At 42.8% G+C, this 144,179-nt stretch overlaps 1 protein-coding gene across 1 annotated transcript; it reads left to right on the plus strand.

The window, feature by feature from the left end:
- The first annotated feature begins 36,665 nt into the window (after positions 1-36,665).
- Positions 36,666-97,142, plus strand: CYYR1 (cysteine and tyrosine rich 1). Its single transcript, XM_086462743.1, has 4 exons — positions 36,666-36,756; positions 39,030-39,135; positions 93,768-93,925; positions 97,009-97,142. The coding sequence occupies exons 1-4, from the start codon at positions 36,666-36,668 to the stop codon at positions 97,140-97,142; spliced, it is 489 nt and encodes a 162-aa protein (XP_086318869.1).
- The last annotated feature ends 47,037 nt before the right edge of the window (positions 97,143-144,179 follow it).

Below are 144,179 nucleotides of genomic sequence, written 5' to 3' on the forward strand. Positions count from 1 at the left end.
TCCTGCTGCTTGCCCAGTTATGACAGCCACTCAGTAGGTGCTGTGTGGGGTGTGTACAGTGAAGCGATTTTTTAGAAAAGATAGATTATGATGGTTTTTAGGTTCATTAGGTGGCATGTGCCTTTGAGTTTTAGGAAAAAGTCAATCTGAAGAAGTGTCTGCAATGGAAGCAGTAGAACAATTCCCACAGGGTGCATTGCAATAGAGAAATGTCAGAATACTTTATTCCTGTACTTATTTGGCTAAGGTAGTTGATTTAACAGTTTATAGGTAAAGCTTGTAGGCTTGGTACAGCTTTATGCTCTCATAATGTAGAAACAAGCATGAAGGGCACTCTTTCTGCCATGGCTTTACAAAGCCTTCCCAGTCTCAGCCACAACCAAAGATCACAATAATTTCAGCTGAACTGATGCCTGCAAGTGATGCCTGTTCAAAGTGTGGGCAACTGTCCTCAGAGACGGGGCCCAGACCAAGATGACTGCTGTCCCACTTGGAGCACGCTTAGCGCAAGGGCCTCCTTCTGTATCAGCCTGAGATCTGCAGCCTCTGCCCGCAGGCCCAGGGAGAAGGTGGTGGGTGTAGGAGGAGCAGGTGGCCCCTCTTGGGCAAGCAGCACCACTCTCTGACTAGAGCAGAGCAGCATTTCCTTGTCTTTTTAATGCTACCTACTTCCTTTCAGCTCCTAAAGGAGAGTTAATAGGCCATGACCATACTGGAAAAAAGTCGTTCTCAAAAGTTATGCCGACAGGGTTGTTAAAAAAATAATGCAAATGGGCTGAACACGGAGAAGCAAAATGAATGAGGTGGACAGCTTCGTATTTTCATTCAAAAGCCAAAGTTTGATCCTACAATGGGCAGACCCGTGAGCTCTTCTCCCAAGGCATCAGTTGCAGATCACTTCCGTCTGAACACACCCAGAGGCATGTTTTATAGGGACAAACCAACAGGGCTCTGGCACTCTTCTTCTTTGACGGCTGGGTTCTACACTCTTTACTTATCCCGGTAGTCTCAGTGATAGATCAGGGCTTTAAACATTTTGCTTCAGCTGAAGGTTCATTGGGCACCTAAAAGACACATTAAATGACTAATGCATGCCCTTCTCTTCATGTCTTAAGGGTAGCAGTGCATAATGTTATCAAGGGCCTCTTTGAGTGTATCTTATTAGCATGGGTTTGTAATACTAAGTATAGTCTTAACTTTGACGGACTTGCACCATTAACATTTAGTGGAATTTTATAAGCACTTCATCTGCTCATATACAGGAGGGTGACATGGCCTTTTTACACTCAGGCCAACATTTTTAACTCACTATTTCCCATGTTTTTGTGTCACTCACTGACCTTGTAAGCACAAGTAATGTACAAAGTCCTCAACTGTGAACAACAAACTATGTGTCAACAGTTTCAGCAGGAGAGTGGCATTTTTGTTGGACAATTTGTTTCTTTCACTCCATAAAGTATAAGCTGTTCAGCTTGGCAGATTTGGATTTGCAGTCGCAAACAAAAGAGAAGGGAGAAAAAAAGCTCAGGCATGGTAGTAGGCAATGTGTTTGGGTTAAGGAGCAGGTGGGGGTGGCGTGAAGCCTTAGATTTCTTTCATTTTATGGCTTTTTTATTCTTTACTGCAGGGTTCAAGGTAAGCACAGGATATCAAAAGCTGTATTTTGTTTTCTTACAGTAAATTGTAACAATAAGAATCTCAAAAGTGTCACAGAGCAACATGTTGCTTCAGAAAATCCTCTGTTGGAAGTAACAGCTGAAAAGAAGACTCACCTGGCAGCTGGAGTTATGAGAAGGGGGCTGGGAAGATCAGTTCATTTCTAAGATGCACAAAGCAATTTCACCTTTTAACCTTCTTTTCCCTTCCTCTTCTTTCAGTGAAGAATAAGGAAAAAGATAGGAGGAGGCAGAGAAAGGAGATTAATAACGTATTTTTTTTATTGCTCTTGGAACCAGACAGAAGAGAGTAAGCTTTGCTATATTTGCTTCCTGGTTTTCAAGCAGAGTGTTCTGCACACAATTTCTACCATAATTCATGTGTCAGGAATAAACGCACCTGTTACAAGCAATACTGTGCTGTACTGCCATTCCTTCTGTGGTGGGTTGTCCCTGGGTGGACCCCAGTTGCCCACCAAAGCCATTCTATTGCTCCCCTCCTCAGCTGGACAGGAGAGACAAAATACGATGAAAGGCTCATGGGTCGATATACAGACAGGGAGGGAGAGATTACTCAGCAATTCACGGTCAAAACAGACTCAACTTGGGGAAATCAGCTGAACTTATTACGAATCAAATCAGAGTAGGATAATGAGAAACAAAAACTAAATCTTAAAACACCTTCCCCTCAGTTGTCCCTTCTTTCTGGGCTCAACTTCACTCCCAATTTTATCTACCTCCTCCCCACCAGCAGTGCAGAGGGATGGGGAATGGGGGTTACGGTCAGTTCATCACATGTTGTCTCTGCCACTCCTTCCTCCTCAGGGGGAGGGATCCTCACACTCTTCCCCTGCTTCAACGTGGGGTCCTTCCCACAGGCTCCAGTTCTTCATGAACTGCTCCAGTGTGGGTCCCTTCCATGGGCTGCAGTCCTTCAGGAACAGGCTGCTCCAGCGTGGGTCCCCCATGGGGCCACAAGTCCTGCCAGCAAATCTGCTTCAGCGTGGGCTCCTCTCTCCATGGGTCCGCAGGTTCTGCCAGGAGCCTGCTCCAGTGCGAGCTTCCCATGGGGTCAGTCACAGCCTCCTTTGGGCATCCACTTTCTCCAGCTTGGGGTCCTCCATGGACTGCAGGTGAATATCTAACGCCAGCGTTAACCTCTATGGGCTGCAGGGGCACAGCCTGCCTCACCATGGTCTTCACCATGGATTGCAAGGGAATTTCTGCTCCTGTGCCTAGAGCACCTCCTCCCCACCTTCTTCACTGACCTTGGTGTCTGCAGAGTTTTTTGTCTCACATGCTCACACTTCTCTCTCCAGCTGCAGTTGCTCTTGTGCAGTAACTTTCCCCCTTCTTAAATATCTTATCACAGAAGCGCTACCATCGTCGCTGATGGGCTCAGCCTTGGCCAATGGCAGGTCCATATTGCAGCCAGCTGCTGTTGGCTCTATTGGACATAGGGGAAACTTCTGGCAGCTTCTCACAGAAGTCACCCCTTTAACCCCCCCCACTACCAAAACCTTGCCATGCAAACCCAATACACCTTCCCAGGTCCATGCTCACTATTAGCTAGTCCTCTCTTTTCACCAAGGCCTTTTTGTTCTTTAATTCACTTGACTACGTGAAAAGTATGGCACTTTCCCCCCACCCCCCCCCCCCAATTTTATAAACAGGAGCTTTTTTCAGAGAGATTTTTGATGTCTGGATAGTGGAGACAGAAAACCAGAAGGCGAATAAAAATAATGCGATATTTATTTTAATTTTAAACTTTTGAATTCTTGTGGAGGTATGTTTATGGTGCCTGAATAATTGCGTTGGCAAAAGCAAGAAAACTCCAATGATTTTTAATTCCAGTCTATCGCCTCTAGCCTGAATTTCCAAGAACTCTCTACTTTCCAGATACAATCTATATGACAAAAGACTGCAAGACTGAATCATGACATGATATGTGGGGTACAACTCGTTATTTCAAATAGAAATGTATGCAGGAGAATGTGGAGGGAGCAGGATTCTTTGGGGGTGCTTTTTCTCTGTCAGTCCTATATATAGGGTAGTAATTAAAAGCCAGGTTGAAGCACCTGAACTCCCCAGGCGTGAGCCATCCCCTCCACTCCCATGGCTGACACTAAGGGAGGTGCTAGCCTTCATTTCCTGGTTATTGACCTTCTGAGAAGCGTCTAACAGTGGCCCATATGAATCTAGTGCCCCATCCAAACAGCGAGTCTGCTCTAGTGAATATTGCACCCTTCACTTCTGGCCTCATCAACAAGTTCTTCCTTTCTCCTTTCGTCCCCAGCCCTTCCTCAGTTTTAGTCCCAGGCTCCTTCTGTGCCAGTCTTTCCCCTCACTCAATTCTAACCTATCTTTTTGTGGGTCATTAGGCAGGTGAGTGTGGCTGGGACCAGGGTGCAGATTGTTGAGAGCACAGGGCAAACACTTGTACAGCCTCCAAGTTGCAGTGGGGAGTTTTGCGCGGCCCTTGAGGGAACTACACTAGGGCATAATCCACAGCAGATGGAATGAACAGAGGTTAACAGCTGCCAGATGCTCTGATGAGCAATATGAACTGACGTTTCCAAATGCACATAATTTGGCCAAATTTGGGTAAGACTTTGCAGGGGACAACTCACAGCGTATGAGTCCTTCTCACCACATTTGAACTTGTTGCTCCAAAAATACTAGAACTGTCACACACACTATTCTATACCAAATTTTTAGTATAAATGAGGCAACATCTTTGTTCTTAGTCTTCTTAGAAATAACTGACCCATTCTAAATGATCAGGTGTTGGCGACAGGTAGACAGCACAGCATGTTTCAGCCCAGGAAGCTTAAATACGGTGATACTGTGATGCAATATTACCTTATAGTTAAAAATCTACCTACCTCCAACACCTGGACTACTGAATTCAAGTCCTTTACTTAATTACAATCTTTATCTATAGAGGTTTTCTGCAGACAAAAAGTATTAATGTTTAGGAAGCTGACCCAATCCCTTGGTGTTCCCTGGGGTGGGATCCATCTGTTAGGCTGTCTAGGAGTTAGGCAGTGAATCTCACTTAGTCAAGGGAGAAACAGGGAGACAGGCATCCTCTAGCAGTATGTTATGTCTCCACAGCCAGCATCTTAGTCACATGGAGTAAATCATCTTTGAGTGCTGCCTGTCTCTACCAACTGACCACAGTAGGAATTTAGGCAGTGGGTATGGTTAGACATCTAATATGTAAGTATCCAAAGTGAGGTAAGATAAATCCTGGCAGAGGAAGCTTTCTATTAACAAATCAGATCTGGAACCGGCACTGTAATACATTCTGGCTTTTCATCTAAGCTTATAACACTTTGAATCTCAGTCTCATAACTAACCACAGTAAAACCCAAAGCAGATTTTAAGAGAGTGGGGAGGGAGGCAGGATTTCTCTAGCAGAAGAAGCCTGATACCATCTTGTGTGATGATAAACCCATGCCAAGATCTGTATCAGTCTTGACGGTTTGGCAGGGGAAAGTGTGGAGGGGATGTATGTAAAGGCCTGTTTTTCACTCTTCCATTAAAGAAGCTAGTGTGGCTGAACCAACGGGAGATGGTTACAGCTTTCTCCTGGTATAGGGCCAAAGCAAATTACCTTTCCTCAAGCAAGTGAGAAACAAGAAAAGAAGTTTAGGATTACCTCCAAGAAGATAGTCACCACCCTTCCCTTGTGGAAAAACTACTGGTCTGTAGGTCTCCAGGGTTCAGGCTCAATCAGGATGCTAAGATGAAAAAAGACCCAGTAGGCTGGCACATATTCTGGGTGAATAATAATATCCTCTTTCTCAAAAGAGTAATTTTTGTAATTTGGGGTTTGATCTGTTTTTGAAGTTCAAGAACATTAATTGAGTCCGGAATACTCAGCCTCTGCAGGAGGGTATATGAGTCATGCTTCTTTCCAGCTGAGAGAAGCTCAGTCTCACTATGACCAAAGATCAAGTGATCTCAAATATAGTGCAGGTAATATCATCTTATTTCAAGCTTTTTGGACAGGTTAGGCTAAATTTGGTTTAATATGTAATATTTTTTGCGTATTTGAACACTCCCAAAGACTATGAGGGGTATTCTTGCCTTCTAGTTTTCTATATTCAGGTTTCAAAATAGATTGAACTGTCAACATAACGGCTATATCAAGGTTTGTGTTTGACCCTTCAAAAAATTCAGCCCTACATATACACCTTGTATTGTAATAAGCAATGACTCAGCTAACATTAGCAGAACAATTCTTGCCTTTAGATTTATTATAAGTTGAGAATTATGGCCCATCAGCCATTGACTGCTCATGTGCAACATGCTGAATATCTTGATGATGTTTAGTGGCAAACAGTGTCTTCAAATAGTAAAACATGATGACATCAACATTACTGTGATACAGTTGATTGAGCTAAGCACTTGAGCATTGCAAGCTAGAATCAAGGGCACACAGTTTTCACTAGAGCAAGCTCAATTATCACTAATAATCTGTCCTAGAGGTTTAAGTGTTATAAACTGTTTCCTAGGGTTTGGATCAGAGGGATCCATATTACCATCCTGAGATTTTTTTTTTTTTTTACTGTGAGAAGCTAAGATCAGCACTTTGGGTGTATTCCCTGCTATGCCTCATGTATATGTGGCTATAAAGCCCGTATAGCTCATGCCCTTGCTGCAGCAGTGATATTAAGTAAGGTGGAGGGACTGGCTGGAGTAAGGGAGCTGTACCCTACCCTCCACTGCCTCTGGGGTATGATCTCTAAAGGAGTATAATACTGGCTCTGGAAGTACAACAGAGAGGAAGTTCCTCACAGCTCTAATGATTTTTCTCCTGTTCTTTTGAGGAGCTCTGAGGAGTATGTTGAAAAGGAGTGGGCTGTTGTCCTTCTCAAGAATCTCCCACACATTCAAGCAGATTGTTTGAATTCTTGCCTGAAAAGGAAAGAATTAATAGTTAGGGGTAGTTAGTTCTTTTCCTGTGTGCGTGCATCACTGACTGGGTATAGGTAGGTTATGTTTTATTTGTTGTTTTTTCTTTTAATATACATATTAAGTTCTTATAAATTCCCAAATTCTGCTTTACTTTATTTTGTAGGGCAGACTGATTAATCTTTTCCCTGCTGTTATTGCAGACCGTGTCTGAATGGATTCTTTCAAATTTTGAACATCATTACATTTAAAGTGTACGAACTTAACATTATATTTTACCATTTATTTTACCATTTTGCAAGGAAATGCACAATTTTGAAGCCTGCAGTTTTCAATGGTAGAGAAGATTCAGAAAATCCTACATTCACAGCATTAATACAGTAATATCACAGATAGTTTTCAGTCAGGATCTGGAATCAGGCAACAATGATAGCATAGAGGTCCATGTGTTTTAGTTTGGTTGTTTCTTTTTAAAAAATAAATAGTATGTCTCAACATTGTGCTGCAACATGTACAGACACTTCCTTTGACATCTGAACTCCTTGTTAGACTTCTGTACCTTAAAATCAGATACAGTAAGCCTATGTTTCCTTAGAGCTTTTGAAATTTAGTTCTAATCTATAAAATCAAGAAAAGATTGCCATCTTAATGCAGCATATAGGATATGTTAATAAAGCAGTTAACAAGCTGAAATAGAGTTCTGGTTGTTTGGTGGGTCTTTCGCTTCTCAGTTGCATTTTGGAAGCTGTGGGGTAAGAAACTGTATTTTTTTATAGGCTGGTTTTAAAAGAAGAATTACAGGGAAAGAGAGTTAAAAATAATTAATCTAGAGCTATATATCTCACATGAAATTCCTGGAGTTTCAGAACTGAAACCAAGTGGAGCAAGTCCAGACAAGATGATTCAATATAATGAATTCAAAATATCATTATTTTCTCTCCGGATTACAGCTCTATACTTCAGAAGATTAATAGGAAATATATAACTGAAATTAATCTCAAACTATTAAAAATGGATTATGAACCTTTATATCCAATAAACTGTAAGGTTTCACATTTTAATCTGACTTGCATTTTGGTGAAAGCCTGGAATCTTTCACAACTTGCTAGATGTCAAGGGATTTGGGACAATAAGTATGCAAGTAATCTTTCGGACTCTCCATCTCTCTTCTTACGGCAATTAATAAATTTATTATGTTTTGATTTATAATCCATGGTGGAATTTGATCATCTAAATGTATAGTAATTCTTTTCTTGTTTTCCACCAGTCAAGGAGCATTAATCAAAACTGTTCAGAATCTCTTAACCTGCAGCAGTGACAAGCACTATATTCATAATGAGTCAGTGGTCATCCGCAGATTTCCCCACGACAGCATATGTATGGGTGTTTTGGCAAGACTGAGGTTTGCATGGTTCTAATTCTGTGAAATATGCCATTCTAGGTATGGAAAAAATTTAAAACAGATTCTGAACTTTCAACCCAACACATGCAAAAATAATAGGGCAGGAAAGAACATAAGCTTCCCTTCTTTCCTATTGAAATTTCTTTAGCTGCAGTGTTGTAGAGGATGTTTTTCAGACACTGATTACTCTTCCTACCTCATTTGGCAGGCTGCCAGTGCAGACTTACATTACTCTAGTTATGGACAGAAAGCCAGAACAGGTGATTTTTTACAAAACACCTACCAGGACCTAATGCGGAGTGATGTTCACTTAGATTGCTTTTTGCTCCAAATTTTGAAAGAGTGCTGAGCAAACAATTCTATTTTAGAGAGTGTGTTGAAAAAACAAGGTTGGAAGTTACAAACCCTGGATTCTGTTTCTAGATCTGTTATTGATTTTGCTTATTATCTCAGTCATGTAACAGTTGGTTACTTCCATTTTTCTGCATACTTACTTGAGATATTAAAGCATAACTCAGAAAGGCAGTGTAAGGTTAAAGTGCTTTTGAGATCCCTGCCTAGAAGGTGCTAAAAAACTTGTAGCCATTGTTAAGGCCCATTGGCCTATTCCTGCTTCATTACTAAGAAGCTACAAAATTCCACCTGTTCTTTGGCGGTCTAACAATCTGTTGTTACGGTGAAGGTACATAACAATTCTTTTGAATCTGTAGGGAAGTATTTATCATTGTGTAGTTGTCATTTCAGTCTCTGAGTAATTAACGAGAAAAAGGAGGAAACGTATTTATACTATTTTCTAGCTGTGCTCCATACACTACTGTCCATGTGCTCAGATTCAAAGGCAAACAAGCCTCTCTAGCCTCCTAGGGAGGAGTTACTTGGATCCAAAATACTAGACTAGTGTTTGGTTTAGACCAGCGCAGCCCATCAGGCAGCTTCTCTCATGTGCATTTCAATATTTTCTCCTTGTCTACATGTTTCCTGTGAAAAACTCTTTCATAATTACTGTGTGCCTACTACCTCACCACCTGTGATGTCTACACAAAGCCTCCCAGTGACAAGAGCTATATAAAAGACAAGCTAACACAGTGACTTCTAATGCTCGCTTGCAACACCCACAATAAAAGCTAGTTAACATAATTTAAGGCTGAAAAAAATTAAAATATCTTAAAAGGGTTTAAATAATCACAATTCAATACTGCAATTCAATATTATGGTGGTGCTTAGGATAAAACATTGTCAAGGGTTGAGGCTGTGCTGTCCACTAACAAATGACAGATGCTCTCTATTAACCCCTCTCCCCTCCCAGAATGGGGAGAGGGAATAAGGGAGAGAGACGTGTGGTTGGAAAAGAAAACTAAAACAGCTTTAATGAAGCAATAACAATGAAAAGAGAAGATAATAATACAAATAAGAAAATAATGAAATATATGCAAAACCAATACCAAGCCCAATGCCCCTGATGATGATATGTCACCACTGACACTGCAGGGCTGGCACTGGGGAAGTCCCAGGCTGGACTTGGAAGCAGACAAGAATCAGATACAGGAGATGGATTTAGGAGCTGGATTCAGGAACACACGGACCGGGATTGAAGGCAGAAGAATGGAGGGAGTCCTTGGATGTTGGCTGTCGAAGAAGAGGGCTTAACCCTTGTGATTCCTCAGCTTTATACTGCAGATGATGTGTATGGGATGGAATACTGAGTTGGTCAGGTTTGGGTCACCTGTCTGGTTTGCTCCTCCCTGCAGGTGTGACCCTTTACTTCATTACAACCCCTTTCACTTATGGCACCTCAACATGGGGTGCAAGATTCAGCAGTGACCTTGGCTGCTATAGGAGCAAGTACAAGCAAGAGCCTTTCTGCAATCCATTCCTTGGTACTAACTACTCAAGCACTATCACTGCTAGAAGCAGTCACTGTCTGGAAAAACATACCATTAACATCAGAAAGTGCAGTCACTTAAAAGAGACTTAGCTGAAAAGGAAAATCACTGATCAGAATTAATTCTGGTTTAGCTCAAACCAGGACAAACATGTTCTACATGTTGGTTGTTGGCAACACATCAGTGGCTCCTGGTGCCATGCACTAGCTTGGTAGTTGAAAATTCTGTCTGAATAAAGACCATAATTATATACACAATAAATAAACAAATGGGTTTACACATTTGTCCACAGTTTCTGATGAGATTGCTGTGAGGTTTCTTTTTTTTTCTTTCACTCATGAGGTGGACTCTCTGTCTTTATCCCAGCTGCCTCAAAGTCAGCTTGTGCCTCCACCTCCCTGTTCAAACGTAACAACTTCTTTCCATTCACAGTTTAACAACAGCTTCCCTTGCATACCTGAATAGCTCTGCATGCTTGTGTTTTTTCTCTCTTTTCCTACAGATCTTCTTCCATCCTTGGCCATCATTGTTGATGTTCTTCATAACAGCTTTTTGTAGATGTAATAGAGTCTGATTCCTTATTGTAACTATGGGAATTTAGTTAATGGCTTCAGAATTTTGTCTTCAATCACTGAGGAATTGATTCCTTGTTTCCTGAAATGCAGTATGTTAGGAAAAGAATAAGAACTGGAGTGGAAAAGTTGCTATTTCCTCCCTGGAACCACCCCAGGTTCAAGGGGTGATGAAGACTGGCAATATGTGGGTGTTTCCTGTCTAACAGAAGGAATTCTACCATGGGGAAAAGGGCCCACTCAAAATAATAGGGCAGCATATGTGTTTGTAATGTGGAAACTCTGTTAGGCATTTCCCTCTATCGAAGTAGCATGTTCCATGCCAAGCACACAATGAGTAAACAAACAAAGCATGAGTGTGACTCTGCACTAAAATCATGCAATTTCCTACAAGTGAATTTCCCAATGTTATAGGGCCAACCTGTATGGAGAAATGTAGTGCCATGTAGCAAATAGAATCACAGAATCATAGAACAGTTTCAGTTGGAAAAGACCTTCAAGATCATCGAGTTCAACCTCTGTCCTAGCTCTACCAGCACCACTAAACCATGTCCCTAAGTACAACATCTACCCGCCTCTTAAACACCTCCAGGGATGGTGACTCCACCACCTCCCTGGGCAGGCTGTTCCAATGCCTGACAACCCTTTCAGTATAGAAATTCTTCCCAATATCCAGCCTGAACCTCCCCTGGTGCAGCTTAAGGCCACTTCCCCTTGTTCTATCACTTGTTACTATTCTCTTTCTGTTTAGACTTTGCTTAATGATATTCTTCATTGTAACATTTGTGGTTGCTTTTCTTCCTCAGACATCTATGCTGCACTATGTTTTTCATCCAGATGAAGTTACACGTCATTGACTGCAAGTTTGCTATTAGGTTTTTTACTACATGGATTCTTGTCACTCCATTAACAAACCCATTGCAGTATCAGCTTCCAGACACTCTGCCCGCACAGTCTTCCCTTTAAACCTATCCACTTATTTGATTCATGGAAAGATTAATACATAAAGTAAGAAAATGCTGAGCTAGTGCCCTATGAAAACCTTTTCGTTCTCTCAAAGGAACTATAAATCTGTGGGGAAGGGAGAAGTTATTCCAAAAAGGGCTTAACCCTCATGAAGATTAATATTCTAATAAGAGGCCTCTGTCTATATAATCACAACTGTTCTTTATACATCTCCACCTTGTTGTCAAAGAATTTTATCGAGGAATACTTTTTATTGTTGGTTTTGGTGGGGGGAAATGGGACCCCTCTCGCGTTGCTCTGCAGCAGCAATTCCAGGCTCTACTCTGATGCAGTATCACTGGGACAGGGGCTCATGGTCTTGAGGGCTGAAATGGGGTCCTGGGCCATACGCCATGAAGCCTCAGAGGGGCCAGCCAGGGACAGTGAGTCCTGTTAGTGCCCTCAGGGTCCAGACATAAACTTGGTGACCACCAACATGGCTTATCCAGTACCTCTTCTGGATTTGAGTTGGAGTGGATTTAAGTGGCAGGATTGTGAGTAGGATGTCTAATGGCTTCTACCTGCAGCAGGCAAGATTTTGAATCATTAGGTAAACGAGTCCAAAAGACTGCTGTGAGCAACCTATAGTAAATGAACAGACATGGTCACAGCAATCCCAGTTGCTTCTAAACTTTCATCAGAAGGAGCAATCCCTTTCCAATCATTGCAGTATGACTCAGTTTTCTGCATTTCATGTCCTTTGGAACCATTTCAAAGAGATTTTAATCCCACTAAAAACAGAATTATAGGGCTTTTTCAGTGTTGTTATTCACACGATTTTCCTTTGACACGTACTGATACCGTATTTCATATGACAACAGCTTTGTGATAAAAGAACTTAATATTGGCCCTAAAACTGCATTTCTTAGCAGCGTGTCACATGGCTCAGGGACAATACTAAAGCCACAGTGGGCAGACCTCTCAGCTGGAGGAAATTGTCATAGCTCCCCTGACTGGAAACGGAAAACTCGATTCTCAGGTTTTAGAAAAAATGGGGGGAAAAAATCCATCAGCTCTCTTCCTCTGTAGAAAAACACTAATGTCCTGTTCATATCTGCTGGTACTGACTTACAGTCTTTTATGAATTTGCTGCCTGTCCATCTTATTACTAAAGAAAGGTGCCTAAAGGCTTTCAGACCTATTTGTTACAAATAAGATATCTTTGACGGGTTTTCTTAATTTGGTTGTTGGTACTACAGCTGGAGTTCTCTCTGCTTAGCACTTTGCCAACAAGAGAGGCAATATTTGTATCTTACTTGCACAGCTGGAAAACCAAGGCATAGGAAGATTCAGTGAGGTCCCCAAAGGCTCCAGAGCTGGAGAAAACCAGATAGGAAATCCAAATCTTCATCCAAGACTAGTGTTTCAAGTACCCAGAGGGAAGAGAACCGCACGTTGTTACAGTAAGAACTGCGGTTTCTTCTTCCCAACACCCCTTTTTGCAATTATGGTAGAATCAAGTGAAGAAAATAATTGGGATGGCTTCTGAATTATGCCAGGGTGCTGAGCAGATGTAATAAAACAAAGCAGAAACTTTGTGGTCTGATAGCCTAATTTAGATACATACAGGGATTTGTGTCTGGCTGTCCTGTGCTGTCAGCATGAGGGAAAGTTTTCATATATCCTAGTCTGTGACCCATAAAATACAAAAAGATAATGCATTAGAAAAGGATAGCAGCATGCTGTCAGAACTGAACTGGCTGTTAAAAGAAATTTTGAAATAAGCATTGTACAATCTTTGTGATTAATAGAAATAAGGGGACAAGAGGCCTTTAAAAAGAGTTCTCTGTGAACATTAGAAATTCAGCTCTAATCCTTCTGGGCTCTGTGGATGACTTGGAATAGCCAAAAGTGTATTTAGCAGTGTGTGTTTTCACTGCTTTTAAGCCAATCAATAAAATATACTGAAACTCAATCAGCAACATTATTCTGTTATTGTTTTGTCATTGTCAGTGTTTTGCACTACTCAGTGGTTGCTCAAAAAAAAATTCTTCCTTGAATTTTGGAATAAGACTTCCCGTGCCACAAGGACTTCACTCTGCTCTTTGTCGGATCCAGCACTCTCCTTCATCCTCAGCACTAGAGACTGCACAACTGGATCCAAAAAATGGGATCAATTACACATATTTCTGAAAACAATCCTGTTTATTTCAGTGAGAGCATTTACCAGAGCAGGGAGCTGAAGAACAGGACCTTGTTGGGGCAGACACCTTTCTCAACATACTTCTAAGTCGTTTACTCCATGAAGAGTCCATTTTGTTCTACTAAAATGACAAATTACTTCCTAGAAAATAAAAAAGATCTGATTGCCAAAGAAAGCAGCAGTTAATGGGGAAATTCATGGTGAGAAGAGCAAACATCAGGAGGAAGCTCATCTCATTTATCATTGTGGAAATTCCTCATTTTAAAACCATAAAATGCGGTGCATAGCTTTGGGAAAACATAAGATCCATATTGCATTTGTGTCTGCCTGTCAGCATTGTTAGCTATTAGAAACTGATTTTATCACTATATTTTTTATCCCAAGTTGTTTCTGCCATGACGAGTGCTTTACTCCTGTCTTTTGAAGATATTTTGGTGATGTAAAAGAAATCAAGCAGCATTAGGAAATTCACACTCTTATTGATTTTAAAACACATGGTGTATAAGCTTCAGCAGATCATTTCAGAAGTGTTCCTCAATTATCTAAATTCGGGTGTGGGGGCATGGACAGAAAAATGCAGAGGGAAGCTTGATGGTTTCTTGAGAATTGACCCATTGAGAAGGAAAAAATGTTATACCTGTGATAATACTGGTCACTTCTACTTGTCGTTGGGCAGGTAATGGGTCATTGCTGTCTTTCAAGACAATAGTTCAAATACCATATGCATTCACTTGTTTCTACTATTTAGAACAGGATCGTGATACTTTTTCTTGCACTGAGTGTGCTCTTGATCTGTGTATTTCCCATGAATTCAAGTAAATGCTTGAGGAATAACATCTGAGTGTGACTGAAGGTAGCAGAATTGGGATTATACTTTTTGAAAAGCAAACCCGAAATATCCCAGATCTTTCAGATAACTACCCCATGCCTGGGAGCTTAAAATAGGTATATACCACAAAGTGATACTGGACAAAATACAAATACAAATTACTCAGTAGGAACATTTTCTTTATCCCATATCAGAAAAATGTGGTACATCTGTTATGTCTCTTTGAAGTTGTGACATAACACATCAGCCTACACACCCCCATTTCTTTAAAAAAACTTTTTAGGCTGTTATAAATATTGTTAATAAACAGAACATATGCAGGCAATCTATTCAGCTTTGTGCAGTTTGCCTGAGTGGACACTATTCTGTATTTCAGTCAAGAAATTAGAATGATTCAAAATCAACTTAGTATTCACTAAAGGGATCTAAGCTGACTTAAGTGACGTTATCTCAAAATATAATTGTAAAAAAGGCCAAGCTGTGGGGTTGCTGGCTCTCTCTGAAGACCTCTCTATTGCTGGCCTTGGTTTTGTGCTATTTAAAATTTGAAGTGTGACCTGTAAGGTTTTATAAAATCATTTCTAACAAAGTTTGCAGTGAAAATGAGTGCTAGGACAGCAGCCAACAGCGGAAGAGATGAAGTCACTGGTTCAATTACTCCCGGGTATGCAGGAGTCAAGCTAGCAAGCCACCTTCCTCTCAATACCGGGGAGTGGGGACTGGACGTCACACTCCAGTAGGAGGTCATGGTAGCGGATGACGAGCTGAGCGTGCAATCACACGACTGATGTAGCCAATGTCATCTTTGACTGTATCATTGGGGGTAGAGAGGAGTAGGAGGTACACCTGATTTTTGGGGTTTGCTTTAATGCCCAGTTTTGGTATCAATGATGTCTGCAAATCTGAGGTGCTTCTTTCTGATTAGAAAAAAAAAAAAAGCCAGGCTTTACAGTCAGAAAGCTAAATAGCTTGGGGTTTTTTAGATTTAAAAAAGAAATAGCATTGAGTAACTTAAATACCCTCAGTCAATTCCTGCACGGAGAAGTGGGGATGCAGGGCCACGAGGGCAGTGCAGTGCCCTCCTTCTCCAGCCAGGTCCCATTCCACAGGTCACACCAGAGCAAGCCCAGCCTGGCTGGGACACCAGTGTCCCCAATGGCAGAACTGAGAAATACTGACAGCCCATGAAGGCAGGTATTTTCCACTGCAGGGCATTTGCAACATTCCCGACTTTTTTTTCTAAAACCTATGGTGTGCCAACATAGCGAATTGTGCAGGAGAACCCCACAGAGGTTCAGACCAATAGCAGAGTGAAGGAACGAAACTGTGCTTCAGGCAGGCCACAGTCTTTCTGCAGTCCCACCTGATACTGATTTCTCACAGCAGCCTGTACGGCAGTTCTGGTTTCTGCCTCACTGCTCACTAAATAAAATTTGGCTGCTGACATGGGCTTCCTTTTAAAGTGCAGTAGTGTTACCTTGTGGTGTAATTGCCAACAGGTTACTTAGGCACTGGCACAGTAATATGCCTTCCACACAGCAATGGTAGGCAGAAACCCTTGCTTCTCCTTTCTGTTCAAATTCTGTGAGCCAGAAATAACACAGAATGAACTATACTACTTAATAATCCCTGTGCCCCAAATTGATCTCACTGTCTGCAACATTTGGACAAAAAATGCTGTTAATAACCTTTCTGTCTATATGTATGACAGGATGATCTGTTTCTATTGACAACATTTTTCTGTAAGTGAAAATGAAATCTTAAAACTCTTGTCAGTAAAATATCCTCAGATAGGAAAGTCTGTCCTATCTCTTATTCCATATGGGTCATTGTAACTCGTCTCACTAGAGATGCCAGGTACTCTATGGCTGGCTGTTGTTGTTTACCTGATCATTTTGTAATCGCTTTCAAGAAAATTCTGAAAATTAAGACAGAAGGACCCTTGGAAATTAACGCAAAGGTGAAATGAAAATACAGGGTATGTACATTTTCTGTGAGAGCTGGTTTACAACAAGCTGTGGACAGGTTTTAGAAATTTGAATCTGATATTTTAAGTTTCTTAATGGCTACACCAGAAGAGCATAAAAAGCAGACACAAACTGTATATCTGGTGTCAAATTATGGTTACCTCAGCAACACTCCAGTCACAGGGACACAGTCATGGATGCAGAAACACTACTCTTCTTCCTCTGTTTTTCTCTTGCTTACCACCAAATGTTTCCACGGAGAATGTAGCTATAATATTAGGGTCCAACACACCTAGTGCAGCCCTGTGTGGAGACATCTGACAGCTCCCATCTCCTAGAAAAGTTTGTTTCCAGCCTTTCTGCAATCTTCCCTTTCCATTGATGCAGCCAATATAGTGTCCCACCCAGATGACATGAAGCACCCCTCTGGGGCCATCTGGCTCACAAGAACAGCTATGAAAACAAGGAGCAGTGTGCCAACCACATCATCTGTTGGCACATCTAATGTACTAATTTACTCACAATATGAGAGCAGGTTCTCAGGTAAATAGTGGTGCTCTACAAGGGACAGAATAAAGGATTACTCTTTTAGTCTTAACAGACAGGATGAACAAGAGGTTGAAAGGAGGAGGATGAGAAAAGACTTACTGATGGACAGGGAACTCCAGCCCACCATCCTCAAGGTCTTTGGGCACTTCTATTCACTGGGTGTCAGGTCCTTGAAAACCCTTTGAGTACATGGGCCTCAAGAAGCTTGTGAGGGAGCCAGAAATTGAGATCATATTCTCTATTTTCCAGTCCAAGCTCTGCTCAACAGGATTCTGGTTAAGGGTCAACTGTTGCGGGGAGCAGAAGTGGTATGTCCCCTGAAAGTGTGTTTTTACCAATAGCCTGTTGGTTGTGCTCTGCCCATTGCAGTGCTGTGGCTTGGTCTGGCCTCTCTTACCTGTATGCTACAAGTCATTGCTGCTCCTGAAGTCTGCTTCCTTTTAAGTCTACTTGACAGCTTCGTTGTAGATGTAAAACTGGACTATGGGTGGAAGGGAAACCTGAGGTTTGCTTACCTCAATTAGTCTCACAAAAATAAAGTTACAAGGACCGAGCTGCATGGCTTTTATCAGTAGCTATTTCTCCTGTATTTCCACTTCAAAAATAGCAGAGAGGATGGAAGTATACAGGTGAAAAAAGAAATCTTGTGACTGCTGGAAGCTCTGCTGAATATAAGATGGAATATCAAAGAGTTTGAAAGGTGATGTTTTCTATGGTTTTTACAGTGGTCCTTAAACTCTGCCTGATTTGTACCTTAGTTTATGGCTCCATGAGGAAAAAAAGACCATTAAGTAAGTTCAGCATGAGAAGTTATCTTTCAGAATTTGAACTGAGTTAATTAAGATGGATTGAGAACATATATTACTTTCTACTGACAGCATACCCCGGAATATATAAAACCAGAAATAACATGGGGTTTTTGTTGGGAGACAGTCTAATGGTTGTTTACTTCAAATTCTTAAGTGAAACGCTAAAAGTGTAGAAATTTTAACAGAACCTTGCTGATTTGCACAGAACATGAGGTGCTGAATTTAAATAGGTGTTAACAAAAGCAAAACAAAGAATGCTTTTAAACAATTGTGTTGAAACCCTATTTCATTGTAATAGCTCATTTTCTTGTCTCTCGTGCAGTCATGGTTTCATTAGTTCTGCAGTGAAAAGAATCATCCAGTCCAGGCAGGATCTGAATCCCTAATGATAGACAGGATGGAAGGAAAAAACTAAGTGGCCTTAATATATAAGGCAGCCTAACTTCGGTCTAGCCTTGGAGAGCATCCCAAATGTAAATAAAGAATTACATAGAACTGCAAGAGAATCTTTCCTCTGACTTAAAGCCAACATCCCTTTCTTCATCCAACAGCTCTTAAATATGCAGCTTTATTTTTTTTCAAAGCATTACATTGTCAATGCAACATGTTGCTTTTGGTGATAATCATCAAAGAACAACACATTTCCTTCTGCGGTGTCAGGTAACGGAAATTTTCCAGGTCAAATTTTTGTATGTTGGGTGACTACTAAGCTATAAATGAATTAATTAAAGAGACATTTTCATATCATACGTGACAAATTATTATTGATGCTACAAGGAAGAGAAGTGTTGGATAGGAGTCGCCATTTTGTGATTCATTTTGTTTCTGCTTTCTTCCTGCTTTGTGTGTATTCTACTGCAAGTAGCTACTATCGTGCTGTTACTGATGCTTTTTTCACACAGGCTGTAATCTCAGTCCTTGCTTGCAGCAGCAAACATTGTATTTCTATATTTTCTGCACTGTTTCAGAGGTCAGGAGACTTGCAGATTTACATGCCTTGCTCTGTTACACAAAGCATGCATATTGAGTAGAAAAAAAAAGTTGACAAAAAAGAAGAGACTGTCTTGTAACTCTCATGCAGATAGAAGGATCTGAATTCTTCTACATTAATTACACCGGTATTCAAGGATGAGAAGTCTCCATGGCAACCTTATTGTCATATGGCATGCATAAAGCTCCAAGCATCCTATGAAACTACTGTTTACCTTTTTAAACTACTGAAGGACAGGGGAAAAGACATATTAACATGTGCTTCAGTAAACATCAATACATAGCTATATGTCCATAAATAACCAGAACAAATCTGAGGTCTTTACTGGTGGGATTTTTTAATCAGTCTTTGCACGTGCAAAACTTGACATTCATGACAGTGCTGTTTCGGATCTGCATGAGGACTCTAAGGTCAGCCATGTCCTTGCATGAGGAGCTTCCTCTTTCTTCTCATTAAGTGCATCTCAGATTATCATTGTAAGGGGAGAATAGCTGTTGTAGGACTCTATCATACACTACAGCAGGCAGTATATCTGCTGGGACAGATATCTTACCAGAGGTGAGTCAGAGCAGAAAACAAAACGTGGCCACTTCCTCTCCCCAACAGCTTTTATCAGCATCATTTTTGTTGTTTCTTCTTTTTATACTGGCAAATGAAGACCTGTAGGCCTGATTATCAGTGTAGGGCAAATTGACAGAAGCCACACTAAAGACACAAATTCATAAATGCACAGGCAAAGATGACATTGGAGAAGTTCACATTATTTTTTTGGTAGAGATTAGTCATGCCTCACAAATCCTTACAAGTCCTCTGAAGTGGATTGAGTGGACTGAGCACACAGACAAGCATCACAGGCTCATGGTCTATTTCATCTCCAGAAGGTTTTCAACAAGATTTCCTCCTCCTCCCCAAGTATCATAGAATAGAATCACAGAATCATTAAGGTTGGAAAAGACTCCCAAGACCATCAGGTCCAACCATCAGCCCAACACCACCATGCCCACTGAACTATGTCCCAAAGTGCCACATCTACATGTTTTTTGAACACCCCCAGGGATGGTGACTCCATCACTTCCCTGGGCAGCCTGTGCCAATGTTTGACCACTCTTTCAGTACAGAAATTTTTCCTGATGTCCAACCTAAACCTCCCCTGGTGCAACTTGAGGCCATTTCCTCTCAACCTAAAAGTAGAAAGGTCTTTGAGAGACAGTTGCTGCACACCAAAAGGAGAAAGTCCTCTCATGAATTAATACTTTACTAAAAGGCAGGAAACAAAAGGTGGGAACAAATTACATTTTTGCAAAAGGGGAGAGGTTGCAGAAATTGGTGCTAGGACATATGCTCTCTAACATATCCCTAAGTGATCTAAAAATGAGTAGAGTGCAGTGTTAATTTGCAGATGATACTAAATTTTTCAGGGCAATGGTCAAAAGAAAATAAAAAAGTCAAATGTGACAGGCTGCAGAAGTTTCTTAGAAGAATGATGGGTGAATAAAACGGCATATGAATTTCACGGTTTGTGAGGTGATCCACAAGAGGAAAAACAACCCTCACTTTGCATATAGAATGATGGGCTCTGAACTAGCAATTACCATTCAGAAAAGAGATCTTTGAATTATAATAAATAATTCTGTGAAAATGTCAGCTCAAAGCTTGGCAGCGGTCAGGAAAGCAAATGGGACAGAGAACAAAAGAACAAACATCACTAGGCTGCTGTATAGATCTAGATGGTAGCTGCATCCTCAGTAGGATGCATAACCTTCATCCCCACATCTCAAGACAATACAGTACTATTAGAAAACATGCAGCAAAAGGTAACAGAAGGTGTGGGGCTTCCATACAAGAAGAGATTAAGCAGACTAGAACCCTTCAGCCTAGAAGACAGATGACCTTTATGATATCTATAGTCATGATAATGCAGAGGTAAATACAGGATGATTATTCACTGCTTCCCAGTATAAAGACAAAGGGGCATCATGCGAATTATAAAAGCAACAGGCTCAAAGCAAACAAAAGGAGTCACCTTCTTATACAATCCATAGCTCAGGTGTGGAATCTCTTACTTCTGGAGGCTGTGAGAGTCATAAGCTTTCTCAGGGGTTCAAAAAGAAATCCAAACACAAAAAAAAGTCCTTCAAGGATTACCAAACAAAAGAAGTCTGAGCCTCACACTGAAGAAGCATTGCAGTGTGCTTTTGTCTCTTCCTTATGCTCCATCCTATCCATCCCTTCCTAGTCACCATCATAGTACTGAATAAAGTACACATCCACCCTGGTCTGGACCAGGCATTCTTACGTTAAACCATTATTCCACCACATTAGAAGTGGGATAATACACACATTCAGCACATTTTCCTCTGTAGCATGGATCTGTGCTTCCTATCCAGACAGTTAGGCCATTTCTATCTCAGTTTTGTATATGCTTGCTCTTAAAAGATATCAGTCTTCCCTAAAGATTCTTGATCCTTGAGCTACAAATCTAGCCTATTCCCCTTCTGACCATTGAAGAATATTCCTGAGCTCCAGGTGCAATTCTTGAGCAAAACAACAGAAGAACTCCCTTCAACTTCAAATTCTCAACATGTCAGTTGTGAGTGGAGAAGCCAATCCTCCATCCATCGCCTCTAACCAGCTACTGTCAGTGTTGTGCATGCCATTCCATAGCAGACTCTTGGGAAGAAATATTCAAAAGCCACCTGCATATATACTCCTTGTATTATCTAAATGTATCTTAGACTTGGTATGATCTAGATTTGGACCAGAAGAGGGACTAAAAAATGTTAATGTATGCCTTCCTGATGATGATGGACAGCCATTTTTGTCATTACAAACTTCCGTGCAGAAACTCACACTCTTGGCCATGCAGTACTGTAGCTTTTAATCAGAAAATTTACGTATGTCCAAGAGTGTGCACTTAAATAGAGAAGTGTACTGAATGCGTAGGGAGGATGGCAAGCTGCATTCTGCAATTATGGATTGCCACAAGGATCATTTCTTTCTCTCTCTTTCCATTCACCATCTGTATGAACTCACAGTATGGACTCAGAATGACAAAGTGCAAAAAACATTTATTATTTCTCATCCTTATAGCCTATTCAGAGTATGGACTGGGTGGGTGGACTGTAAAATGGGTGAAAAGCTGACAAGAGCATTGGGCTCAAATAATAGTACTCAGTGGTTCAAAATCTAGCTAGTAGCTGGTTATTGCCAGTGTTCTTCAGGTTTAAGTACTGAGCCCAACTGTTTGACATCTCCACCTGTGACCTGGGTGATGTGACAGAATTCAGCTTTGTGAATAATACCAGACCAAGGGTGAGCAGTTGACAAGGCAGAGGGGAGAACTTCATGCAGAGAGACCTCAATAGCTGAAGAAACAAGCTGAAAAAATCCTCCTGACGTTCAGCAAAGACAAATGCAATCTTTCACCTCGGATTGACCAATCCTGTGAGGCAGCACAGGCTGAGAACTGACCGGTCAGGAGGCAGATTTGCAGAGAAGGACTTGGGGGTGCTGGTGGCTGACAGGTCAAACATGAGCAGCAGTGCACTTTTGCAGCAATGCAGTCCCACCACGTACTGAGCCAAGTTAGAAAGAGTCCTTCCCAGCAGGTAGGGGGAAGCAATGCTTCTCCTGTGTGCAGCTCTTTTAAGATTCCAGCTGGAGGACTGGCAAGAGAAACACCAACACACTGGAGCAAGTCTGAGGACAGATTGCTAGGACACTAAAGGGCTGGCGCACATGATGTGCAAGGAAAGACTGAGGGAACTTGCTTTGTTCTGACTGGAGAAGAGATGGTTTCAGAGTGGCCAGGGGACTAATTGCCTTCTTCAGCTATCTTCTGGGGTTTATAGAAGAGAGAGACTCAGAAGAGGTGCAGAGTAAAAGGACAGGAGTCAATGTTCACAACTCACAACAAGGGAACTTCCAACTGTAAGTTAAAAAAATTACAATCATGTGTTTGCACACTGGCTTAGGTTGGCCAGTGAATTTCCAGAACCTTCATCCTTGGAAATGTTTGAAACATGACCATATGAAGACTGATCAACCTAATCTGACTTTGAAGTTAGCAATGCTTGTAGCAGGGTGTTGAATTAGACTCACAGTGCCTCACTGTTCTGGGATGCAAAGGGATGTTGGGCATTTCTCTAGCATATTCAAAAAGAATTGGGTGCACATGTTCGTGTGTGCTGAACAGGTTGGTGTGGAGCTGCTTATGCAGCTGCCCAGAGCATCTGGAAGGACTGTCTCCTCAAGGTCTCTCTTGATGTCTACCAAACCCCACAGATGGTAAATACCTCCCAGCTGGCAGGCCCATGTATTCTCTGTAGCACAATTTGTCCTGCAAGGAGGGAAATTACTATATGGCTGTTGGCATTTTAAAGGTGTAAGGGGAGTTTCCTTCTCACCTGTGGATATTTATACCTGGAACGCTATCTGGGGAGAGACTGGAAATGTGTTACTTAATTCTTTACTGTCTGTGAAATCTTTTTCATGTAGTTATTTTTATGTAGTTATTCTGTAGGTAAAAATACCTTATTTTGCCCTTTTTCTTGGTTTGGGGTTCTTTTAATTATTATTCTTTCATGTTCAAGTAGAAACCAACAATACTTACCTTTCATTCAGGAGACTAGGAAGGCTCCATCTTGGGTAAATACATATTTATTCATACTTAATACAGCAAAATTACTCCCACCAGAGCTATTAGTCTATCAGCTAAGTATGTAATTAAGCCTTTTGAAAGCATATTATGTACTCAGCAGACCAGAATGACAATACAGAAGTTACTCTAGTCTATCTGGTAAATAGGCAATTATACCTTTTATTCAAATTTTTATTTACCATTTAAGAGAGTCATTCAGGTCCATTAAATTTTCTATAGACAGTACTCTTGTTCATCTCTTATATGCAAGAGCGTTCCATTTATTCAGACGAATTGAACATATATTTTGAGTTGCTAGCGGGGTGTGCATGAAGAAATATATGTTATCCAACATGTCATGAAAGTCTTAGTCATATAAAAAACTTGCATCTAGGGTGCACCACCTACCTTCTGTCTGTTGCTGCCTCTCTTGGGGCTTATCCAAGCTTCTAAAATCCCTACCATGAAGCATATATCAGCATTTTGAGAGTCATACAAATCCAACACAAAAATAATTTCCCTTAACATGAGAATGATATATAATAAATGGTATTCCTGTCCTGATTAATGACAGGATATACATGCAAACATACAGCTAATAGTAGCTGGATGTGAAAGCCTTACACTACAGGAAAAGGAACATCCCAGTTTTTTCACTGAGCTTTTCCATTTGTTTTCAGGACCATTTCATGAAAGATTTATGAATTAAGATCATCCTTATTTAGCAAATACTTACACATATTTTCTTCCTTTGAAGTGAACCAACATTAAGGATGGGTTTGAGCACCCTGCTTAAGCAGGTTCTCTGTTTACATCAATTTTGAAAACATCAACACTGAAGAGTGATCTCTCTTAAATAATTTCTAGAGACTTATAAAATGTTTTTATTATACTTTTAAGTGTTATGTATGCAATTGGAAATGCCTTAACATGCCCCTTAATTAATGTAATTTCCTATAAAATATAGAGGGCTACCACTGTAAATGGATTGGTCCATCAGCAGTGATCTGCAAGTGTAAGTGATCAGGTAAAAATTGCAACTTTTAGGTGTTGATCCAGCACTGTTTTTAAGTGCAAGCTTAACTTTATGGGTAGTCCCATACTAGTGGAAGTAATGAGACCATTCCTAGAAATATAAAAAATGAGGCTTTTTCATCTTTTTAGTTTTGTACAGAAGAAGAGTATGCCCAAATTGATGAATGGCCAGATTCATTATATCCTAGATACCTGTAAATGGCTTACAGCAATTAGACAAGAAGGAAGAAAAGTAGTTATTTTTGACAAACAAGTAAAGTACCATTGCAGATTTTTAAAATTTCCCTCTCTCAGCATAACCAACTGCATTTTTGAAGGGATTTTTTTTAAGGGTTTTGTGGAACATAGAATTGAGGCAAGAAGCATTTTTGAAACTAGGAGGCTGGTGGTGGTGGTCTTTGTTGTAGAACTTGTAGAAGAGACTGAGCAGGAACCCCTGGGCTCAAAGTAGTGCTGTTTTTTTGTCTATTCAACTGAGAGAATGGCAATAAAAAGCATCTCTTGTAAGAAACAGACCTTTAAATTCCAGACCTATTAAAATCTGTAAAATTACCTCTGTTCTGGAAAACGTGGATGATGCTGATTCTCTTTCATCCTCCAAATGACAAACGACCTTGGATATATTCAGCTACATTCTAGCCTTCAGATGTGGATGCTACCATGAACTGTGTATTCACATGCACTGTGTATTAGTAAAGACTTCTTTTATCCTGGCATAATAATGGAATAAAAAATAAGAAAATTTTTAAAAGCCTCGTTTTTACATTTCCTGTTGGTAAGTGACCAAGATTTTTCTTCTCTCATGAGAGGTTATGATGGTTATAATGTTTCTTACTATAGCACAAGTTCATCAGCAATCTTTGTGTTACCAAAAAAACCCTTCCTTTTTTTACTGTCATGCTGACAATGCAAAGTGTTATAAATTTAAATTTATTACTTTTTGATTTATTATACCTGTAGAATTCGAACCATAAGATATAACAGCTTCTATTGCAGATTCTGTTGATGTTTTCAATGTATCTCACAAAACAATAGTGAACTAAGCACTCTATGGGTAGCTGTTATTGTCCAATTTAATTTATGGTTTGATAAACAAGGAATACAAAGGTTAGGGAGCTCACAAAGGAAATCCTTGCTGCTTCTGAAAATAACTCTCATTTTTTCCTTTCAGCCCTCTGTTCCTGTTATTCTTTCTCTTTCTCATTGTGGCTTCCAAAAAATAATTGGGATTTGATCCTGTGGTTCAATACCTTCCCAGTTTATGAGCTTGCATTTATGTTATCCTGCAGTTTGCACCTTCTACAAGCTTTGTGCATAAATATCATGAGCCAGATCCTTATCTGCTGTAGATTGGTGTAACTGCTCATGTTTCAGCATCTCTACGGCAGTTTACAACAGCAGAGGCTCTAGTCGTGAATTTCAAACATTAATGGCATGTTTCAAATACCTTTCATTAATTTAGCGGGGTTTTTTAATCTGAATGCTAAGGCAGGATTTACCTAATCCTCAAGAACACTGCTTTTTTATGGGTATTTCCTTTTTTATTTTATTATCCCAGGTGCCATCATGCCCTGTATGGACATCTCTGTTAAACAGAAGTTAGAATATCACTGTTTCCTGAAGAGGTCACTCCTTGACTGCTTGTCATATGGACACAGATATTATTGACCAATAGTATTGCCTTTAGGAAGCCAAAGCAGTATTTCTTTTGATGATTACGGTTATGAACACATATGTATTATATGTGCCAACTTATTTTTTAATGTTTTAGTAAAGCTGCATGTGGCCAGCTGATGTAATAAAGTGGTTATAATTAAGACATCAACTTTTTTATAGGTAGAAATATTTGCTGTTCTGAATAGAGAAAATATCAATCATTGTGTGATGACTGTCTGCAAATCCTAATTTTCCTTGACAATCACTTTATTGTAACTAATGATATGTAAACTTATGCATAGGCTGTGAAACATCTTTGAGATTACTTGTATCCATTGCTACTTTTTTTTTTAATCAGTGTTGCATTACTAGCTGACCATACAACCAAAAGTAAGAGACCTTTGGAAAAGATTTTCAGGAGAGGAACTGATTAAAAATGACCTTTCATAGCTTCAGTCTTCCAGCTGATTTCTCTGAAGTGACCCTCACTGGTCATCAAGCAGTTACAAAAATTACCTCTGATCACTGTAAACAGGTGAATGGAATTTTAAACTCGTGCTTTATCACAGGAATGTCTGACAGGAAGAAAAATAATGAATACAATGTAGAAGGCTGGTATCTTAGACAGACAGGGACTCGAGATAGAACAAAGGAAATGGAAAGAATATGCTCATTATATATGTTGTGCCTTGCATAGACATCTGGCCCAATTTTGCTCTCAGAAAATCACCCAACCAGAAAATTTTTTTTAAAAAAAGGAAGCAAAGGTTAACCCAGAGCAGTTTCCCAGTCCTCCCCACCAGGCTATCCCACTGACTCCCAAGCCAGAACAAGGGAAGGAGATACCAGGAGCAGAATGGAAGCATGGGTGCATAATGAGGTGGCTTCTTTTGGAGAAAGTTGTGGAAGGTGTTTGCAGGACTGAGCTCAGTTACAGCTGTCTATACTGACATAATGTCATTGCTTTTCATGGGAACTGCCCTGATCCGGTAAGAGCATCTAGGCAGCTCTCCTGTAAATGAATTACATGATTGCATTGGTGTGTTCTTGGTAAAATTCCATACCTATCAAATTTGGCATATGGACAAGTCAGCTCCTGTAGAGCCGTAGAGACAGAATTTTCCACCAGAACAGATTTTTAGCCACTCAGCATCAATACATGGATCTAGAGTTACCTTATGTGCCTTCCTCCTCCATCGCCCACCTTCCTGGGATGCTGAATAAGTCTGCACAGAGTGTTGCTTTCACAACATGGTGAGGACAAAGTCCTGTGCTGCAACAGTTTTCACAAGCTGACCCATTCTGGTGTCTAAATAGAGCTTCAGAAAGAATGTCCATATGGGTGAGGGCTGAAGTACTTGATAAAATGTTGCCCCTACTGCATCCAGTGAATGTGGATTAATACAGGAGGGAAGAGCTCGGTTTTTCCCTTCCCTTTATAAAAAATAGTTACTAATTGTATATTGGGTAATCCATTGTGTGATCCATTATAACAGGATAATTCTGGATAGCTGCAATTAAATCTAAAAGTACACAGAGATGCCTTCTCTTCTGATTAAGTTAGTAATCTCTTGGCTTAATTCCTACAATCCATTTTACCCAGCCTTTCATCACTTTGAGCATATAATTTTTTCAGTTGCAAAACAGAATGTATATGGCTTGATTATAACGGCCCCCCCTTATGATTATACGCCTGTGCTGTTCCAGCCCTTTGCTTTTCAGTTCCACATCTTGTGTCACCACATGACGAACTCTGCAGAATACAATTAACAGCTGTTGTGCTGCTGGCAAGGGTGACATTGCATGCAAGCTGCCTCCCAATGCAAAACAAAAACCTTAAAAAAATGTTAAGAGATTGAAAACCTTCCACCCTCGAAGTTAAGGCATACCATGAAAAGTGGGCCATTGCTTGAAAATGGATCACCTGAACTGTTATGGTATCTGGCCATGAAATCTCTAGCAAACGTTTTCCTTTTCAAAAATTATTCCTTAAACAAAAGCCTCTGAGCCTTGATCTCTGTAGGAGAGAGCAGGACCTCCAAAGACCCAAGTGTCTTGGAAGAACAAGGAAGGTGCATTTGTCACTTGATAGACATGTTGTTATTAATGGTTTTTGGTTTTTTGTGTGTTAACTGCTCCTTGATTCCAGTAAGTCCTTCTTACAGCAAGAAGTCATTGTGAGATGTCTGTGGGGCATTTCTCAGAAGGGTGAGCTTTAATCTTCCATTTATTAGTCCTTGGCACTTACTTCTGAATCCCTGTGCTTTTTCCCTGCCTCTAGCCCCGGGACTTGAAGACTGTCAGATCTCAGGGTTTGAGGAGTAAGCCTGTGGCTGCCTCGCATAAGGGCCAGAACATAGTGCCACCACGGAAGAGCACGGGGAGAGTCTTTGACAACTGCAGTTCCTCCTCTGAATCCAGCGCCTCCTATGGACATTGCCTCCTAGCCTTGGCACTGATTCTCCACAATGAGCATCTTGTGCTGCTCTTGTACACAAAGGCCCAACAGCCAAGAACCAGAACAAGCAGCTAGGGTATTTCCTGCTGACAGCTACAGAGGAGACTTACCATTAACTCGCTCTTCTGAAATCCTGCTGTAATGTCTTGTGAGGCTTGGAAGTGAGGGGTAAGGCTTGGGGTTACCCACCACCTAGCTAACAGAACAACAATAACGTTAAGAGGACACCATTATATTGCGTCCCTCGTCCTCTTTCTGCAACATTCAACCACTCTTCAGTTATAACATGGGTGATATGTATGACTTCTGCACTGCACTGCAGTTTCCTTCCTCCAGCTTCATTAAACTTCCAAATGGCTGGATATTTTTGAATGCTTGTTTATCAGAACTCAGGCCCATTGCCTGTTTAAATATATACATATATACATGTGTGTGTATGCATGCATACATGTAAAAATATTCATATAGACACAATATATATAATAGATATATGCACGTAAGTGCACATTTAACATATGACTAGGAAGAAGAACAACATGTTTATAGCTTTTATCTGGGGTTACACAATCTCTGCATCTTGAACCAGAGCAGAGCTGTAGTTCTTGAAGCAGCTTTTTTCATTTATGTGTGTGGCCAGAGTGTGATGGCAAGGTATGGCCAGTTTTGTCTTAACTTTCTCACCACAACCTGTTGATGAAACCGGTCTACCTAACATTTCTAGTGCTGTATTGGGGATATCAGTCATGACTGCACTTGGAGGAGCAGCTCAGGATCATTTAGAATCAAATCTCGATTCTGTCACTGATTTCTCATAGCAGATTAGAAAAGTCATGTAGTCTCTCTACCTTATTTCCTTACAGATCTGGGAGCAGAACACCACTGTAAGAATACTGACAATATTGTTATTCTCACATCTTCTACTTCACAGGGATTGATACAAAGACACTTGCATAAGGCATTGAAAATAGGAGACACAAGTTGTTCAGCTGAGCTTTTTTGGGAAGCCGAAAAACATCTAGCAATTGTGAGGATGTGTTTTTTTCCCTGCAGTTTATTAATACAAATCACTTGTTTCTATTGCCAGTTCTAGTGAACTAGCAAGCTGCCAAGGTGCTAATGAGCATACATTCTGAATAGTAATTCCAGTGCCACTGGCCATGATGATTAGGAACATTGCTGAATATAGATGGTGCTGTCTTGACCCTTCTCTCTGTCTTCAATTTGAATGAGTTCTACTCTGCTACACAATGTTTGTCATCTTCTTTAACTGAAAAGTTCAGAACATTTTGTTTTTTCAATGAAAGCATGCTGCCACTTCTGAAAGCACCCTTATGTAAGACAGAGAAGTAGCCAAAGATTTGCTCTCACATCCTGAACCTGCTCAAGGAAGAGCAATTGCATTCTGACTAGAGCAATTCTAACACTGAAGCTAATAAAAGTGGCCACCTTCAGACATGTGGCTTTGAGCCCTTTCATAGTTGTACAGTTGTGGTTATGGTAGCTGGGTTTCTTTCTCTTCCCCATCTCACCAACTCCTCATTTATAGACCACTGCTGTCCCTCATACCAATTTATATAAGAATTTGAGGTGTAGACACACAGGCCAAAAGAGTTTTGAAAGGCAAGGCACTGAATCCAGCTAACAGGGACTGGGTTCTTTCTTGTGTGACAGTGTCAGGGTCCACTCAGTTATCAAATGTCACCAAATACCACTCACCTGTTTCAATCCATGGAAACAAGATGCTGAAGGGGATGACCAGGGCCCATTAGCATAGAGTATCTGCTGGGCTGGCAACATTCCACCGCCATTTCTATGAGCAGCATGTCAGACTGCCATCCTTTCAGATCGCCTATGTCTATACTCCCTTAGGCTTCCAGAGGCAAAGTTAAGCTTTCTCCAATCCAATGGGTCCTGTCAAGTCACGCAATGTTGACAAGCATTAGGAGCCACATATATTTTGTGGCAGCCAGGAGGATTAAAAGGATGTTATACAAAAGATGGCCTTTTAAAAATAGCAAATAGCTATCTTTGCCCAAGCAAATATGTAAGAACACAGCACTACAGAAGGCTGTTTCAACCCTTATAACTGTAGGCCAGGGACTAAAGATCAGCAGAATAACTATTTCCTCCCTCCGAAATGTAAAATAACTATTTCCTCTCTCCTAAACACAAGCTGCAATTCCCACCCAGTGTGCTCCTCTTCATTTGCCACCAGCCTTAGCTGGTTTCTACTACTTGCTATTTCAACTTTATTCAAGTAAATAAGTTTATTAATTTGTAATCCAGTTTATCAACAGACTGAAATGAATAATCCATAGTCTGGTGTTTGTTTCCATAAAACATCTTCCTATATAGAACTGTTCAGCGAAGAAGAAGAGTAAATTTAGCAATATTTTTCACAAAGTTCTCTGAAGGTCACAAATACCAGCCAAGCATCAGTAATTACAACGGACACTAATATGGGAACTTGAGGCTACTCACTCTATGTGCTGGATGCTGCAGGAAAAGGTGACATTTGGCTGTTTCCACTGTACATTTCTTCGGAAAAATAATTTCAGTAGGCTCATTATATGAGGGGGAGGGGGAAACCCTAACCAAGACCTTCCTACCACCTCCTTCATTCTGTTCTTATCATAGGTGCTAGATAACAAAGAGAAACTGAGATAATACATGATGTGCTGGGAAAGCACAAGATAGAGCAGACTTTGTAGGAGAAAATGTACCATACCAGACAGAGCTGTTCTTTGGACTCTAACGCATCCTTCACCAGCAACTGCTGATCCAATGAAACCTTCATCTACCTATCCTCAACATAAGCTCTCAAAATCAGACTCAGCATTGAGTGATGGAGGCATCATGACTGCTCTGAATGATTCTGTTTAAAACTAAAAAAAACATTCTATTTGGAGCAGAAACTTGAAGTTCACCAAGTTAATTGTTTCTTAAGTGCGGGTATATTCATCTGCTTCTCATAAACAGTTCTTTAATGTTAGCCAGCCTCTGCCATGTCCTCAGAGGTCTTGCTTCGTTTACATTAAATGTGACAGAGGCCAACAATTCCTATGAAGTTTACGGCACGGTAATATATACTTGTAAACAATCAACTTAATTAAAGAGAAGACAATAGTTAGTATTTTCTAAATATTTTCTACAAGTATTTTATATAATTTTAAAATTCCAGGCCAAATTCTTAGGTCTGGCATCCCTGAAGCAACATGAGAGAGAGCTTTAAGTCATATTCATGGTTCCCTGAATCCTGGGGTGCTGTTTTTTTCCTAAGGCACAGAACTAAGTATTAGAATGCTAAATCTTTGCTGCTGGTAATAGCACCTGACAAACTATGGGGATTTATTACTTTCTGGGGTACATCACTTTTCCTGGCACTGAGATAATTTGGTACAGAGCTCTCCATACTATTTCAACGCTTTCCAACATAATTCAAGGTTTGGCTGATCATTTCAAATGCACAGTAGAAGGAATGTGGAAACCAACAGTGACCAGGACATTGATACTACATTTTATCTTGGTAATCTTCAGCTTGTTGCTCATTGCCTTTCATACTTCCCTCACTGACTGTCATTCTAAAAAAGGATGCTGTTCAAAAAAACTTACCATTGTCCCCTAAACCTGTGTGCAGGATAAAATTCTCAAAATAAACCCCTGAAATTTAGAAGGGAAAAAAAAGATGATTATTAGTCAGATGATAAGCTAACTCTCCTAGTACCTTTTACCTTGATAGTTACCTCACTTCAACCTCAGATTTCATGTCATGAGTGTTTAATGGCTAATATTTAGTTTCAAAAGGAAATAAAAGTCTAGTTTTGATTAAGTTCTTATATTCCTGGTTTTGATCCTGTCAAATCACACATCGTCAAAAGCAGTTTAAAAGTTTTAGAAAGACTTTTTTTAGTTTTATTTCTTTACTCAGAATTTACTCAGATTGCTTTCTTATTTCATTACCCAGATTCTGAATTCTCACGCTGAATTATGAAAAAAACTGATTGTTTGGGAGGGAGAGGGTTTGGAAGAGAAAATACATCAATGCTAATGCCTAAACCCAAGACTTCTGTGGTTAGCAAATTTTCTCCAGATGTTGTTACTGTTTGCTAAGCTTCACCAAGCACTGCTGATTAGTTTATTAAATAAATGTTTCATTAAGGAAACCAATAAAGCACACAAATGCCTGTATTTTTAAATAGTGTTTATCAAGTCTGAATGAAATGCAGCCTTTCAGCAGATGCCTACTGTCAGCACAGGTTTATAAATCACTGTCTGGTGCTCCATCACAAAGGATACAGCATTTTTGAGACATTCCTTGCTCTTAACAGAAGTAATGACAATCCCTTCCTGTAGGTAAATGCATGAACGGGGAAATGTCTGCCTTGCAAATAATTAAAAAACCATCCACCTATCTTCTTCTCTGCTGCCTCAATCTTTTCTGGAGGCAAAAAGTAGGTAAAGATTTCACTAGCTTTTATGCAATTTTACAAAACCAATGTATTTCTACCTGTAGAATTTGAATAATTCTGTAGAATGTAACTGCTATACTGCAGAGATTACATCTGCCTTAACACGGGAGAGGTAACTAAAGGGGCCATGAGAGATGTTGTTTGCTGCCTAGGAATAATGGCATTCCTGCACTATGCTTTTTGTGAGCTTTACACAGCAACAGGCAGGAGTGTTGAGTACATTCCTCATGTGACAGAGACCAGCAGACTGTGCAAAGAACAAGACTGTCTTGCAGCTTTCTAGGAGCTCTGTGATAAATTCTCCAGTGTCAAAGATACTGGCAGAAATCAGAAACGCCAAAGGAGATAATAAAGTGGCTTGTGTGGAGCTAAGTGGCAATGTAATCATAGACAACATTTTTGAAAAAGCAAGCATGTATTATTTGTGTTATAGTCATTAATAGTGTACGTGTAACTATATGCCAATACAAGAATAGACCTAATGTGTGCTAATGGAGAGGTCAGGAAAAGACATGGCACTCTGTCAAAGGACAGAGTTTGTGATTGAAAATCCACTTCAAATATTGCATTTAGTATTCAGGCCATCCTCAGAAAAAAAGATTTAGCAGAAAGAGCATCCCAAAGTGGCAATGAAACTGATTAGAAGTGTGAAAAGACTTCCATTTGAAGGAGGAGAAAAGATTAAGTCTTTTTGACTAGTGGCGAGATAAGTAAAGGGAGACAGAAGGGAATCAGAAATTAAAATCCCGGTCCAGCTAAGAGTGGAGTCAGTGGGAAGCCTTTCATTAACTTCATCAGAGACTGGAGTATGCCCTCTGCTAGTTAATCCTGGTTGTTCCTTCATGGTGTAGGAAAAGAGAAGATACTGCATGAAATGTACAATGAAATTATATCTGCCATCTGAAGTACAGTGTATCTTTTGTACTCCCTGCTGCTGGACATTGACACAAGGGACCCACAGGAAAACAAAGTGGTATTTAGACTTCTCCCAGGCACCAGAGCAGATGCAGCCACCGCTCCTGACTGAGAACTGCGCACCAGAATCTTGCAGAGCCAGGAGGTGAAGGTGGTGCTCAGAGGTTGCTAACGCTCAGAAGATGAGGCTGCCCCACCCTGCCATTACAGAATAACATGGGGCAGAGCTGAACAGACATCTTCCCGGCTGCCCCTCTGTCCAGAACCAGGGGTTTGCCCGACTCAACAGCTCCCCTGCTGCTGCTCTTTTGGGGATGCTCAGAAGTTGGTCGGGTTGTTAAGTGCTGGGAAACAAGTAGAAGACTTATTATTCCGCATGTTGAGCCAGTTAGCATCCTGAGTTCAAGAAGAGACATCTTTAGTATGTATGTAAGCTATCCTGCTAATTGTTTTGAAGTGATTTCTCTAGAGGTAGTCTAGAGGTAAAGAAGTTTAAATGCTTGTCCTAAGCATGTGCTTTTTCCTCTATTAAGTTTCCTCTAGTGCTCTACACGTGATAATTACTGTTTCTAAACTGCTAATTAAGCTTCTGGAGGCAGAGATGCCTGATTATAGTGAGTTTCAAAACACTAGTGCACTGGGAGCGGGATTTTCTCCTTGAAATGTGCCTGAAGATTAGCACTTCAGGGCTTGTACACTTAACATAAAGCTATCAATCCTGCATGCTTTTCAAAACCATCTTTCAAAAAACATTTCTGATGAGAGATGATTTTTCCATCATGTGGTGCTGATACGGAGTTTTATAAAGAGCACTGTGGTGTCTAGGACCTTAGTTGTAATCTTCTCCCGTTCTTTGCTATGAAGTTGTCCTCCTTTAAAATCTCTCAGAACAAGAAATAGCTTTTGGTCTCAGAAGGCCCTCACGTCACCCCAGCACAACCAGACGATACGGCCCTCACACCATTCTCCCTCTTCTCAGCCTTCTACAAACGCCCTCCATGATGTGGGGAGCAGTGGAAAGAGGACAAGAGATATTTCTCTGTCAGATGGATTTTTCAATCATTTGTCCAAAGGACAATACTTGGGAAGTAATAATTAGGGCTGGGGAGTGTCAGAGAGGTTCAAAGGACCTGTCCTCTGCTGGGGGCGGGGAAGTAGCAGCTACAGAAGGTCCATAAGCTTGTTATGCGCAAACCAGTACTGAAGCCAAATGTGCTATGCTGGCTTACAGCCACTGGAAAATTTTACCCGACATTTTTGGGAAATACTGAAATCTGGCTTGTCGAGAGAGCTACGAAGGGGAGGGGACTGCAAGGGAAGGAATCAACAACAAAAATGGAACAACAGAAAATAAATACCAGCAAAAAGGCTTTTTGTTGGAGATGTCAGAGTTTCTGGGAGTTACCTAGCAGATCTGAGTCTCCTTCATCTGATAAATTCTTTTCATTTACTACCAATGCTATCTATTGACAAAACTGTATTATTTTTTCAAGATTTTCTTCAGAGACAAAATGTGGCCTGTGACCAGACCAAGACATAGGGAGCAGATGCAACTCCTTCGAAATTCAGTTATGCACCTGGCGTGAGTTTTACTCTCAGGAGCTAAGATAAAACTGAAATTTCCTTTTATACATTTAATTCAGGCTGTTGCCTAAACTAAGGGATACATACTGCAAGGTAGTTAAAAACATGAAGAGTTGTTTTTCTTTGTTGACAGTCAGGTTCTGGCATACATTTAAAAAAACCACTCAGACGTATGTGCTGCTGAACAAAACAAGTGGCTTTCAAGTGATTTGGCTTGGTGGTTTGGGGGTTTGTTGTCGTTAGTGTAGAATAGCTAAATCCTTCAAAAAAATTTCATTATATGTTTCTGTGTCAGCCTTCCCTTCTAAGCTGCCAGCAGCAGGAAGCCTTTTATGAGCAGAAACACCTGTGGATGTTTCTCATTTTTTGTGTGCATACTTCAGCCTTTCAAAGGGCATTCCTCGACTTGCAGCTCCTCACGTGAAGTCAGAGCTAACCCTTTTGTTTTGTGAGACCACAGGGTGAGTATTTTGGCCTCTGAACCCTGCCTGTAGGAATTCTCTGTGCAGAGTTAATTACAGCAGCATTTCAACAGTTACCAACAATGACTCTGGAAAAACACTTTGGAGCATGGTTCTGGCCTGGTCATGGAAAATCTTTAATACTGAAGAGCGTGGACAGGCATCTTTGGGGTTTGTACGCCACGGCAGGGTCCCAGCCAGCTCTGGCAGAGCGCGACGGGAGCAGGCGGCCACGCTGGAAGAGTCCGGTTTAGCCACCGGTACAGCTGCCAGCGTGGCTGGCATCCCACCTTCACCAGAGCGCACCCCGTCCCACGCACCCGTCCTGCTCTGGCGTTTACAAACAAATCACGATTTTAATCCCAGTTTAGAAACAATCACTGTTTTAATCCCAGCAGAAAACCCCTCGAATGCAGCGCTTGACCGAGGCAACGGGAGGAAGGCGGGCGCAGCCTTTCACACCCCTCCGGGGCTCCCCCGCTGCGGGCCCGGGCCCGGCCGAGGCGGACAAAGACGGCGGGAGGCGGGGAGGAGTGAGGGGCCGCGACGGGACGGGGCGGCCCCGCCACCACCGGACCAGCCCGGGGGCGGCCCCGGCGCGGCGGGGGGCAGCGGGCCCGGCCTGGCCCCGACGGCGCCGCCCGCCACCGCCACCCTCCCCAACCCGGCCCGCCTCCGCGCCGCGACGGGGCCGTCGGCGCCTCCGCGGCCGCCGCCGGCATGGAGGCAGCGGGGCGGCGCGGCCGGGCCGAGGGTCGCCCCGCCTGGGGGGTGCTGCTGCCCCCTTTCCTCCTCCTCCTCCTCCTGGCAGGTCAGCGGGGCCGGGCGGGTGCGTGGGGCCGGGGGGAGGCGCGAAGCCGAAGGCAGCGGGTGCGAGCGGGGCTGGGAGGGCGGCGAGGGCCGGGGCCCCGCCGTGGCCCCCGCGCTGCTCCCCGCCGGCAGCCGCCGCGGGTGGCGGGGCCCGGCGGTTCGAAGCGGACGCAGGGGCTTCTCCTTGTTGTCGGTGGTTGAAGTGGCAGCCGGAGCGGGTCGGGGCTCTGCGGGGTGCCTGAGCAGACCTCTCTGGGGCGGGGCGTGCTGCCTGCGCGTCCCTCCCGGGCTACGGCGGGGTGAAATCCGCGCCCTTCGGGAGAGGCGCCCTTCGGGAGAGGCGCCCTGAGGTGTCCTGGTCCTGCGCCCTCGGGCGGGGCGAGGGCACCCCTCGGTGCCGCCGGGGTGGGAGGGCAGGCGGGAGCGGGAGCCAGGGCCGGCTGCTGGCTTCGCTTCGTGTCGAGTAGCTGTGGTTGCCGGGGGCGTTGGGGGCACGGCCGGTCGTGCCAAAATGGATAAAATGGTTAAGGGTGCAAAAGCCCGAAGGTGCTGGCGTGGGGAGTCCCGCACGGGGAACAGCGCAAAAGCCTTGGCATGGGGAGTCCCGCACGCTGGCATGGCGGTCGCCCCCCCCCCCCCCCCATTGCTGCTCCTTCACAGCAGGGCCCATGCCAGTCCCTGGCCTCCCTTCTCCTTCTGGAGATTGCCATCCCTCCGGCTGGCCCGATTCACTTGTTGGGAGGGATGGTCATCAGACCGATGGGTCAGTTGTTCTGCTTTTTTGTGCATGTGCGGTTTTTTACTACAGGGTTAATGGCACAGGCTTAGGGCTCAGCTGCATGAGCTGACCCTGTGCTGCGTTACATAGCCCCCTCTGGCCCTCACCCTCTCTTGGTGCTTGTTTCCAAGGAGAGGTCAAGCATGAGCAGGTTCAGAGAGCTGACCTGCTGAAGTCTAATGACCAAGGTTAAAGTTTTGGGATGGATCAGTAGCATGAGCCATTTGCTACGCAGTCAGTGTGCAAAGGAGCCTCGGTGCGAGGTGGGAGCTTGCAGCCAGAGATGGGATGAGAATGGAAATGGGAGCGTGGCAGGAGCTGAGATGAGGTAGGGTTGCCCAGATCCCGGCATGCCAAAAGTTGGACCAGCACAGATGAAAGGCAGTAATGGGAATGGGAGAGTGGGAACCCCTTAGTGTGATCTGCAGCCTGGGGAATGGAAGCCACAGCATATCGGGAATGCAGAAGCATTGTTTGTCATCTTTGTTTTCAGATCTCTGCCGTGGTAGTGAGTGTGTGAGACCAAAGAGGTCACCAGGAGTGACAGTGTGCAGGGCAGGGAGTCCCTTTGGGTTCATCCAGGCAGCAGCTGAGGTCCTGGCAGTGGGGAAGGAGAGCCCAGGATGAGATTTGGGAAGTATGCAATCTCCAAGGATGTTTTTACAGTGCAGTGGCAGTACCCAGAGACTGTACGGTGTTATTTACTTGGGAGGACCTCACTTAGGGCTTTGAAAACACTGAGTTGTGGCAGCACAAGAGATCGATAGCTTTAAAATAGCTTCTCATGGCAGTAAAAGGATACATGTTCTTCCATGCTTCTTAGTTATGAAGAGCTCTCTTACTGTTATTTCACAGTTGGTGTTGTTCCTCAGTCCAGCAGAGCATCACTGCTGGAAATGCTTGTGTCCCTGTCTGGGCAGGACAGTCTTTGGCAGTGGGGCAGAGAGGGCACCACTGGCCCTCACCGCGCTGGCCATGTCCCTGGAGCTGGAGTGGAGTGAGAGGAATCATTGCCAGCTGGCAGGAGATGAGGGAGCCCCAGGCAGCTCTACTTTACACCTGGGGCTGGGACTGGGCAGGGACTGGGGGAGATAGCCCGTTTCCAGGCAGCTTTCTTCTCCTCTCCTGCAGCTCAGCGAGACAGGCAGCCCAGCCTCAGGTTTCCCTCTGGACTCCTTGCTGGAATGGAGAAAGGTGATCCTTGGTGTCTTGATGTTTCAAAATACTTTTTTTTATTATTTTAAATTATTAAATATGAGAAGGAACTGACACAGCCAGCTACAAAGTGCCTGTACACAAAGCACCTAACTGTGACCTTAGTGCTGAAATGGAGAATGAGTAGGAACGGGCTGCCGTTAGGGTTACAGGGTCAGGTTGTGCCTCAAGTGAAGTCCTGTGACTGTATAAAACTGTTAGATTGCATTTTCTTTAAAGCTGTGCTGTACAGCATTTTGTTGTTGCTGACGTTTGACCTCATGGATGTTATTTTTATTCAGCAGAAGATTGTCTGGCTCAGTGTGATAATGACTGCAAAGCTTACTGCTGTGATGGGACTACTCCCTACTGCTGTTCATATTATGCCTACATTGGGAATGTCCTTTCGTAAGTATATTTGCGCTTTAGAAAAAACCTGATGTGCTGTGTTCATGGACTTCGTGTAAACTCGGGTTGTGGGAAACTGTGTTATGGCAATAAACAGTGGCAGGGTTTGGGGTTTTTTGGGTTTGTTTTGTTTTGATTTTTTTCCTTGCTGGTAACAGACATAGATATTCCTCTAAAGTCTCATGTTGCATATGTTTTTGAAGCATACCAGAAAGCTTGCTAAAATTGAGGGTTATGTCCTTAGCTTGTGTACAATAATGTAGTTTGTGGAAGTAAGCTTTAGAGGTGGTGAGAACTTTGTTTCAAGCTCTGCAGATGAAAAGGACTGCGAACAGAAATCTTGTGGGTTTTGTTGAAAGACTTTGTTACAATACCTGAGTCAAATAACTATTCAAACAGCTTGGATTTGAGATTGGTTTTGAGTACTTTTTTTTTTTTTTTCCTTTTTATTGGCTTGTTTGGTTTTGTTAAATGGTGTTTTGGCTTTTGATGGAATTTATTGATTAGATTCTAGGTGAGGGTGATCTGAGCCTTTAATGCTGCGATACGAATAGCATGTTTCACAGTGCTTAAAAAAAACACAGCAGGTGAAATTGGGTGGTTATGAATATTTCCTAACTAGAGAATAATATAGGACTGAACTGTTGGTTAAAAACATGGGCTCCAGTGCAGCTGTTTAGCTCTGCATCAGTGAGGAAGAAGAGAAGCTTCCATGCTAGTGGACCTGGCTCTAGGCTCTGGGTTTAATTTAAGTGACAGGTCCTCTTAACTATTACATTTATGTGCAAGGACAAACCTGGACAAAACATAAAAAAGTTGTTTTTCAAGATAGAGCATCTTACCTTCTGTTTTGTCAACTCCCAGTGATTTCCTTAACCTTTAGCATGCAGTTTGTGACGTATTTTTGGTTGAGTCTTGACTAAAACCAGAAAAGGAAAAGAGGTACGTCATACAGACTGCTCAGTGCTTGGGGAGGAGTGAGTGGGAAGGTGGTAGCTGCTTTTTCTAGAAAGATTCCTCTGTTGCAGGTTTTGTTTGAGCCATGGTACCTGGGGAACATGTCAGTGTTCCCTTCAGCATATTTTATAGCACTTTGAAGGAGTAGGCAGAGTGATGGTATTTAATGCAGAATTGATCCACAGTTTTTAAAGCAGATCAGACACTTCCTGGGCTAAAGTAAATAAAATGATGATAGAGCACCAGAATCCTTCATTCCTCTGGAAATAAAAAAGCACATACTTAAGATTGATTACTGTTGAAGAATGATAAATGTTTGGGTTTTTTTCCCCACTCACCTGGGGAATGTCTGCTTTGATATTTTTTTTCGTTTCTTGTTCCAAAATTGCTTTCCTATTTACATGTGCGGAAGGAGGAGTCGGTTTTGAATACCTTATTCCAGCTCACATGCGGTTAGGAATGATGGACACAATAGCATAGGATATCACGTTGTAAGAAGGAGGCTTCCCATTGAGCAAGTGGACTTCATCTCCCACTGCCACGTGAACGTCACTGGCATTTGTCTAGCCTAGTGTCAGAGCTGTGCTTTGGGAGGGATCAACCAGGGGATTCTTTAGAGTGACTGCTGAAATGTTCAAACCATGCCTTCAGTACCAGGTTGACACCTAGTCTTTTGTACGTTTTATTTAACAAATGTAAACAGCAATTGAAGTAGAGCTGAGTGCCAGTGGCTTTGACACGCTGGAAGGGTTTGTGTGTATCTGGATGGTTTTGAATACCGGAGGGGCTTTTAGCAGTGCTGTTTGCCACAGCATGTCTTGAAGGAGATGTTTGATTCTTCTAATTTTTTATGGTTAAGTACTCCAATTCATAGACTCGAAGACGACCAGTCAGGAGTCATTATACTCCTCCAACCTGACATTTTGTATGATTAAGCCATAGATACTGTTTTTTTTCCCCTAAAAGCTGTTTTGGGCGTGTCTTCTTTGTGATGTGTCATCTCATTTTGAAAACTTCAGGCATAAAGGAGTTGACCATCTGTCCTGGTATTCTACAGTTCATTTGCTAGCATTACTTGGAAATTTTGCTGGGAAACGAAGGTTGAAATTCCTACTGTCAGCTCTTAACTTATCTGTGAGTTTGAAATGTGGCCCTAAATAGTCATCATGACAGCTCTCAACCTTATCGCTGAGCTCGGTGAACTCTGTCAGCCTCACGTGTAAGATTTGCTTTGTTTTGCTTTGCCCTGCTCAGGGGTCAATTCTTTGGCCTTCCTTTGAGCTCCCTCTAGTATTTTTACTTCCTTCTTGAAGTGTGGCTAGCAGGGCTGAGCGCAGAGTTTTGACAGAAGCCTTGCTAGGGTTATTTTTTCGTGTATTTTATTTTGAGTACCTATTTTGAAGCAGCTATCTGTGGTGATCACAGAAGGCATAAATGAATTTAACAATTTGTTCAGTCTCTAAGTCCTTAAGTCACGGTCGTCAAAGCATGTCTGGCTGCTTTAAGCCTGCAAACTGTTCTTAGCTGGGGTAACTACCTTGCATTTAGTTGCATTGTGAAAGATTTTATTGTGACTTTAACTATGCTCCGTAAAAATAACCTTCCCTTTTCATTATTTGGCACTATATTGGTCTTTTTTTTTATGTACAAGCTTTGCTGCAGAAGTTTCATGTTGCCTCACCCTCAAGTGACAAAACAATGAACTTGCATTAGAAGAAGGTACCATCCCTGGAATTTGGGAATGGCTACTAGCGACCTATCTGCTTATGTGTTCCTGTGTATTGAAATATTTTGATACACAATATTTCAATATACAACTGTATATTGAAATATTTTTGAAGAACCATTTTTAATCCAACAAACTACGTGTCTTGATAATTCCACGTAATGCTGTTCTTTAAATATCCTTCTTTTCCTGTGTCATCATTTCTATCCTACTGTCTGCACCAAACAATGGACTTGATCTGCATGGGTGCTTTCAGAAGGGCCTTTTTGCTGTCTTAAACACCATTAGTAGTCCTCAGTGTTGTATTGTCTCCTCTGCTTCTTTACAGGTTGCCTGTGCTTCTTCATTTGTTTACCACTAATTTCTCTGCTCTCTCCATTCTTTATAAATCTGCATGAATTTCTGAAATTCCTGCTCTTTATCTTCTCTGGGATAGATTTTTTTTTTTTTTTCCACAAGCTTAGCGCTCTCTTGCAGTTTTGGAAAAGCCTTTTGGCGTTCAGTGGGTTCTTTTAAACATTTCTCTGTGTTGGTTCACACCTCTCACTCTTCTTTTTCTGGACCCACATGCCAGCAATTGTGCAAACAGACTACAAACACCAGGCAATAATATATATACTGATCCTAAATGTCAGTGTGGCTAGATCATGATCGTTGATGCTTAAGTTGCTTGTAGCTTTTACGTGATTAATTAACTCTCCTCACTCATTAAAATCACAGAACGGTGGGGGTTGGAAGGGACCTCTGGAGATCATGTAGTCCAGCCCCCTGCTAAAGCAGGGTCACCTACAGCAGGTCGCACAGGACTGCATCCAAGTGGGTTTTGAATATCTCCAGGGAAAGAGACTCCACAGCCTCTTTGGGCATTCTGTTCCAGTGCTCTGTCACCCTCAGAGTGGGTAAGTTTTTCCTCATGTTCAGGTGGAACTTCCTGTGCTCCAGTTTGTGCCCGTTGCCCCTTGTTCTGTTGCTGGGCACCACTGAAAAGAGCCTGGCCCCATCCTCCTGACACCTGCCCTTTAGATATTTGTAAGTGTTGATAAGGTCCCCTCTCAGCCTTCTCTTCTCCAGGCTCAAGAGCCCCAGGTCTCTCAGCCTTTCCTCATAAGAGAGATGCTCCAGTCCCCTCATCATCTTCACAGCCCTCTGCTGGACTCTCTCCGGTAGTTCCTTGTCTCTCTTGAACTGGGGGGGTCCAGAACTGGACACAGAACTCCAGATGTGGCCTCACCAGGGCAGAGTAGAGGGGGAGGAGAACCTGCCTTGACCTCCTGGCCACACTCTTCTTCATGCACCCCAGGACACCATTAGTCTTCTTGGCCACAAGGGCACATTGCTGGCTCATGGCCAACTTGTTGTCTATCACAACTCCCAGGTCCTTCTCCACAGAGCTGCTCTCCAACGGGTCAGCCCCCCACCCTATACTGGTGCATGGGGTTATTCCTCCCCAAGTGCGGGACCCTACACTTACCCTTGTTGAACCTCATTAGGTTCCTCTCTGCCCCAGCTCTCCAGCCTGTCCAGGTCTCACTGAATGGCAGCTCAGCCCTCTGGTGTGTCAGCCACTCCTCCCAGTTTTGTGTCACCAGGAAACGTGCTGAGGGCGCACTCTATCCCTTCATCCAGGTCGTTGATGAATATGTTGAACAAGACCGGACTCAGCACTGACCTCTGGGGAACACCATTAGCCACAGGCCTCCAGCTGGACTCTGTGCTGCTGATCACAACCCTCTGAGCTCTGTCCTTCAGCCAGTTCTCAATCCACCTCACTGTCCATTCATCTATCCCACACTTCCTAAGCTTACCTATGAGGATGTGGTGGGAGACAGTGTCAAAAGCCTTGCTAAAGTCAAGGTAGGCAACATCCACTGCTCTCCTCTCATCTGTCCAACCAGTCATGCCATCATAGAAGGCTGTCAGATTGGTCATTTCCCCTTGGTGAGTCCATGCTGACTACTACTGATAACCTTCTTTTCCTCCACATACTTAGAGGTGACATCCAGAATGAGCTGTTCCATCACCTTTCCAGGGATGGCGGTGAGGCTGACTGGCCTGTAGTTTCCTGGGTCCTTCTTGCCATTTTTGAAGGTTGAAGTGACACTGGCTTTCCTCCAGTCCGCAGGCACCTCTCCTGTTCACCATGAGCTTTCAGAAATGATGGATGTCATGGGTTGACCCTGACCAAAATGCCAGGTGCCCACCAAAGCCACTCTATCACTCCCCTCCTTAACTGGACAGGGGAGAGAAAAAAAAATAACAAGAGGCTTGCGGAGTTGAGATAAGGACAGGGAGATCACTCAGCATTTACCGTCACAGGCAAAACAGACTCGACTGAAGGGAAATGTAATTTATTACCAATTAACTCAGAGAGGAGTAATGAGAAATAAAACCAAATCTTAAAACACCTTCCCCCCACCCCTCCCTCCTTTCCCGGGCTTAACTTTGATCTCGATTTTCCTCCCTCCTCTTCCCCAGCGGCACAGGGGGGAAAACAGGGAATGGGGGTTGGGGTCAGTTCATCACACTGTTGTTTTCTGCCGCTTCTTCCTCCTCAGGGGGAGGACTCCTCACAGGTTTCCCCTGCTCCAATGTGGGCTCCCCCTTAAGGGAGAAAGTCCTCCATGACTTCTCCAGTGTGAGCCTTCCCACAGGTTCAGTTCTTCATGAACTGCTCCAGAGTGGGTCTCCTCCATGCTGTGCAGTCCTTCAGGAACCGACTGCTCCAGCGTGAGCCCCGCTCACGGGGTCTCTGGCAGCAAACCTGCTCCAGCGTGGGCTTCTCTCTCTCCACGGGCCAGGAGCCTGCTCCGGTGCAGGCTTCCCATGGAGTCGCAGCTTCCTTCAGGTATCCATCTACTCCAGCGTGGGGGCCCTCCACGGGGTGCAGGCAGTCATCTGCTCCACCGCGCATGGGCTGCAGGGGCACAGCCTGCCTCACCATGGTCTTCACCACAGGCCGCAGGGGAATCTCTGCTCCGGCGCCTGGAGCATCTCCTCCCCCTCCTTCTTCACTGACCTTGGTGTCTGCAGGATGTTTCTCTCACATATTCTCACTTCTCTCACTCGCTGCAATTACTGCTGCGCAACAACTTTTTCCCTCTCTTATATACGTTATCGCAGAGGCGAAAAACGCTGTCGCTGATTGGCTCGACCTTGGCCAGCGGCAGGTCCGTCTTAAAGCCGGCTGGCATTGGCTGTATCTGACATAGGGGAAACTTCTAGCAGCTGCGTACAGAAGCCACCCCTGTAACCCCCCCGCTACCAAAACCTTGCCACGCAGACCTGTTACAATGGAGAGCAGCTTAGCAATAACATCTGCCAGCTCCCTCAACACTTGCGGGTGAATCCCATTGGGGCCATGGATTTGTGGATGTCTAGTTTGCCTGAAGGACCTCTAACCTGATCATCCTCGACCAAGGGTAAGTCTTCCTCTCCGGACTTCCTCTCTTACCTCCAGGGTCTGGGATTCCTGAGGACCAGCCTCAGCAGTAAAGACTGAGGCAAAGGAGGCATTCAGTAACTCTGCCTTCTCTGTATCCTCCGTCACCAGGGCACCCAAATCATTCAGCAGCAGGCCCACATTTTCCCTAGCCTTCCTTTTGCTGCTGATGTGCTTGAAGAAACCCTTCTTGTTGTCCTAGACATCCCTTTCCAGCTGAAATTCTAAATGTTCCTTAGCCTTCCTTGTTACATCCCTGCATACTCTGAGAACATTCCTGTATTCCTCCCGAGTAGCCAGTCCCTTTTTCCACACTTGGTAAACTTCCTTTTTGCCTTTGAGTTTTTCCAGAAGCTCCTTGCTCATCCAAGCAGGCCTCTTGCCTCCTTTGCTCGATTTCTTCCTCATAGGGATGCACCAATCTTGAGCTTGGAGGAAGTGGTGCTTGAATAGCAACCATCTGTCTTGGTCCCACCTTCCTTCTAGAGCGCTAGCCCACGGGATTTCTCCAAGTAGGTCTTTGAAGAGGCCCAATTTAGCTCTCCTGAAGTCCAGAGTTCCAGTTCTACTTATTGCCCTTCTTCTTCCACACAGGATCCTTAACTCCACCATCTCATGGTCAGTACAGCCAAGGCTGCCCCCAGCCTTCACAGGTTGAAATGAGATTCAACACTGAGATATTCCATGTAGGGTTTTAGAATTTTCTATTTTAAGAAATCGCCATCTTTTTAGGACACCGGGGAATTTTTTTTCTTTAGTCAGATGAGGTTTTCAGCAAACATCCTCCAGGCTGTGTGCATCTGTGATTAGCTTGTTTTTCTTTCCACACAGGAAGAACAGATGTAGAGTTATCAGCTGACTCTAGTATTAGGATTTCAGGGCCTGTAAGAGATGTTCCAGTAATTCCATCTTTAGTTGGACTACAGGTATAATCTGTAAGCGTTCAAGGTCTGTGATTAAGTCATCTGTAATCCCAAGAGCATCTCTAATGTAAATTAACACATCTTCCCCTCCCCCCACCACCACTTCATGATACTCTTTCAGAGCAAGTTGTTACAGCATTAGTGTTTGTTATATTTCCCTTCCTACTAGTTTTCAATAGCTACAGCCTGTCGTTATTTCCTGTGATGCGTATGCATTTCCTTCTGTTTATTTGCTTGGCGTCTAGCATTTAAGTTAGCCCTTCTAAAAAATTTTTTTTTTCTTGGACAAATTATAGGTTTATGTTTGGACTTGTGTAACATAATGGAGCCGTGTTTGTGGGATGAAGGAAAAGATGCAGGGATGCTTGAGTACTGAGACTGTTCCTCCTGCCCACCTTTTCACTCCCCACCAGAAGAAAGCCTGGAGGCACCCTTCCCAGCCTTCAGCATCGTCCCATCTCTTTAAGTCAAGAAACTCAAACTGCCTTCCTCTTCAGAAGCTAGTTTCTAAGCTATTAAATCGTTTGTGACTGATTTTTTTATCAGTTTCCCTGTGCTGCGTCTGCTTCTACGGCTTACTACTAGGCTAGGGACTGTGAGGACTGCAGCGTGTTTTCTCTGTGACAGATGCTCCCGGTTTTGCCCACAACAACAGTATCTCCCTAACTACCAACCAGCAGCATTTTGCCTTCTGTCACTCAGAGGAGTTGGAGACATCTGGTTATTGCCTTCAGCTCCAGCCTCAAACCCCAGAACTCCACAGATGTGGGAGTCAGTATGAAAGGGGTTATTTCTGCAGAACCCAAATTTTTATGTGTGAGTGTTTCTAACAGGACTTTTTGTATTTGCCCCTGAGAGGCCCCAAATTGTCTGGCCCTCATGCTTATTCTGGTAGCTGTTGGATTTTCTGTGGGCTAATTTCCATTTCACTCTTTTCCACCATGTTGTGCCTTGTCTTTATCATCACCCACAGGTGACTTCGGAGCTGTGGGGGGCTCTCTGGGCAGAGATGTCAGTAGTTGCATGCTGTCAGGGATGGTTCTGAATGCTGCCTTTGCTCTTTTACAGCACTTCACAGCTGACAGCGGTGAGCTAATGTGAAAGAATCCCAAATTCCAGATAAATAATGGAGCAAAGAGGACAAATAGTCCAGCTGTTCTTTCAAACGAACACTGCTGGACCAGTTGAATATTCAGTGGAAAGGAAGGGACTTACACCCGGATTTGGCCCACAGTATTTAAGAAAACTCACTGATAAAATATTCAGCCCTGGTTGTTGGTCTGTATTTTCCTGTGTAAGTCTTTAAGGGTAGTAAACTGCAGTATTGGCTTAAGTGGAGGAAGAAGGTTAAGATGTGATGGTGCTACATTACATTGCAAATTATATGAAGTTTCTTGGTAAATGTCTTCAGAATGGTGTGCTCTAGGGCGACTTTTATTTAGAAAAACAAAACAAAACATGATTCCAAGGACTTCAAAAATACTGGAGGAAAAAGTAAATAAAAGCTTTAGAGAACTGTGCTCTCATTACAGGTGGTGGAGGGTGATTTGCCAGAGAGTAGGTGGAAAACTCTTACTAGAGATAATGAGGATGCAACAGCCTGATCAGTGACCACTGAAATATCAGGTGTTATTTACATGAACTTAATGTATGCTGGAGTGGGGTAGTTTTCTGGGTGGGCTTTTCGTTTTGTTTTAAGTCTAGAGGTTGCACAATGTGGCCAGGAAGGAAGGAAGGCAGACAGAGAGAATGGGAGGAAAAGAGGCAGAGAATGTTTTTAGCATAAAAATCGTGTGCATGCCTCAGCCTGCAAAAGTGAAGAAAAAGCCGTGTGTAGCGTATCTTAAGTGTGGCATTTGACATGAAATACTTTATATCCAGTAGTACTTTTGAGAAAAGGAGATGACCTTGGAGAATGCCATTTTTGTTCATGAAAGGGTGAATGTCCCTTAAGCTGATTTACTTGGTATGAGAATATGGGATGGAGGGTGGGTGTGGAGGAGGAGTGCACCAAAGGACAGAATTAACATTTTAAGAGTTAGGAATATAGATATGTAGCCACTGGAGTTCACAGTGAATTAAAAAAAAAAAAAAAAAATCAGGAAGCTTGGCATTCGCTGTAGATTCCAAATAATTAAAATTAGACACTTTCAGGCATCCCACAGTAAATATGTGAAGCAGCATATGGGTTGGGGATGGTTCTATGTCTGGACTACAGTTGTATGGTGCTCTTCTTAAAATAAAATTATGTTCCTCTTCATCAACGTAATGCTCAAAATTTCCCATGATTGAAGCACTTCGGAACAATATGTAAAACTGCAGTTTACCTGGCAGTTGCCATGTTGTGCCTCTGGCTCTGTGACTTCTGATACAACGCCAGAGGTGTGCCAAAGGCCTGGTTCAATAATGATTTTTTCCATTTGGCTTGAGTTGTAGCTTCTGATGAGGAGACTCTTCCTGAATGAGCACACGGAGCAGAGCCTGAGAGTGCCTGTGCTGTGTGCTTGAGGCTGGCTATAAACATGTCATCGGTAAGGGCAAGACTCTGATGATTAGACTAAAACCTTTCCCTTTCCTTTTGTCTAAAAGGTGAATAACAGTTCAGCTTTTTAATCCTTGGTCTCCAACATCTGGAGTACCTGTGGAAGCACACGGTCTGTGCTTCAGCCTGGGAAGACCTCTGCGCGAGAGGCATCCAGCTCTCTGTGCAGGGGGTTGATTAACCACAGCTTAGAGAAAGATCTAGGACCACGTTTTCATTCTAAGATCTGCTGGAGAGAGAACTAGTATTCAAAATGTGACCTTTGCGAAGCGTTTGAACTTCCAGTTGTTTTTTGTTCCATGCCTATTGTCCCAGTTCATATCCTTTAGTGGAGAATGTGCGATCAGATTTATGACCAGAGCAGTATCTGCTCTTGAAGACAGCTGCAGAGGAAACCCTTGTCAGCATCAGAATTAAAACACAGGGTGCCCCTTCTTTAGCCATTTGTGTTTTCATTTCTGACCCTGTGTTGTGACAGGCAGCTCAAAATGGGAAAAAACTGTTGCTTGCCAAACAGCGCTCTCAAAAGATAGCTCCCGCTTCAAGTCTCCCACCTCTGTTGTTTTGGGTGTCTAACTGTTTTGAAATGTTCGGGACTAATGGGATCAGGTTCTTTTGTTTCTTTGATAGTTTCTGGAAGTTTAGGGGGTTTTATTTCAGTAGGTAGCCATAAGAACTAAGATACTTTTTCCAGTGAAAACTGGAAGTCTTTGTAAACATGCAGGTTCAATTGTTCATAAGAAAAAAGGCTAGCATGGTTTTTGCTAAAACTTGGGTAGTTGACATCCCTGTGGATCATCTGTTTTTCATCATTTGGAAGATTGTTAGAATTTGGCCTGAAAATGGAAGTATTAAGGTATAAATCAGTGAAATGCTCTTTGTGGCTTACAGAAAACTCTGTGGGGGGAAAAATAAACATTCATAAGAATTCAGTGAAATTAGCTTGCTTATACTGCGCTGTTTATTTTGAAAAAAAAATGTTCAGTGAAAAGGAGAGGTAATTTCGTGTTTATCACTTGCAGTGGTCTGTTTTGGAAGCCTGTAGGATTTTCCCATAAGGTTCGGTCATGTAAAAGATAAATGTTTTCTTAACACTTAGTAAGACTGACGTAAGGACTGAGCTGGGGGATTATGTTGATTACCAGAGGACTGTCCTTCCTTCATAAGAATTTTACCTTCTGTCTGTTATTTTATACCCCCTTACACACCTTTTCCTTTTTCAAGTGGGGAAAGGTCCATCTCTGAATTTGATAAGACTCTAGAACTTTGCTCAGTCATCTGTACATCCAAAGCTTTTGGGAGAATTCAGATAGTCTGCTAGGCACCCATTCAGCAAAGTAGTTAAATGCATTTTTAACTTCAAGGTGAGTAGGTGCCATGGATAGAGTCCTCATCCTGTTGAAATCAATAAGCTAATTACTTCAGTGGGGATTTCGTGCACTTAGCTCTAATGGGACAAGTTGTAAGCTGAAGTACCTTGTTGAACCCAAGTGTTAGAAAAAACCATTTTTTTTCTTTCTTTTTTTTTTTTTTTAATTGCCATGGTACCTTCCACGTTCACTCCCACTTCATGCTCCCTTGCTCCCAGTTCAAGCGCTGCTTAATAAGCCATGTCAGCCCTGGACAGTCAGGAGATCCACAGCATAAATCCCACCTCATCTGACTAAGCCTGTCCCAGCACATCCAATGCGTACATGCCTTCCCTACCTCCACGTGGAGAATTTCTGTTTTATTGGCTAATTCTGAGATTTCACTGAGCTCGCGGGATTCTCAGAGAATTAGTCTGTTGCATCGTGTACGCGTTGCTCTGTAGTAAGTAGTTTCACATCAACTCAGAGTAGGGTTATTAATGAAGATACTTCTGGGTCAAAAGCTGTGCAAGAGGGCCATTTGATACTGCGCACAGTGTAATTGCAGCCAATCCAAATAAAACCTGTAGCACTGATTCAATATTTGAACGATATTGTCCTAGAAAGATAAACTCTCATTTTAATCTTAATGCATCTCTTTAAGGGACAGAAACAAAGTTAGGCATATATAAGCGGGTTATTAAAAATTAAATGAAGTGAATTATTCACAGGGCAGCCACAAGTTCCTTTGAGATTTATAACAACAGATAGAAATTCCGCAGTTAATATAATCTTTAGAAATTCAATGAAGTTTTCTCAATGATTTTTCTCTGTTTAGAAAAGAAAAAAGTTGTGGTGTTTACTTTCAGAATCACTTCTGCTATCATAAAACCCTTTTTTTTTTTTCTGTAATGTATTATTTTTGTAAAATACAAGATTTCTCCTGGGACTTACTCCATACATAAGTATTTGCTATGGGATGGAGAGGCACTAATACCACGAACTAGCCAGGCATGTTTCATCATTGTGTCTCCCTCTGTTGGCTCATCCACACAGATAAGAGATTTTTACTGCTATTACTAAATGGAGTTATTCCTTTTGCTCACAAGGGAGGTTTGGTTTAATGCTGAATGTTCCAGCTCCTCTCTCTTTATTGAGTCCCATGATATAGTTTGGCACAAGCACAAGAGGTACTAAGGATCTACAGCTATTGTTGAAACATCTGTTCATCAGCCAGGACGCAGTGAACCTTATTTTTAGGTGCCTTGTGTACTTGCTACGCTACTATTGAAGCGTAAATGGACTGTGCAAACTATCTCTACTCCAGTCCTTCATGCAGTCCATGGTCGAGGTGATCTAATGAAAGTGTAATTAGGGTACTGCTGCCGAGCAGCCCATAGTGCACCGGTGATAGTAAACTAGGGATAACATATAAAATGCAGTCCCAAGTGTGTGTGCTTATGCTGTCACATTAACTGCAGTTTTGGTCTCTGATACTTCGTACTGCTTATTCCTGTTGTGCCTGTGCATTTGACTTTTTGCTTCCAACAGCAGGGTAAGAGAGGGCCTGCATGTAAGCAGTGCCCCTTCCTTTCCTTCCCTTTGCTCCCCTCACCACTGGTGCTCCCTCCTCATCCCCAGCGAAAGGAACAGAATGGAAATAGTCATTTGGGACAGGAGGAAAGCAGTTAACCTTAGAGAGTGGCATGCGCCTCCGTGGACGGGAAGGCACCAGCTTCACCAGCAGATCAGAGGACAGGAGCAGTTTGCAGCCCTCCAAGTAAGGTAATTTAAACTGGAGAGAACAGGAAGGTTGTCAAGGAGAGGGCAGGGGATTGCAGCTGCTGCCTATTATCTTTCCTACATGATGCGTGTATATACACACGTGTATATGTATGTGTGTGTATATATACACAAATTACTATCTTATAATGTATTTTCTTCTGAAATTCTACCTTGCCATTTTCCTACAACACTAAAATTATCTAGAGTACCAGCTGATGATACAATCCTGTCCTGGTATCTGTGTTGTTGATGCACCACATTGGTGGTGCCTGTCGGCAGTGCTTGGCATTTGGAGTTCACGGTGCCGTGGAGCCTGTGAGACCCTTTGCCCTGAGCACTCCAGGCCAGCTGGCCTCTGAGATTTTGGCTGGGATGGTGAACAGGGAGGAGGGAAGAGTGCTGCAGGGCGCTTGTTGCCATATTGCAGTGCCTCTGCAATAGATCTGTGGAGAAAAAGAGAAGCAGAAATATTCTGATAGCAGACTGAGGCAAATTCAGAAATGGATGACAAGCAGTGGAGAGACCCAAAATTAATTGCTTATGTATAAGTAGTATTTATAATATGATGGTGTTTAAATGGTACATGACAGCAGCTCTTCATTCTTTTGTTTGGATCAAATCCTTCAAGTCCCTGAGCTTTTGGGCCTCTCATCATCTGCTGCTTTGGAAATGTAAACCAAGAGGAGAGAAAATAAGCAGCCAGCATAAATTTAACACTTAACTTTTCATTGTTGTGACTAAAGCAACACTAATAGTATTTTGTACAAGACCTTGTTGAAATACCTCTCTTGGAATCTGAGATTTTCCTGAAAGTGTAACAAGAATTTTGTTAGTGTGGTATTTTGTATAAAGAATACAGCTTCTTAGTGGTCGTCTTTGCTTTCCACTCGTGTAGCATATTGTCTTCCAACAGTTTCAAAACACCGTTTTCAGTTGTTTCAGTCTTATGCTCACAATAACCTGTCAGGCAAGGCAAAAGTGTCTGGGCATCATTGCCTGTCTGCCATCCATGTAGCGTGTACTCCTGCTGCAGGTGGCTTCTCAGTTCTAAAAGCAGTATAAACTAGCACAAATAGAGATGAATTATTTGGGATATGGACAGAATTTAGATTACTTGGAGCCGAAGTTTAATGTCTGAATATAGACATTGAATGTGCCATGGATAAGCATATTTAGACAAAAACCTCTTGGGATGGAGAATTGCCTTGCATGTGAGGAGTTGTTGTGTGCCATGTCCAGCACAAAAGTGCTCTCAGCTGTCAGTGAGACTTGGTGTCAATCTAATCTAAGATAAAAAAACCTCTTTTGTCAGGGCATCTCATGTGCAGATGTTGCCTTTTTTTAAGACAACAGTTATTTTTGCCTGCCTTTCTGTTTGCTGACATCTCTGTCTGGGGCACAGCTTTTCCATCACTGCAGTGTGCTGACCACTTGCTATGCTGCCTGGTCCTCTTCCCCAAAGATGTTGGTGAGGCAGCGTCTGATGATAGCTGGTATATTTACATGGCTGAAAGCTAATATTGTTTGTTCAGTCCACGGCAGTAACCATGTGTTTGGCTTGGAAGTAGATGGCCTATTTAGATAAACTGAAATTATGAAAGTGGATGACAGGATCGCCAGTCTGCTTACCTTGCATTTCTTTCTTCCAGTGGCTCATTGCAGGGATAATTTGATATTAAATTTCAGTGGAGAGGGAAAGAACAGAGCTTCAAGGGGATGAGGGGTGGATGAAAAGTTACAGCCCTCATTCTCTGTTTTCGATAACATTTAAAATTGTCTGAAGTAAAGCACAGTGCATCTTCATTCCTGAGCCTTCACGACTGTTGAACAAAACTTAATGATTGAATTAGTGTATTTCCAGAAACGTAATAAAATGTTAGCTTGACAATAATGCTTTCAAAATTGCTATGTGACAGGAGTGCTGTAAACATAGTGGCATGTCTGCTGTATGTTTGGAATAATATGCTACATTAAGGTAGCATGCTGAGATCAGGAGGAAAGCTATTGGTATTTAGCATCTGGATTTGGTAAGTTTACATTGTCGCTATCTTCTAACACAATTTATTTTGCATTAAAATTTCATATCAAGAGAGGAAACTTTTCCTGCTTGTTCCTCACGCCCCTCCCCAGTCATCCTTTCTTCTGAAGTAGGGGATGGGTTCGGTGGCCTAGGAAGATCATTTAACGTTAGCTACAGGTGTAAGAATTTGTTCTATTTTGGGCCTGGGCTGATCAAACATTTTGAAGCTGTAGGCAAGCTGGTAGGTACGGGGCCGCTCTCCTGTATTCCTCTGCAGTTGCAGGCTGACAGCAGCTGCTTACAAGCTGACCTCCAGGCTGGCATTTGCAGAACAGACTGTGATCAGTATTATTTATCCAGCGGAGACAGTCACCTCTGCGTGTGAACTGGCCTGGGCACTGCTACGAATACAGCCCAGTTTACATCACACCAATGTAGCAACTTTATTTTGTTTTTTGAGCTGTGTATCCTTGTGTAAAGGAGGGAGTGTCTTTTTTTACCTTCTACAAGGGAAGTTTTGTTTTGTGTATCTGTGAGTAGTTACCCAGAAGGATGCCCCAGTAGGCTTCTGAAGAGCCCTGCAATCCCCTCCGAAGGGCTGGGTAGCCTTGCTGGGGGATCCTACTTGGGCAGGTGGCAGCGGGAGGCTGCAGGGAGGCAATTGTGATTGTCAGCCCAGGGCTTGTCCCTGGGCTCTGTGCTGAGTGTCCACTAGATCGTCAGATATTTTTAGCAGTCCAGAAAAATAACACCTGTAGTTTATCTCCATGTCGTTTGAAATTTGTCAGGTACCTTTGAGACAGCATCGGTTAAGTTTCTCTGTACTTCTGGTTTATTTTCCTTCCAGAGATTTGTTGTCATCACAGAGCTACTTGCAATCCCAAATAAGCCCAGGAACTTGCAATGACTAGGTTAAACTCTCATTAAAAGTTGATTGGTCTCTTCCATGAAGAAGTTGTATTACTTGGAAGTTCTTGTTGCTTAAAATGTGGGGAGGTTGCTCCCTAGGGGGGTAGCCTTGCTGGCTCATACAGAAAATCATCGGGACTCTTTGAGGAGTTTCCAGCTGCCTGGACTGCGCAGGGGAGAGCAGGGCTGTGTCAAAGATGGCAGACTGCTGCTTGGTACTCTCTTGCTATGCCTCATCGTATACTGGGGTTTAAAGGAGAATTGTTCACGGCATTTGTGCTCCATAATTGAAGGAAAAGGGCCAACTGTACCTCAGTAGCTAGGAGCTCTTCTCCTGAGTGCGTTCGCTTGGTGGGGGCCTGACCCCACTGCCCATCCCAGGTGGACATCTGCATTTTGTCCTCCCTGTCCTGCCCATGGTGCTGTGCTCCGGGGATGGCATAGTTTCAGGTGTGTTGGTCAAGCCTCATGCTGAGCCTTCACCTGGCAAATTGGGGATGGCCAGAGGGGCCCCCCAGAGAGGCTGGGACCTTGATGGGGGAGGATGCGGAGGCCTCACGGGTGATGAGGACATGCTCTTGCTGCACAGGTGCCCTCTCGCACCTTCCCGGTAGGCTCCCAAGGCCACCCCATCGGGATACAGCCTTTGCATTGAGGGAAAAGGCAGTACCTCTTTTAGCTAATATAAAAGCAATTACTGCTGCGTAAGACTGGTAGCTGGAAAGCAAGCTGCCAGTTAGCAGCCATTGTTTAAATCTGAAGGAGCTACGACTCAAGTCAGAGTTTGCACTTTGGCTTCGTTATGTGTCAATAATTTAATGTATGTTGCAGCTGCTGATAGGGCTTTGTAATGAGATGCCATTGTTTTTCCAGGCTGAATACTTGCTGTGCTCACAAAAAACGCTGGATGTGTGGATATGTGAAACAAGTCAGCTGATATATTACTGTTATCTGTCACTTACGTTGAATGGTTTTAATAACTGCCAGCACTAACAGCTCCTTCATAACCAGCAGTAGCACCGCTATAGCTGTTGCTATATTTTTATCACCCTCATTTTTTTTCAACTTGTGTCAGGAGATACAAACTGTCAATTAACTGGGTAAAATCCTGAAGTCACTTGATTTATGCTGACAAGCACTGGCTGGCAATATGGTCCATCATGAGAAGAGCTATGAGATTTTCCTCCAAAGCTGGCAAACAAAATCTTTCGGGCTGTCTCTGGCCCATCCAGAAGAGCATTGCCACAGCTGCACTGCTGTAAGGATTCCTTGTGCTCCACTGGCCACGCTCGGCTGTGAGAAGTACCTTTTCCCTTGTTTTTGTCAACAAAATCCTCATAATGGCTTCACAAGAGCAACACAAACCTTTCTGTGCAGGTGCCTGTGCTATAAAGCAGGGATTGGAGGTTTCTGGCCCTGTGAATTCAAATCTTCAGCTCTGGGGTTTGTGCTCTGACCTACTTAAGAAGTTGCTTGAGGCTGAACTTGAAACTGGCCCCTGTTTTGTAGCCAAGTGTTTCCAGCCCTGCTTTATTCTTGTGGTTTTTAGCTGCTTCTTCCTCTGAAAATAGCCAGATGATTTTACGTCTTGTCTCTGTCCCACCTGCCTGGCCTGCCAATGGGTTTGGAAAGCCCTCATGGCAACTGCAGCAACAGAAAAGCCTCAGCTGCCAGCACGTCACTTGGAAGAACTCCCCTCACCACGCGTTTGCTCTTCCATTGTGGCAGCTCCAAACAGGCCCAGGAGCCAAAATAAAAACAGTTTGGGCTAGAAAATGCAGCTTGTTCACCACAGGACTGTAACGGTTCAGAGGAAAAAGCTCTCCTTTCTGTTCTCCATGTAGGCTTAGTGGCATCACTGCTGTTCCCCGGGGGACAATGCTGTGCCTGTTGTGCTGTAGGGGTGTGTGGAGGCATGGACCAGCTGAGCTGCAAGCAGGACATCTCTTCAGAGGAGATTGTGTGTTGCAGCGGTGTTACTCCTCAGCCTGAAACACCTTCTGCTGCTTCTCCCAGGCTGGGAGCCCCATCCTCCCAGAAGGTGTTTGTTCCAGAGCTGTCCATCCTCCATGAGTGGGATCCCAGCCCTTTTCTCCCTGCCACATGCCAGGGAAGCGCTCTCAAGGGACAGATCAGTGACCTTCCACAGGACGATGCTGTTGTGTTACTCCTTCATTAAGAAGTTAAAAGGATTAAGAAGAGACTGACATGTCAAAAAGTGGAGGCAGCAAAGAATTATTGTGTAATGAGGGCTGTTTGCAGTGAGGTTCTTCGGGGATTAGTACTAGCACTGAAAATTTTCCAGTGCTAATCAGGACCTAGGATGTAAATGCAAAATCCCTCGTCCTAAATGTGTGTGAGAAAGATACATTTTAAGTGAATGCTCTTTGGAAGTTCTCAGATGACAGATTTAAGGGGGTTTCTGTGACCTTAATTTATTCCTCTTTTGTGTACTTTGTGGTGCAGCCTTCAATTACATAGTTTCACGGAGCAGTGGATTTATAACATTTATATATGTCTTCCATGGAGATGTTTTCAATATGTAAGGGCATGTACATCTCTGTACAGATTTAAACTTGGCCTGTTAATGCGTATTGCATGTAGCACTGCAAAACCCCCTCTCTGGTCTTAGTATGGAAGATTTCAGACCTGTAACTGTCTCAGGCCTTTAATGGCCAAGAATCTTTACCAGCTCATATGGAATATGTTGCTGGCCTCATTCCAGCTGTTACTGATTACAACCAAAATTGCTGGTGCTAGGTGAGGTGTTATTTGGATGGCTGAAACCAGAAGTACAAGGGCCGGATAACTGAGTGTGCCCTCTCCTTGCAGAGGCAGTTCTTCCTGGCCAGGACAAACGACAACTAAGGCAGCAGTGCAGGGATGCTTTTTTCTTGTTTTCTGTGGCATAACTTACCTGAACACAGACAAGATGTGTTCTGCTTTGACGTTGGCACATTAAGAAGAGACGATAAAAACTTCAGCATACTAATTGTCATTTTTATTGCGGTGTTTCAGGAATTGACAATACAATAAGAAATTATCTGTACAACCTAATTAAAAACATAACAAAGTGCTTTCCAACACCTATGTTCAAAAGTGTTTAGGGATCCCAGATCCCATTTTCATGTATCCAGCAAGAAGCTTACTTCCAGAGGAAGGGTTCTGGGAGGCCTCAGAAGACTCAGACTTTCTGCAGGTGGTCTCCCATGGAGTCACCCCTGGCTTTTGAAAGACTTGCTTCCTGTGACCAAAATTTTACCCGCTGTATTGGAAAACTGCATGTCTTTGTGCACGCTGACTTCAGTGCACTTACTTCCTGACTTTCTAGTCTCGGCACCATGACTCTTTCCTGTTCCTTTTATAAAAGAAGAAGAAAACACACACACATACCTCAAAAAGCCCTTGCATTCTCTGCTTGCTCAGTTACTCGGATTTTTGATCCTTCCATACTTTCCACTAACATCTTTACATTATTTTTGCTAAATCGTGAAATATAATAAATAAACTCTTGATCAGATGTGACTGCATTCCTATTTTTGAAAGCTGTCCAAGGTGGTAAATTAAATGGGTGAAGGAGGGGGAGTGTGTTGGATTGTGCTGTGATCTCTGATAGTTGAATATAGGCTGAAAACTCCTTTGAATTAGTGTCATCAGATGTAATACAAAATACCTAGAGTTTCAGGGCATCTTCTCAAATAAAGGTCAAGAAGAGAGTGGAAGTAAGCTCTTTGGTCTTTGAAATAGATTTCAGTAACAATATATTCATTCTCTTAAGCTACTTAGCATATTTTTCATAGCAGTGTTATATTTAATCTATGAAACAGGATTTTTTTAGTCATATTTTTTAGCAAGATACTTTCAAGACTCTTTAAAAAAACCCTAAAAGTCTGCCTTTATATGTCTGTCTTGGGCTTAATTTTTATAGTCTGAAAACAAATTTCCAATGGTCATGAAAATGCCAACTTGATTTATCTTGAAGTCAATAGGAATCTTGTTGAGGCTGTACAACTGGACTGGCAATAAATGCCTCTGGTCCACGTGCACAGCGATGGTTGATGCATGGTTTATGTGTGCCATTATAATCTCTGAAATAAAATAGATGGAGACCATAGTTGGAGCCTGATCATAGCAATGCATTATCAGTGTAGCATCTTTGTGACATTCTTCCATCTCTTCGTGAACCATGATGTCATATCATCCAACTTCATACAGTAAATGGGCTCTACAGCTTTGTCCAGAGACTCTCTACTGCGGGGGACTACTTTCCCTGTGGTTTACTGCACGGATCTAGCAACAGCGCCTTGATTTAAAGCCTCTCCCACCCAAAGTCAGGGTACATTTACTGGTTTGCTTCTTTTTAAGTTCTTAAAGTGTTTGATTATTCACTGGCAAATCAGTTGTTGCCTGCATCTTGTCATTTAATAGCTCTGTCAAGTGATTGGTTTGGTTTATGTAATTGTATTAGTTCATGGTAAGCTGTCTGTCCAGAGGAGCTCACAAATGGCTCAGCAGGCAGGTATGAGAAATGAGGGGTGATGATGGAGCATATCAGCCCCCACCAGGGTGCTTTGTGTTTGAGGAGAGACAGGAAAGGGGTAGCAGAGGTTGTCATCCTGCAAATACAAGCATCAATTCCCAGGGATGTTTCTTCCGTCTTGCAGAGCGACCTGCAGAGTGTGGGAGCTGAAAGGGATTGTGGAGAAACATCATCCACACCTAATCCCTCTTCTTCTGGAAGCCTGGCCTGTTTTCAGGATATGAGAAACTGGCCAAAGCCATTTCGTAGAATCATCAAATCATTCAGGTTGGAAAAGACCTTTGAGATCATCAAGTCCAACCACCAACCCCACTCTACCAAGTACATCCCTAAACCGTATCGCCAAGCACCACATCTAAACACCCTTTCAACACATTAAGGGATGGTGACTCAACCACCTTCCTGGGCAGCCTCTTCCTGGGCAGCCTCTTCCAACACCTGACAGCCCTTTCATTAAAAAATTTTTTCCTAATGTCCAACCTAAGCCTACCCTGGTGCAGCTTCAGCCCATTCCCTCTTGTTCTATCATTAATTACCTGTGAGAAGAGACCAGCACCCACCTCACTACACCCTCCTCTCAGGTAGCTACAGAGAGCGATGAGGTCTTCCCTCAGCCTTCTCTTCTCCAGGCTGAACAACCCCAGTTCCCTCAGCTGCTTCTCATAAGACCTGTTCTCCAGGCCCTTCACCAGCTTCGTTGCCCTTCTCTGGACACGCTCCAGCACCTCAATGTCCTTCCTGTAGTGAGGGGTCCAAAACCGTACACAGTGTTCGACGTGCAGTTTCACCAGTGCCGAATACAGGGGGACTATCACCTCCCTACTTCCGCTGACCACACTGTTCCTAATACAAGCCAGGATGCCATTGGTTTTTTTGGCCACCTGGGCACACTGCAGACTCATATTCAGCCGCTTGTCAGCGAGTACCCCCAGGTCCTTTTCTGCCGGACAGCTTTCCAGCCACTCTTCCCCAAGCCATGAGTCACCTCCTCTTTCTGCCTGGTTGCTGGCACTCTGACTGCATGAGCAGCATGTGGAAAGGCAGCTTGCCTCTCCGCGTTGCCAGCTCACCCGTGCCCACGTCGTGGTGACCACCCATCCCCAAGGTCTCCCACCCCACCTCACCAGGCCAACAAAAAGGAGAAGGCAGCATTTTACTGTAGTGGGGTCAGCAAGTCAGGAGGGGATGTGCTTTCAGATAGCCTGCTAGGCTGGTTCTCACAAGGAAGGGGACATCTACTGTGAAATAGATAGTGATGTCTGAACCTAAGTGACCTTTCCAACACTGGTACAAGTTTCTGAAAGCTTTTGTGTTTAGTGAAAAGCAGAGTTGTTCTATGCTAAGGCATGTTGTAACATTTCGTAAATTGTTTTACAAGGGCCAAAGTGATGTTTAAAAAACTAAGTACAAGTGATTGTGCTGGGAGTGTATGGATTTGCTGTAACCCATGTAGATGGTCTGGGTTTTTTTTTTGTTTCGTTTGTAATGGACTTTTAAAATCTGTTTGTTTTGTAACCTGGGTCCCAGTTCAGTTCCCAGGGGATTGGCAGAAAGTTTCACACTGTATTTCATGAGCTGTGGTGGAGGAGATTGGGGGACTGTCACCTTCCTAGCGGTAATACTATCCTCTTGTCCTCCACCTGAGCAGAAATGGCATTTGCTTTTCAGTCCTACTGCGAGTCGACATCATGACTGGCACCCATTATGGTGGCTTAATAGCCAGTTATGGTTATTGGAAGCTGGATCCCTTTCAGTTCAAAAAGTGGACTGAAGCTATCAAATCATTAAGCTGCTGATCTTACAGCAGTATTTCTGGACTGATCATGTGGAAGTATATTTTATTACAGCTTCCCTGGATGTCTCAAGCTCGCAAGCAGCACATTTAAAAATCAGTGTAACCTCCATTTAGAACCAGAAACAAACTCATGTACTAAACACAAGACTGCAGTTTGGCTCCAAGCGAGGTGCTTTGATGTAAAGCCGATGCATTTTGAATCTATTCGCTTAATGCCAGGAAGCAGGACAGTGAATATTGCAATGTATAGTCCATGTCTGGCAGCATCCAGTGAATTAGTTATATTGCCACAAAGAAGGCAGTGCGTAACAGAGACAACGCCTGCAAAAATAGCTAATGTGCTGTCGGCTTTAGAACTCCATTTAAAAGGCAGGGTGATAATGGAAGCACGTAATGTTGCTCAGACGTGAATATCTACTGCCATGGTCTGCAGGTCATGCTGTAGCTGCTCTCTAAATTTAAATGCGTACTTACTGCGTGCATCTGCACCAGATGGCATAGGTTTAGCACAGCCTGTGCTGTGCTGAGTGAAGTGGAGCTTTTTTGGTGGGTGGTGGTAAGGATATGTCCAGCAACATAGAAACAGATTAAGCAGAGAGTTTTGTTCCCCACATAGTACCTTTCACTGCAGCGTCTGCCAGTGAAGCACATGATGCTCTGTAGGAATGAATGACCAAAGGGGAGTGATGGCCCCAGGTGGGAAAAAAGTTACCAACTTGAGCAAATGATTGATTTCCTGGAAGATTCCTTGCACTGAGATAAGTGGTTAAAGCCAGACCAGCTACCCTTAATAAAGTAAAAGCATGATCTTTTTAGCGACTCACTCTAGTACTCTCCCATTATCACTTTAATAAGGGCATGCAAATGTCTTGTTTCAGAGGATTTGCATCTGATGACTTAGCTGTGGTGCATCTGTCCTGATGTTTAAACAGTGCAGTTTCCAAACCAGGAATTTAGGAGTCCAAAGATAATCCAAGTTATAATTAATTTTTAGTGTTCTGTCACTGGGCGTAAGCTTTTTTAATGGTCTGTTTAACCCAGGGTGCTTAGGGTTGCCCATTCCCTCTGAAAGCTGTGCTCCCCTTAGCCAGCAGAGGCTGTGTGGCGTGCTCGGTTGCTCAACTCCACGCACGTCTCCTTGCTCCCTAGGCTGGATTCACAGTGGTCCTGGCATTTATAAGGATCTCTGCACATGCAGTACCTCTGTAGAAGTCTATTTATAGTGCAGGCTTGAAGGAAATATAAATTCAAGCGTACGCTAGCAGGTGACAGAGATAGGACATGGTTTAGGGCTGAGTAGAAGGCAGGTCAATTAACCTTTGTTTTGCCAAATAGGAAATGTGAAAAATATATATGAAATCACTCCATGTTTCATGAAAAATAAAAGTAATTAGTTATTCTGTGGCCAAATTACTTCAGAAATGCTAGGTAGTAACTACTGTTATGTTTCTGCTTGCGAGGTGCTGTGCATCTGGAATTATTTTCCTGATGTTTCAAAGGAAGTAAAATTGGGTTTGTTCTCCTGAGAGTCAATTAGTTCTCTGCTGGTAAATATTTCTAAATCTGCAGGTAAAAAAAGAGTAAAGCTTTGTCAGTGCTACAGAGAACAGGTCAATTGTGTAACTGCTTCTGCAGAATTCGTTAGCAGAGTAACACGTCAAAGCAGAAGGTTAATTTGCAGAGATTTGTGCTCTTCAGCCCCAAGTCCTCCAAGCTGTAAGACTGCTGCACTTGCTGAGGGCCCCAGTTCCCACAGGGGACCAATTTGCCTGCAGCTTTTGTGGAGTCCCACCTTCTGGTTTCCAACTAAAACAGGAATTACATTTTACAGGTGTAATCTAGTAGAGCAAGGGAATCTACCTGTCAGCAGCTTTTTCCACCAACTGCTTTGTGTAATGGGAATACTAGTTTGCCCCTTCAGTTGTCAGTGCCCTTTGGCTTTCCAAGGACCAGTTTTGTGACAGTGTCACTGTAGACTGTGACGACCGTTCTAATTTCAGAATACCAACTGCTGCACAGGGAAAGATAATTACGATACAAATGCTGTTATTTTTGTGTTCTACAAAAAAATAAACAGGTGTGGTGTTGGGACCTAATGTAAAGAAAAGCAAAATTAGCCCTAAGATATAAAAATAACTGCTTAGTCTAAGTTCAGTTTTTAAGGAGAAGTAAGTTACAAGGTGAAATCTTGCCTCCTTTTGTATGGATGAGGAGTGGGGACTGGACTGTTAAACCCAGGATGTCAAACAAGTTGGTCATACATTTAAAAAAAAAATCATTACACTTTTTAAAGAAGGAGCCTGCCCCTGTTCTCCAGTTTATAAATATTTCATGCTGAAATAATGCATGAGTTAGCAGAGCTCACACCACGCTGCAGGGCTGGAATCGCTCTTTTCGGATTCTGATTGAAGTGGACCCACTGGGGAGCTGCACGTATGCTGAAGCCAGCGTGCCCAAATCTGCCACTGCAGGGTTTGCTTCTCGGCAGTAGCACAAGAAGGAAACCATTTGGCTAGCAGGGACTGAGTGCCGTCCGTGTTGCTTGCTTTCTAGGTTGGCACAGAGGTTGAGCTTTAAGAAAACAGGAAAAAAAAAGCAATGTTGTGTCTAAAGTTATTCTGTAATGTAATTACAAATGCGTTGCCCTTTTCACCAGGTAGTAGGTAACTGAAATCAGTGCATGACTCATTAAGGAAAAAGCTGCCTATTTTTTCCCCCTTCTTTTTTTTTTCCTTTTCTGGCCCAGAGGTTCAGATTTTGGGCTGCTGGTGGTTAAGCAGGGTAATTAAAGAGTTAGTCTCAGGAGACAGTTATGGGCAAGAAAGAGAAACCGTCTTTCCTTTTTGTGGCTTTGGGGTGGAAAAGTAGATTCCCTGAGCATCCAGTCAGGAGTGCTTCGTCGAAATGGGGTTTGGCTGCAGCAGCATATAGCAGTGGAAACCACGGACGGGTGCCCCACGTGTCCCCCGAGCATGGAGGTGTCGGCGAGCCTGGCGGCTGAAATGAAGTTCTGGGGGTGCCGTGCAGGGAATGCAAGAGTGCCCATTACAGCTCGTCATTTATCATGGAAATTAGATGTACAGGGCAGACTATATAGTGTAATTTAGTACTATTTGTATTCCCCAAGTCAGCTCATTTTGTCTACATAAAACACTTAATTTCCTGTGCTCCTTCTTTCCCCATACTTGCATAATGTCATGAGCCCCACAGAACATGGGGATTCCTGGAGGTCATATGTTTCTAGTTATCTGAGGAGGAAGATGCAAGAGAACTGGAGTCGAAAGGAACACTTTGTCAATTAAAATATTATATGCTTCCTTTTCTGAATCACTAGTAATTTGCATGATGTGGTGAGAACTACTGGGAAAAAGCCCTTGGAGAAATATTACAAAATGCCCAGATGATTTGCATATTTAAACAATTTATTCAGCAATCTGTTAAATCTTAAACGATCTGTTGAATCAGAAAATATAAATCACCCAATATTTTAGTACAAATAAGGTTTCTTTGTCGAAAGATAAAACGTAATTGTACATTGTGCGGTTCTGTTAGCAGGATTTTTTTATCCCATTAAACCTTTATAAGGTCAGTAATTAATTGTTTTACCAAGCCAGTGGTTTGTTGGGAATTATCTGCATCGTCCCTGTTTCTGATGCGTGGGAGAGAAGCACATGTTCCAGCCACACTATAGTTTTTGTGATTCACAGAATTATATCAGCTAATACTGGGATTTCCTCCCTTTTGGTTCATTTTGTGAAAGCGTCAAGGAGAGAATTCGGGTTGAAGTGCTGGATTAGGGCTAGTGAAAGTCACAGGTAAATTCTTGGCTCCAGCACTGATGTCTCGGTCAGCCTTGGGCAAGGCTTGGTTTACAGCTTGGCCTGTAAACACATTGAAGGAATCAAGTGTTCCCAAATCTGTGAGCATGTGTGTACAGCCTTCTTTATTTTCTTTTTTTCCTGGCTGAGTAAGTTCATAGTCTAGGTTGAAACCCTGTGGTACTGTTTGTCATAATAAAGAATATTCCCTGTTTACTGGATACACTTTGACAGAATTTAAGAGTGAAATTAAATCAGAATTACCTCTACATTTTATACTGCCCACAATCCCAAAGCTGCTAAGTGCCAGATACTGCTTTACAGCTCCTTTTGGAAGTAGCAGAAAATCATTTATTCGTCCCCCACTCTGTGTTTGCAGTGAGGCACCATGAGATGAAGTGTTTGTCTAAACATTTTAAATGAGCAAGGGATGGAATTATATCACCACTCACAACTCAGTTCTCCTGATACCTGGTCCCTTGCTCCACTAACTGCATCTCTATGCAAGTCTTTACCAGATGCAGGTTGGCAGGGTCTGGCATAGCTAATGGACTCGGTCCCTATTCTTACCCTACAGACAGTTGGCCCTAATGCTGGAATTTGGTTTCTTTAAAAGTCATTTTCATTGTTTGAACAGAAACAGGCCATTCTAGCTGCTGACACAGGAGACTTCGAAACTGATTGGCAATTTTGAATGCAGAAAACAGACTGGTTAAAATCCAAGTGCATATGTGATACCAGTTATTTTTAACGTTACTGTAATCAACTAATTTCTTGTGGATAATTAAGTACTTGGAATTCTTTTGTCTTGCATTAGCTGTTTCAAACATCAGGAACAGGGTGGTGGTTGTTTTTCTCTAAAATGTAAACTCATAATTAGGTTAACAAGTAAAAATACTGACAGACTGGCAAGGAAGAATTGCAAAATGTGAAACTTCAGTCATGGAAAAAGGATAGCACAGGTGCTGCTACCTCAGCAGCCTGAATTGTGCCACCATCTCCTGTGTTTCTGTGGTGAGTTGACCTTGCCTGGCTCCCAGCTGACCACCTAGCTGCTCTCTTGCTCCCTCTCTTCCACAGGTGGACAGGTAGAAGAAAATAAGATGAAAAAACTTGTGGGTCGACATGGGGACAGGGAGATCACTTACCGATTACCATCATGGGCAAAACAGACTTGACCTGGGGAAAATTAATTTAAATTATTGCCAGTTAGAATAGAGTTGGATGGTGACAAACAAGGACAAAAACTACAACACCTTACTCACAGCCCCTCCCCGTTCCCACGCACAACTTCACTCCTTCATCCTCAGCTCCTCTGCCATCCCTCTCCTCTGAGTAGCACAGGTGGATTTGGGGGAACTCGGGGTTGCAGCTGGACCATAGCAGCTCCTCTCTGCTGCTCCTCCTCCGCACGCTTGTCCCCTGCTCCAGTGTGGGCTCTCCATGGGCTGTGGTTCTTCAGGATGAACCTGCTCCAGTGTGGGTCCTTCCCATGAGCTGCTGCTTCCTTAAGGTCATGTTTTTCTCCAGCGTGGGCTTCTCCAGGGGCTGCAGGGCGGTACCTGCTGCCCCACGCTCTCTCCAGAGCTGCTGGGGATCCCTGCCAGGGGCCTGGGGCACCTCCTCCCCCTCCTCCTTCTCTCCCTGCCAGGTTCGCAGCCCCATTTGCTCCCCACAGAGGAAGCCCCACAGCCCCTGCCAGCCCTGGGCACCCAAGTCCTGTAGAGTTTCAAGACCTAAATCTGTTTAGGATCTGAATTGGTTTAGATCCTCAAAACAAACCCTGCAGAAATAATGCAGCATAGCTTCTCCAGCTTGGGAAGGCTGGGGTTTCCAGGATTAGCAGTGTCCAGTTCTTGGTCTCTCAGGTAGCAAGCAGTAAGCTTGACAGTAGCATCCTTACTGAAGCACAAGCATCTCTGGCATGGAGATGCGCTGGTGGGAAGCTGTGCTGTGAACACCGTGAACTGAGCTGTCACTCTGCATGTTTGGGGGTGTCCTGGCACAGAAGTTCATCAGAGTCAAAGCATCAGGAGGTATCACTTGGTTCATCAGCCTGGTGACAGCCATGGTCTGCAGACAGTTGTCCCAAATGGTGGGTTGATCACCCTACTAGATCCTTTCCTTCCCTTATATCTGCTGCCGTGGATAAGCTGGGAGAGGGAACACATTCGGGTCTGAAGGAAGAGGTGGTCTGGCATCAGCCCCTCTCTGGGGCTAAGAGACCTGGCTGTTCCCTTCTGTAGCTCAGGAGAGGTGGTGATGAGCAAGCAAAGAAGGTACTGAAAAAAAGTTGAAGACCTCTGTGCCATCAATGTTTCTTCTTCTACAGCACCCATCTGGCTGGAAGCCGTGCTCCTTGTCTCCACTGTCTCTGTGGTGGGCAAATGAGGCTTTTCCAGGCAACCATGCTCAATGGCAGGGCACCCTTACTATTCCACTGGCTCTAACCAATGGGGATGTGACATGTTCAAAATTTGAGGGGCAGGGTTGCCTGATTTTTAATCATTAAAATTACATTAATTGGATTTACCACACAAAAATCCTCAAAACCTTTTATAAGTGAGAAATTAGATTTACAAATCCTTCCATGCCTTTACAGTACAAATCCTGCCAATAAATCCTAAATACGCCTTCAGATATAAATCCTTTCTTTACCCTTAGGATGGAAATCACTGATTTATGAATCAGAACGGTAAAAATCCTGAGGTTTTACCAGGTTTACAAATCCTGGTGTAATTTTTAAACGGAAAATTCTGGTCTTGTATTTCTGGGGTTTGTGTCACTTTATCCCTGGAAGAACAGTGTGTGGTTTGCATCTGCTTCTGCTTCTGTGTGTGGTGGAATAGGTCCTGGTGTTTTATTTCAGCCTGAATCATCATTAAAGAGTGTCCTACTGGGCATGGTAGGAAGGAGAGGTCTTTTGTTTCTGTGGAGATTTTAAACGGTTACGTGTGAGTGTGATTTGTTGCTGGCCCTTCTTGGCGGTTGCATGGGTCTTCTCTGGCTGGTGCATTTAGAGGTTGGCTTGTCTCAGGGCCACGCTCTTGCTCCTGCTCCTGAGATGAGAGACAGGACTGGTAGAGGTCCTTTGAGGACCAGAGGGGCAGGGAGCTCAGCAGCAGAACCTTGGCAGGAGATCAGCCTGGCCAAATGCGGAAACCAGCAGGATGAAAATAATCCTGAAAGGCTGCTCAGAAGGAAAAGTTACTTTTGCCAAAACAGTAGCAGAGACTGTCACATATTGAAAGTGATTTCTGATACAAGACTAAATTTACTTCTGAATAGAATGGAAAATAACTTTTGCATGTAAGAAGTTCTTTTCTCCTCTTCTGGCAGTCATGTTTGTGTCATCCTGCAGACTGCCCTGGTCTCCATCTTCTCCAGTTTTTCTTTGTCCTTACTCCCCAAGGCAGGTTGTTTAGGTCCAGAAAAAGAGAGAAGAAAACATAACTGTGCCGAATAGATACAACCACGTGTTTGCTCTGCCCCGGTGCAAGCTGTTGCTCAGGGTTGCGTGGCTGGCCTTCTCCGTGCGTCCATTGCGCTTGTCTGCTTTCCTTTGAAAAGTTTGCTCCCCGCAGCCGAGGGCGCAGCCGAGGGCACAGCCGCAGCTCGGGTAACATGACGGGCGGATACGGGCTCGGCAGTAGCGGCGCTTGCGTTGTTGCTTCACACTTTGAAAAACTGAGTAACTTTCTGGAACAGCTCGAAATGCACGAAAGTGCATTTTCGGAGGCGCTGCAGAGGTGGCAGGTGCCTCCGTCAGCAGTGGCTTGTATTGCAGCCCACCCCTATACAGGAGCAGATGCTTTCAGATGCTGACTGCCTTCCTGTCCTGTTTAACCCCATTACCCAGGACCCTCAAAAAACTGACCGCAGGAGCTTCCAGGGCGTGCAGCACTGTTGCAGCTTGCAAACTCACCTTATGTGCTGCTGCTCTGGCGCAGACCCGTACCTCCACAGCTGTGGTATGCAGACCCAAGCTTGCCTTCACAGAGTAGCTGCCATGAAATAGCCATACCATCTTCCTATCTTAGGCTTTAACTGAGCAAACACCTATGCATGGGGATATAAACCAGGAGGAAGGAGGTGTAGTGAAAGAAAGGAGAACTTAAAGCAACAAGGAAGTCTTTGAGCACGGTCATTTGAGATTCTGAAGTGAAAGCAGACTGGATATTGACAATTACTTTGTTTAGAAATTCATGGTGGTGAGGTGAGAAAACCAAATACTTCCCTCCATCGGTGGTTGTGTCGTCACTAATGGAAAGCTACCCTAAAGACCTCTTGGTTCTATTTCCTTATTTGAAAACTGCCAAGAAATTGTCACATGAAATTTTGCATAAATTGCTAGTACAAATGTTGTCATTGTACTCCTTGTACTGACATTGTACTCCATATAATCCTTAAAAGAAATATTGACTTAGATGTGATTAACAATGCGGGGAGAACCCGATACACCTAGGTCAGAAGCTTGAATGTTAGGTAGGTCCATGCCAGCAGCCGTTGCCAGCTTGACTTGTGCTCTGCAATTTAATTCTGCATATTTACCACGCTCACTGTACTATTATCTAGTACAAAGCCAAGAGTTTCAATCATACTGACTTCCTCAAAAACACCTTCTTGGAAACACCATAAAATAACTTTGTTCAGGTGAATGGTCACACTCCCAAGTGGCCAGTGGGACAACTTAGAAGGACATGGTTACAGGCTGTCTTTAATTATCTCAAAGGCTGAGTTTATTTTATATTTGACCCACTGTTATCCCCTAGAAATTATTTGAATGATTTTAAACTAGAAGAGGGTAGGTTTGGACTAGATATAAGGAAGAATTTTTTTACAATGCGAGTGGTAAAGCACTGGAACAGGTTGCTCATAGAAGTTGGGGGTGCCTCGTCCCTGGAAACATTCAAGGTCGGGTTGGACAGAGCTCTGACCAACCTGATTGAGTCGAAGATGTCCCTGCTCATTGCAGGGGGCTTGGACTAGATGAGCTTTAAAGGTCCCTTCCAACCCAGACTATTCTATGATTCCGTTATCTGTGAAACCCATCTTTGGCCATTCTTCTATCATGCTCGTGGAGGTGAGGGGTGGGGATGGGCCATCTTAGTGCAGACCTGATGCCAGGTCCTGGGACTTGCCATAACCAGGAGGATTTCCGTTGCAAACACCCCATGGGACAGACACTGTTCATCTATTTCCAGAGGTAAGAACTGCACCCAAGTAAGGCCAAAATTTCCGTAGTCGTCAAACTTTGTGAGCAGGCACTGTACCGCTGACACAGAGACAGTTAGCCTGGTGTGGTTTGAAGTTGTTTTTCCTGAATATCTGCAGCCCTGTCGTGTCCAAGATGCACTGCCCTTACCACATGTATGCAACACAATACTTGCACACATATTTCTTCCTGGGAACAATACTTGTTTTCAAGGTGGTTAGTGAGAAGCTTAGGTTCAAAAAGATGACAAAGCAAAGCTCAAATGTGACACTGTCTTGTCTTATAGAAGTGTGAAGAATATTAGCAGAATGTAGACTTACAGCTTTCAGAGGGAAATTACAGGCTTGCCTCAGAGTTGCTTCATTTTTTGTTTTTTACAGCTAGAATTACCCCAGGAATGACTGATACATAACCTTCTGTATAACACATGCCGTTACTTGTACGGTGGTTGTGCTTGTTGTAAAGCATGCTCTCTCTTAATGTCATTTTGAAGGTAGTTTATGAGCAATGCGAACAAATTCAAAACTTTATGAAAAGGAAAAACAGGAGTACTCTTATGCTGATGCCAAACTTTGAGTCAGTGCTCAGAAATGGTAAATAAAAACATAGTTGAGAAGTCTTTCTTTATGAGAGACGTAAGATTTTTTTTTTTTCTGTTTGCCAGGAATGCAGAGCTTCCACTACAAAGGAAATAGGGAGTAATATAATGTCAGTAATCTTGTGTCCAACTCCAAGATATGTATTATGCATGAATAGTTTTGCCTGGCAGGCAATGAATTTCAAAAAAGGTTGGATTTACACCACATAGATAACATTGAAAGAATTATGTTGCCAATGCCATCGTGGCTTCCAAAGCATTTTATGTTCATGCAGACTCAATGCTGAGGCAAAATAACTGTTTCCAATCACCAAGTACTGAGCCAAGAGCCTGCCTGGTTTCTGAAATGAAAGAAAATGCATTAATAGTTCCTGGTTTGTTTGAAACATGGGGAAGTTGACACAAAGATTAAAAGCACTGAAATGTTGAAGGGGGGGGAAACACATTGGCAGGGATTTTGATCAGACTTGTTCCACTAAAGCTCACGTATATTTTATTACATACCTTCTTGACTTTTCTGCCTGGTTCAAAAGTGCACAGCAGTGCCATTAGGATTCCCAGGGGAGTGGGTACTGGCTTGTATCACATTTGTGCCACCATTTCATTCCTGGTTTTTAAGGTCTGAGCATATAATAGTGATCTGAGAAATGCATGTTGCTTGTCAAATAACTCACCCTTTGCTACAGCAGTGGTTGTGTGAAAGAAGGAGCGGCACAAAGATTGACAGGGGCTTAGGGCCATGCATAGCCCATAGGGCATGAATAGGGTCCCAGCATAGCAAGGTCTCAGTGTTGTGCTTAAAAGACTCTTCTACAATCTGCCATGAGGATTTCATGGAAGCATTACAGTCTCCTTTTTCCTACCATTTCTACCATGAGTGCCTGATTTACTTTTTTTTCACACTCCACTGCTTTTCATCTTGCGTGTTTATACAGGAGCAAAGTGAGTGTAAACTTCTGCCCATCTATTTTGCAGACTTTTGGCTGTCATTTCGCATGAATGCAAACGGCCACACTAAAGTGCAAAACGCTCTGAAGAATGGGATGCACTATCAGATCCAGATTTTTTTCCCTGTTTATTAACAGATAAGTGAGAAGACATATGTCTTTTCTCCCGGGGAGTGACTCCATTCCACCCAGTTTCTTGCCCCATGACCTAGCGCCAAGTAAAAGAAGTATTCTGTATTCACCTGAACCTCAGGAAAGCTGGAGGCCTTTTCCCCCCTTCTACAGAACAAGCCAACCTACAGCATAACTCTTTGCCTTTGATTCACTCCTTCCATTCATCCTCCAGGAAGGGGGAGAAAAAATCTTAAGGGTTACTACAAAAAAGGGGAAATGCCTGAAGTTTACTACTTCCAGCAGCTACAGCGGTTTATCTGCAGCCCTCAATGCTTATGTATTGAGCACATGAAGGGTTAGTGTTTCAGTAAGTGGCCCGTTTCCCACAGCACCTGAGGCAGGAGAAGCACCCAATAAACTCAAAGTCTGTTCTTGAATAGAGATGTCTGGATGAGATTGAACCTACCTGTAGTATGTTCTGGGGCTGCTGTTTTCCATTTATTGCTGCCCTTGCTTATACATCAGTGCCCTGACCCATAACTTCTTCCGTTTCGGTTCGTCTTCAGCGCAGATCCAAACTAAAGGATTATGGAAATTGGCTGGTAGCCACAAACTGCTATACATTTATTTATGACTGCCAGCCTCTTCAGGTGAGAACTCCTTGCGAACAGTGAAGGAAATTTAAGCCTGGGGTCAGACTGAATCACTGGAGGGCTCTTCAGCTCAGCACCAATTTTTGGAGCACATTCTTTATGTGTTAGGCCCTTTGAATGCATATGCTAAGGGAAAGGAAAGGATCCTACAGTCTGCATCAAACTTGCATTTCTGTACAGATCTTTGTGCTCTGACTGTTGAGGAAGCCTCCAGCGCTGCTCTTCAGTATATCCACATCAATGCCGTATAACACTTGAAAATTATGAAGGTTTATTTTGCAACAGGGAGATGGATGCTTGTGGGAAGCAGCTAATACGTATGAGGACTGGAAATCCTGAGTTCTTTTTCAGGAACTGCTACAGTTCAGCCTCTTGTGCCTTCTCTTCTTTTCATAAAAAGTTGTTTATTCGCCTTACAGGAGTGCTTTTATAAAGCTAATTTGCTGTCCTAAACAAGATGTGTAAAACCCAGTTAGGAACACCAGCATCAGCTTCCACAACTTATAAAAATGTGATTTCTAGTGTTTATCTTGGCAAAGCAAACTTGCTACATAGGAGTGAATGTATAAAGAATCCATTTGTCTTTTCAGATATCGAAGAGAAGACAGGCACTGGAGGCAAAATCCAGCCTGTGACCTCTAGTTTGTCCAGCCATGCTATACCTTCCAGCATGACATCTCCATTTTCTTTGATTGGTTCAGTCAAACTTGCTCAGATCCTCAGGAGTGGAGACTGGTAGGATGGGAAAGGACTAAATACCATCCATTTCTCCCTGTTAGCCCCAGGACAGCAGCAAATCTTCCTTTCTGCCACCGCTGTAACTTCTAGGCTATGATTTTCTTGGCTGCATTTCCCAGCTTTGCCCTTCCAGCACTAATTTCTTTATAGCTCCACATTATAGGATGCTGCACACATGCTAAAAAAAGCGTCTGCAGTTTCCCTGTGGAATGTTAGTAGGGTAGGCACAGGTATTTGTGAGAGGTGTGATCTAGCTTTGTCTTCATAAATTTAGATGATACATGAGTGTTTGCTGAGTTTAGCCTTCAAGACAGAGAATATGTTTCTTTTCTTTTGTAGTGTTGGGGTTGTCTTTATTTTTCTCTTTCCACATTAAAGCATGGAGATTTTTGGTTTGGTTTGGTTTGTTTTTTTTCTGGAAATGATGATTAACCAGCTACTATAAAGTCTTTTTAAATGTTACCGGACTGCTAAATAGGGATATTATTTCCCTCTCATTCTATTTTGGATTTCTATTTAAACTATTGTCACTTATCTCCAGTGTTTCAGTATGACATTTTAATGAATGGCCTGTTCCCTCAGCTCAGTTCACAAAAGCTGTTCTACCTCTGATTTTATGTCATGTCAGCTTGAGACCAGAATAGGTGAGCTTAACCTCTGAGCATCTACGTGTTACTTTTTTAAAATATAATGTATTCTTTGCCAGTCTGTGCCAGTTCTGATATCTCTATAGTGAATTGCCTTGTATTTGCTGTCACCAAGCAGAAAATTTTGGAAGAGGCAGGACTTTCTGCTGCCCTGATTTGGAGGTTATATTAACATTACCAACACGGTAAAAAAATCCCAGACATTCCATGAAAAACGATGCCCCCTGCCCTAAAATGGCAGTCAGGCTTCGTGCAGTTAAGGTAAACTCACTCCAGTTTTGTGTTTTCTTAATGCATCAGGCTGTAATTTGTGGCAGTTGAGTAAGTAATTAGCAGCAACCTGAATGGTACCTGCAGTGTGGATGGGGATCTCTGGGGAGGACGTGGAGTGGGCAGCTAAGGGCCAGTCCTGGGAGTTTCTAAGACAGATCCTCCCTTCTAATCAGCTAAAAATCTGACTGCTCCTGGCATAGGTGCTAGGTACTTGGATATCTTGGAACATCTCTCTCCGAGAGCCTGAGCCATTGAAGAATATCAGATTTAGAGCTCTAGATTATTTATCTGCTTGTGGTGGTTTGACCTTGGATGGCAGCCAGATGCCTACCCAGCCGCTCTCTCATTCTCCGTCCTAAACATAACAGGGAAAGAAAATAAGATGGCAAACCTTGTGGGTTGAGATGAGGACAGGGAGATCACTTACCAGTTACCATCATAGGCAAAACAGACTTGCCCAGGGGAAAATTAATTTAATTTATTGCCAATTAAACGTAGAGCTGGATGGTGAGAAGCAAAACCACCTTCCCTTTGCCTCCTCCTCTCCCCCGGGCTTTAGCCCAGGCTCAACTTTACTCCTTCATCCCCAGCTCCTTTGCCTCCCCACCATGGGCAGCACAGGGGGGATGGGGAATGGGAGGTGTGGTGGGTCCACAGCAGCTCGTCTCAGGGCTGCAGTGTGGGTACCTGCTTGGCACAGTGCTGTAGGAGTTGGAGAAACTGTTCTCTCATTGCCCATAGTTTTACACAGAGGAGGCACAGTAAGGGTCATTTGAATGCTACTGAGGAGGAATTATTCTGAAACCCTCTGAGCTAGGTCCATGGCTGGTGAGTATCTGCATTCCTATTTGTCAGCTTTCATAGACCTACATTCTCTCAAGCCAGCTGGGGATCTGAAACAACTTTTTTGTCCTGTGGAAAGAAAGGAGAAGCTACTTTCCATGTTGTGAATATTGTCACACATGCCTGATGCTGATTAATTAAAAAGAGGTGAGGCTCTTTAGGAAGGTGGGAAAGGGATCTTCTGTTTCTCTGCCTCTTGCTTTCCCTCACCCTGAGATGGCTTGTTCATCTGAGGCTGAAGGTTGAGTAGTGGGACCAGAAGCACAGTGCAAAACGCCAGTCAACGGCAGTCAGACTCCTCATCTTGGTGTGCGTCTGTGGAAATCCAGCACAGCTGTAAGGCTGGGAAAAGCAGAGTATTTGATCGTGACTTCTGTACTGGATATGCACTTAAACTCTCTCTCACTTCAAATCAGACCTAACTGCTTGCAAGTACTCTAAGCTGTCAATGATTGCGCATGATTTACATTCTTGTTTTGTAGGGTTTAATTCTGTAAGGAAATAAATAAGCTAAATCAAACAGCTTTCTGTGCAATTAGTAAATGAGGAAAAGGCAAAATTAAAACATGGCTGTTCCCATTGACAATTAAATAGGAAGAAAGGAACACCATTGTTTAAATCATACAAGCTTTCAGCTAAGCCTCTTCTTAGTAGTGAGAACCTTTTTCTCTGAAACCTCCTGAACCCTGTTTTTGAAGGGGGAAAAATAGGAAAAAGCACTTTGTCAAATTGCTGTTTGAAATGGAAGGATTTAATTTATCTGTTTCTCTGCTTCCCAAAAGTTTACAACGGGGTCTCCAGACTACCCGTAATCTGGTAATGGGTCTAGCACAACCTTCAGTCTCTAAACAGATGTTTATCTGAGCATTATCGGATTCCCTTGTGGTGGGAGGGTCTGTTCATAATCCCCAAACCCATTAAAGAAATGAAGGGGTTGTAAAAACATTTTGAAATAGATGAAACACCTTTCAAGATAAGTTGCTGATAAAGGAAAGCAAAAGCACAGTGGGACTGAAATGATTCCTTGGATACTTCATGCCACTTCTTTGGCAGCTGCAATATTTATATCTTACTGTGGGAACTGTACTATGAGGCATGTACCGAACAGCAGTTCCAAAACAAACATCTTAGGTGTTAGAAATACAGAAGGACTACTTTTTATTTACTTTCTTATATTCACTTTTAAAAATGCAAATTGCTTCTTAAAAAGAATGGGGGTTTGTCATTGATGCAGTCCTGTTAGAAGCTTTGTCGTCGTTGGTGAGTGCAGGAGATGAAGGCTGAAAATCAAGTGATATCCTGATACTTGAAATAAAGGGCTTATAAAACATGCAAGCATGTATGTTAATGTATCCACATGAGCTCTCCTATCAGAAAAAAAAGAAGCTGTAAATCTCTTTCTTTGTAATTATGTATGTGATAAAGCAAGATAGAAACACAATGTGGAAAAAAGGATTATTAAATAATTCCTAAGTAAAACCAAACTACAGAAACATTAAAATCCTTAAGTAGCTAGGAGATCATGTACTTCATTACTCACAAGCTGGCAGGTCATAAGAAAGGCACAAGTGCATTTTTATGGCAGGAAGTACGTCCATTAAATTACACCATTAAGTCATATACACCGGTCATTGTATTCTCTTGCTTTATGGGTTTCGTATCGACTTTACCTTCTATTCAGTGCTGTAGACAAGAGGGTAGCATTAAAGACAGGGGGATAAAAATGCATTTACCTGATTGTTAAGTCATGGTTTTTGATCGGTCATACATACGTAGCTGAAGTATGAAATAGTGAAACTGCAAAAAAGCCACTCAGAGTGTAAGCTATCCATTGCAAAAGCCTGAAAATGAGAACTGTATGATAAAACACCTTTGTATTTTTCCCTGTTTTCCCGAGCTTCTTCATTATACCCAGTGATGTTTTGCTTTCCTCCTTTTTTTGAAGTCTTAAATTTTTTCTTTAGTGTTCCTTGTGGTGCTTTGCTTTTGTGCAGTGATTAAATTTCCTCAAATACAAGAGTGGCTAATTTGCTAATTAGCGCAGCTAACACCTTGCTCAGCTGCTGTTCTCGTTCTCCATGGCCCTTTTTGCAATTTGTGCCTGGATGTATCTTCATCATGTGGCCAAAACGTAGTGGCTTCCCCCTGACAGGATCTCGTGATGGGAGTATGTGTGTGTGCCAGGTGATACAGCCATGGGTTTCTGGTGCATTTCTCACGTTTCTGGATGGTCTCATGTCAGGCAGCTGGAATTTGGACACTCCTGTTGCCCCCACCCTCACTCACCCTCACAGTGTGTGTGCCATTGCTGTCCTGTTCCTGAAACGTGCCTGTCCCGAAGCTTCAGCGTGGTTGAATGGTTCACTATTCACATAAAGGATGAGAAGAGGCAAGGGCGTTGTTTGAAAAGTGAGGCACAATCCAAAGGTGGAACACCACTTCTTGTTAAACTTTAATCTGTTTTAGAGAAATCAGTGTGCCTGTTTAGCTTCAATTAACTTCGGGTTCAGACCTTCTCGGCCATTATGTCATCTAGACTGTTTGTACTTAAAACTCTGTTAATTCTTAACTCTGTTCCCAGCCTCCTTCTGTTTCAAGTCATGTCACATATTAGACACAGTGCTTTCTGCTGCTTCTGCCAAGTCCAGTGTACTGCCCCTTACTTTTCTGTTGCTGCTTTCCTTGTTCCCCTTGAGCACTGGAGTCCCAGTGCCACAAAGCATTTAAACATATGTTCAGCTCTAAGTGATGAAGTGTTTCGTTGACTTGAGACCTTTGCATTCAAATTGGCCTGTTTGAGTGTGACTAGCCTTTGAAGTTTGAAAGGCACAAGGAGAGATCCTCAGTGGCACAGAGAGGACCAATTAATTCTTTCTTTTGTTAGTCTCTTTGGTTCCTCAATGTAATTGCTCTTAGATTCCTTTTTTTTTCGTTTTGCTTTCTTTGCCTTATTGTACCGTCTGCCTTTTTGCTTCCCATCGCTCTGTTCTTCTTTCATTTACCACTTGTCTTCCCCAGAGTTGGGGAGCATAATTCTGCCTCGTACCTCAGAAAATTTGCTGCACAGAAGAATTACTTTAAGTGAGTTGGCAGTTCAGATTGGCTGGCCCATGACGTGCTTCTGGTACCATGAGGCAGGTGACCAAGAATGCCATTTGCATGCCACGGCACCTGTCTGAGAGTAATATCTCACCTCTGTTTGTCTTGACAGGATAAAAATATCTGTGCTGGAGTAAATGTTTGCTTGATACAAGTGTTCCCGTGTATTGTATGGGAACAGTTGATGCATGCAGCTGCTTCAGAAAGAAAAGAATTGAAAATTTAGAGAAGTTTGGAGTGGAGGCTGCTAATTAGATCCCTCTCTCACTCTCTGAGCCCAGAGCTTTCCCAGAGCTTTGGTGACTTAGTACTGACTCAGAGAGACGTGAGTCCTTTTGATGTCTTTGAGTATTTTTTTTTATACCTACTGCAGCTTAGCTCTGAATTCAGAACTTTTGCTTGCATTGCACTCCTGGTTCTCTGCAACCAGGCTCCAGCTATCACAGGCAACCCATCACGTGCCTGCTTTCATAAATGTGCCAAGCTCAATAGTCAACACCTCAAGTAGCTGACCCCTGCTGCACCTCCTGGAAAGCTGTTCCAGAGCCATACTCTTCTGATCATTGAATTTTTTTTTCTTTTGCAAGCTTCCTCTAGAAGTGTGTTAATTCTGGTAATAGATCTCTAAATTCACCCTGAATATGCCATTTTGATGTAAAACTCTGAAATTGCTTTTTTGACCCCTTCTTAAGTGATGGTGTTTCCAGACTGGAGTTGTTTTGGGGAGCTGCTATGCGGCAGAGTACATGACCTTGCATGTATCACAATGTTCCTGTTCAGTATATGAGTTAACTGTATGTAGGCTGAAGTGCATTTCTTGATTCCAGAGAGTAATTCTTGTTTAGTCAGTGGTGTACATGGATCACCTACACCAAGGGACAGAATTCAATCCGTTTTCCTGGGGAAACATTTTCGGTGTTACTTCACCACGCTGTTGAACAACCTGTCTGCTCTTTTCCACAGTTGCAGGTATGTCTGAAGTGACTGTAATGGACTGTGACACTTAGAAAAAAATTGACCCCGTGAGCATATATCTTAATGGAAACTGTTTTAACATGTGGTTTAGTGGTTGTAGATGCTTTTGATGTTGAATATTTTGCAAGCCATATAATGGCATTCAGTCACTTCCTTCACACTGTTGCAAAATGGTCTAAAGTTTAGAATAGTGACAAGTCGTGACATAACAGCAGCCCTTAAAACCTCAAGGAAAACTCGCAAAATGTTGTGTTTATAGATTGTTCTGTCAAAATAGCTCAGATTGTCGCTACGTCTCTATTTTTGCTGCCAGAGATGCTTGAATGGATATAAGCCCTTCTGGCTTGTGGATGCCATTGTTGTTTCACAGAGCCATGATGAACGCTCAGCCCTATTAAAGAGCATGAACTTACTAGAGCGTGAGGTAGGGCAAAGGACACCTGAAGGTGGCTGTGCTTTGGTGTTCCCAGTAGTGTTTAACTGCTGTCAAACGTGATCATCACAGCACAGGAGAGACTTCTGCCAGGCTTCCTCGCGTTTCCAAGAGGAGGGAGCAGAGCGTTTCTTTTCAAACAGTCGAAGCTGTTACCTTAGGCAAAACTGAAATGGAAGGATAACATTTTAATTGTCTGACAGACAGTGGATTTAGGCTTTTATTCAGCAAAGCACATGAAGTCTGTTGACTTCATTGGGACTGTGATATTTAAACCTAAGCATATGTTTGTTCATTCCTGAGGTTTCCAAGCAAGGCCCTTGGGGAAAGCACTTCTCACCTTCCCTGCATGAGAGGGGAAACGGCATTGGGCTCTGTGCCTACAGAAATCAGGGCACTTTATTTGCTACATCTCATTAGCGTAAAAAGCAAGGTAAAGTGACACTGAAACTGTGGGGAAGGCACCAGGACAAAGGGATGTCTCTTCTGCACAGCTCTACAGGAATAAGCAATGTTCTATCTCCTGGGAAGGGAGAGGAAGGCACTGGGTCCTTGGTCTGCCCTCCCTCACTGCTCAATAGGGTTTCCCTGTCCTTTGTCCAGGCCGTGCAGGGAGGTGAGCAAGGATTTCACGCGCTTGCAGGGGAAGTTACTGCTGATTCATCAGTAACTGGCTCTTCTCCAGCCCCCAAACAGCTCCTGAGATGGCAGAGGTCAAATCTAGCTCAACGTTACTTAATGTAGCGTGTGCACACGGCTTTATCGTGCTGTGACTTCTGCATCCTCAGCATAGCTGCTTTCAGATAAAGCGACTTTCATCATTTTATGGAAGCTGTAAAAGCCACAGTATGTTTTTGTCACTACAGTCTAATTTTTCAGGTTTTTTTAGTTTTCTGACTCATAGTCCTTTTCTCCAGAAACATAAAATGATTCATATACCCAAGCACTCAACTCCTTTTACATTTGTAAATGGCACTTCATGCATGCTTAATGAGGGTATTCCAAACCACTAAAACCATAATTTGCTTATGCTACATAATAAGGTTTGAGTCCTGCAAAGACTTATGTAAATACTTTCACGTTCATTGTAGGTTTTTGCAAACGGTGACTTAGAGCCAGAACGTCCACTGGCTTAGACTCCATGGGTCTTTGTGGTCCTCATAAGCTCTGACACAGCACCTGGGAAGAGAGAATGAGAAAGAAAAATTGAATTGATGCTATAAATCTGATGCAGAAACGAATGCAGAAGAGACTCTTTTATTGCTTTCACAGGGGTAAGAGTTGAATATTAAAGTACATTAGAAAAAGGAGATGGAAAGAGAAGATGAAAAACATTTTTTTTCTTTCACTCTGCTCTAGGATTTCTAAAATTAAACTCTCAATGTCTTATTATTTTTATTGGAAGATATGAGGGAAAAATCCCTATACTGGATAATTCAAAGCCCAGATAGATTTATTTAGACTCAAAATATACAGTACTAGCTAGCACTGCCTTTTTAGAAAGCTATTGCACTATTATTCAGGCAATGCACATAATTTACTATTTTCTTTTTAAGATGGAATCAAATAATTTATGATGCTGGGTTTTTAATCTCTTAATCCAGAACTTTTCTCCAGGTCTTCCAGGAACCACTTCAGATTATTCAATGTCCAAAAAAATCCTACATCTTTGTCATTTGTCTATCTAACAGACAGAATTCTAAAAGCAGTAAAATCTTCCAATTCAAGTTGAAATTTAATAAATCATAAATGCATTTTGGGGCCACAGTTTATGTTCTGAGAATCAGATTTCTGAAAAAGTCAAAAATCTTTTCTTCAGGTCCTTAAAATAGTGTTGATTGCAAGCACCTGTTCATTTTCAGATATTTTATTGCTTTGACTTGTTCTATGTTATTTTCACTTTGTTGTTGTTGTGAAAAAAGATTTTTGGTTACTGTCTTCCTCTTTGTTGCATAAAAAGTCAAAATTCTTTCCTTCTTCCTCCCTCAATCTCCAAGAATGAAAAAAAAAACGAGAAGAGTTAATAAGCTTCTGCTCCAGGAGTGATTTACAGCTCACTAATGTACAACTGAAACAATACTATTAGTTAGGAAAGGACCATGAATTGCATGTCATGTGCATTGAGCTTTGCAGGAACTGGAAGGGGCTTGGCTTTTCACCATCAAACTTGTTTTGTAGTTGCAGATGTAGTCACCAGGTGACTGGCACCAGCCCTGACGCTGCTTCAGCAAGTGGGTCCTGGTGCTCCCTCCTTCATGGTGCTGGTGTCCATGCGACATTCCATTAAAAGTAGCAGCAGCGTTGCTGGTCTTTCCAGAAGGTGCAGGGGGGAAGCCAAAGCCTCCAATTTGTTTATACTCTTCAGTTGCTTTTCCACTGATGTTGTGGATAAACACAGTTTGCACTCCTAGTGTTGCTGCATTCTCGTGTCTACTGATCTCTTCCAACACAGTACTTATTTCAGAGGGGCAATTTATGAAGAAACAGTGTGTTTCTGAAAAGAAGTTACTCTGGATGATCTGAGGTCCCATGCAACTTTTAAGTAGTGATGAGGATATATCCTAGGATACCAGAGGAAGATCTGTGATCCCCCTTGAGAGAGAATTATGGACTCCTGGAAAATGGGCTGAATGAGCAGGGAGCATTTCATGGATGAGGGTATCTATGATGCTTTTCCAGTTCAATTCGCACAAGAAAGAGGTGCAGTTGGTTTTGTAGTATCTGGTGTGTGGCATTTGCTTGGTAGCTTCTCCCTCTGCACTCTGGTCTTCATCCCTCTGAAAGCTCATATTTGGCTTGTGCTGTCTCTGTCGGGAGCTGATAGTGCACTTCTTTGCAATGATTCACCAACTGTTTATTTAGGAGCTACATTGCATCTAGGCAGAAATCTTTCAATATTAAAAATATGTCTTACTTAGCAATTTACATAAGCTACTAGATTGGCATCTCAGTTACTTTTGTCTCCAGAACTGACCACCAAGAAGGAAAAAAATGTTTCTGTTGGCCTCAACTTTTCCATAATTGGGAAGGAGATCTTGAGTCAGCAACGTGCAATTTTATATGAAGCACGGACTGAATGCACGGTGCCAAGTTTGGGCTTTTGCCTCCATTAGAGTGTTTGAATACTTGAACCATGGTCTTTGTTGGGAGCTCCTGATGGGAACCTAGAAAGTCCAGGGTCACAGCCTAGAAGAGCCACGTTTACATAATACAAACAGGTTTCTCATTAGCAAATCAAATCATAATATTGTCTTAGAGTTGTATTCAGTGGCATTTTGCTTCTCAAAGACAACCTTGTCATGGAAAGGATTTAACTTGCAGGGAAATTTTTTTTACCTCGATTCACTCAGACATTGAGTTTCAGCCAGAGATACATGGTCAGTTGAGCTTGGTATGAGTTTGTGCTGCCACTGGGAATGGGCAGGGGAAGTCTTTTCCAGCACTGTCCTTCTGAGCCACCTGGCCCTGATCTCTGCTGTGCCAGAGTGAGCACTTCCATGAAACGCTTGGAGGATGCCTTGTCCAGGAACCAGGTTCCAGCTCTTAACAGCTGAGGGAAGTCACTCCTCTTTCACCCTGCCACCCAAATGAAACACAGAGAGGAGAGTGCTACTACTATTTTTGTTGTTATTTCCCAGAAACTCCCATAAAAAGGTGTAGTTGTCACATTAAGGGGTAGAGGGTTTTCTGCCAACAACCAGTTCATTCTCTTTCATTGGTTTCTTTGTCCCAGCTAAAGGAAATGAGGCAGCAGAGGATGGTTAGCTCACAGCTCAACTGCAGCTTGTGCCTCAGTGCTTGGGGTGGTGGCTAGATGGCACACACAAGGCTGTTGAGAAGGAAGTAGTCTTATGTGGAGAAAATTCAATACAGTAAGAACCAGCCTTCACCACGCAAAACTCTGCAAGTGAAGTTGATCGGAACGGGCAGAGTGGTGTGAAACTATGAGAGACATCAAGGCCAACAGCAACGCAATGGAGGGAGGACCCAGAAGACACCCATCCTGGAGCGTGGCAAGAGCTCTCCTTTGGTTTCCGTATCTAGCGTTTACTCCTCTGTTTGGCCCATTGCACTGGAAATAGTGAAGAACTGCTCTTTCTAATTACAGCCATCACAGTTCTTTCTCTTTTAAAATTAATTAATCTGTAGGTCACCTCCATCCTGCCTTGGTGCACTCTGCCTCACGGAGCAAGAGTTAAGAGCCCTGTCTTTTGGCCTTTTCCCTTAGAGTCTGCTCACTTGTTTCAGTGACCAATAAACAGTTAGCCATGTGCAGAATGTTCCCTGGCACATCAAAATCACATCACACGTGGCTGCCTTTGGGCTCTGTTACAGGCACAAAGCAGGCACCAGGCATGCTAAAAGGTGCCAAACTATCAACCTTTATGGCAACCATGACTTAACAGGCTTGGCTTCAGGCCAGGTAAAAATAAGCTGTAGATGCATGCCTGGGTAAAAACTAGGCAGGTTTGCCTGTCGGTAGCTCAGAGATTTCGGGATCTGACAGGCAAGAGGTTCAGAAGTCACAACGGTAAGTCAGGATCCCACAGTAAGAGCTTCCTGGGAGGGGAGCTGTGGGACTCTCGTGTGCTGAGCTCATGGAGTGTGCAAAGTCAAGCGTTTGCAGGAGCTGGTATAAATAAAATGACAGTCAGAAAGAGTATGTTAAGAATTGCCAGAAAGATAATATTCCTGGGATTCTCCTAAGTGTCTATGCTCAGTAACCCAGCTGTCAAAAGTGAGCTATTACTGGGGGTTACTAACTTTGTGGTCTTCTTGGGAGTAAGCTGTATCGTCCTGATCTCTTGCACTTTGATGTTCAAAGGGCTGGAAGTGGGGCAGCAATTTCAGCCTCTCTCCGTTGCTGTTGATTCAGAAAATGTTTAAAATGGGAGGCTCAGCCAGCAATGCAAACTGCAGGCATAAAAAGAATAAAAATCCCTAAATTAAAGCAAAGGCTATATGAGGTACAATTGTGCCATAATTTCCTACTTAAGTCAACATCAGGTTGGGCCTTGGATTCATGAGCACAATGAGGAATGTTTTGGAAGGTGGAAGTTGCATATGGCTTCTCTTTCCAGGGAAGCATGGGAAGCACATTACAGAGTGAGGGAAGGTCATGACAGCAGGGGACAGCACAGGATGACTGAGAAAGGTGGAGCAAGAGGAGCTGCTGCAGAACAAGGACAGAGAAGCAGCAGGAGAGCATGAGGGTGAAAAGTGGTAGCTGGAAACCTCGCAATATCTTAATTAGAATTCTTTAACATGAAAGGTAAAAAAAAAAAAAGCTTCCCCACCATTACTTCTATATTTCTTACTTTTTAAAGTCTTTTGGTTTAATTTAAATATACATTGTGGGTTGGCTTTTTTTCACGTTCTGGCAATGTTCTGAATTTTTTGAACTGCCAGACAGATAGTGTTTCAAAACCAGCATCTGCATGTATGCCCGTATTAGTCTGATGAAAATGCTGGACAGGCTGGGACTGATCAAAATGTATTCGCTTAGCTGTGATCGGTTAATAACACCGCTGTGTGTAAAGTATTGCACTTGCTATATTGCAGCATGCACCTCCCAGCTATACTTCATGCATCGTTCCCTCTGTCCATAAAATTATTTCTGAGCCAGCTCTGCACTGAGCCTTAAGCAGGGTGGAAGCGATGCCATCCCTCCCTCCACCCCCTCTGTCTAGGGCAGCCAGAGAATCTCAGACCTTTGCGCGCAGGCAGGTGAAGCAGTCTAGGAACCAGCTAGGGGAAGAGCTTGCTTTCTCTGCTCTCCCTTCACTGTAGCAGCTACGTTGGCCTTTCCAGGATCGCTTATTTGAAGCACTTTGCAGCACTACTGGCCAAGCAGCACCTCTGGCAGTGTGGTGGGGAGAAAAGTGTATGGTTTGGCATAAAGGAAGTAAGCATAAAACATCTACATATTTCTGAAAAGGCAAATTGCCTGAAAAGTCTGTCCGACAATAGCCCAAACCAGAACAAGCTGTAATTACATATCCTTTTGGTTTGTGGTCTATATGATTTTCTCTCTGGTTTTGCAAGCGTGCCATGGTTATGCTTCAGTGGCTCAGCAGCCTTTTAACAAGCTGTAGGAGGTACCCTATTGCTCAGGCACTGGCAATACTAAAAGACAGAATGTACTCTCCTTTAACCCTTTGCAAGATTATGTAGCTTAACAGTATGGAGCAGTGTCAAAGTGATGACCTGTCCACAAGGAGCTGGGAGGAGGGAGAGCGGGAATTAGGATGGTTACCCACTACCTTTTCATTGTACACCTGCTACTCGGGATATTTTGGTGCTTGAGTTAATAACCTTGCAAATATAACAATGTAGAGAGGGAACAGCACAGAGGAAACTACTTGGAAGAAATTAATCATTAACAACACACCTTAAATACAACCAAGCAAGAGCAAAAGAAGGGAAACACTGTCCAAGTACAGTCTGTACCCAGTTTTAACAGGCAGGTGGGATTTGTTTACGGAAGCAGACCATCATCTCCTTCCTCTCTGAGGTAAAACATGTATTTAAAGGAAGTTTTTGTCTAACTACATCTTGCAAAGTAAAGCCTCAAAGGCAAGCCTGGTCCGTTTGAGTTGCTCCTCTGTAAACTTGCTATTTAATTTAAAACAGGAGGCAGCAGCTATCTGACCGTTTAACTGATTCCTGAGTTGGATGGCTTTTCAGTCCGTGCTACCCTGGTGTCCACATTCCAGGGCTGCAAAACTGTGGAGAAGGATGCTGGCTCAGCCGTGGCGTACCCTAGGTGATTCAGTTGCTCCTCCATCAGCTTTTGCCATGGAGTTCTCAAGACACCCTGGCTGTAAAGCCAAAATGCCCTGGACAGCAAAGCCAGTGTCTAGAGGGTCACTCACAACATGGTTTTGTCCTTATGAAAATAAAGGGACAACTGTGGAGAGGGGCAAACTCCCCAGAACAGGTCTGCCTGCTCCAGCGGAGACAGGAGAAAATGGCACGCGACCCTTCTGCTGTTGGTCCAAGTAAACCAGGCTTCACCAAATAGCCCAACATCTCCTCCCTCCAAGTAACATCAAGTCTGACTGAGAGTCCAGAGAGTACTTTTTCCAAAACGTCAATATCTGGATCAGAAGAGCCAAGATCATTGATTATTTTATTTTATTTTATTTTATTTTATTTATTTTATCTCATAGAATGTGTTTTTAAAAAAATCCCTTATCAGCTTCTTTTTGAATGCCTGAAAGGGGAAAAAATTAAAAGGTATTTATTAGTATTAGTAATAGTATTCCAAAATGTATTGCATCCATTATTATTAATATTATTCTAGAGATGCAGTGCCAGCAAATCACACATACAGAGAGTTGGCAGTAAATTAATTGGAGAACTAAACAAGTGCTGGAAATTAGGAGAGATGATGAGATGGAAGAGATTAGCTGAGCAAAGTGAAGACTGAGAATGGCACGTCTTTCTTGCACTAATATGGTAATGAAATATATATAGTGAAGGCAGAGTGGGAATACTGATCTTCACACGCTTCTAACAACTTCTTGCCAAACTCGGTCAAATTGCTGTAAAATTGCTAACGTGAGCTATTCCAGGATGAAAAGACCTTTATGCCAATGTAAGTGCATCTCTGGTGCAGAGCTCTGTCACTTCTGCAGTGATAGTTTCTAAATTGGTACAGTATTACAGAGTGAGCTGGGGTTTGGAAAAATGAGTGGCCTAAGTTCACCTGTGCTAGCTTTAGCCTATGTCCTCTAGTAGAGGACATGGGTCCAGGCACCGTGGCAGGAAATCCAGGGCCTGTAAACACTGCCGCAACGCATACAGGGAAAAAAAGCCCCAGATTCCCACGCGAATTGATGGGTTCTGGGCTGACATTACCTCTCAGAAATGAGACTTGATATTATGGTAAATAGTGCCATAAAACCTTACTTTCTGACTGTTTGACGGGCAAGAAAAAATATATCTAATACTGTGGATTATTTAAGAAAAAAATAGAGAAGAAACCAGCAAATGTTACTGTGGCTCTGTGTTGTACGTGCTTCTGCTGCAGCTCTCAGAAAACAACAGAACAGGATAAGAAAAAGTGCAAGGGGGGTGGCCAGCATGATCAGAGGCATGAAGCAGTCCCTGTATGCAGAACAGCCAAGTAAGACAGGGCTTCTGCAGGATGGGGAAGACTTGGCTGCCTGGCGTGATGCTAAAGGTCTGTAAAATCACGGGCAGTGCAGAAGGGGTAGCTGGCAGCTGACAAGCTGAGAGCTAGGAGGCTTGGGTGAAATTACTTGGTGTTCAGTTCAGAATAGACCAGAGGAGACAGTTCTTCAGATACATAATTAAGTTGGGAAGCTCTTTGCCACATGAGACTGTGGATGCTAAAATTTACATGAGCTTGGGATGAAGCTGAGCAGGTTTGCAAAGGAGAAATCCACCGAGTGATGCAGTTAAAAAACAACCTGTCTGCGTCAGAAAGTTGCTGAGCTGTGAATCATTGAAGGAGGCCAGCAGAGAAAGTTTTCTCCCTTTTCTTATGCTCTTCCCAAGGCATCTTTTTGGCTACTTCAGTTTAGGAAAGTCTTTAAAGATGTTCCAGAGAGGGGAAGGGCTAAAGGAAAATGGGAGTCAAGACTTGTGAAGGACAACACATGCAAAAGGGGCAGGGATGTGAGGGTCGCACAACCCAAAGCTGAAGAGTAGATGATGCGGGGACAGCCAGCAGAGCACCAGGCACTGCACCCACTCCTTCTGAGGCACGCAGGGGGCAAGGGGTCCTGCCAGTTGGGGATGCAGGAGGACGTGCAAATGAAAAATGTCCCCATGGCATCCTCGGGGGAGAACAGTGCCAGCAGCTGGGGCCATCCTGGCACACTGAGGAGGTGCAGGTGTGGAGATGTGAGTGCAAACGTGAGGGGAAGAGGGCAACCCAGGCCTCAGCAGGAGGGTTTAGCGGGGAGGCTGAAGCAGCATTGGGAGGCAATGATCTGGCTGGAGGTCTCTGGTGCAGCAAGGCCGGGCTGGTGAGCGTCTGTCCCCCTGTGCCTCGCCTGCTTTGCCCTCACCCATAGCTGGAGCCAGACCTGTGCGTGCTCCCAGGGTGAGGACACCTCAGAGGCAGGAGGAGGCCAGGGGGACATGCTGCGCAGCACCCCTTGGCCACAGTGAGAGTGGAGAGTTTTTGGGACATGCACTGTACTGTGGATCCCTGGGTGGGAAGCACGGGCAGACTGAGAAGGGGCTGTCTCAATGGTGGTGGGATTAAAACCTTTCACATTACAGTCTGTGGGTTTTCTAGAAAAGCTGACTGAAAAGTTTTTTTCTTTTCTTTGCAGTTTTGTACTAATAAACCAGGCTTCCCAGCAAAGTTTTATACTCCACGCCATACCACTTGTGAAGTTAGGGCAGAACCCAAGAAGGAGAGAGACCAACGGACTACAGAGTCCCTGACGTACAGCAATGCAGGCCATGTATACCTGGCTCCCAAATTTTGGCAATGCCTTTAAAAATTGATGCCTATTCGGTAATCATTCTTCCTTCAGGAAACACTTATTGAGCCATAAAGTTTTTAGGCCTCCTAGATCCCCTGTCCCCAAAGTGGAGATGACCACAGAGGCGGTATTCATCTTGAGCAAGTTTGACCACCACTCTGTTTGCCTGACACCTGAAGTAGAAGCCTTTGGGAGGGGGAAGGGGCACGAAATGAACTCCATTTCCACCCATTAAAACCTGAAGGAGCAAGACTGCTCTTCAGTCTCTCTCCTTTTCCCCAGTCATCTCAACCCTAGCCATTGCAGGCTGGAGCAACCGCTGGTGACGCCTCTGCCGCTTGTGTAAAACACCAAGTTACTGGTTCCCCTGAGGGATGTGTTCTCTGGTCCTGGACACCTCAGCCACGCTGAGCGGTGCATGGGTGAGAGCCCTGCCTAGCTCCAGCATTGCCAAGGCCTTGGTGCCACTCAGCGAAAGGCCTGATCCCCTGCGCAGGGTTCTGCTGGGCCAGAAATGTCAAGTTGTAAATGAGATTCGTATTCTTTCCAGCAGGATGTTGCTAAAACCAGGTGGTACACTGCTTCTTTGAATATTGATTTTTACCCCGACAGTGTCTCTTGACATTTCCACAGCTTTAAAATTACTTTTCCCCCTCCCCTTTGTTACTTTTCTGTGTGTTGTTTTTCTGCGGCATTCTTCTCTTCATTGGCTTTGCTTCTGTAAAGGACTTTACATAATGTTTTCCTTCAAATTGTTCTATTTCAAAGTTTTCCCTTTATTTCAAACCTCCTAATTGCTATGTGACTCTGCTGTGTGATTTCTAGGTCTTCTTTTGCTTTACAGTGTCCTTTTTCTCTTGGACACTTTCCCTTGAACAGCTTTGTGGTGGTGATAGCAAGAAAAATCACTGTATCCCTCTGTGTCACTATACAGAAGTATAAAATATCAGTAAGAGAGAAACAAAGCAAGCATTGTTTAGTATAAAATAAAGGATATTTACTTACAGTGTATTTATTTTCCAAAATTTCCTAATACCACGAAGCAAAACTTTGCCATTTTATTAAAAAAAATGCTTATTTTCTTCATACCTTCTATTCATACCATAGGCTTTCCACAAAAAGAACAAACATTTATTTTCATGCTTTGTGCCCAGAGCAGCTACTGCATGACCATCATCCTGCCAGGACTTGGTGCTGGGAAGGTGCAGCCTGATGTTTAGAGGCAGGGTGCTCCTAGTTTTACTGGGAGCCGTTGTGAGTGGCAGGGGCTGCAGCTGTCTGAATCAGGATGGGTTTATGCTTTGACTCACCATCAGAGTGGTATAGCGTTATATGTATTCTGTTACGTGTGTTTGGGAGAGTACATCTCCTGAAGTCCTCTCAAACAAATCCTTTTCAACTCAAACACTTGATTCCCAGACCAGTTTCATGTGTGTGGCACTAGGTCTGATCTGAAGCCCACTGAGACCAGCGAGCACCCTGCTGCTGGTACTCAGTCAGGCTGTAACCATCTTTTGCTCCATATCTCAGGCTTTCTTTGTGTAACCATCCATAGGTGGTCTAAATTTACCACTGCAGCGTGAAAACTTGAATCCACAAGCAGCATTGGGTCTAGCTATTTAAATGGCTTTTTGTCCTGATTGCAGAACTGTGAGCAAGACTTGCACTTGCCAGTTTTGTTAGCAAAGCTAAGCTGGTAAATATTTTCTTTGGTGACCATTTTTGTTTCTGGTTCTTGCCTATACCAGCAGGAACTATGGTGGGGACCAGCAAAATAACTCTTTAGTGGATATTCCTTATTTTGCTTACTGACCTGGGTTTGCTAAACTGGCAGAAATGGTTTTTGCTTTCCAGTATAGTTCTGTTTAGAGTGAGAGTCCTTTTCCAACTTGGAAATTTGCCAGTGGACTTCAGCCGTTTTTGAGTTTCAGATGCAGGCAGATACAGAGGGGCTTTCTACAGCTGTGTCTTGCCCTGCCACCATTTCTTTGTAGAGGCAAGGTAGTGCCAGTCAGCCAACACCTCCAGAGGGTCACTAGGAAAAGCTATAGGACTACGAGTCCTTGAATCTCAGCCCAGTCACCCAAAGCAAGCTGGCAGGTGTATAAGTATCTGCTTAATATCTCAGGAAAGGTAGAAACTCCTTTTGAAGATGGTACCAAACCTTTTGTCATCTTTTTTCCTTTCCTTGTGAATACTTCTTATGTAAAGTATCACAGAATCGTCATTTAAATTGGTGGAGCGATACAGCTTTGGAGCAGTTGCTGTTCATGCAGGAGGAGCGAGTGGGCTTTGGGTGTGAGGCTGGGGCGCCTGGTAGGCACTGGTGCATGAAGAGTGCAACCCATCACTCAGGGCAGGTGACCAAATGGCATCTGGCTGACCACTTCTGGAACAAATGGGACACATTTGCCTTGGGGGACAGCTGGCACAAACTCTGTTTAAACTGTGTTTAAAGTGGACTTTATTAATAGCAAACTTTTAATTTAGCACTGGAAAGGTAACATGTGCTGTGTGTTACTCACTTCTGTCAGCCTTTAGGATGGAGGTTGGGTTTTCACAGAATCACAGAATGGCAGGGGTTGGAAGGGACCTCTGGAGATCACGTACTCCAACCCCCCTGCTAAAACAGGTTGTACCTAGAGCAGGTTGCAGGTTTTCCTCAGGGTGCAGCTGGTTAGAAGTGCAAGGAACTGTTGTGGTTTCTGGGATTTGAGCAGATCAGCCAGGCAGAGAGTGCCTGGGAGGCAGGAGCTGGGCAGCAGCGGACCGTGCAGAAATACCATGCAGGACCTGAGGCCAGTAGTCAGCAGTAGCTGGATCTGCTTTTTTAACCTGGGAGAGGGATTATTTCAGCGTAACAGAGTTCCCTGCGACTCTGTGATGGAGTGCTCCCAGCAAAGCACCCAGTGATTCATCCCTGAAGTGGATGTAGCAAAAGCAGTAGCAAGTCACTGTGGTTTATAATAGGGGTGCTGTGCATTATGCTTGAATTTTTAATTGTGATACTGTAAGAAAATTTTCTAGAATGAGGTGAATGTTGTGTTAAAGTCTCTCCTGAATCAAACCGTTTTCTCATACAGCAGTTTCTCTCAAGGTAGTGATAATGTCCCCAGAGAGAGCAGGATGGGAAAACTAGAGGTCTTTTGATCACATCTCCCAAGAGCATCAGACTTTGTTAGATGCAAACTATCGGGGATGTGGATGGGGTGGGAAGGTGTTTCTCAGTTACTCATAGCGGTTAACACCAAAGCACTTGATCACATCAGTGTTTTGAGCTACTGGTTTTACAGCCAGGTGCTTGCTGCCATGAGTTAGGGTTTTGTAAATTAGACCTTATATATTCTGCAAAATATTAACAGGTTTACTCTCCCTGCACACTTTCATTCATTGCTATATAACAGCAGAGAGCAATTTAGTTCCCTGGCAGTATATTTTAGTAAGACAGCAAATTGTCTATGTTTACTTATGCTATACAATTCAGTAATTGTATGGGAAATCTTGGCCAAATTCCTGAATAGTTGAGGCCTAAAAACAAGCTCTTAAATTCATATTTAAGTTCCTAAATAGAAGTTCTAATTTTTGGAGTATTGAGTCCATCCTAACTCTTGCAGATTTTTTGGAAGCCAGTAGGCTATCAGCATTTTGAAAATCAGGCCTGCTGTGTGTTCCCACACTTGTATAGGGAAGCTGAAGTATGGTTTAGACTCCTTTTAATATTTGTCTTTGTGGTATTGCAGTGCCTGTTTTATTCTCTACATCACAGTAATTTCTAGTGGACCTTATTCATGTTGACAAACTATCTGTTTGGATTGATTAAAATGTCCAGTAAAAAAGTTGCCAGCAAGGTTGCTATTAGAAATCTTTGCTGGAGGATGAAGAGATGCATAGAGTAAGAATATTTCTGGCAATTCACTGGGGTTTTTTCTTTCAGAAAAGGGTAGGCTATAAATACTATCTTTCATATAACATATGCTTCACTTACCTGTGCCTGACAACAAACCTGAGTGAACTAGGGTTCATCAGAAAGGCTGATTTTGCCCTCAATATTATTGGGAGTTCTTCAATACCTCTTGGTGAGGTTTTTCTCCCATGTGTCAGTGCAATAAGGCTTCCTTTCCATTCTCTATATGATTTCAAGGAAAGTCTGATTCATTACTTCAGGGGCTGAGCTAAATTCTTTCCTCTGGACTGTCTTAAAAGAAATCATTTAAGCCTCAAATACTTGCACTGGCTGCAGCAGCAGATGTGTGAAAGAGTGGGCATTTGCTTGCTTCTTGCTGCTCATCCTCAAGAAGAAGAGCCTCTCCTTAGTCAGTGGGCTCAGAAGCATAGCAGAAGGACTTTTTGACCTAAGATAAAACAATGACAAAACCATTCCTGTGGCAGCACAGCGTGCAGGCACTTCGGGATGCTTCTGGAATATATTACTAGGAATAACTTACTCTTACTTTTCAAAAGAAAATCATACCAAGGCCTTTAGGAAAAAAAGTCTTATGTGATGACGGGAAAAGGAAGACATTATTCTTGGTAATATTTAAAAGTTGTTAAATTCAGATGGCCCTGGAATGGGAGAATTTAATATGCGGTAAATCAGCAGAGTGATCCGGCACGATTGCACATGCGACTTTGAAAGAGTTTCTCATTTTGGTCTCAGAGATCTTTCATTTCTTCTCTTCAGATGTCCTAATGGATCAAAATTTGCAGCATTTTCAGTAGTCAATATGCACTTTTTTTTCTCAAATGGGGGCCACTCCTGAGAAAAGAATTTTGTTTTCTAGACGTTATTTGGCTGAAACTGACTGCATGTTTCCATTCCCCTTGCAGAGGCACAGCGATAGCTGGAATCGTTTTCGGTATAGTATTTATAATGGGAGTGATTGCCGGGATTGCCATCTGTATCTGCATGTGCATGAAGAACAACCGTGGGACTCGAGTAGGGGTCATTCGAACTACACACATCAACACTATCAGCACATACCCAGGTAAGGGAGCGAAATGACAGCCCTGCAAGAGTGCCTGTGTTCGTGGCAGGAGCATGTCTTTGGATAGTTATGGCTCTGCAGTAAATGGGGGATGTGAATACGGCAGGAGGCTCGTGTCAGGCCGCGGAGGGGAACGGCATGACTCCCTGCTGAGAAACGCAAGACAGCTCAGCGTGCGCAGCGTTCGTCAGTGCCGCGCTCTGCCTGGGCTAATTTATTCAGCTACTCAGTGGGCTTAATGAGATCTGGCCAGGTGCCATCCTCACACGGCTGTATGGCTTGCGGTGCCCGCAGCAGCGTGTTGAGACCTCGCTCGGGGCGGTGCTGCATTGTGCAGGATAGACCTTCTTCACGTGCCAGGGGCTCTCTGGCGATGCATCAGTGGTTCTTTTGTGATCTGGTTCTTGTATTTGCTCTTGTTCACAGGCAGTCGCTTCTCTTTCATTGTCCGGGGGGCCTGGCGTACGGCAGAGAGGGGAAAAACTGGACAGCGAGGTCTGTGGATCATAGCGCAAAGGCTTCGAGTGGTGCCATGTGGAGCCTAGTGCAGCCCAAGCTGGCTGGTACTTGGCCAGAGCGCTGGTACTCGGCCAGAGCTCACAAGCCCTGCTGGGTGCTGCAGGATCCCAGATGACTTCTACAAAGGCACACAGGTGTCTTTGCAGGGTGTTCTCTGCTGGGTGTCCCAGGAGGGACTGCTGGCTGGCATGCGGTGCTGGATCCGAGCTAGCATTCTGCATCCACCTGGCACCATGCCTGAACTGATAGGAACTTGGAGCAGGGTGCAGAGATGCCTGTTGTGCCTTGGTCGGAGTTAGCTGAGTGTTGGAACTGCTCAACGCAGGCTTGTCTGTGGGTTAACATCGTTTTGGTGTAATGTTTTCTTAGGTGCAGGGCAGCACCGGGGGAGACACAGAGCCTAAGTCATATATGGCACTGAGCTAGTAAGCTATCACAGGCTCTGGGGCACCCCAGGGGACAGTAGGGACCCCTCATGGGTCTCCTCCAGTGCAGTTGTGCCCATAGTGATTGGGAACTGGTACATCGGGCTGTACCAGAGCTAGCTCTGTGCAGAGCCTCTCTCTGCACCGCACTTGTGAACTCGTGCCAGTCTATGATTGGGGCACAGGGGCACCAAAGGTATATCTGCGCCCGTCCAGCTGGGGTCTGCAAGGCTCATTTGTCTGGACTGCCCACTGCATGAAAGTGGCTGCACTGTTGAAGAGCAAAGCTGACCGTGGAAGCAGCGTAACAGTGTTTATGCAATGCAGCTGTGTCTCTGCTTCAGTGACATTGTTAATTACAAATCCAGGAGCGATTGCCTTGGGATAACTTGAAAGTTCACTGTAGTAAGAGGCAATGGTGTTTTTCATGGATGAAGTCCCCTCATCCCACTCTTAGAGATCCCCTGCCTTTATATTCCCTCCTGTTGCACAAGTTGCAGCAAACCCCATGTGCTTTATGTATACTTACAGGCAAGCTATGCAATATTCATTACATGTTCCTTCATCACATTCACTGCTCTCAGTGTCTGTTTTTTCCTTCGTGCTCTTACTTTCCAGTTAAACTAAAACCATCTATAATCATCCTTATCATTGCAACGTTGTTTTGCATAGAGAGATGAGTAATGGAAGAAAACTGCAATATTCTCAACCATGAATTGCTGAAGAGCTACTTCAGAATCTAATAGTCACTGCAAGCTATAAAAACAAGAGCAAAATGAAGACTCTGGGGCTGCAGCCGTTTCCTCCCCAAGTCTGCTCCTGCAATGACTCACACCTATCTCTCCACCTCCAGGCAGTTTGACTCTGCACGCTCCTGGTTCCTGGTGCAAACATTAGTTCGAGCAGTTCTTCCTCTCAGCAGCAGCAGGTTTTGGAGGATGGGGAAGCTCTGGAATGATTTCTGTATTCCCCGCTGTCATGAGCACTTCTGGAGTAACAACTGACCTAGCTTTGGCTGCAGAGTTTGTGACCAACCCTCCCCCCTGCCATTGCCCCTTTTGGTCAGGAAAGGCAAGTGAGGGGATGCCCTTCCTTTGGCCTCAGGCACAGCAACAGCCAGGTTTTCAGGGAGCGGGGAGTGCTTTTCATGGCGCACTGGGATTTGGGTCTCTACCCCCAATCACAAACATCCCAGGTTTCTGTTTCCTCTCTCTCTTAAGTGCTATTTCACTGCCAGTCTGCTTGAGACATTTAGGGAGGGGAGAGGAAAGCATCCATGGTAACATAAACAGAGACATGAGCAGACTCTGGACCTTAACAGTGACACGGTGACATGAGCAGGCTCTGGAACTTAAAATTTGTAGACACTAATCTAATGGCGTCTTGATATGGAGCCTTCAGTTCCTACCATGCTATCATTCTGTGGCATTTACTGTCTTTTTGGTCACTGAATTAATCCTTCTTCTCTAAGGTTAGTAGAAGTAGTTGAGAAAATGTTTTCAGCTGTTTGTAAATATTTTTGTTGTTTCCTAAACACCTAACCCAGTTTACAAATGCTGGGCTCTCCTCAGATGCCTCCATTGGGGTGAACAAGGCAAAGCTTTGTTCTTTCTCAGCCAGAGCCCTGGGAACATCCTGGGAAGATGTCTGGCGTTTGCCCTGGAAGGTGTGATGCTGCTGGGTTTGGCATGTCACACATCTGGGTATCCAGAGGGTGTTGAGAGGTCTGTGGAGATCAGTGAAAGGCCTGGCTACCCCGTCATTTTGAGACAACATAAATCCATGTTGGTGCTGAAGGAGGTGGAAGGGAATGGATCTGACAGAAACTGAACCTTCCTCCTCTGAAAAGTTTTAGCTCTGCTACATCTCCCTGGTATCATCTGCCGTGTGGCCACTCAAACAGTTACCAGCACAACATGTCAGTGGGCACATGGCTAAGCAGTGAAGGAAAGGGCAATAAGCAAGGACTTGCATTGACAAAAAATGACTGCATAATGACAGTCTGGAAGAAAAATGAGCACATTGCCAGGAGACTTAGGTCTGTTGTATGGAAGTCTGAATGTCAACTAGAAAACACCTGGGGGCCTGCATCTGATGAAAAGATTTTTAACTATGTCTTCTTTTTTTCTCCCATTTCAGTGGCTCCACCACCATACAGCTACGAATACGAAATGGACTACCCAGCTGACCTACCTCCACCTTATACTCCAACCCCGCAGACTTCGATACAGTATCCCCCACCCCCTCCATACCCTGGATATTCAGGGAAGTAATGACATGGCTTCACACGGATATTAACTGCCCGGTGAAACAGCCAGCACCGTTGGGACAAATATTATCAGCTCAGGGACAAACAGGATGGGATCTGCATCAACACGTATGGCCAGGTGTTGAAATAACCTGGGAGGGTTGCCGTGGCTCAGGATGAAGAAAAATACTGTCCACTCCAGACCATCATCTTTCATGATTAAGCAACGCGTGACCAAAGAAACAGTTCCCCTAAGTTGGTGCCTGATGAGTAGTGCTCAGCATCAGTGCTTCAGCTCTGCAGCCCGTTACAGCGCGTGGGAGTGGGGGATCTTCCCATGTAAGAACGTGCAAGTGGTGCAAGTGATTCAACAAACTCTTTTGAAAGCACAAGAGGCGGCTGCTGGGGCTTATTCTGGGGGAAAACTCCAGCTGTTGTCTTCAAGTATGTGTTACGCCTTTCCTTGAAACAAGGAGAGTGAGGAAGAACAAGGAAGACTGAAGCTATTTTCAGTTTCTACTTCAGGCTGGTAATACCGAGTGATCAGCTGTGCAGATTGGTCTGATAAGCGTATTCCAAAGAGAAGTGCTGTCGGAGTTATGCAGTAACCAAAAAATGATGGTTATTATTTTTGGCCAAGTGCAGGTTGTTCTAAGTGCCTACTTTTAAACAGTGTGAGACTAGTTTGTGGCCTAAAATGTAAACATAAAGAGCATTTTTATATGTGAAATATACTAATTTATAGCTGATTTACCTAGACTTAAATACTGTGTACATTGGAAATATGCTACAATGCCTTTTTTATCAGCAAATTATTCTTTGACTTTTAAAAAAATATTGAATCGGGAAAACTCACAAGTGGGAGAAGAAATACAAACCAAATATTAAAACATCATAGATTTGTCTTCAATTGGATTGTATAAAGACTACTTTTTTAAATCATTTTATTTGCCAGTAATGATGATATTCAGCCTAACCAAAGAGACGAGCATAGAGACTGTGAGTGTCACATTACTTTTGAATGTTGTCTTGGGCATTTTAAAACTGTGAGTCACTAAATAGTACTTTTTACAAACCTTTATGATTTAAAAAGTTCCGTGTACTTATGGGGCTAACTGTAATTTGGCAGCAGCTATTTGACTTCAGAATAGAGTATCCCGTTACCTAAAGCATCATCCTTCAATGGTAAGATTAGTATTTTTCTCAGTTTTATATGCAAACCACAGAGACCGTGGTTCTCTTTGAGGATTTAAAAGTGCTGAACGCCCTTCATTTGAGTTGAGTGGCTGGCCATTTGAGAATTCTACAGCCAAAATTGCAGAAGGTGACAAAAATACTGCACCTAGACTTCAGGACAGCTGTGGCGTCAGGTCCATTTCAGAGGGAGAGACTGCAGGTTACCGCTGATTCCCAGAGATCAGAGCACATTTAAATGTTTTCCAGTGTAGCCCTCATCTTCTTTTCAGGTGTAGCAATGTATTAATGAATAAAAAAGCAGCTTGCAAAAGGTGGTACCATATCCCGGTGAAGTCAGCTGATAACCTCATATCACCCCCTGAGTCTGATATTTTTGACATTCAACCCTGATTCAGGGAAAAACTCAAACAATCTTTTAACTTTGAGCACAAAAGTCATTCAGAGGCGTTTTTGTCAACAAGACCTCATTGACTGTTCTTGCTCGGATTTTGTACTTGCATTTGTCCTTTCCAGGCTGACTAAGCTTATCCTCCTGAAACCCCACGTGAAAGCTCAAATGGCCTCAGTCCTCGCCAGTGGAAGTTCAGATGACCTGTGTTGTGGCCCTTGGCCAATCTGAGCCTTGAGTCACAGGCCCATTAGCTACCTACACATTTGTAACCCAGTCAGAGGAAAACTGAGCTGCGTCACGGGTTTTGGTTGCTGCTGGTTCCAAGGAAGAAGAGTTACATTCTCGTTTCTGGTTTGCTATTCAGAGGTGACAAGTCCTGAATTAGGTTGTCCTTACAATTACTTCTGCTCTGGGCTGTGTCCTGCAACATTTCAGCTGGTACCCTGATCTCAAAAGTTGGCTGTTCCTCAGCTGAAATCCTCCCATGAAGGGCAACTTTCTGCATGTGGTGTTTTGGCAGTCCCTTCTCGAAACCATCTGCTAGGGTATTGGTGTGCCTGCCAACATGGTGGCCAGCGTGAAGAACAGAATAAACGTAGTTTTCTCTGCGGGAAATCCTCTTCCTACCACATCATTCGGTGCTAGTACCTCAGCACTTTCCAGCTGATCACACTGGGTGATACTTATGCACCAAAAAGTTACCTATAAAGACTATTGTCCTTTTTCCCATTCTTGTATTTCATTTCTTTGTGCTGAACATGCAGACACACAAATCAAAGAGCAGTTTGTATTTGATGAATCCAGTCTCCTGAAAAATACAGAGAAAAAAACCTATCCTATAGATCGTAAATCTTCCCTTAGAGGAAGAATTTCTCCAGCCATGACATTTGTCAGAGCAAGTTATAAAGCAGATTTCTTTTTAAAAAAGCCATTTCTGGAAAGTAAAAGTCTTTGATCAGAGAGTTCTCTGTTTTTCAGCTTTGCGATTGCGTGTTGCCTCTCACGATACTGCATAAAGGTCATAGTGACCGAAGTACCTACAATGGATGCATGAGTTGTTCCAGAGGAAAATTATGGAAATAGGAAATTGGGAATTTCGTAGTGATAGAGGGCTATTTCCTTGCTATGAAAACACTAGTAAGGATGTTGATTTTAGTATGTTAGTTAATGTTCTGCAGATCCACATATGTGATTTTAATCTCAGAAGACACCACAACTCTTGTCCATGCTAAGGGCATAAAACATACAGGCGTTGCCCTTTCAGCAAACCAGGTAAAACTAGTACAGAGTAGCCTGTTTTGAGAAAAATGTGATGATTGCATTGAAAATAAGTAAAGTGGAGAGAGACAGAGGGGAGGAGGGAATCCGAAAGATTTATAAAAGTAAAAGAATAGAACAAAGAGGTTGCTGCATAAACAAATGGAAGCATTTGCTAATAGTAGTTGTTATATTAGTCGAGTTTAGTTGAAAAAGTTGGAGTCTTGTTATACCTGAAATGTTACTTTCTTTGTGTGGAAACATGTAATTTGTTCAATACCTCCGTATTCAAAGTTCCTGCAGTGCAGATATGCCGGCCAGTAGTCATTTCTTCTGTTTCACATGAATAGCTTGCAGATGAGTGGGTTAGTTCAAAGCATTTTTACTTAGTCACGCTGACTTATTTCAGTCTCATGCCCTGCATCATATTGTAAAGTAAGGAAAAAAAATACAAAATGTAAGCTGGGGCTGAGAAAGGCCAAACAATCTTTTACTTTTCTCACTTGGCAGTGGCCGTTATCCCTCATGTGGTCGGTGAACATAGTGTTGCCCTGGGCAGTTCATATACTTGGACCAAATGCTGCCGATTTGCTTGTGGTCTCAGGTTGCTCTGCCTTTGTTTCACGATTTCTAGGCTGAACTGGGGAGGCAGAGAGGGAAGGTCACCATGTCAGGAGGACAGGTCCTAGTGCCATGAGCCTTCCCCCTTGGTTTCCCAGTTTAGCACATTAGATGACTGCCTGGTTGCACGATCGCTGTTACGGATGGGAAGCAGCAGGAGCTGCAGGTGCTTACAGGGGCACATATGCTTGCATATGCTCTGATGCCAGTCCTCTTTTGTGGAAAAAAAATTTTCTGTGTGATGTCTTAGTTAATCATGTATTGGGGATATTTCAAGCCATGATTCATTTCACAAACTTAATTTAATTTGGCATTTCTTTAACTTTTTTTTTTCCCCAGAAAGAGCTACTTCGAAACCAGTCATCTCTCTGACAGCCTAGTGTTTCTAGGGTATATACCAAACAGCAGGAGAAATCTATTTAAGCGCTAATGACCCATTTGGGAGACTTTACAAATTAGGTAATAATCAGTTGGAGGAGTTAAAAGGCCAAGGCAAAGCCAAGGGAAGTTAATGTGCTAGACTGCCATTGCTTAAATGACACACTCTGGTGAAAGGATCATTAATGCTATTATAAGCCTTTTTTAATTAATGAAAAATGTAACGATTTGCTTTTTTACTGTTGGTAACTTTGAAAGATGCAGTTTTACCAGTGCACTAGATGGGATTTTCAAGAGTGCCACAATGAAAAGATTAGATTGCTCCATGGAGCACCTGGATCGATATTAACAGTGTTCTTGGTATAGTAGAAATAGAGTCTTTCAATTTAAAGCAAATGTTCTCAAGACCCTTTGTGAAATCACAATGATATTTTTCGGCTGTAATGGGGTAGTTCATAAAGCACTGATGGCTGCCTATTAGAATAGTAAATGTTTGGCATTTCTGTATTCACTTTCATCCTGGAAGCTGCCAAATGCTTTAGTAACCAGAAAAATAATTATTTTAGTCACCTTGGAATAAAACGCAACAGGTATTTAACAGCACACAGTAATGGTATGTAACACCCTGAGGCAGAAATCGCACAAAAGAATTAAGGGAGTTGAATATATTTGTTCAGTTTCACTAAAACGTCAGTGCTGGGACAAAACACCTTGAGAAAATAATGACCAGGACATTTTATCAAGCAGTCCCTGTTAGTACTTTCCAATGGGTAGACCCAGCCTAGTGGGGGTTTTTATATTGCAGCAGTGTCTGAGGTCCAAAAAGCAGAGCCACAGTCGGAGCCTGGATTGTAGCACACCCATTGTAAAAACACCCCTCCTGCTCTGTCATGGTTTTGGTGTGCAGCTGAAGGAGACGAACTAAAGAAAGGAGAGGTGATGGTCCCTCAGTTTACAAACGGGAAAGAGAGATGGGGAAAAACAAAATGATCAAGACTTTTTGGGTTTGTATGACGTACAGGGGTCGGCTCACAGGTGCTGTTGCTGGTGACTGTTGCTGCAGGAAGGGCGAAAGCGATGAGCACGGCGTGTGCTGAAGAGCTGCCACACAACCGGGCAGACGGCCCAGGGAAGGATCCGGGGAGCTCTGGCTGGGGGGCCATGTAACTCAAGGTGCTGGAGGCAATAAGCAGAGCAGAAACGTTTGTCTGTCCAGTTTACTGTGGAGATTAGATGGTCAATATTTACACAGCACTGGAAATGGAAATATTGATTATTTTTGTTATGCTATGCACCATTAGCATTTTGCATCCTTAGTGGAGAGTAGGAAAGGGCAGGCTTTGGATGCCATTGCTATCACAGTGATGACTAAGAATGGACTAAAGCCAACAGAAAGAAAAGGAAAGCCAAAGACTTAGGTGTTTCTGAAGAAAGTGGCTTTTTTTTGTCAGCCTAGCATATGGAGCCAGTTCCTCCATGGAGGCGAGCTGGCCTGCTGCCAGCGAAGGCAGCTGATCTGAAACAGCTGAAGGTGCAGGAGCGAGGCTGAAGTGGGACCTGTGTCGTGCTGGTTTTCCACCGCGCTGAGGACTTCAGCTGACCCCTCTGCTCACTCGCAGGAAACCTGGTGGAAGAGGGGAGACATCAAGGCAGGCCTACTTTCTTGCATTAGTGCCAAGCTGGCCATCTTAGCCCATAACCTTCACAACACATCTATGATATGTTAATTTTCAGGAACACAGGCAAAACCATTTTTTCATGGCCAGTAAGCAATCCCTAAATTTATCTCAATAGGTCCTGTGTTGTATTGATGAGAAGTCCTCCATTACAGGAACTAATCTGGAGCCTGGTACCACCTTTTGCCAGTTTATCCAAACTGCCCTGTCTTTTTTATGTTATAGCGTATTTACCAGAGACTCATCTCCTTGCCCTCATTTTGCAGGCTGCCTCAAGATTCCTCAGGGCTGCATCCTTATTTTACTGACACTTGACAAAGAGCTTTTCCAAAGAGCGCTGATCACAGGAAAATATGTTCCAAGCAGCCCCCTTCCCCTGCATCACCACCACTAGGAGCTGCCTGGGGAGGCTGGGCTCTGCAAGAGTCATCCCTACCCTGGTTTTAAACATTGCCTCGTCTGCAGGGGGGGAAGGCCAGCTGTTCTGCAGCTATCCTGAGATCACCCTCAGCCCAAGCTCTGCTTGTGATGAAGCTCCATGCTCGCTCACCCGCTCTCTGATTCCAAAAATCCAAATGTGGTCAGTAAGTGTAGAAAAAGGAAAGGGAAGTGGAAGAAGAAGTTATGCCCTCATCTGCTTTCTGGTTTAGCTCAGCTCTGAGGTATGTCTTTTTCCCTGTGTATTGCCAGCTATCAAGTTGATAGCATGTCTCCTCTTTTCTGAATGTTTCAGTTTTCCTTTGCTGTAGAGCATCTTTGTCAAGAGGGGAGGGTGTGTTATGGGCATCTGTGCAGCTGCAAAGCCCAAACATTCCCTGGGGCTGCCTTGTGATTTCGGCACCTATAGCCCCGTGCTGTGCAGCCGGACCTTTATGAACAATCGCTCAACTGGGAAATTTACCCTTTTTGTTGAAGTATAGTACACTTCCTGGTTTAATTTTTAGATATCTAATGTCCCTTGGTCTCAGATGGGTGCTAACTTGTTGGTGACTAGGCTGTGCTTAATTAAACAAAATATTAATCTGTGGCTGGGAGTCCAGTGAACCCATGTAGTGAGACTCAAACTCTCATTACACCCTGAAACTTGAACAATAACTCGCTAACTACAGATTATATGGATTGTACAGCGGGATATGCAGAATATACACGTGGAACAAATCTGCATGCTCACAACTGGCCCGTGTTTGAGGGTGAGTATTGTAGCAGTGAGCCACTTTGTTACGGTAATGGGCTTGGGGTGGTTGATTACTTGCCAAGGCATAAACGGATACCAGGGTCCTTGCCATGTATTGACAGCTAAGGTTGCTTCTGTACCTACTACTTCAGGTAACAATTTATGAAATCATCTGAGGCTGCCCTTGCGAAGTATCGTCATCATTACTTCTGTGCTTAAAGAACAAGACAGAGTTCTTGTGGGCAGTCATCAAAGAAGTGCTGTGGTAGTGCAGTCTCCATTACTGTGCCTCAGCTGAGACCTCATGAGGTAAATTCTTGAGATTTAGCAATGAAAATACGTATCTGCTGCGTTGCTGTTCTTCGTTTGGTGGCGCTCTTCCTCTGAGGTGGAGTGTGGGGGATCAGCCAACGGATTCAGAGTTGGGAAACTGAATGCACATAGCAATGAACTTGGAGATAAACCATCCCAGCTGGGTGATAGATTTGGGCTCCTTACTGACAAACTGTGAACCAGTGTTTTAAGAAGTCTGCCACAGCTACGCTATCACGTATCTTCTGTATATCCATAATCTACAAGAGACTATAGTGAGGTATAAATGGTCCCTGACACATCTGAGAGACTGGTAGAGTAAAACATAATTTCTGCCCGCTCTTGCTATGCATTACAGTCAAACTAGGGCAGTTTGGTGAGCCTTGCCTGCTGTGGAGGGCTCCCTCTCCCCAGCCGTGAGTCCTCACACCCTGCTATACAAGCGGCTGCTCCCTGGTCTGCAGGGGTTGGTGTGCGACCCTGCAGGGTGGAAAAATAAATAGGGGACAAGCAGTAAGTCATCTTGGCAAGAGCCACTACTTGCTTTCACTGAAAAAGCTAACATTAAAATCCACATTTCCTTTTGGTTGCTGGTGTTTATTACTGATTATAATTTCTGGTCAGCTTCTGTGAGTGAAATTGAGGACAAGCTGTGACTGGTGATGTGGTGCAGAGAGGGGATGCTGTATGTCTCAAGGATTGGAGTCCTGCAAAAAGGTAAGATTGACCTGATAATCAAGAAGCCTGGGAAAAGTCACAAACATGTAGGTTCACTGATGCTTATCTTTAAAGCCAGAAGAGTAGCATCCTGACGTTCCTTTCACTTCCACACCTGTCATACTCGTTTAAAAAGAGATCAGGAGCCCAACGTATGTTCTTTCTCTAGTTGCTGAGTGCAGAGACGTTCCCTGTTAAGCCTGATCTGCTCAGTGGTAAGCTTGGACAGTGATCCTTCTTTCATGAATAAGAGTAGTAAAAGGGACTGATTCAGATCTTAGCGCTTGGCTTATGGGAACTGAGGGAAAGCAAAGCATCCCACTAGTTGGAGCTCAAGATTCACTGAAGTTTTAAAGCATTTCTCCATCCGTGGATAATACTTAGTTTGATCATGATAGTCAAGGTACCTGATGAGAGTTTTCATAAATTAAATAGCACAACAGTGGTCGGTTCTGTCTGCAATGGAAGAGTAATTCTGGTCTAGGCAGAGCGAAGTGTCTGATTTCCGTGTGCCCTGTTCACCATGACCCTCACATAAGACTTGCATGCAGAATGAAGCTGGATTAAGCAAAGTGGAATCTACATTCAAAAATAAACTTACTCATTTTATATCAATTTGATGAGCTGGAATTTTCAACCTTTTCAACTGAAAAGGCCAATTGATTCTCTGCCATTTGGTTCTTCCGTGCCCCAGGGGTAAGAAAGCAGAGTACGGTCTGAGCTCTGGCAGTAGCTCTGCCTATCCTTGCCCTCCTGCAGAGCCCAGAGACAGTGCGGACGGAGGAGCTGAACACAGCTCTGAGCATCTGCAATTATATGGCCAGCTCCACAATCTCTCTTTGAGATGGTATAGTTCCTTTGGGTAAGTTGTATGTAGCTGGGTGCTTACCCAAGAATTGAGAATATTTTGTTTGATGTCCCAGCTTCTAGGGAAAAAAAAAAAAAATCCTCCTTCCTGTATGAATGATGGATTGCTATGAAAGGCCAATTCCTGTGGATCTAAGGGCAAAACAAACAAAACAATAAATCTTCCCTGGGCTTCACCTGAAGGATTCCTCGCTTCAGGTAATTAGCTCCAGGTACAAGGACTGGAAAATGGCAGCCAAGGGTTTCTGCTAAGGGGAATTTCTCATGCTGGGCAGTGGGAGTGACTTTGGTGCTGCTTCTTTAAAATATGCATAATGCAGTCTATATTTTAGAAATATTTTCTTTATGCTGGTTTTGAAAAGGAAACAAAACAACAGGAGGTAAGGGAAATTTTCAAGTGCGCATAAATCTTTCTCTTCATATCTTGGAGGTCAGTGTTTAAAAGCAAGAAGCTGTAGATAAAGATCTTCAGCAATTTTCAGTCTTCTCTTCCTTATATGTTTCCCAAGTGGCTGTCGTGTTAGTTCTTCTTGGTGGTGTCAGCTTCTGTTGCCTGGTACATGATATATATTTTAATTGACAGCCAGTAACAGCCATTCCAATCATAGTGAAAACAGTATTTTATAGCCAGCGTGGATGGAAGTCATAACTTGAGGATGTGTCAGTTACTTGTTGGAAATATGAATAACTGATACTGAACATAATACCTTTTCACAGTCTCTATTTATTAAAGACAACGCAATCACAAAATAGCTTTTTTTTTTTTTTTTTTAATGGTTTCCTTTACTTACGGTTTGCTGGTCTGTATAATTCAGGAAGAAAGCTACTTGACATCCAGTTAGGGTCTGAGTGAAGACTTGAACATAGATATATAATTGGGCATGATAAAATACTCAGTTTTGCCCATGGAAATATTGAATACAAGATCGACAGTTAAAGTGTCTTGCTAGAGTCTTTCATTGAAATGTGCCAGCAAGGCTTCAGGTTAGGTTCTGCATGGCAAGGTAGATTTTCCCATGTTGGACGCCTGGGAGGGCAGCAGAGAGGACACAGCAGTCCAACCCGTGATGGGGAGGTACACAGATGCTCTGGAGAGACTGCACCACACTCCAAGACTGCTGCCCTAAGCCCCTTGCCTCTGCGTCTTTGCTGCTGCCACCCTTACTCATGTTGTTACTGGTAAATTGGGTGCATCGGGTTGAGTGAGATCTAATGTCCCACCAAAGGCAGCATGAGAACAGAGTACGGTAGGAGAGGTAATGCCTTTTAAAGAAACCTTTCGGGCTGAGCATCCGTTCACATGGAAGATGAAGCTCCCATGTATTTGCCTTCACTGGCGATAAACATGTTTTCTGTTAACTGTGTGATATTTCTGAGCTTGGCTAAGGCTAACCCTTGGCTCTGTTGCAGATCTTGAAATTTAATTTTTCCTGGGCTGGAGTGTGATACAGCGACTTAACTATCTAAACCTTTTGCTGACACCATGCCACCAACATCAGTTCTTGTGATGACTGCGGGCCACCAAACCTGCCCTAAGCCCCTTCGTGGAAGGAAGTGTCGTTACCCTTGTGCATGCTGCAGGGGTGTCGTCAAGACTAGAAGGAATTTAAAACCATCTAAGTGGGTCGGAAGGTGTCCCTTTTTTAACCTTTGTACCTGGTGTTGTAGGTTGTACAACAGCCTACAAGGAAGTTGTCTTTTGATAAATGAAGGCTGAATACCAGTTGGATTGGACCTTTTCTTTAATTTGGTTTGTTTACCCTGAAATGAGCAGCTGGCCTGTGGCTGGGAGAAAAGGAGGGGTTTTTTCCCCCCTTTGTCTTTCATGATTGTTGAATGCTGAATAAACATTCAAGACCTGGAGGCAAAAGTAATGAAATCACTGCAGTACAGGAAAGCTTTCCACCTACTCTGGGTTTGTAGCCCACTTGGGCTAAGATGACCTTGTCTCCATGTTTTCTGTGTCACACACCCAGAGGGTTTTTCTTGGCAGATTTTGAGGACTTTACAGAGTTTTGCTGGGAATACACAGCAGACCCATTGAGGTCACCATGCAAGAGTCACGGGCAGGCTGCTGCCTGCTATATGGCTGCCTGCACACCCTGCAGGGCTGATGGGTCTGGGAAGGGGCAGAGAGGTCTTCAGCTCAGATGCTGCCGATTGCCTGCTCCTTGCGGTACATTAATTTTATCTTTGAAAGAGATTTACTGCATCTTTGCAGAGCTTTCCAGAAAATTCAGATTTATTGTGCCTGTGTTCGTATTTCTGTTCAGGAAATCTCGAGGCTTAAATAAAGCTTGCTGAAAAAAAGGAAGAAAAAAAAGATGTTTTACCACAGGCTAAGCTAATAACCAATCCTAGGTATCTTATTGCAACATCAAGTGGAAATAAAAGTCAGGGTTGTTGGTTTTAATATTGACAGCAACTTTCCTCAACCACGCTCTGCAAACAACAGGAGTCACTTCCCCCTCCCCCCAAGCATTTTTCAGTGAGATAATTAGCTATCTTACAGCTTAAAAGAAGTAGGTTCATCTTCCCATCTTTCTCATGGGGGAAGAAAGGAAGAGCTCCCTTCTTATTTAAACCTGAACTGAATTTTTATGCATCAAATGGGATGGATCCTGTTGCAACAAGGCACAGCACCACAGTGCCTCGCTGTCTGTGACAGTGCCATTGGCGTCTGCATTTGGTGGGGACCCTGTGTGGTGGGGCAGGGGGAGATGGTGGAGCTGGTCTGCAGTGCCATCACACAGCTATGGAGGGGTGGGCTGGGTGCCCCCGCCAGCCCCTCTCCTTGGACTGCCTCCGTCCCTGGCGGCTGGCACCTCATACCCTGCTGGGATATGCCAGCTTCTTCACAAAATATTGCCAGAAATGTGAGTTTAATGAGACTGAAGTCAGCAGGAAGTTTGGCAAATTATCTTTTTATGTCCGCGGTTGTTTTTCACACATTGGTTCCCTCTGCCTTTCTTCTGAAAGCTGCCTGTTGAGCAAAAGTATGAGTACATGAGTAGAAGTCTCTTGGCACCAGCTCCTCTGATCTGAGTGTAATTCCTCCTCTCTGTAGGGTGAGAAGCTTTGAGCCCTTTGTCTCTCTTTTCTGAGAGAGGGTGGTGAATGTGCTGACAAGTGAAATCCCAATACAAGATCATCCACAGATACGGTCGTTCATTGTGTCACATCAAAGCAAGCCCAAGAAAATACCCCCAAAAATCTTGCAGGTGGTAATATTATACAGTGAGACCTTCTGCTGATTTGCTGTCACCAGGCAGTCTGCTCATGGGTGCCCAAGCCCAAATCGTGGCACTCCCCAGAACTACAATCAACACGTTTGCTCTGACAAAGAGCTCTCCTCTCCTGTGGAGCAGGGACCACTGGCCTTGGGGGCTACTTGTCATCCAGCATTCAGCTCTCCATGCCATCAAATAACTTCCTTCTGACTTCATGCTTCAGCTTGAGCTGAAACATTCCTATATTATTTTAATAACTGCTTTAGTAACTGGGATTTTTCTTTCCCCAACATATAATTAGAGTTTGTATTGGCATGAGGTTGCCTCATTTGGCTGCATCGCACTGTTCTTCCTGGGTGGCAGTAACTGTGGGGGAATTAAGTACCTTATACCGTAGTTACAACAAAGGAAAGTTTTACTGCTTCACATGTACTGGCTACCATTTATTTGTAAACACTTCTCAGAAAGGCAAGGAAACCCTGTACATCCCTCTTGCATTACTCTCCAAGGCAGAGCCCTTTCCCCTTTTGGGGACCTTGCAGACACAAACCTAAAAAAATCCCCAAGCTAGCACAAAAGCCGTCTCATTGCCTTAAAGGTTTTTCGACTCTTCTAGTGAAAACAATGAAGGAATAACTAGGAACTATCCCAGAATTTAGAAATAAAGGACTGTATTTGTTATCACTAATAGCAATTTATTGTGGGTTTTTTTTCTGTAAGCTCCTCATTCCCAGAGAGGGCCGAGAGGAGTTTGTTGAGGCACAGTGGTGCTGGCAGACAAGGCGAGTGGTGGAGCCATCAGAATCCCTCCGTTCTTCAAGAGAGGTGCTTGCCTTGTTTGGAGTTCAAATTCACATGGTTATCTCTTCTTCCAGAGTCAGCTCAGCCTCCAGTGCCTTTGGGTTGATACAAGCCACATGACATCTTGCCCTCCAATACAAGCACAATAAAAGCTGGTCTCTTCCTTTGTAAGGATTTAAATATAAATGATCTCTTACCCATTTTTCAAAGAGTGGGTAAATTCTTATTAGGGCAAAGGGCAAGACATTATGTCATTTTCTCTAGGTTTGTCTGTGTATAAAGCTTTGGAGAAACACCTAGGCTAAATAGGAGTTCTTAACAGAAACGCTGTGTCATAAATGGGCATGGGCAAGCCTTGCCCACCACAAGGTCATGGAGGGAATGCCTTTGCAGGGTGAGAACAGATAGTGTACAGCATAGTCTACCCACCAGCTCTGAATAAAAACCTAGTACATCTATTTTAGTCATCTTTTAGGAGGGACAGTTAACTCCATGATTTTAAAAAAGCACCTCTAAAGTTCAGAGGATGGAGAGCTCCTCTCATGCTTGACACCATTGTCACCAGATAACAACGGTACATTTCAGGATCTCTGCAGAGCTCAGCAAAGCAAAGAGTTTTTCAGTGACAAAAAGAGAGACGTTTCCATGAACACCACGTAGGCATGAGGTGGTGTAACCTCGCTGCATTTTAAGGAGAAAGTTAGTATTTCAGAACTGTCTTTTTTTTTCTATTTTTAATATGGATTCCCCACAGGGTTTCCAGGATAGGAGAGATTCTTACAAGTAAACTGCTAATGACAGCTTTCCTTGACTAGGCACACATGGGCAAGAGTTTTTGGCATCTAGGGTAGGCTGGTGGTGTGGTACTTTTCTCCCCAACCCTGAGATGTGATAGCTTTGGGGCCAACACTTCTACTCCCGGCCACCAAGCTGGCATAACTCCTGCTGGTGTCCCCTCCCCCCATGCACACTCCATCCTCCGACAGCAGCCTGCGGAGAGGTCCTTCATCTCTCCCGCCTCCCACCACCCCGGTGCTGGGCCGTTGCTCCAACACCAGCAGTCCTTCAGATGCTCCAGCCTACGGAGAACATATCTCAGCAATGTGGACCCCTCTGAGGATTTCTGATCTGTTCCTCACTCTCCTCAGCAGGCTGGAGAGAATATTAAGTCAGGGTTGAGGCAAAGGCATGAAGCTGGGGTAACTGCTGAGTTGCTGGTGACTTCAGGAGGGGCTTGGGAAGACACATGCAGACTGGCAGGCTCCAGCACCATGGACATTATTAGTTTTCTTGCCACCTTGGCAGAAAACAGAGCTTTCTTGAAGGGGCAGCCTGCAACAAATTCCTCCAGAGCCCAGGGCCTTCATAACCCTTATTTCCATTAGGGATTAAATGTGTATACATTAATTAAAGAACTGGCTCCTACAAGGCAGCATTAGCAGAAGAGCGGGAGAACGGCCCAGCCCTGGTAACGTTGGCTTCTGCTGCCCTGTGGGGGGGTTTGCTGTCGGAGGGTCTGTCCACAGGAGAATAGCTGAGCCCACACGAATCAGTGGAAAGATTCTCACTGCAGCATGTGAAGCACGTACCTTGGCCTTTCATGTATGAGAACCTGTGGTTATTGCATTGCTTTCTTGATGGCAATCTTATTTTACATCAATTACTTGAAATGTTTCATTCCTCCAGCAGTAATACACAAAGTCCTTTCTCTTCTGCATGCCATTTCTCACAGTTTCGGATCAAAAAGCTTTTGCAATAAGCAATTATTTGTTACACGTACATTACATGCTGATGCGAAGCCTAATTTCTCTGCAGCACAGCGAAGAGGTGGAATAGTTAATATCCCCTCACTCTGAGAAAGGCTGCAGAATAATAACACGGGAAGCTGAAGTAATCATTCTGCCATCAGTTGTTCTCCCTTGGGCCTGCCCACAAGAAGTCATATGGAGAACTGTTAGAGGCAGGCATCGCTGAAGATTGCCTGCTAATTTTACTCCCTGTAACATAATCTGTTTATTCAGAAGATGCACTCTATCTTCTCTGCTGTGATTCAGAAGAATCTTAATCTGACATGATTTCTTTCATTCTCTCTCCTTAGTAATTAATATTGCTGCACAAAATCTGAGGCTTACTCTTTATTGCGAGCAATATATTATGAAGTGATTCTTTTTGCTCAAGAAAACATAATCTATACTTTATTATTAACTCTCTAAATCTGCTTTTCTTTTATAATAATAGGATTGTCTTGGAAGATGGTAGTTAAATGTCTAGATTTTTTTTTTTTATTGCAAAAGAAAACTTGATTAAAATGGGAGCAAGAATAGTCTAGAAAAGTATATTTTATATAATTATTTAAATACAGCCTTTGTTTGATTTTCAAGCAGCTCCCCGAAGGTGAGTGTCTGTTGATAACCCTGTTTATGAGATACCCAAAGCACAGCGACTCTAGCTCACTGCAGAATGGCTGGTTTTCCTTTTCTTATTTTTCTGTTCTTTTTTTTTTGATGTTCAAATTGAGTTTGGCCTGAGTTTCTGAAACTTGAGTGCCTGAAGCTCTGAGCCATTTCCTCGGAACAAAAATCTGACTCTGAGTGCCTCAGTTTGAGTAAGCAGTACCCAGAGCTGCAAATGCTTGCAGTGTTTAGAAGCAGCTGGCCAGTGCTCAGTGTTTAGCCTATTTACAGGACTTGTTCTCAAACCACTAACCAGAGGTTTTCTTTCTCACTGGCCTGCTTTTCTCTTTCCTGCTTTCCCCTGGGGTCCTGGGTCAAAGCGGATATTGCTCCCTCATCCAGTGGCCCTTCTCGTTCCCATACATCCCACACTCACAGCAGCAGTAAATGAGATATGAAAACTTGCCCCAAATGCCATTTTAGTTATGTGACAGGGGACTCTCTCAAGCAGTCAAAATGGAGAGCAATTGCCTGATTACTCAGTAAAATCAGTTGATGATAAATCTTGCTTTCCCATGGTTCCTTTCTTTCTATTAATGTCTCCTTCCCTCATTATTTTACCCTCATTTTCCTGTTAATAGGATAGTTGAATGAATAGGACACTCATCTAGGACGTACTTTGCTTTTGCTCGTAACTCTGCTGCAGCTGTGATTTTCAACAGCTCATCTTTGCTGTGCTTCAGTTCCCTGTCTGTAAGGTAGGGGTGGCGTTTCTCTGTAACGCAGGGGCATTGTAAAGCTGAACCACTTAAAGTCAGCAAGTGGTTCAGATATGGTTGTGGTGAGGCCCTTAAAGAACTTTTTTTTGATACTTCATTATTTGATTTTTGATAATTTTTGATAATATTTGATATTTCAACTATTTGAAATATTTCATCCAGTCCAGGAATAAATTATTGGTCAGGACTATAAAAAGGCGAAGACAGGTGGTTTAACAAATTCATTAATGGAGTGGCGTGCCCCTGCCTGCTAGCCAAAAGCTTTTAGGGGACTACCACTCGCATCGGCTGTACTACCTGTAACAACCAGGGAAAAGGGGTGGTGGAGGTACACGTGTGTGTGTTCTTGAAAGACAGACCATACAGAGGTCTTTGCAAAGTAGCAGAAGGCTGTGTCTTTAACCACATAGCCCTCTGTAGTAATCTGCCTGTGGATACAGATGAAGACAGAATCATTCTGACAATTTAAAAAAAAATTGCTTCTGACAAAAAAAATAATTGTGAATTCCCCAGACCTGGCTTATGGATGGTGGAGGAGTTTTGCAGTGGAAATAATGTTCCCCAGCAAAAACTGAACAACTCTCTGCAAGCTCCCTTAAAGCTCCCTTGAAGCCCTGTCTTGCCTCAAGACACTCACTCTAAGATGGACATTTCTCATCCGAAGGAGTGTTAGAGGGCCAGGAGGGCCTGGGTCTAAGAAAGGCTTGCCTAGGCTGCCCATGGGGAGAGTAAAAGGAAAGTGTCGGAAGAAGTAACTGAGACTCCCGCAGTGAAAAACTGAGTTGAGCTCGTGGCCTAAGGAAGACTGTCGCCAGCCAGGCTGATTCATGGGTCAGTCCCCTGGGCCAGGTAAGTCCCTGTCGCAGTGAGTTGTCCCCTGCTTCACTTGAGATCGATGAAGTCGTGTACCTCCTCAAAAACCCTTCTCTCCTTCTCAGCACTTCTGCGTACGTGACTGCGCACACAAGCAGTTGTTCTTTACCTTTGCAGTATGTTCTGCCTAAGCGTTGTAGTGGCAACACCAGGGACTTAATATTTCATCCAATCCAGGAATAAATTACAGTTCAGGACTATTAAAAGGGCAAAGATAGGTGGTTTAACAAAAGGTGATACAGCTCTGTGGGCCTTTTGGGAGAATTGCTTGGAGGGTAACCAGAAATAGACTTGTTTTGCTTGACCTTGAGAGTCCTACGGGGGTAAATTTTTTCCTCCTTTCTTTAGCTCTATGTCATTATTTTAATTTTCTTGTTGTCCCTAATTTTCCTTCAGAACCAAAGCATTCTGCATAAATGATGGCAGGGTAAATAATAATAAAACTGTATTTTGGGGGATATGCACCCTAGTGAGCTGGGGATTACTCTGTAACTGTGTATTAGCACCATAAAATGCTTTGCTACATGACTCTGTTGGCTTAAATCACCCAAAGAGTCTGAGGGGACAGGCAGAAAGTGGGGGAAAAGGCCTTTAGATTCTGATTGTCTCCCTTTGAACCTGCAGGAACTCATTCCTTGATAGTCCAGAGAACAGAAACAGGGAAGAATATTAGGGCTCTGATAGATGCTAAAAACGCATCTTCCTTCAAGGTGATCAGCTAAGGGACCAGACCGGTGGTCACGTGATGTTAAGCTTCTAAATGTGAGAGAGCGATTCACATGGATGGCTTGTCCTTGAGTCCTTTCTCCATGTATCAAAATGGGTTGATCCCGGTTTTCAAAACAATTCTTTGAGTTATACCACACCGTACAGGGGTTATTGTTGGGAAGACCAGGACATGCCTTGCCTGAACTCAGGCAGATCCGTTGTATCAGCACAATGAATATGCACCACACTCGTGTCAAGAGCACGGCCAAAGCAGTAACACGTGTGAGGTTCTTCCAGGAGCCCATCTCAGCAGTTTGGTGGAGAGGAGAGGTCAGAGCGAGGTAATGCTGCGGAGGTGGAGTTACACCCGCAGCCAAGCTGCATGTGTCACTTGGCTACGCAGGTTGGCATAACTCCTACGGGATCTCATTTCCAAGACGAATGTTCTCGACAAGAAATCTGAAATTCGTGGAAGGCAGGCAGAAGTGGTGTGACCAGCTGAAGTCTTAGAAAATATGTATGAATATTCATGCAAAAATGTTTTCATTGTTCAACTGGGCCAAAAACCTTGCTCTGACTTTGTTGGTCTCCTTGTTGAGAAAAATGGGTTGCAGTAAGCACAGCCTTTCAGACTACAGTTTCCTACGTTTGTGTCATTCTTTGGACTTGTAATTAAAAATTGAAGAGACAAAGGAGATTTGGCAGGCAGTCATACTCACAGCAGTCTAATGTCATACGGTTTCTCTGAAAGAAAAATGTCCTGAAACAGATGAGATAATGTACTTAACTTTGAAAAAAAAAGCCACTAAGCACTCGCTGGACAAATACTCTCATAACATTTTATCGTCAGTACAAGAAAATCAATACTTCTAAAACATCTGACTGTGGCAATGGCAGCTGAAGGTCCATGTTAACATTAAACAGTGGAATTTTGAATTTTCAAGGGCCACTATTTTTCTGTTTCTCTGCAATCAAATTAGGCTCAAAGCAGTGGGAGGCCAGCTTGCAGACATCTCTTGAACAGTGTATTCCTTTTATGCAGTGACAAGCAAGAGTTTTTTCAGGTTCTCCTAGCTTTTGGTGAAAGGCCGTCTTTTCTTCTCCCTCCTATTATGATTTTCAAAAGACTCTCCAGTAAAACTGTACAAACAGAACTGCAATAATTATATCTGTCTTGGTGAAAATAAAGGGTGGCTGTCTCCCTTTCCCAGAAGAAGGGATAAACTCGGTGCTTTCCTAGAAGCTTTTGATTATTACGCATACGTGTGTCCCTGACCTCCCATTTGCCTTCAGCTGAAGATTGTTGAGACTGAGAGAATGGATAAATAAACACAAATATTTTAAAAGTTTGCAACTACTTGAAATGCTCCTGCCACAAGCTGCCCCCAGATAAAACACTGTGACAGGAAAGTTCTCTCTTACAGTCTATTCCATTTAATTGGACTAATTCTTCACACAGCTTAATCAGGGAGTGAATAACTCCAGAAGCTTACTTCTAAGTAAAACACGAGTTATATTTGCATAAAACTTTCTTCCCTGGGACTCAACAGGTTTGTGTTCCTACTAGTTTCATGCCTTTTCTCAGAACTGGTTTCCTTCAAAAGAAAAAAAACCGAGCTTCCTCGTTCCTGACTGCAAGAACCAGCTCTGACCTGCACAACCCACGCAGCGCAGCTGACCTCCCTACAGCTAAATGTCTTCCCAGTACAGATCTGCCCCATCCTTCCCGTGCTAAAGGCTACCTCCAGGTAACACTGGGGGAGAAGCTGACTTCTTCCTTCCCTTTGAGATCCTCACTAGCCTGAACATCACTTAGTGGCTTATTTGTATGTTTATGCTGTGTGAAAGTTAAACCACTAAAAACTCAGCTGAATAGGATATTGCTTACACTGAAGCTACTTTTGCAACTTTTTAATGACTATAAAATAAATTTATTGTTTTGGCAACATTAATTAATACCATTGCTGCTAATGGAAGTGGCTATAGTTAATAATGTTCCTTCTGGGTTTTTTTTGGATTAGCAAACCTGAAAGTCTGTTATTTTTCTTTACATTACAGAAATTTTATGTCTGGATTCTCTGAAATTGTATCAAGCCGAAACATGCGCTACAACGCATCAGTCTTTTCATGAAGAGAAGGTTACTTCTTTGGGGAAAGAGGGACAGCCATGGCTCTTGACCTCTCTACAGGGAGGCAGGCAGACAACAAGTTCCTAGTTCATACTAAACCAGAGACAAAAGCCAGGTCTCAGTTATTTCTGTGGTTCCAGAGGACACGGGCCTCATTAAAATAATTCAGCAACCTTGACTCTGACAGTCTTCGATCTCTGTACAATGCCTCTGATACAGCTGATGTGCTGTGTGAATTATTTTCTCATAAACCAAATCTAGATTTGGGTTTCTTATACCCTATCACTTAAACTATTGTCTGAAGAGAAGACAGTGTTTGTGTGACTTCCGTTCTGTGCCATAAATTAAGACAAGACAAAACTCAGATTCCGATAGCCAAAACGACACCAGTATTTGTAGTACTCAGCAGTAAGAAAAACTTTTATTTTCTCATTTTCTTCCATCTTCTATGATTCAGTAAATTCCATTTTGGAAGCTAATCATATTAAGTAGCTTAACTTATTAGAGGCATGATTGCAGGCAAGCACACATAAGCCTAATACCCATATTATTCTCAGGGAGACAATCCATTGTGTCAGCTACTGATCAAAGTGCCCGTTTATACTCACAGTACTATATACAAAATGATTTAATTTCAACATCTAATTTTTTTTTTTAGCCATAAATGATTATGTGATAAACAAATCATTTGGAACCTGAAAGAGTGGTATCATTATAAGTATCTCTCCATGTCTCAACTACTTAATAAGGGACATTGAAAATCTGAGAAGCTATGACCCTAAATGGTTCCCTCAGCTGCTCAAGAGAGAGAGAGAGGCTATAGGATATCTTTACTGCATTTTCGAAGGCACATATAAAAAGGGAACACTATTAGAAGTGATCCTGCTGTTCTGTTCTCCCTGAAATTGTACTCCAAACACAGGTATTTTTATATTCTTGCTTTATACTGTAAGCCTTGTTTTAAATAAGCAGCCCAAGGAACCAAGAGCTCTTTGCTTTGTGTTGCCTTCCTAAAATAAATAAATGGGCCTCTTTTCTGAATAAGATTTCACATTTATAGCAGAAGAAGGCACCCTCTTCATGGGACACTGAAAAATTGATTGATGTTTTGGACTAAAGAAGACAAAGTTTATGTGAATTCTGGGATAAAGTATTGTAAAATAATGCTGTCTCTTTCTTAGCCATCTCTTGGTTAAATAAAACACCATCTCTGCTAAACATTTACAGCACTTCTTTAGTCTAATAGTCAACATTTGCCCCTAAATGCCAGTCTTAGTGAGAAAAAGATCAGTCAGTACAGCTCACGCATGAAAATATTTTGTGGGCTTTGGTTAGTATCCTCGTGTTCACGTATAGCTAGTGTTGAGCATCCTTGGGATTATTAATGTTAAACAGGAGAAGCAGCTATGGAAAGACTCATGAAAAGGCTTAAAACAACCCAAGGTAGTTAGTGAGATGCTTGCACTTCTGGAAAATACTGAAGAGAAAAACGTGAGTCTTTCTTCAACCCAGTCACAGATCTCATTCAAAACTTCATTTACTTTATCTCATTTGTCGTCTCTGAGCACAGCCAGTATCTGTGATCTTTTTTGCCAGCTCTCCTTCAGTTGTAGCCAACACTGAATGTCTGAACAGTGATGCAGATTTTGGGTAGCACACAGCTGAGTCTCAGGGTGTGAAGAACGTCCTGTCTCCCCAGCATACAGCTCTCCACCATTTGCGCAACTGGATTCTCATCTTCCTCAGGAAAACCTCACTGCTCTGTTTCCAGATGCTCCCTTGTTCCTGTTGCAGATGCCTGGCTCTTGTGGGGAGCAGCCCTGCCAACACCAGGGCTCAACACTGGCAGTTTGAGTCATCTTCACCTCCACAGCCTTTCCTTCAGTGTGGTGGGCAGAGGGGGACTGAGCCTCACACCAGCCCCAGTGAACAGGTCCTGGGTGCAGCTATGGGAGTTAGTGTGGACCGTAAAGGCCACCGACAGCCTGCCCGCAGCCAGGCTCCGCAGGGGAGCTGGGGCTCAGGGTGCTTGGTGGGCTCAGGGTGCTCCATGGCTCCTGGCCCCAGAGCAAGGGGACAGTCATGGATAGGTTTGATTTACTAGTACACCTCCAACCTATGCATATTTGCTTTGATTTCAAAAATTGCCATAGATTTTAGGTCTGTGGCAGATCATTTCTCTGGTGGGTGTACATATATATATGCATATATATATGCATTGAGCAAACAGGGATTTTTGCTTCTTTTCTTTGTTTGAAATTCTTCACAAAATTTGAGGTTTATGTACCCAGGGATGCATGATATCAAATATCATTTGATACTTGGTAGCAGAATAATTGGTTCCTGCCTTTTGTTCAGGCCTGTGTCAATTTGTCACCTTGTTTTTTTTTAAAAGGCCAATGAAATGGTTTTCATGCAGGCAGCAAGTCACCCTAATACCGTTAAAGTAAACAAGAAAAAAAATAAAAGCTACATCTGTCATGGTGCCTAACCTGTATTGATGAGAAGGGAAAATAGACCATAGAGGTGATTATGTGTATCAGATATCTGACAGCCTATGCTGTCATTGTTCTCTGACTTAAATACTTCGCTAGAAAGAGGACAATACTGCCTATAAAAAAGGTTATCTGAAAAGGAGGTATGCCCTGCTTTTTGAGAGTCTGGGCTTTTTTCTTCCTTTCTTTTTTTTTTTTTTTCTTGCTACTATCTTTAAGGTAAATAAATATGAAATTTAGTTACCTTCGTAGCAATAGCAAGTATTGACACATCTCTCTCAAAATATACCTTGTTTAGGCTACCTGAGACCCTGAGCTCCTGAAGAAAAAACCACCCATTATAGGATAGATGTTAGCTGTTAAGTTAGGTAAATCACCTGCTGTAGACACCTTGTTCTCTTCATTGCCTGCAGCTGGATCCTACGTAAAACGTGTAGTCTAAACACATGGGATGGGGCTCAGTTGCTTAAATGTCAGTCCTCGTGTTATTTCAGCTTCTTCAGGTTCCTTGGGAGGGCAGTGTGGGGCTGGCTGAGGTAACCTCGGACTGGTGGAGCCACGTGTCTCCTGAAGTAGCAGGTAGGTTAGACTGAGGGCACCCAAATGATGCTGAGTGTTTGTGGTTTTGTTATGGATTTATACCTAGAAAGCCGCAGTTAGCAGAGTGGAGTATTCCCCTGGTTTCTTCCTGCATGTTTTGGGGGAATATGCCTTGATAAGAGATCTGCAGCTCATGAAACTTCAAGTCAAAGACAAAAAACAAACATGAATCTTTTCTGGCTGTTTCAATGCAGGAAAAAAAGGCTTTCATTAAGTAAGTAGTTAAAAAAAAAAAAAAAAAGCTTTAAGCCACAGGGAATTATGGTGACTTCAGGAACTGTTCATAGCATGCCCTGTAGCTCTGGGTAGCATCTGTTGAACTCTACTGTTGTGACACCAATGAAATCACCTAAAGGCTCTGTGTGTGTGTGTGTTTATCTATAAATTGTGGTGATTCTCTGGCACCACTGTAACTACAAGAACTCCGGGCTGATGAAGTTCTTGAGTTTCTGCTTCTTGCTTCAGTAAAATAAGAAACTGTTTTTAAATCTGACCCGCTAGACTGGTCAGCCATATACACTTTGGCTGTGGTATCCATTAAGTCTTCTTATTTACACACTAGTCTAGGAAGTCATTCATTTAACTTTAGACCTATTATTGTGTTCCAGGTTTTGTTTTCTGATATGTAGCAGAATCTTTTTGCTTTAGTGCCGCAGAAACAAGACCTGCTTTTTGTGTGAGCATGTATTTACGCATACATGTCTGCCTATGAGCAAGCACATACCTTTGTGTATGAGTGTGTAAAAATCCTGGAGGGGGAAGGGGAAGGCACAGAAGTAAATGGTTCCCTATCACAGCAGCACAGTAATTCAAATGGACAGGAACATCCCTACAGCTGAGAGCTGAATCACTTGCCAGCACACTCCTCAGTCTGTGAGATCCAGATGGCAATATGAAGTCTGCTCCTTCCCCAGCATGCATGGAGAAGAAAAAGTTCAAAGAATAGGAAAAGTGAAGTTTTTTATTGCCAGTAACGATTTCTTTAACTCCTTTTTCATGCTTCTGCATTTCTGATGTAAACAATGATTGTGACAAAAATGAGAGCAAACAAAATCAGAAGGAGGGAAAACTGGAACAAATCCAGTGGTATCTCACAAAACATGTGGCCTTAAATGTATGCTGTGAAAGTCTTCCCCTCCTTTCTTAATTCTTCAGCTTCCTTTTATTGCCCCTAAATATCCTTAATATACTTGCAGCTCATTTTTTATAAGTAAATATCTACCATGTGGCAAAACTCTAACAACCTTTTCAGAGTTTCAGTGCTGTACCCCATTGCAGACACCTTCATGAACTGCAGCGGGGAGCCGTGTGTCTAAACACGGACAAGTCCTCAGCCGTTGCCAGCTTCTGCCTTATGGATCTCTGAAGTGCTGGGTAACTTGGCTCCCTGTCTGGTAATCACATTTTGTTTGGTATAACTTCTTGATTATACCATGAATATGTGAGGAAACTGCTTATCTGTTTAGAGTGGGGAGATTAAAATTAAAGCTGTCTCAGTTTTTCTCTGTTATTGTGTGGGTATCAGTTCAGGAAACTAATATGGAGCAGACAACTATCAACTGAGATGTCAAAAAAGGCAGTCATTACAGCAGCTGGAAAGGCTGCTATTGACTTTATTGCTGAAGGAAATGTTTGCTTAGTCTGTATCTGCAGGTAACAATGAATCTATTAAAATAAATTCTGGATTAATTTCCTGGCACTCCACCTTTCTTGAATGCCTAATCTCTCTGTAGTAAACAGAATTGTTGTTCAGGTTTCAAGGATGAAACATGAATGGGTCTTTGAAGAGATATGTTTTTAAATATTATGTTTGTTAACAGTAGCAATGAGGGAACCCTTGCCTTTTCCATGTATTATTCTTCTGATCAGCCAGGAGCTGGTATAAAGATTTCAGTTCTGCCGCCTTTCAGCAAGCCCGTTACTAGGTGATGACTGCTGTTGTGGTGTTTCTGGTATGTATTAGAAGAACAGTCACTTCTTGGATTTAATCCTTCAACCTTATCATTCTGGAGGCAATACTAAGTTAGTTCAAGGTAGAAAAGGTGTGGATAATAATTTTATTAGCCTGCTCCATGGAGGAAAAAAACACTGTTCCACACTGAGGCTCACCCATGAATAAGAAAAGGGCAACACAAGAACTCTGTGTATTTTGGGTCATCACCTGGAAGGCAAATAGGATGTATCTGCATTCAGCAGGATTGATTTCATTTATACTTACTGGTTGGTGCTTTCAATTTTATTTCATGTAAGAATGAGAACTAAGTATAAGATCAGTTAGGAGAAATACCAAATATTTCATTAGAGATGACAGATGTTCTCAATATAAGTTGTCTTGTAACTGCTCAAACCTCTTACTGCTAAAACACCTCAGAAGTACCAGACTGTGCTTGCTACAGTGTTCTTTAAGACTGTATCTTTTGTCTCAGTCTTGACAAACAGCTGTCCAGAGTTCTTCTAAATGCCTACTGGAATACATGAGTTTGGGATGTAGCTTGTATTAATAGAAGGTAAATCTCTCAGAGATGTGACATTAATACTTACTGAATTTTCTGTACTGGTTGGGAATGAGTGGCTATTCTGGAAAATGCAAGCAGCCAAGGTCATCCATCATCTTACTGCCGTAGCACTGCCAGCACCTTGAAGTGCGGAGGTGCAGGGTCACAGTCCTGCAGACCGCAGAGGAGGCGGTGGCAGCCCCCATGGAGGCACCCTGACCCACTAGAGCCTTGTTACAAGTCATCCCTGCTGCTTGCTGGAGAAGCAGCAAGAAATGCGACTCGGGTCCTGCGGGGTTTGTCCTTCGGCTGCATCTCCTGCCTCTCTGTCAGGGCTGCTGCCGGTCTCTGGCACCAGCCCGGGCTGCCTGCTGCTCCCCAGCAGGTGGGGGCTGCAGGAGACAGGCAAAGTGAATGATCACTTACCTGGCAGTCTCAAAGTGCTGGGGAAGCCCTCTGAGGTGCCTCTGCTGCTTTTTGGTCAGCAATTTGGGATGCTTTCTGGTTTAAAAGTGGCCTTTTACTTCCATGCCTCTGTTTAGCTTTTCACTGTTTCAGCCCTTGATAACGACTTGTCTGGCTACTAAATTGTCAGTGAAAGACTGGAATAGTCCAGATGTTATTTCTTTCCAGTTGGAAATCATCTTGAAGTGGGATCTGGTGCACAATTAATCAGCTTTAATGACAGGAGGCCCAGGCCAGTTCCTTACTTGCTGTGAGAGGTCTCTTGTACATGTTGTGATTTAACTCCAGCTGGCAACTAAGCCCCACACAGCAGCTTGCTCTCTCCCCTGGTGGGATGGGAGAGAGAACCAGAAAGGTAAAGGTGCAAAAACTCGTGGGCTGAGATAAAGACAGTTTAACAGGTAAAGCCAAAGCCACGCACACAAGCAAAGCAAACGAAGTAACTCATTCACCACTTCCTATGGGCAGGCAGGTGTTCAGCCAGCTCCAGGAAAGCAGGGCTCCATTAAGTGTAATGGTTACTTGGGAAGATGATTGCCATCACTCTCAATGTCCCCCCCCCTTCCTCCTCTTCCCCCAGCTTTATATGCTGAGCATGATATCAGATGGTATGGAATATCCCTCTGGTCAGTTGGGGTCAGCTGTCCCAGTTGTGTCCCTCCCAGCCTCTTGTGCTGCACCCCCAGCCCACTCACTGGTGGGGTGGTGTGAGGAGCAGAAAAGGCCTTAGAGCTGTGTAACCGCTGCTAAAACATCCCTGTGGTATAACACCCTTTCCAGCACAAATCCAAAAGATGGCCTTCTGCTAGCTATTATGAAGAAAATTAACTTTGTCCCAGCTGAAACCAGCACAGTACATAAGTACAGGGATTTCTCTTCTAATAATTGTACATCAAAATATTATGTGACTCAATGAAAGAGGCAAAGAAACTACTGCCATGCAAATAACTGTTGGAGTACTTCAATAACTGGTGATAAACGCTTTAAATACTGCCTATTTGCAGTGCTGATAATCATGGCTGGATTTAAAAAGATGAGTATTGTGAGTCTCAATTCTATCCTAGAATAAAAAGTAAGGATTCTTCTGTATAGCTGGAGGAAAAATTTCTATTTCTCTAAAAACAAATTTCCAGCTTTACATCTTTGTGTTGAATAAGTGTATAGCATCACAAGTTTATGGGTTGGTTAGGTTTTTTTGGTGAGTGCGTGGGTGGCTCTTTTCCCAGACACTGGTTAAAGAAGTCTTGTCACACGGCTTTAGTTCTTACAGTGCATGCGAAGGATGGTTTCAGGAAAACTTTCTAAATGCAAAGCTGATATGATGTGTTGATCAAATGTACTTCCTGACACATTGTCTTAGAAGCAGAAGAGAAGCAGCCAGTATGCTGGTTTGAGGGACTTAACTAGGAAATGTTCTGAGCCGTTATCTGCATACAGAGAAACAGACCTTAAGGAGACTTAAGCATCTAATCAAAGTGTTTGCTTAGATGTTGACCTGGCACTGTGGACAGTTTCCCTAATTTTTTTCCACCTCCAACCATCAAGACTTTGAATCTGAAGTTTACCCACCCTGCACAAATGATGCTTTAGAAAAAGCAGTAATGTTGGATTAAGTTGAAAGTACCATTAAATATTGAAGAAAACTTGGAATTCCAAGTGCCTCGAGGAAAGACCAACCCTTTAGTAGTACAGTTATTAAAGGAAATGACACATTACATCCAAGATAAAATATTGCTCAAAATAATCTTAGAAACTGGATCTTCTAGAAGCCGGTTAAAAGCAGAAGTTTAACTTAGACAATCTGAGTCCATTTTGAAGGACAGATACATTTCTAGAGATAAAAGTTTGCCTTTGAATACTCCCAAGATCAAGCTTTGGCAACATTGAGATCGTATCCCTTAACCTTGGTATAACTCTTCACTCAGGAATGAATGCTACTGCTTTATTTGCTGCCAAGCTTCCAGTTGTTGGAAAGGAGATGGTGAGGTTTGTAACATCTGGACTCTGAGTTGAAGCATTCAGCGGATGGGGGCAGAAGTTGAGCATGGCATGTGTGATACTTATTTTGGTATGCTATTGAGCTGTTACCCCCCAGGCTTTGACTGATGCTAGACACTGTCTTCAGGGATGATAAAAGATGGCTAATTAATGGCTGATTTGCCTTCTTTTTCATTATGTGCACCACGCTGCTACAGTAAGTGTGTTTTTTGTTTCATGTTAATCCACTTGGGATACTCTTATTGCATGCAAAACTTTGCTTCTGTCTCTCCCGCACTGTGACCTTTTCATATTTTATTTTGATCAACCTTTTTTGTGGGAGGTGATAGTAGGACAAGATTCTGTGAATTTGATGTGTTAATATATTTTTAACTAGAGGCAGATTTAAAACTATTTTGATAAGGTGGTACAGCTGTGCTCTCCAGGTCACCCTCAAGCCTCACTACCCAAGCAAAATGGGGGTTGGGAGGAGGTGAGAGAGCACGGGGGGTTGTTCTCCTTGTCCTCATGAACACAGTAGACTCATCTCTGTGAACTACACTGAAGTCTAACGTACATGATGAACATGGCAGTGAAATGTAGACCTCAGTAGGTACTCCTGGTCTCTCCAACTTGGATGTGTTCCAGCTGGTAGGGCCTGTAGATCGATGGGTGCCGGGGGGGGTGTCGGGTCGGGGTCAGGGGTCCACATGCATGTAAGCGCTTTTAATACTGTTTTGAGACAATGTTCTCTTGAGATGCAGAATTATCTCCTCCCTGCTGTTGGGTTGGTATTACACAGTGTCCCACATGGACGGTGTGAGTGACATTAAAAGGCACAAAATACAGATAATGCACTTGGTGTTCTGTGAAAGCCAAACACCGAGTATCCAAACGTGGTCTGGAAGGAGACTAAAGGATAATTTCAAGCTAGAATAACTTGTTTGTAGTAGTCAATATGACTTTATAAAGTGAATTGGTCGATCCTTGCTTCTTACCCTAGGTGTTTTTCAGCCTCTCTACAAGCTCAGAGAAATCATTGTATCTGTTCATACTATTCTGTTTTAAGTTTACTTCACACCATATAGACAAGAAATGTAACTTAAAAGTAAAGCCAGCTTGTATGCTAGAGTGTATTCCTTTGGCAAGAAGCAAAATGGATTACAAGCACAAAGTCTCATGATAACAGGGATTGAACATAGTGTCACCCCAGACTTGGTAACAGCAGTGTCTTGTTGAAGAATGAAAAGGATACGATAGGTAAAAATCAGAAGATAAAAGCAGTTAGAGCTATGTTTGGGGGTTTGTTTTATGGGCAGGGGAAGAGGCAGAGCTGCTGGCTTTAATTCCTCTCTAAAAGATAAAACGTAGTAAATGTAAAATGGGGATAGCTAGACAAACATAAGGAGGATAACGTGTAAGTGTTGAAATACAGTAAGTATTGGGGGGGGAAAACAGACTGAATCTTAGCAATAAATCCAGGACACCAATTTATTTTTATGATCTTCCAGGGAATCCTTAGCCAGTCCAACTCTTAGTGATTTTTGCCCCACATCCAAATGAATCCCTCTGTGTGTGTCCAAGTCCTGCCAAGCGGAAATGCAGGATTGCTGGTTACAGCCTGTAAAGCTCCCCGTCGCCTCGCTTTCATGGGCCACTTGAAATGTTGTGCTACATGGTTGCTGCTGTCCCTTTGGCTAATACCATGAGGAGCAGCTCTAGTGAAATAGGCATAAACAACTACAAATTGCCTTTCAAGTGGCTGTCAGACACCTAGAAACCCACAGCTTCTGTTTAATGGAAGCACAAAGCCAACTCTGTGAAACCCTAGAGGCAGCCGGAGTTACAAATGTGACTGACTGACGTAGCTATTCCATTGAGATACAAAAATACTGTATTCAGAGCCAGGCTCGCCATCAAACTCACAGCAGAGCTCAGTGTTTCTGCGTTCTAATTCAGAGGATATAATCCTTCTGAAGGAGTATTTGTATGATCGCAGAGAAGGGAACCTCTTACCTTCATTGTAAGATGTTTTATAAATAGCTCCCCAGAAAAATGAACCTTTGCTACATCCGTGAAATCTAATAAATGTAATACTTTAGTCTTTTTGACACAGCATGACTTCAGCCACTGATTAGATCTGTGTCCTGTATATGCATGCATAGAACGCAGTGACAGAGATGGATATGCTTTCTCAGTTGAAGTAGTATCGAGCTTTATTAACACTAAATTCTTTATTTTAAGCATATAGTGCAATAAGCTTTATTTGGTTTATATTAATTGTTAAACCAAACAAATGCAAAATGTACGGCAATATCTTGCCTTATTCCTTTTTTAATAAAATCTCCTGGAACATTAATCATCCCACTGATCATGTCTGCAGCTTTCTTCCCGAGCTCAGCAGGAAAGAGAGATGTTCAGATGCCTGCTGAAGGCCTTGTAGGATCCAAACCTGCATGTTTTGCAAATGTTAGCTTTACTGAAGGCTTTCGCTCATGAATTCTCCTTGCAAATAAAATGATCCTGGGGGAAAGGGGAAACACTGAGGGGCTGGAAAATAGTAAAATCCTAATCCATCTTTTTTAGCAGGGCTCATAAAACTTGAGAGGAGGAAACCTATAAAACAACACCTAAAAGAAGTATTTACTTACTGTGATAACCCTTCTTACACTTTTAAAAATTAATCTACTGGATTTTTTTCCAAAATACCCTAACATAAAAATGGCTCAATGCCAAACAGTCTTGCCCAAGCTGATGTGGTTTTACATACCACTTTACACCTAATGTGTTGCACAGAAAACCTACTTTATAAATTCAAGGAAATTATTTGCATTTACCATTTCTGATTTGTTGATACCTCCTTGCTAGAGAGCAAGGACTTTCGAACCCATTATGTTGTTAAAGAGAAAATCCACTTTAATTCAGAATGAGAGTGAATATATAGCATTTTCACTAGTCTGGCTAATCCTACTTTAACATGATCCATGGCAATTTGCTCTTATAGCCTCAGATGTCAGCTATTTCTAGAAGTGATCCGGCAAGAATGTTTTCTTTAGGAAGGCATTGTACTTAATGGTCTGAAAATTATTCCTTCAAACATGTATATTCTGCCTCCCAAAAGAGTATGTTAGAAGATGTAATGTAGCCATAATAGTGTTATTCTTTCTTAGTGTTTGTTTCTCTTGGCTTAACTATTAACTCTTTACAAGCTGCAACAAAGGAAAATCTGGTCTGCGTGGAATTAGGGCTGACACAAGCTGAGTACAGCTGCTGGGTACTTTTGAGGGAGGAAAAAGTCATGCTACCCATTTTCAGCTTGCATGAACTGACTCTCCACGCATGTATACCTTCTGTTCTGTGACCAGCACATGCCCAAAAAAATCAGTTTAGTTTCTCGGTGTGCTTGTGCAGTGGGGTTTCTTGACAGCTTGTAGTGAAGAAAGCTGAAGTACCAAGAAGACATGTGAGTTAATGTTTCTGGAAATCTGTAGTAGTCAGCCGTCAAAAGGAAGATCTCCAGGCTTGTAATTCTGTACCTTAAGAGAAACCTGACTGAATTTTTGAGTGCTACCTCACGGGCTTTGTGGCAATTCAGTACAGTATTTTTTTCTTTCTGGCCAGTTCTGCAGGATGTTCCTATTTGTGTGATGCTTTCATGGGACCGCCCTCTATTAATATGTGACTATGGAGTTAGGCTGGCTCTGCTGTCCTAGTCTATACTAATGGGAGTACAAAGTGAGGTGAAACGTTGGCTGTCCAAAAGAATTCCTACTCCATTCCAAAACTTGCACTGACTTTGCTGGATCACATGTTTCACACACACTCTAGTTCCTTGCATGATATACTGTTAACCTAACTGTAGGGGGCATAAGGCTTCCAAAACCCATAGGTGTTCTAGGTAGCAATAATGATTAGATGATCTTGATTTACTGTACTGTAAACCAGTATGGAATTCATGATATTCTGTGATATACAAATGCTCAGCCTATGCAGTTCCTCTGTCACCATTATAGCCAAGGAAACATTGCTCCTTGCTCACATCTCTCTCTAATTCTGTACTTTCTCCCATGTGTAAGAAACACTAGTCATTAAAAAACTTAACTACAAATTATGCCGTAATTTTGCAAGAAAACTTGATGGAGTAGCAGATATCACTCAAATTGCTCACTTGCAAGAGTGAGCTCTCCGGAGTTGTTGGAAGACTTACCTAAGTGAAATAGAAAGTAAAATGGATTTTTAAGGAATGCTTTCTGCTGATAAGCAAAGCTGCTTCAACACGTGGCCTAATAGAAGAAAGAAATGAGGAGAGAATCGTGAAAGCTTCAGAGAAGGAATCTCAATTGGGGTTTCGGGGTGGGGGCTGGGGAGGAGAGCCCAAAGCACGTCATAAAGCTGAGCTAGAACAGAAGTGTATTATAGCAGTGTGTAATCTCTACTCTGCTCATATAACATATTCTTCTACCTATAAACTATATCGCTTGTCCTGAAAGACAAGGATGTGAACAGTGTCCCTGAAGTGGTTAGGGACAGGTAGAAGAAACTCCAACCTTTCCCTTGGCCCTGCAGAGCCTTGGCTTCCTCTGACACCCAGAGGTCTGCAGATTGATGGGAATAATTTTGTCGGTCAACCTCCAGCTAGAAGACAAAGATCCTTCATGGCTCTCACCTGCTGCTCAGATGGACCTGCTGCATGGCCTATCCATGTGTTCGTCAGATTTTATGCACCATTTATTTCCTGACTAGATGTGATCAGAGGTTCACTGTAACTCCCAAAGATGCTGCCATACAGCCAAATATAATACAAGGCCAGCTGATAGCTTGTGAAAAACAAGGGAATATGGACTCTGTGAATTGCCAGAGGGATTGCTCCTGGCTGCTGAGATGTATCTTGCTGAGGGGAACTTTGTCACAAGCTTCATCTGTTCTTCCTCAGGTTGCACTTGCCCTGGGATATTGGTCTGAGATGCTGCTGGCTGTTGATGCCTGGTTTGACACCACTGTGCCACAGCCGCGGTTAATCCATCACTTGAAGCTGGGGATGAAAATCCCTAGAGCCCACAAATACAGAGAACCTGCATGATCAGCCCCTCTGTCAGCTTTGGGAGCCCTGGGTTTTTATCTGCTGAGATAGCAGCTGATCTTTCACAGATGTATGCTGGAAATAGAATTATGATTACAGAGACAGGGTGTAGCCACAGATGACAAAGGACTTTCTTTACTTCTCATAAGGTACTATTTAATGAAGATTTTATTTTTCTCTTAAAGATACGTCAAAATGGAGAAAACCAGCCTACGTACAATTTTTAAAGTCTTATAAGGACTAACATTTTTTTCAGTGCTTTCCCTTGCTACCCTTCAGCTCCTGGCGCACTGCTCACTTCTCTCATGCTGAAATCTAGAGCAAAATGTCTAGGTGAAGTTGAAGATTGTGTCTCCTTAAGTGCACTTTGCTAATCAAAGGTAATTGCAAAGTTAGAAGGGTTTCACTAGTAATCGGTTAAAAGTTTCTGCAGGCTCATTCTCAAGAGGTTGAGGAAAGCTTACTGAAAATGGAAATATCAGACTTCTGCAAAGCTTATTTATTCTTTTTCCTAAAAATTTATCCTAATCCCAGAGCAGAAAACCTAACTCTTATGCAGAAGGAAGGTAATTTATGTCGAACCTTTGATGTTCAGTAATCAGATCATTGATATTTGATGATGGGATTATGTACTAAGGGTATTTCTGAGTTAGAGCAAGAAAATTTCAAGTGATAAATTTTCTTTTCTTCTTTTAGCTTACACTTCTGTCATAGAAATGAATTCCAGTACAAAAGGGTGTGTTTTCTTACTATATAAAGATGTAACATGTGTTTACCTTTTAGAAAATAATTAGGAAGAAAAAAGATTACAAAAACTGTTTGCAACTTGCCTTTAAAACCCCAAGCTGATAAGGTTCTTGTTGGGACGAATGTTTCTGGGACAGCAGAGCAGTGACACTGGCCTAGGGAATATTTGACATCAGAGCCTGCCTATAAAGACATTGGCTTCACAAAGTGACACGTGGCTTCGTGATGTGAAAATCACACATACTTCATCAGTGAAGCTCATTAAATTGTGCTTTTCTTTTTTTTTTTTTCCCATGAAACATAAGCATTACATCTTTAAAAAAAAAACAAACAAAAAACAAACAAACAAACAAACAAAAACACAAAAAAACCCCCAACAACAAAGCCCTGCTTGCTTGAATGAATTCAGTAGTGAACTATTTTTCATTTTTTAATTCTGTTCAATGCTTGCAGACCTCAGGCTGCAGGGGATTGTTACTCAGTGCTTTAAACTTGAGCTGTGGAGGTTAACTGCGATTGCTCTCAAAACCTTCCCCTTGTTTCCTGACTGACCAGACAATGCCATTTTATTTCTTTTGCCAGCTGCTTAAATAGTAACTCCTGTAATCATGATGAGTGCTGCTGCTGTGTTTCTGTTGGGGACAGTATCAGATTATTAGGAATTCTTTTAAAATTGAAAATCACTTCCTTTGAACACCCCTAGGTCTTGTTTCTGTGTAGGTTAGGCTGCTTTAAGACTTCTTGGTTTGCATGCAAGTTTAGAATATAAGCAGGAGTCTCATCACATTCACAAAAAGATCTTCGTACGTGTGCACAGCTGCCTGGAGAAATCCTTGGCTGTTTCAGGGAGCTGCTGTGGGATTCTGGAAGAAAGCCTGGGCTGAGTGGCCCCCCACAGGCATGGTCCTCCCCTGCTGTGAAATCCCTGCTGCTCAAGTCTGGCTTTGATTTTTTTTTTTAAATTTTTTTTTTTTTGGTAAGCGTAATAGGCGACTTATAACAAAACTGTCCATTTTGCACTGTTTAGAGGAAGTAAGTCAGGAGGAGAAAAGGAGAAAAAAGTCATCTATACACAGATTCTCAGACTTACCTAATTTCTCAGGAGTTAAAGTCCACCAGGAAAAGCTGGCAAACCTTTTCTCACATACCTGAGCAAAAATACTCTTCAGCAGAGATTAGTGCCCACAACTATTCCTGATACTGGGATTACATTGACTAGATTAAATGCACGCTCAACCACCTATTCTTACATGATGCAGTGAAGTGAAGAGAGAGTATCAAGCACAGATTATAGCACAGTCGTGTATCTGTAACTCTATGAAATCCCACACAAATGTGATCCTCCATCTCTGGAACAGAAGATACCAAGTACTGAAGTCACAATAGTGTAACAAGGACTATGAAAGCACAACTTCCAGTGCCAGGTTTGTACTCTGAAACTTGGCAACTTGTTTGTGTCTTCTAAAAACAGGCTTTTGTCCTTCAAAAACTTTGACTTAAATGGTGGAAAATTGACACTATGCTCTTCTAACAGGTAAAGCACAAAGCACAACATATTATATCTGTTAGCAAGCTTTGAGTATGTCTGTTTTGCCCCAGAAGGCAGTTGCCTCAACTTCAGTTCGTCTTGGTGATCTTCGCTAGTATTTCTGCAAGTTTATGTTTGGGAAACCATTTTGTGAGGCCTGATATATCTTCACACTACCAAGATTGTCTGCAAGTATATTTCACATTGATGTGTTTTTTAAGTCTTTATTGGCTTACTGGTTTGGGCTGCTTTGATAGCCCTGTGTTCTTTTAAAGTAAGCACTCAATGGAATTGAAGAGCAAATAAAAATACGTATCACACATCAGCCGTTCTCATAAAACCACCCCAAACTTGTTCTGCCTGCTAACCAAACAAACTAAGGAGTGTCTCAATTACTTCTCCTTAGTGCACTAGATTTTCTTGTGGGCTTTGCCTATCTTACTTCATGCTCAAACAGCCCTGGACTACTGAGATTTATTCCAAGCTGCATTGATCTGCAAAGCAGAGCAGTGGCCCATCCACATTCGAACTGCCACTCCTTGGCAAACTGCTGTATCTGATAGAATGGTGTCAGTGTTATGCAGTGGGGAGAAATTTAAAGAGGAAGGAAACAGCCATGCAAACAAAGCTTTACAACCTTGTTATATATAGTTACAGCTTCCAGTTTCATTAATATTGTTAGACATTGCTGACCTCCTCTATAGTCACTGGCTATTCAGCTGAGGAAGCTGGGTGTGCACAACAGCACAGCTGAGGTCAAATTGTAGGCTTACATTGATGCAACCTCACTGACTTAACTAGATATGACTGAGAACAGCATGTGGCCAGCTAGATGACTTGGAAGATAGGCCAGGTCCATTCTTTCATTGGATAATTGTAGACCTCTCCCTTCAGAACTGATTATGAGTCATAAACAGAAGAGAGGGAAAAACCCCTCTGTAGTCACAATTCAGGGATGTGAAATTGAAGGGGGACAGGACTCAAGCACACAAGTTTTCTGTTCTGATCTTTAGACCACCTTGGCTCTGAGTTGCAAACAGGGCAACTTACATTGAGTCAGCAGATGATGCATTTACCCTCGCTTCATGGAGGCTGTACAGGCCTGAAACAGTTTGTGTGATGGTTTTGTCTGAATACATCCTGTTGGCACCCACAGTAGAGAAAGCTCAGAGGCTTCATGAGCAACTTCCCTGCAGGAAGAAAAAGTGGAAACCTATAAAAGAAGGGGGGGGGGGGACACGACACCCCTGTCACCCACCATTGCAACATAATGTAGTCCCTACTTGCGAGGCAGGGCTGCCTTCTACTGTTAGTAGATTTTGTCCTTGGCTCTGGATCCTACTCTGGATAAGTCATCCCTAAAATCTGTGGATATGGACATAGATGCCATGTTTAATCTGTGATAGATGATTAAAAGAAAAAAGGCAATATAACCCAGTAGTCTGTTAGAGATTTATGCTCCTATAGCTGCGATAATGGAACGGCTTGTGAAATAATTTGGAGTTATGACCTGTGAATTACAGTGCAGCAAAACTGGCGTTGGGCTAGAGTAAAAACCCACAAACATTGAAAAGCAGATAATTTTATATAGAAGTGTACGGGTACAGAATGGAATATACAAAAGCTGTACGTGAAAATTTGTTTGCAGCGCTATACTGTTCATACACTTGCTTGTGTTCTCGGTTTAAGCTTTCCAACTTAAAGATGACGCAGTGATTGTAAAAGACATGCTGTGTTTTGTATCATCAGTTATGGTTGTGGATTTCCTTCCATCTCTAAACCGCAATTAAATGTTCCTATCATCCTGTAAATTAGCCTTTCTCTTTTAAACATCACATTTGCAACTCTATGTTCATATAATCCTGTAATTATGTAACTATTTTCACTTCAGCACTGATTCAGCAATGTACTTAAGCATATGAATAATCTCTTTGAGCCCAATGGGACTCCTCACATGCTTAAAATTAGGCATGGTTTAATTACTTTGCTAAATCAGCAGCTATACTGGTATACAGAAATGGGGATAAAGGAGGTGGCTTGCATCTACTGTAAACACCGTTATTGAATTGGACATTTCTAAACTCTAATTTTACCTTCCTACTTTAAATGTTTTCAGCTGAATCATAGTATTGGAGACACCATATGTGTGGTATTCAGATTGAATCGCATCTTTTAAAACCGCATTTTCTCTAGAGGCAAAGCAATTTTAAGAAGTTTAAGCCCTCCCTTGCCCTGTGTGTCCTCTTGAAGTTGACTGCCCTTTCAGGTATGCCATTGAAACTGGTTGCAGACCAGTACCAGAGAGGGTGTCCTTTCCATAAAAAAAGTGGATTCTTGTGCTTATCAGGTTTACAACATACTCTCATATTGCACAGGTATATCTGAGATGGTGATAAACCACGATGAGTGAACAGGAACTGATAGTGGAGACGGAAAGACTTGAGGTCTCCTCAGCCCACTACAATACTGAAGAAAGTATATGTATATATCTACATCCTGAGAAATCTCTACTGTGGTCTTTTATCCTAAAATTGCATATTGTCTAGGACCTATAATGTTAAGTTTTAACTGAAGCGTATCCATGAGGTCTCTAACCTTTGCCTTATGCTACATGAACTAGAACCCTTGAAGCGGAGCCACTGAGTTGGAATTACAGCTGCTCTTGCTGTCTCATTTCTTCTGAATACAGAAGTACTCTTGAAGAAAGTGGGAACATAAAAGAATGAAATGAAACATTGCAGACTGCCTTTTGTAACAGAATGTGGAAGTCTGTACCAAGTATCCAATTTTTACATTAGGAAACAGAGGCAAATAGGTTAAGTTCTTCAGAGTTAAGTACAAATGAATGATTTCTATGAGGAACAAAGTTGCGATAATTTAAAAGAATTTTTCCTACCGCCATAATGCCTCATCCTAGCATAGAAAAGCTTTGAGAGCAATGGTCTTACACTGGGTCAAAAAAAAGGACTGATAAATTTCGCATCTTCAGTACTTAACACGGTGATTATTTTATAAAAATATCCAGACACAATTAAAATTCTCTACAACAGGGTAGGCAAGGACAGAATCTGTCCCAAAGTCAGAATTTAATCTTAGCACAAAAGAGCACCAAAAAAGTGTCACAATATGTTTAAAGACTATTTTAGAGACACCGAATCCATGAAACAGTTGTCAAAGTTCCTGTTTGTGGCTTAATATCCACTAATAGATATGGACTTACCCGAAGCTGTGAACAATGAGAGGCTGCCCAGACAAACGTTTATGGAACAAGGTGGCAGCCTGCAGGGAGCCTGGATCTCAATTAAAAAGCCAGCACACAGCCCCATGAAAAAGAAGACAAAAAGAGTAGAGGAAGGATATTTGTACTTCTTGGCTAGGAGATCTATTTGGAGGTATTCACGGAGTGAATGGGAAGGGGACCCCTTATGAGGAAAAGAGGCTTTAGAAAGGATCAAACAAGAGGGGATTTGATTTATTTGTTTCACAGATTGGGTTCTGAAAAATAGACCAGCCTGTGAAGAAAAGCTTGATTATTGGTTTGTAGTTGAAGTTCTGTTTCACGCAGGTTTTAATGGTAGTGGCCTGGTGGTGGTAACACTGCTGCTAGCAAAATGACTAATGCTCTGGCAGGCATTACTGGAATAATTTGCCATCTTTCAGAGCTCAGTCCATAACTTTACCAAACGTTTTTTCCATCAAACCCTTACCTTCTGCCTGAACTTTTAAGTATGTAATGTTGATTTACAGTTTTGTTTGGAAAGAGAATAAATACCCTTCGTCTAGTGAGATGTGCTTTTTTGCCTGAATTTCTCTAGGTTCGGCTATCAGATATCATACGAGTCAGTTAAATAGGTCATTTTATATCTAATTCCACCAAAAAGATCACTGAGGTACTATATATTATTTAGAAAGAAACCTGCTTTACCTTCTGATGTTCTAAAAGCAGTCACCTCTGACTCCAGAGCTAGGCTACTGCGGTACAGGGAATCCAATTAAGCAGCCTCTGTATAAGAAAAACATAGCAATGTTTTTGCTCATATGATATCCGATAGCTTCAGAAAGTAATTTAGCTACCTAAAAGCTATTCTATGCAATCTAAAATTGGGATTCTAAAGCTCCTGTTCCTATTAACCTATGCAGATTAGACACAAATGTTGTTTTGCATAAAAAACTGAGTTTTGCAAATGAGCAGAAGGAACACAGTTCTTGTGTTTGGGTTTGTTTTTTTTTTTTAATTTGATCTTTGTTTTGTTTTCAAGCACTGAGACTGCAGTGTCCCCACAGTTTGGATACTGCCACAGCGAATTTCTAGGCACTTGGTCTCAGTGGAGTCATGGTATGTGCTGGCTTCTCATGCACTGCAATAGGAAGAGCTGGGTACCACGGAAGGGATCCAAAAACTATTCAGCTCCTCATGCTGTATTCTGTCTAAATGTAATCTTAAAGAAAATGAAGATAAAGGCATCTCACAAATTCTGCCTTTTTAGGGCTCTGGAGTTTACTTGTGGCTCCATGTCTTCCTCCAGTTAAGGTCTCAAGGCCAATAACTGTGTTTAATAGTAGCTTCCTTTGTTTCCTTGCAAGAATAGATAAAGGGTTGTTTTCTTTTCTTAAAACACAGCTCAAGAAAAGTTTTTGTGTATTCTGTTGCAAGTTTTAACTGCTGAGTGTGGAAAGTCTTAGGTAATGTACACTAGAACATGGGTCTTCCTTGTTTTCTGCGAAATGACTACTTTGGACATAGAAGTACTCATATTATTTGCCTTCTCAGATCTTTCACAGTTCTAGCAAAAGGGGTAGGGATTATGTCCCCTTGTTCTTATGCTTGCTTTTTCATGGAATCCCTTGGGTGGGAAGGGTGCCCAGGAGGTCTCTGGTTCAACCTCACCCCAAAGCAGGACCAGCTCTGGCATCAGGCCAGGCTGCTCAGGGCTTTCTGCAGGCAGGTCTTAAAAATCCCCATGGATGGAGGTTTCTTTTCCTTTCTTCTCCCATGGATGACAGTGATCAGACCATTCTCTTGAAGTAAATGGGCTGAACAGGCCCTAGCAGAATGGGAGTTTTGATATCTTATACAACAAAGAGTAGTAGCAGCATCCGCCTTTTCTACCAAGCCTGCAGCCACTACTACAGTCTCTTAACACATTCAGATCTGCCAGTGGTTATCACGTGTCTACTGGAGTATGGGTTTCAGGAGATGCAAGTAAGGATTGACTTTATGGTGGATTTAATGGCAGTAGATAAAAAACATCTATTGGTATTTAACTGTGTGGGGTTTTTTACAAACATAGGGACACAACTCTAAAGTACTCTTCCCTTGCCAATAGTCTTCTCCTGTTTCAGCTCTTTGACATTTGCAAAACATCCTTCAAAAATTGTACTCAAGTTACGTTGTGGGCGTAATTCTTTATCAAAATTAAAGGACAAATGGTTCATTAATATTGATGAATAATGAATCATAGGATGTTGCCCTTAGATAAACCAGCTATAAACATTAATACAAGTGGCCATTTAATGTAAACACAAGTATGGTGTTCTAATTTATTTTCTGTTTCCTTCTGTTTGCTAATTCATTGATGTATTAAATTGCTTAACTGGAAAAAAGACTTTGCAAATAACAATTTCATTTGCTACACACTTATAAATGTTTAATATTAATAGTTTAGGAACTGAAGAGTGGAGATCTGTTGGAATGATGCTACCACCTGTGCAATATGATTTTCCCAGCTTGCCTTTATCTTCCTGTTGCTCAAGATCTAGATCAATACAGGGCTCCTGGCAATCTCTGACTTGTGTGTACTCTACCTGTGCAGGACAGGGATGAAACAGCTCAGAAAAGCCTCCTACCAACCATGTGTCCTACCGTCTATGTGAGTAACCAGTGTACTGAAGGAAGAAGAAAAATACCTCAGGCCCTTATATGCTTTTGCACCAGCAGATGGTTTGAAACATAAGAGATTTAAGGACTGTATATGTCAGAATCTGATTGTTCTGCTGAATTGTATGCTGTGCAAGGTACAGAAATTTTATGCTTGGTGCAGCTGTTGGATTCTTACTAGTACTGCTCTGATTTCTCACTGCTTGTTAAGAAATTATTCACACTTGTGATGAGTATCATACAAAAATGAGTCATAAATAGCTTTCTATGCCACATCTTTCCAACATCCCCAAAGCTGTTTGGTTTTGCTTTAAGAAAGGAAAGTGAGTCCGAGTAGCTGCTCAGCTCCTGCCTCTTCCACTTTACTTTTTACTTAATTTTCTCACAACCTAAGTTTTCATATGTTGGGCATAGAATTATTATGATGTAACTCATGATCGCATTACTGAAATGATTCATTATGGATTATAACCTTTCACAATAGAAGGGTGGTTTCTAGTTGAGTTGCTTCAGTGCAGCTAGACTTCAAGCAACCACCTCTGTTTATCTTTGCTCGTGCAATACACTGGAGTGGAGAAGCGGCCTAATGAGAGCTCATCAAGGATCCTGTGGACGACGCAGCGTTTGTGAAGCATAAGCAAGCAGGTTGTATCGTGACCAGCTCCCAGAATTAATCTGTTTTCCTATTCATTCAATACAAAAGAAGGAATAAGCTTTTCCCACTCTTGAACTCTCTAGTCTGTTAATTCTTTACTTAGGAAAGCCTGTCTTTTCCTTTTTTTTTTAAAAAAAAAAAAAGGACACACCTAGTTTTCTCTTATCATTTCTGTTCGATTAACCACTCTATTCATAATATGACTCAATTGATCTTATTAAAGTTGTATCAGTAACATATTTGATCCAGTGAGTTTTAAAGCAGTAGACTGTTTTCTTATTTTCTCCTACATGCACTTGTTTCTTTCTTTTTTTTCGTTACAACTTATCAGGTGGTAACATGCCTATTATAAATACATGGGTATTTGTCCTCATGGGCTTGAGGATGATTTGTTTACCACATTCTACTACACACCCTGATTACCATGAGGCCCTGGTTATAATCCATAGGCAATACATTATCTTCAGTCTTCTGAGTAAGAATGTTTTTAAATTTCACAATACTCTTCAGAAAAAAAGTAAATGTTACTTTCTTATGTGTGTTTTGTCTTGTAGAAGTCATTGTCCCTGCTCTGTAGCCACTATAGATTGTCTCAAGGGATTTAGGAAATGGTTAAATCTGTTTTTACCATCAGACCCCAAAACTGCCCTAACATATTTTGTGAAAATACTTTCCAGGGGCAAAATATATTTTTGGACTTGATAGTCCCCGTGTTGATATTCTCAGTGAAAGCTGACGAGTGCTTGCAGCAGAAGCACTTGTGTGTGGAGATGCACCAAGTATTTGTCATGAATGCTATAAAAATAACATTGGTAATTTTCTAGAGTTAGTCTAGTAAAGATTTGATATCCTCAGGTTTGGGTTTTTTTAATAAAACTTAGAAATCTACTTAAAAGGGACGGTGGAGAATTCTGGAAGAAGCTTGCAAGCAATAGAAAGAGCCCTGAAACTTCTCTTGTTCTTATTTTGCTGTGGACATTTGTTCAGCATGGTGTCAGAGGATAAAGGGAAAAGTGATGTTCGTGGGCTGTTGTCACGTAACAAGGAGGAGCTGAAAAAAGCTGCATCAAAAGAAGCATGACTAGCAGGTTAAGGGAGGTGATTCTCCTTCTGCTCCACTCTTGTGAGACCCCACCTGCAGTACTGCAGTGCTGGGATCCTCAGCATAGGAAACAGATGGATCCATTGGAGCAGGTCCAGAGGAGGGTCACAGAAATGCTCAGAGGGGTGGAACACCTCTCCTAGTAAGAAATGCTGAAAGAGTTGGGGTTGTTCAGCCTGGAGAAGAGAAGGCTCTGGGGAGACCTTATTGTGGTCTTTCAATATACAAAGGGGGCTTAGAAGAAAGATGGAGAGAAACTTTTTACCAAGTCCTGTAGTGACAGGATAAGAGGTGTAATGGTTTTAAACTACAAGAAGGTTGATTCAGACCAGATAGGAGAATTTTTTACGATGAGGGTGGCAAGACACTGGAAGAGGTTGCCCAGAGAAGCTGTGGCTGCCCCCTCTCTGGCAGTGTTCAAGGCCAGGTTGGATGGGGCTTTGAGCAACCCGGCCTGGTGGAAGGTGTCCCTGCCCATGGCAGGGGGGTTGGAACAAGATGACCTTTAAAGGTCCTTTGCAACCCAAACCGTTCTATGAAAAGAGTAAATTAATGGATTTCATATTGCCTACAAAAGAGAAGAACGACTCAGTCATTTATATAAATGCACTGGTATATGAAATTAAGAAAAATGTGACTGTTGACTTTTGTTCTTATGTACTTTTTAATTCTCAACCTAAGAAAAACTTTTGGGAAATTCATGCTAGTTAGCAGCCGCAAAATTTACTTTCCTACTTAGAATTTTGCTTTAATGAATTGAAGCCTGCCTTTACAATATTGTGGCTGCTGCTCAGGCCTTGTAGGTAACTTTCTATTTACTGTCAGCACCCCACCCATGTTCAAAACTGCTGCCTTGTAGCATAGCAACGGGGATTTGAGTTTTCAGACTAGGTTTGCCATACTTTTTCCATGAAAAGTAATGGAAGATTAGTGTGTCTCATCTAGAAAACCTTAGCCAGGACATTTAATAGACTTACTTGGCAAAGCGTTCTAGACATGTAATGATTTGAGATGTCTCATAGACAAGAGGTAAGAGCTGTTACATGCAGGTGTGTTGCTAATGTTGATGGGCAGATACTAATCGCTTTGCTATTACTGGTAGTGTGATAGATACTTAGATACGCACTCAAAGAGCGGAAAGCAGGGAATGATGGATTTAGAAAGATAGTTTTGATATCTTTGCTATTCTATTAAATTATTAACAGCTACCTCAGCTTGAGCACTCTGGGTGTCCATCACACAACCTCCAGGAAGCACCAGCTGCACCCCCAGGGCACCACTCCTGTCCCAAAGACTCCACAGTTACCTCCAGGCAGAGCCTCCTGCCCTGGGCTTCTGCTCTTGGGTTTGTGGTTTCCTCCCAGCCTTGCAGACCCACAGTAAGGGCCCATCTCTGGGATGTGGAGTGTGTCCTGTGCTGGTGGCCACCTTCCTAAACAGCTGGGATCCCCATGAAAAAGCAGATACTCAGTCCTTCAAAGCAGAGACACTCTGGCCTCTGAACAGAGACCAGGGTTCTGAGGAGAGGCTGCTTCTCCCTTTTCCCAGGCTGTGGTCCCCAGGTGCTGGCTCATGGGCCATTTAAAGCCCTGTATCCCACCAGAATACGTGTCAAAGGATCCCAGGCAGGACTGGGAAAGCCACTCCTGAGGCTACTCCTGTGGTGATTGCAGTTCCCCCTCCAGTGTGGCACGGCCCTGGTGTTGCTGGATCATGCTGCCACTGGGGGTGCTGAGGTCCCATAACTCCATCCAAGCGGGATGGCCTCCTCTGGCAGTGCCACACTGTGGGGTGGAGGGGAGCCCCAGGCTGCCAAGAAGAAGCCTAGAGCTACCACGTCTGTTCTCTGCTGGGGCTGGATGGCAAGCAGGAATGAGGTGGGGCAGGCAGGAGTGCCCTGAAGAAGGATGCTTAGAAGGTGGAGCTGCCCAACAGCCCTGCAGGCAGCATTCACCCTTCCTGTTCGGACTGCGCTGAGCTCTGAGGACAAACTCCTGTCTGAATCAGAGCCCTGCGGTGAAAACATCGTGAACCTCCTTAAAAGTGTACAGCTCGTGTGAGAGAGGACGAGTTTTGCTACATGAGCCCTTACACCCACCCTGGGCAGGGCATCGCTGTTCTTACCTCATACATAAATTTGTGCTGTCTCTTTCCCCTGTCGAGTATTGGCCTGGATAGATCAGGGCATTTGCACTGGCTGGCAGGCTGGCCACCACACAGCCACCATGCTCGCTATTTTTTTTTTTGTATTTTAGCCACTATTGGCAGCACAAACTGAGGCATGCGCTGCATCTGCTGTCTCCTGATCCTTATGCTGATATGTAGCCATAAAATCACGGCATTTGTTATTTTTACTTCTGTATCTGAGCATACTGTGCTGAGTGCAACAAGGAGGCCCCTCCTGGCATACTGCTCTCCATGAGATGCTGAATGTTTTCCAGTGAATAAATCTGGTGAAATACCCAGGTTTTGTAATCCCCAGTCATCTAGGGATTCAAAAGGAGGCAAGTAGCATATTTTGAATGGAATTAAAGGTACTGTGGAAGATTTTAATTCCTGTAAAGCAAAGACCTAAAGATCTTAAATTTTATCTGAATTATATGTGCATGCAACTTTTTGCTTCTCTCGCTGTCTGGTTGAAAATAAACCTAGCTTTTGCACATCTCTGTTGTGGACCAAATAGAAGAGAGAAATGTTGCTAGAAAGGCCTTAGATCCTCTGACATTTTCAGTCTATGGTTTCACAATACATAGCCAATTTACAGCCTCATGGTCTGCCTCTTTATGCAAGTGTTTATAAAGTGCCTAATGTATATCTAAAAGGGATAGCAGAGGGAGATGCAGTTCTTTGAGTATGACCTCATTAGGACTTCTATAAATGTTTGACTTGGAGGAAATCTTGTTGAAAATGTTTGCCTTCAAGCAGCACCCTAGTTGCCCTTCTGTATGTAAGAGAAATGAGAAAGAAGACAACAGGAAAAAGCCAAAAAAATCTAGTACCAACACAGACCTGTTGAGATCAGGATAAAAGCACCAAGAAGACATTTTTATGATGAAATTCGTAAAGTTTGTGCTAGAGCTTTCAGAAAATATAGTCCCTCTCTCGTTGATTATGTTCTGTCCAAAAGGAACGAGGATTTAGTCTGTTCTTTGAAAAATAAACTAAAAATGTTAGTCAGGCATCCCATCAGTAAGGATGGATACAGACTGTGTACACCGGGCAGAGCATAAACAAGAGCAAGTTTGCCCCTATTCTAGAAGTGTGAAGATTTGGAGAAGACTTCAGTGTTAGCCTTCTCTGCCCCCATGAAAACAAGTGTGTGTCTTTAATTTTCAGATTGCAGTTATAAAAAGTAAACCATCAAATTGTGGTAAAATTTAATAACTTTAGAATGTTATTGACATTCAAACAGAAGCCTAAGCCAAATTTAGGAGTAAAAATTATGCCATCCTGTTTAAACACAACATAAAATGTTCCTTTTCACTTAAATAAATGGTTACGATCATCGCAGGTGCTACCTGTTCCTGTATTGTGCCTTACTACCTCTCTAACCTCAACCTGAAACTCTGAAGAGCAGGCATCAGCAGGACACCAAATGTTGAGTCTATTTCTAAATATACAGATGCAAATGTTCTGGGACTGAACTGGCTGAAAATGTTTCTCCACGTGAAACATCAAGGGAGAAAAGATTGCTTTTCACATGGATTTCTTTTCTCCTTTGGGATCATTCTAACAAGTTGTTTTCTGTTCAGGTGGAAAATCTATCTGCCCTTCATTCCAGTTGGTTTTAATTCCCCCACCACCTTCCACTAGGAAAGTGGCAGATAGGGAGGGCCTGGTGAGGAATGGGGAGCAGAGGGCAAGGAAAACATTGATTTTACCCAATATTACAATTGTTTCCCTAACCCTGTGCATGTGTGTGGATGATTCATTTGGAAGGCACACCAGAGGGAAGATATATCAATAAAAGCTGCTCTCAAAAGTTTGAAATTAAACATTTATAAAGCACTGATAGAAAGCGTTTTGTCTTTGTATCTTTTCACTAACCAAAATTCAGTGGAAATTTTAGTGAGAATTTTTTCAGCTTACAAAAAAAGGTTTGGGTTTTTTAAATTTCTTTGTGGTTCTAGACATGACTTTCAAAATCAACCAATGATTTTGGTTGGGGGAAGATTTTTATGAGCCTTCAGGGTAACAGTTAAGGAATGATGAATTCCCATATTGTAAAGATCCAGATTTTTATTACTGTTGTAAGGCAGATAATTTGATGACTCTTCTTTCTACAGGATAGAAAAAATAGTGCTGTCAGTATAGTCTTGGAATGCATTTCCTTTAACATCTGTCAAATGCTAATTAAAATGTTTTCATTAATGCAGTAATATCTCTTTTATCATGTAAACTGTATTAAGTCTACTTCTGATTAACTCAAATATGTTCACTAACTAGAAATCTGAGGGGCTGCAAATGAGAAAAATATAATTTGAAGAGCTGTCCTTTGAGTCAACCAGCGTTATTCTGTTGGCAAAAAGTGTTGTAA

This window comes from Leptosomus discolor, chromosome 1, assembly GCF_034619465.1.
Source record: "Leptosomus discolor isolate bLepDis1 chromosome 1, bLepDis1.hap2, whole genome shotgun sequence".
Taxonomy (NCBI): Eukaryota; Metazoa; Chordata; class Aves; order Leptosomiformes; family Leptosomidae; genus Leptosomus; species Leptosomus discolor.

What these genes read in the sequence shown, in the direction of transcription:
- CYYR1 (XM_086462743.1), top strand. Translation starts at nt 36,666, where the DNA reads ATGGAGGCAGCGGGGCGGCGCGGCCGGGCCGAGGGTCGCCCCGCCTGG. An exon ending in CCTCCTCCTCCTCCTGGCAG is followed by an intron (nt 36,757 to 39,029) that starts GTCAGCGGGGCC and finishes ATTTTTATTCAG; the next exon opens with CAGAAGATTGTCTGGCTCAG. An exon ending in TACATTGGGAATGTCCTTTC is followed by an intron (nt 39,136 to 93,767) that starts GTAAGTATATTT and finishes TTCCCCTTGCAG; the next exon opens with AGGCACAGCGATAGCTGGAA.